Source organism: Rousettus aegyptiacus, unplaced genomic scaffold (assembly GCF_014176215.1).
Source record: "Rousettus aegyptiacus isolate mRouAeg1 unplaced genomic scaffold, mRouAeg1.p scaffold_m13_p_4, whole genome shotgun sequence".
Classification (NCBI taxonomy): Eukaryota; Metazoa; Chordata; class Mammalia; order Chiroptera; family Pteropodidae; genus Rousettus; species Rousettus aegyptiacus.
In genome coordinates this window covers 28202174-28324069 of record NW_023416307.1, presented here as the reverse complement: position 1 = coordinate 28324069, position 121896 = coordinate 28202174, and the positions used below count along the sequence as shown (strand labels likewise).

The 121896-nt window shown below is 33.8% G+C and overlaps 1 protein-coding gene across 3 annotated transcripts; it reads left to right on the top strand.

The window, feature by feature from the left end:
- The first annotated feature begins 10599 nt into the window (after positions 1 to 10599).
- On the top strand, positions 10600 to 104229 carry ZBBX (zinc finger B-box domain containing). 3 transcript variants are annotated; one of them, XM_016128428.2, is made up of 20 exons: positions 10600 to 10660; positions 16824 to 16939; positions 20931 to 21044; positions 23373 to 23460; positions 29694 to 29742; positions 30654 to 30763; positions 36028 to 36123; positions 56459 to 56614; positions 61566 to 61740; positions 68572 to 68698; positions 75037 to 75146; positions 75970 to 76070; positions 77245 to 77324; positions 79116 to 79255; positions 80698 to 81005; positions 83938 to 84091; positions 84842 to 84958; positions 92104 to 92361; positions 102168 to 102297; positions 104057 to 104229. In XM_016128428.2, exons 2-20 carry the CDS (start codon positions 16872 to 16874, stop codon positions 104181 to 104183), a joined length of 2508 nt encoding a protein of 835 aa, XP_015983914.2. In that variant the 5' UTR covers positions 10600 to 10660; positions 16824 to 16871; the 3' UTR covers positions 104184 to 104229. The 3 variants fall into 3 exon arrangements, with proteins under 3 accessions (XP_015983914.2, XP_015983913.2, XP_015983915.2); XM_016128427.2 differs by lacking the exon at positions 10600 to 10660 and adding an exon at positions 10674 to 10742; XM_016128429.2 differs by lacking the exon at positions 10600 to 10660 and adding an exon at positions 10770 to 12574.
- Positions 104230 to 121896: the final 17667 nt, after the last annotated feature.

The window sequence follows — 121896 nt, the reverse complement described above, 5'->3', positions numbered from 1 at the left end:
ACCCAGGCTGTCTCTTAGCCATTCTGATCTACCTAAAGGGGAGGTGAAACAACCAAGAAGTACATAGTCCAGAGGCACAGGCTTACTAAAGGACTGAGACCTAATCATGGGACTTGAATGTTTCTCCTCCTCCCACACTTTCCACCAGTTTACTAAAGGCATACTTAGAACAGTTGCCTTTACCCACACATCATGTCCAGTTATCAAGAAAAAAAATTGCGCAGCACTCTAAAAGACAAAACATAGTTGAAGAGACAAAGTCAGCATCAAAACCAGACTCGGATATGGCAGGGATGTTGGAATTATCAGATTAGGAATTTAAAACAACTATGATTAATATACTAAAGGCTTTAATGGATAAAGTGAACATCATGCAAGAACAAATGGACAATATAAACAGAGAGATTACATTCTAAGAAAGAACCAAAAGGAAAGTCTAGAAAAAAAAAAAAGTGCTGTAACGGAAATGAAGAATGCTTTTGGTGGGCATTTTTGATGTGCCTTTTTGATAAAAGAGTCTCTAAACATGAGGATATCTCAATAGAAACCTCCAAAACTGAAAAATAGATAAAAGACTGGCAGGGTGGGGCGGGGTGGTGGGGAGGGAAGGAACAGAATATCTAAGTACTGCAAGACAACTGCAGAAGGTAACATACGTATAATGTGAATACCAGAAGGAGAAGAAACAGAGAAAGGAACAGAAGAAATATTTGAAACAAAGACTGAGAATTTTCCTCAATTTAATGTCAGACACCAAAGTACAGATCTAGGAAGCTCAGAGGATACCAAGCAGAAAAATACCTAAAAACTATGCCTAGACATATCATTTTTAAATTATAGAAAATCAAAGATAAAAACAAAGAGGAAAAAAAAGAGAGGAACATTTTATCTAGGAAAAAGCAAAGATAAGAATTATACTGATTTTTCCTTAGAAACTGTGTAAGCTAGAAAACAGTGGAGTGAAATATTTAGTGTTGAGGAAAATATCTTACTAACTTAGAATTCTGCATCTTCAAGAGTTAACCTAGAATCATCTTTCAAGATGGAAGAAGAAATAAAGAATTTTTCTGATGAACAAAAATTGAGGAATTTGTTTCTAGTAGACTTACTTCGAAGGAACTATTAAAAGCAGTTCTTCAGAGAGAGGAAAAAGATATAGGTCAGAAAGAGATCTATGTGAAGAAAAAAAGAGCATCAGAGAAGGAATAAGTAAAGGTAAAAGAAAAACTTGTATTTTTCTTATTCTTAACTAACATAACTTATGTATAAATAAAATGAATGACAACAATGATGCTATGGAAATAAGGAGAAATTATTTATTTTGTTATTATAAGGTGCTCACACTACCTGTAAAGGAGTATAGTATTATTTGAAAGTGGACTTAGATTAGTTATAAATAGAATTTACAAACACAGAACAACCACTAAAAAACATTTCTAAAAAGTATAATTGATATGCCAAGAGAGGAGAAAAAAATGGAATCGTATAAAATGTTCAAATAAAATTCCCCCCAAAAGTAGAAAAGAATGGAAGACAAAAATAAGAAGAACAAAAACAACACATAGAATAAAGTAAAAAATGTAGAAATTATTCCAAGTTAATTAATAATTACTTTGAATGTCAATCATCTAAATATACCAATTAAAAGATAAAAATGCATCAAAAAATAAAACCCAACTCTATGTTGTCTAAGAGAAACCCATTTTAAATTTAAAAAACATGTAAATTAAAAGTAAATAGGTGGAGAAATATAAATCATGGTAATGCTAATAAAAAAATCAAGAATAACTGCATTAATTTTAGACAAAGCAGACTGCAGGCAAGAAAAGCTATCAAGAACAAAGAGGATCATTACAATAATAAAGGCATCAATTCTCTAAAAAGACATGATTTTTAACATTTATGTGCCTAACAACTATGTCAAAATATGTAAGGCAAACAGTGGTAGAACTTCAAGGAGAAAGAAATACATGGATCCAGTATTATAGTTGGAGACCTCAATACTCTTCTACCAGAAATGGACCGATCCAACAGGAAGAAAATCAATGAGGAAAGAGTTGAACTCATTGACACCATCAATCAACCAGACATAAAAAATATCTATAGACTATTCAACAAGAGCAGAATACACATTCTAAAGTTCACATGGGATTTTCACCAAGATAGACCACATTCTAAGCCATAAAACACACATTAAAAAATTAAAAAAAAAATAGAAATCTTTTCAATGTCTGCTCTCAGATCACAGTAGGACTAAACTAGATTAATAACAGAATGATAGGTGGAAATTCCTCAAATATTCAGAGATTAAACAAAATACCTCTAACACATGGGTCAAAGAAGAAACCTCAAGAAAGATAAAAAAATATTTGGACGACGTGAAAAAGGAGACATAATATCAATATTTATGGGAAGTAGTAGAAGCATTACTTAGATATCTGTAGCATTTAATGTATACATTAGAAAAATAATCTAAAATCAATCATCTAAGTTTCAACCTAAAGAATGTAGAAAAATAACATTAAATTAAATTCAAAATAAGCAGAAGAAAAGATGAATAAGGATTAGAGCAGAGAAAATCAATGAAACCAATAGGTAGTGCTTTGAAATAATACAATTAATAAGCCTCTATGTGGTCTGCTTAAGAAAAAAAAAAGAGAGAACACAAATTACTAATAACAGAAAGAGGGGAAATCCCTGGATATCTATTGGGCATTAAAAAAATAATCAAGGAATAATACAAACAATTCTAGGTCCACAGATTTGATAACCTGGATGATATGGACAATTCCTTGAAAGAGATAATCTTCCCAAACAGAAGCACAAGGCACAGATGGGTTCACTGGTGAATTCTACCAAAAATTTAAAGAAGAATTTATACCAATCCTGTACAATCTTATTGGGAAGATAGAAGCAGAGGAAATGCTTCCTATTTAATTCTATGAGGCCACATTACCCTAATATCAAATCCAGACAAAGACATTACAAGAAAAGAACCTATAGACCAATATCTCTCCTGAACATAGATGCAAAAATTCTATCTTCAGTCCCATAAATACCAGAGACCATCTTTCATTCCTCAGCCTCTCATCTAATCAATTCCAAGTCCACTTATGAATTTTTCGATGTAAATATTGAATCCTTTTACTTGCCTTTAACCTTGTTTCCTCTATCTTGGTATAGGCCACTAGTACCTACCAGACTAGGATTTTCTCTTCATTAGCCTCCTCTTTGCCAGAGTTGTATGATGCCCACATGTTTTCCTTCCTTCCTTCCTCACTTCTAAGTCCCTTTCATTTTTCAGTAATGCCAGAAAATTTTAGATTTTCTAAACTTACCATATTCTAACTCCGTGGATAAGTTTGCCTTTGCATTTTTTTTTCCAACACAGAATAATTTCTAATTTTACCCTCCCACTTCCACCCCCTAACCTCCTGCCAAACCAGCATGGAGATCTTACTCAACCATCTGGGCCAAATATAGATAGGGCATCACTTATGTTGAGAAGTCTTCCTTGAGCCTCAACTATTAGGTTAGTGTGCTTCCCAACAGTGCTTCTACAGTATTGTGTTCTCACACAGTTTTAGCAGTCATATTCTAAATGCTTACCTGTATCTATAATCTAGACAATTTTTTTTGTCTTCAAGGACATAATACCAATATGTCTTCTTTGTGGTTGTAACCATTATCTATCAAATTACCTGGGACATAGTAACTCCTCAATAAATATATGACTGTCAATACTTTCATGAAAGCTAGCTACATTAAATGCATATGATCTTCCAAATTAATGTGAAGATGGGCACATGGGTCGTGTTAACTCACAGTGGGCATAAGAATGCTAAATCTAGTTTTATTTCTATATTGGAGAGAGTTGTGACAGCTCCTTTTGAATGTTTTGGGAAGAACTTCTACAAAGGTGAAGTTGTTATTATAAAATGTTTCACAAAATCTGTTGAAAAAAATCTGCCCTTGGGGATTAGAACTGTAGGAGAATTAAGTTTATGAAAGAAAATTACTGTTTGTTTGTCATGTCAAACAAACCTGTAACTCTTGTTTTGTGCCTCTCAGCTTGAGCGCATAGCAGAAAAATGCAAATTTTCCAAATGAAGTACAGCTAACAGTGCACAAATCTCAAGAAGACAATATGATACACTTATTAAAATTTGGCAAGGATCAGAAATAAACAACTTTTTCTCTGAAATGTAAGGTTTTTTTTTTTCTTTTTAAGATTAGCTTTTCCCTACAGCTACATCACTCATAAATAACTGTCTACTAGCAAAACTGGTGGAGCTAAACTTAAAACAAACTAAGAAATTAAACTGATTAAAAAATAAACAAGACATTTTAGCTTTTTTTTTTTTTTTGAGGGAATAGCTTCTAAACATGTCAGATGACTTTCCTATCATTGTATAAGTAGGAATATTAATTTAAAATTATGAGAGACATATTAATGTCCTACTGTTGTTTAAAAGAATTCTCTGAGAATCTGTACTTTAGACTTGACTTATAAAGAAAGTTACTTTGTATTACAATTCTGGAAGCATTTTAGTCAAGTTACTTTGTTCTGCACAACTGAAATTGAAGCCGTGCTAGTTTAAGAAACAAAGGCAACTTTATTCTGAAGATACAAGAGTGTATCATGGAATCTAAGGGTTAAGATGTAGCTAGTCCTCGAGAAAGGAAAACTTCCATAGAATTCCCTACCTTCTTTTTGTTTCTTCTTTTGATTCTTTCTTTACTTTTTTTTTTTCTTCCTGTGGTCCACATGGCAGAATATTGCTCACCCAAGAATCTCTCTTTCAGTCTCAATTCCACACTCTCACAAAAGAGCATCTGATTGGTCCAGTTTGAATTCCTGTCCAATAGTCCATTATAAGCTTGGACTGGGTTGTACTGGAAAACGTGGCTGCCAAGGCTCACGGTTTGTTTCCAGGTAAAGAGAAGGGGTCCGGGGCTGATTATTGGTGCCTATTATAGTTGTGTATAGATTTCTGGATGCAACAAAGAAACATTAGCCTCATACTAAATTGGCGGGTGTAGTAAAAAATTAAAACAGTGCTATGTTGGAATAAAGTGTCTTTCTAAAGGCCTCATCAGGTGAGTTCTATCTTCACCTACTCTGGACCTGTTCACATGAATTGTATGTAGGTGAATCAATATTGGCAACACACATTTCAGGGACCAATGTCAGTTCTTTTCTTTTTTTCCTACCACTCTGTGTAGTGCATGCTTCTCAGCAGTAAATGTATGAATGACACAGAATAATGGAAGATTACATTAATAAATTCACTCAGGCCGTTAAGCTCATTTGTGAGGACACTGCAATAAGTACTGCTGGATAAAATAGTCCAACTATGGGGTTCATACTGGTCAGCATTGAGAATGCTGGATAAATGTCTCTATTAAAACCATTTCTTCCACAGGGTTTTGAAGGCTCCCAGGACATTTTCAATTCTTCCTTTAGCTTTGGTTACTTTCTATATGCTGATGGCACCCTAACATACAGAGCCTGCTCCCATCACTTTCCAAATAACTAGACCTATATTTTATTTTTATCACTTCTTATTGCGATCCAAAAAGTAAAAACTTAAAAACTGAACTCATTTCTGCACCACCTCCACTTTCTGTGAACAGTCCCCACTTTCTGTGAGCGGTGCCCTTTTCTTCAATAACCATATTTCTTGAGTCTCCAAGTCATGCTGGAGTTGAAGACATCCCCTTGAATCTATTTCACTTGGCCTGTGCCCTCTGCTTGATTTATTTCAGATTCATCATTTCTATCTTGGACTAAGATAACCATATTTTAAATTGTTCCTTTGTCACCACCTTCTCTTTTTGTTCTATGTTGACATTGACAAAAGAATAATCTTTGAAAGATGCTGCTATAAGTATGCAGAGATGATTATTTTCTGTTTGAAAAACAATTTTCCATTGTGAACAGGGTAATGCCTGAGATGCCTTTAAATTTGTCCATGGAAAAACTTTCCATTCTTACCTCCCTGCCACACATATTATATTTGAACCATCTAGAAATTCTGGCCATACAACATATGTGTCCTGCTCCCACTCATTGTGAATACATACTTGCTACATTATATACCGATTATTTGTAAACCCTCACTTTCCTCAATAGACAGTGGGTTTCTCAAAGGCAGATGCAGTCTTTGTTCCCCTTTGTATTCGTTTTAGGGTAGTGCCTGGGACAGAGCAGGAGTTGGATGGATCCTGATTAAATGAAACTATGCCCATTCGACAAGCCCATACATTTATTTTTAACTGAGAAAGAACTGCATGTTACAGGAAGCAGAAATTTATAATATGCCATGATGATTTTCCTCCACTTGTGAAACATCAGTAATAATTGCCTTTTATTATGGAAATTTATTTGCTGAAGAATTCTGTGTCCTGGATGACAGCCAGAAATTACAATGCTGAAAAAATTATAAAAGGACAATGTCACCTCCTGACTATGAGTTTCTTCTTTTTTAAAGTTTAGTCTTTCAGAGACATTTAAATATATTTATATCACACTAATTTAGGTGTTTCAGAAATCTTTTTGTAATTTTATGTTGCTTCTAAAGCTCAGTTATCCTTGACAATTTGAAATATCCCATACACATGTAATAAGATGTTATATTCAATGTCTACCAAAGCATGAAGGAAGTAGATACTTCATTTCAAACTAAGGCTATATTGCAGGACTTGTAAAAAGGAGATGACAGAAAACTTTTTTTGAAGTCCTGAACTGACCATCAACTTCTGTTTATAAAAAAGTTTGAGGAGCCAAGAAGTGGAGAGAAAATTGAAAGAGTACTTTCAGAAAGTTGCTGGTTTATTATGTGCCCCATCTCCTTCGAAAGGGTTAGGCATTGTACTCTGAAAAATTATTTCAGTAGTTAAGAACATGATGTTCTATAAATATAAAATGAACTTGTTTCACAGTTTATTTAATTCATCAAGAAACCACCGGAATGCTAAAACTGGTTCAAAAAAATTTGATAGGTCGAATATATATATAGACATTGACAAAAATATTGGCATATGATTTTTAGGTTAAATACAAAACTGGTTAATGCACTACAAGACAATAAAACCCAAAGTCCTAGGATTATTTTATCTAAAGGACAGAAATTATTTTCATGTCCAGGTGCAAATGACATGCAAGATGTAGATGGTAAAAAGCCTACCAATTAACATGTAACTTAACAGTTACACATAGATTCAGAGTCTTATGAGTAGTAAATGAGAAGTTATAAAAAGGTACTTTTTAAAAGAGAAACAGATATCTTTGAGTGGGCTCTTGGAGTGGGCATTGCAAAGACATTCCTTCTCTCATTCCCCTGTTTTAGACGACATCAGTTAACAGTTCCTGACTGTTATTTCAAGCCTAGTAAGTCTAATATCTGTTGGTCCCGGCAGTTGGGGACACAGCAGGCTTGGTTTTTGACTTCCATTTGAGGAGTCGGAAGTGCAGTAGTTAGGCTTGACTCATTGCTGGTCTATGATCCAAAGAGAGGTGACAGTGTTGACTGTCCTGCACCCCCACAGGATGGCAGGGCAAAGCAAGCAAGAGCATTTTCTGTCGGTCAGACATGGAATGAGCAAAAACATAAGAGAAAGTGGGTCATTTAAAATTCTGTCCAGGAGGACCATTGAGACTCTGCACAGAGAAGGGAGAATAATCACTCGATGCCTAGGGGCTTAGTAAGCAAGATCTGAGGAGAATGCATCACCTGCATCTAATGGAATGCAAGGAAGAGGCCCTCAGTGGTCGGGCTGGCTGACCTATGGAGGATAGGCAGTTTTGTCGACCTAAGAACATCCAAACATGTGAGAATTTTTATAAATATTTATTTGAGTCAAGCAGAGAATATGCCTGGAAGCGAGATCTCAACAGACTGAGAAAAATGCTTCTTAGAATGACAATTTGCAGCTTCTCTTTTATATTTGGAATTAAGGAGGGACAGTAAGGAAGATTATATAAAGGTGAGAGGAAACTTGGTGAGAATGGGATTACGCCGATAGTTAAGATTATGTGCTCATTCCAGGGTGTTCTAGCTTTAGAAGGAGGGGTCTGAAAGAGGCATGGACAGAAACAATGGACAGGGCTTGCTTAAGGTGAGGACAAGCCTTTTACTAAAGGAATTCAATGCCTGCGGTGTGACTACGCACCACAACTTGCCCAGTTAAGAATTTATGATCAGATCACCCTGTGAGGTTACTTTCCCTAGAATCCCCTTTTTTCCCTCACAGTTTTAAAGAGATGTCAGGCTCAGTACCAGTCAAGTTAGGACTTTTCTGCTTTAATTTTTATCCTTTCCTGTAATCCTAATGTAGGCAATTAAATAAAACTAAAACAAAATTAGAAGATGAGGAATAGAAACATAAGTGTTTCTTAACAGGCCCTTGACTTAAGGTTTGCTTAACATCAGCAAGTCCAACCATTGCAAAAAAAATAAAAAAATAAAACAAAACAACAAAACCCACTGTAATGCTAAATCACATGCAAAGTTTTGACAATTTTGTGGAATTGGACATTTTTTCTTATTCATCTAAGAACTTTTATTACCTGTGAATGACCGGAAAAGTCCTGAGGCATGCCACAATTTTTCTTCGGGCAACAGGCTATGGAGTACAACTTAAGGTTACTTAAAGAGTTGGGTTTGGTTAATGAAAGTGTGTGTGTAGCGGGGGGGGGGGGGGGGGGGGGGGGATGTGCGAGAGAGAAAAAGAGAGGGGGGGGAAAGAGAGAGAATGTATCTTTTTAAGCATGACCTTGAAGCTATTCCTTTGAATTCAATAAGTCTGTGCTCTCGATTCCTTCCTTGTGGGTAATTTTTATCTCTTTAAATTGAATATTCCTAGTTCAGAAAACTGGCGTTCAAATCTTGTCTTCTCAGTGGCACAATGAAGCATGAACTTGCAAAAACCCTCAGGAATACTGTGCTTCTGATATAGATGTGGTAAACTATTTGCAGAATTGCTGGTATGTCAGTTAAATGCGCTCTGCTTCAAGATATTGGCTCTCTAGAGGTGTCATTGTTTTTGTATGTTTCATTTTACTTTGTTGCTAATCATGGCTCTGAAAGATTAAACATTTTGTATTTTTCATTTTACTATGTAACATGGCACGGGCTATTTTTTGGCTCTGCTTCATTTTGCATAACTGTGTATGAGCTAAGATATTTTTCTAAATATAAGATAATGTCCTTTTAATGCTTTTGAAAAGTGCCACAATATACGTTATTTTTGAGTTTAATTTTACTATTGCACCAGTAAATGCACTTTTCTGAAATAAAAAAGTGCTCTACAGAAGGAATCAGAGGTTTTATGTAAAATATCACTCATGATTAAGTCTGAAGTGAGGTTTGTTTGTTGTCCCCTGTCTGGAATGTTCCTTGCCCTGATTGCCCCATGTCTTTCTTTCTCCATACATTTAGGTTTCATCAACCGGCTAACCTAAATTTGAACTCTTAATTATTTTCTGTTTTTCTATTCTGCTGTCTTTAAAGGACTTGGCATAGATTTGTTTGTTTATTGTCTTTCTCCTCCATTAAAATATGTTTCACAACAGTGGAGTCTCAATAAATATTTATTGAATAAATGAATGAATGAGTGAATGCATAAATGAATGAAGGGATGCATGCCGAAAATAACCTTTCTTGGTAATTTGAAGACCACAGCTATCTGGGAAACACAGTCCTGTGCAAGAAACTTCTAGTAGTATTACACATCCACTTGAAACCTGTCATTGTATTAGATTTAAAGAAAAGATTTGGTGAATTTATACCAGGAGCACTAAGATAACAACCATGGTAGCCATACCACCATCATCATTTTTAACCATTCATTAGGTATCCACTATGGGCCTGGTTTTGTGCTGAAGACTTAATATACATTGTTTCATTTACTCTTCCATGTTACATCATGTATGGACTAAGTGTAGTGTTACCAATTAAACTGGGTTTGATAACTTGCTCCAGGTCAGAAGGCCAGTGAATTATGGCAAGACTAGGACTCAAACTCAGGTCTGCCTTAATTTCAAAGTCCAGAGTCATGGTCACAGACTATCATTGTCTTTTCTTATCTATGCTGGTTATAATCTTGTCTAATTGAATCTGCCAAGGAAAAACATTAAACGCTTTCTTAAATGAGTATTGGTAGGCACATTAGTGTGGAAAGCAAAGGTTCAAAGGTTAGTATCTTAATTATAACAATGAGATTATAAATCCAGTAACAAGAGAGATTCAATGTGAATAAACAACAGTTTTTTTTGAACGACTGCAAAATATAAACTTACATTTATAGTCTTGGAAATAAATTGGGCTGTTATGAGAATGAATTAAATAATTGCAAATAAAACTCCTAGAATAATGCTTGGAATAAAGTAGGGGCTCAGTAAGTGTTAGCCAAGTGTTACTCACTTCAGCAGAAAGCTTGCATGGCCTGCTGACTTTCCCAGACCTTTCCCTCCCTCCCTTCCTCGCCCCATCTCTTAGTAGGGCTCCCTTGCTCCCTCTGCGGGCCGACAGCGCCAGGACCAAGAGTTCTGGTTGCTATGGGTACCGAAATAACGCGGTAACCAAGGAGCCAAGGCGGAAGCTCCGGGCGGCTACTTGCGGCCCGCGGCGGTGACGCGGCCGGCTGGGGTCTCCAGGTAGGTCGGCTGATTGCGGATGGCGGTGGCAGATGGGAGACCGCGGAGTCGGCCTACCGAGGCAGAGCACCTCGTCTGGGCGGTGAGAGAAGCGGGGTGGGTTGGCGGGAAAGGAGACTGGTCGCCGGGTTCGCTGGTGTTTGCCAAGTCCCTGCCATGTGCCCGACCCCGTGCCGGGCTGCAAGACGCAGCCTTGACCTAAGGAGGTGAAAGTCTTTTCTGTAAACGGAAGACTTCCTGGCCCATGGAACTAATGGAGGCCTGAACCGAGGGTGAACCTCAGACAGTGGAAACCGGGCCTGCAGCAATTGTACCTCTTCTACAACCTGACCTTTTCAAATGCCAGCCTCTTTTATTCTCTGAAGTTATTTGCGCCTTATGAAAAATTTGGTGCCCTGAAAAAACATTTATCACATCTCCTTTTGTAGCCTTCTTTATGCCTGGGTGGCCATATGCACCCACTTCATTCTAGAAGTAAGTGCCCTCCTCCCAAGCAAAGGTCGCAGAAAAGAGTGCCAGATTTATGAGAAATCTGTAACGGTGGAACTTTTTCCTTCTTTCCCAAATCAGCAATAGAGGTGCTCAGATATACGGATCGTTATGTATTTCTTTTGTACTCTGACTTTTCAAATCGAGAGTTTGAATCAAATCTCAAATCAAGTCTCAAAAAAAAGTCATAAAGTTGAAGCTTCACAGGATTAAAACTATGCAAACTGTATGTTAATAAAAAATGGGGGGAGGAGGGGAAGCAAAAACGAAACCCTTCACCTCCCTCTAGCACCTTATCTTAAAGGCTACAACGTAGAGGCCTACCCTGAACTACCATAATATTGCCAGTTGTATTACAAATTAATTACTTGACAGTAACTCTGTCCTTTATTTCCTTCAAAACACTTAATACTTGCCACAATTATTTTATTTGCTTTTTAATTTTTTCCTACTTTCTTCAGCAGAGTGTAAGTTCACTGAGGATTGGTACTATATCTGTGAGGTGTACTTTGTTCCTCAATGCTTAACCTAATTAATACCTGGCACAGAAGTGTTCTATGTGCATTCATTGAAAGTCTGGTAGGATAGAGGGAAAAAAAGAAAACACGATTTGTTAAAGTGGGAAAGAAGGTGGTGTGTTTGTTTTAAAATTTTTTTTATTGTGCAATAAATTCAAAGCAGTAGAAAAAAATTAAATGCTTAAAACTTAGCACATTATTATTGGCAGCACATTATGTCTAGGCCCCTTTATTAATTGCTGGGAATTCAAAGATCAATGGTAGGATTGTCCTCAAATATTCTAGATATTTGGGGACACAACACCTATGTAAGCAAAGCAACAAAAATAACACAGAGCAGCCTGTAATAGCAAATAATGTAATACACAGAATGTTCCTATAGGAGGAGAAGTTCACTTTTGATGGAAGATATCTTCATGGTGTAGATGGCCCTCAAACTGGGCATTGGATAGAATAAAACATGATGAGCAAACTGAAAAATGAAGCATAAGGTTCAGGAAGCTTGGGATGCATTATGGAGGATTTTCTGTACCAAGCAGAGCAGTTGGATATTTATTTCCTATGGGTATGGGGAACTATTTAGGCACACAAACTTGTGACCTCATATTACATGGGAGCAATCTGACACCCAAGAGATTATTCTTGGTGTTTAAGAATATTGCTGTAAAATTTAGAAAACAGTTGATGTCAGTCAACAGTTCTTTTTCTAATTTTTTTTTTTTGTAACAGGTTAAGAGTATGAAAGAGGAAAGAATCTAAGTGATACGAATTAATTATTTTAAGTATCTAAAAGCAACCACATTTAGATTTCAAGTCTTAAGAGGAGCTAACAGGACTGAGAATAAAATTCTAATTTCTGGCTTTGTCACCAGTCTTGGACAGATGCCATAATTTCCTCATTCTAAAGGTATTCACAAATGAGCACCTAGAATAATAGTGGATCGTATGAGAATAGGTGGAATAGATTAAATATGTGCAAAGACTTAGGTTTCTGAAAGGTATAATTTATAAATTTAATACTTTCATTGCTATGTATAATCATCTAAAAATTTTGGTTGATACAAATTTAATAATTGTGTATTGTTTTACTGTAGTGCCTTTCAAAATTTTTTTAAGCTATAGAAGAATTTCTTTATATTAAATCTGACCCAGAGGCTCATTATGTAAAATAGATGAAATCGAGGGGCTGTGGGTAAAGCAGAGCCTTTGACGCTTCCCTTGTTCCCTTCTCAAGGTAGTTTCTAAGACTACCCTCTTCCTTGATATCTGAAGGCAACTTTTTCAGTTGTTCTAAGGGAACCTGCACATAAAATGTAAAAAATGGGTGACTTGGGTATCATTTAGTGCCCTGAAGCAGTGTTTAATTATCAGATAGGCGAGTTGGCTGAGAGATTGAATGCAGCTTGGAAATCAATACCTGACTTCCTTTCAGGGCTTGTGCTAGGAAAAGATAGCATACATTTATTTACGGGGCTACTCAAACACAAGATATTGTGCTAGGGATTATGTATTATCAGTCCTTTCCTTAGATTTAAAAAAAAAAAAACTTTATATATATATATTTAGAATAGGATAATATCAGATAGATAAAATATTAAAAGTACAATTCTTTTAAAAGTATAAACCTATTTTTATTTAGATTTATTTTCATTTAACATTTCTTGCTTGGGTTTCTGATTTTTATACACTATGATAGATATTCTAATCCATCCAAAAGAGCTTGCTTATTAGACTCTTTTAGAATATATCCTAAGGTAAAGAAAAAATATTTTGGCTTTTAAGTTTTCAGGTCTAAGATGATCTAGGTCATTAGAAGAAATGACTAACCTTAGATAAGTTTTCAGTTATAAAAAGTGGCCTATTTTGAAAACAGTGGTTTCTCCATACCTCCCATTCTTCTCATGGTGTGATGGTAAATTCTCTAAGACACCAGGGCAAGTCTTGATGAATTATCTGAGTTTCTAGATTTGTATCTCATTGTAATTTCCTTGTTTTTATTCCATGGCAGCAGGCCTTGGTGCTTGGGTCGAATTCCCAGACTGAGAACTTGTAGAAATATCATCAAACCATCATAGACAATTTTGGGTCACATTGTGTGTGAGTGTGTGGGGAAGAACAAAGTTGGGGACAGAAAAATGATACAGCCTAATAAATCAAGCAACTAGAAATTTTTCCAAGTAACAACTAAACTTTTGGTATTTAATTATAAGAAAAAAATTGGGTGACCAAAGGATGGGTGGAGGTATGAAGTTTGCATAATAGGGATTTTGTCTGCATTTCCCTGGTTCCATTAGGTGACTAAAGTTTTGTGCTTTGCTATTCTTTCTACTGACATTGTTATATATAGCTGTCCCAAGAAAAGTGATTAATTCTCTGTTGGTTTTACAAAAGGGAACAGTCAGAACAGCATGACTCACAATTATAATTTTCCTTTTTTCTTCATACAAGAAAATTGGCTTATGTGTGCGACTTGATAAAACATTTAATTGAGAAGGAGCCTTACTAATTGCATTCAGTGAAGTGAAGTGCCCCCTGAATAAGACCATTTATTGGTTAAATCATATTATCAACAGAGCTATAAATCTGAATCATCTCGACCTAATGAAATTCACAGACTTTTCTTTTATTTCAGTCTTTGTGTGTCAGATCAGCTTTATTATGCCTATGTATATACACATGCAAAATTGTATTGTATACTTCAATGTGTAAATAAAATTAAGGCAATTTAAATTATTTTAATTGATTGGTCACATTAACTTTGGTGGTTCTTTTATTTTTTTAATGATAATAGTAATGACAACATTATAGAACTTTTCATAAATAACTTATCGACAGTAGACTAGGGTCCAACAGTTGGATTTCCTGATTATGATTTAAAAAAGAATATAGACTCTATGTTATAGGAGCAAGATTATCTTAGAGATTTTTTAAAGGTAGCTTTTGTTGCCTCTGTTTAATAAAAATGAGACAAAAGTTTTACCTACAGAGAAGGAATAGATGCATCCTCCCTCCTCAAAAGCAAGCAATCCTAGTTTTCTATTCCTGGGGTACCTTTAGTTTTCTTTGACAATGAGTTTAGCTTTAAGAGACAGGACTTGGTAGGTAGTTGAGAAATGAGTCTGAGTTGGATGTCCCCACTGTGTACTTCTGTTGGAATATCACAAGATATCGCCATTGTTGGTGAGACTTTCCCTTTGATTGTGAATTGAGAGAAGACACTATGTCTTATTTACCATGATGACTTCAGTACCTATAATAGGGGTCTCAAAGGAGCAGCTATATTTATGTCTGTTGATTGAAGGCACAAATATACTTAGTCCTATCATGCAACCATTACATTGCTTACAATAGAAAATTATTTTATGAAATTCCATTTTGGAGTTATCTTCAGAGAATGAATTCCTTCAGAATTTCCTCCTAGGTAGTAAAAATCTACTCTTTCATTCTAGATTTGATTTTTAGAGGTAGAAAAATTTGGAACTAGATATGAGTGAACAAAATAATCCCTTCTGCTGGACAATATCAGTTTTAGTTTTAAATGAAGCATACCAAAGTAGATTTGTGTATTTATTGGGGATATGATGGACTCTGCAGACAGTTCCCAAAGAGGCATCTCCAAAATGTTTTGATCAATGATTGCATCATTGAAATTATGAGATAGAATAGTTATTTGATTATGTAGACTTTGATGTCACAACAAGCTTTCATTAGGTTATTCGTATTCTGATACCTTCTCTCCTATGTCGTCGAGTAAAGGTTCTAGACTTATTTTCTGTTCTTTCCTCTAAAACTTTCAGTGACTCTCATCAGCAATAGAATAAATTCCAAAATCTTTAAGTTGGCATTGGAAGCTACCCATTATCGGGCTTCAGCTTACACTTCCAAACTTAATGCCTACTTTTTCCTCTCCATATAACCTATACATCAACCAGATGGAACCACTCATCAGTCGCCATTCAAGAGCTATTTTTTTTCTTACAGTGTGGAATGTTCATCCAATCCATATCATCATATATAAGTCCAGCTGCTCCTTAAAGTCCTATTTTAAATGTTAGCCAGGTTAAATTCTCTTTTCTCACTTCTTCTATTATTATGTCTGTAAGTTTTATGGCCTTTATTATTTCTACCATGTTTTAGAGCTTTTATGTACAGATCTTTTATATCCTATTTGACTCTATGCCATGTGAACACAAAAAACAAATATCTTTGGGCCTTGACTCCTTCATGCTTCTCAGTGCAGTGCCTTGCATATAGCAGTCTTAATAAATATTTATAGGGGTTATGAGCATGTAGGAACACATATATAAATAAATAGTATCAAATGGTTTGGGCATTTAAAACTAAAGACTATGATATTGCCTCATATTTCTTTAAGGGTGTTTGGGATTTGGAAACTTTTATTCATATACAATCTAATAGTTTTGCTTGTGATTCAGTAATTCAGCATTAAAGAATAAATTATTATAGAACCATGAATAATTGGGATACTCAGGAAATAGGGAGTTCTGAATAATTTAATTTTCTGGTTAACTTGGAGTTAAGCAGAAAATCTTTTTTGTTTCATTTCTTGTTAAAAAATTCTTTCTAAATATGCTAATTTCCAATCTCAGGCAAAGGGCACCATTAAAATTTTCTTTGATAAATGAAGATATTACAATGCCTTCGGGTAATTATTACATACCTTAATTCTCATTTTACATTACCATATATGTAAAAAAAGAGGTTTTTAAAGTTTGGATTGTATCTTGAAGGTTCTTTTCTTTTCACTATGTTTAGCCTTGGATGTTATTTTTGGATGGGAACAAATACCTGATACATATTTTTTAACCTTAACATAGAAAGAGCCAGAATGTGTTTTGCCTTTTGAATGCATTCTTTACTATCAGTTGAATATTTCCAGTTTTTTTTGCCACATAATTATTGGTAAAATTTTATTTCCATCAGATATATTATATTTATAACTCTCTTAGTATGTCAAGTTACATAACTTATAAGTAAACATATATAATAATTTTTTATTGTCTAACTTTTGATTTAGCCTTTTCCCTCATAATGATTTCTCTTTTTAAAATATTCTTGAGTTGTATGTAGTTTCAAAATTTTAAGCTAACTTCTTTACTTCTGGCATAATTCTTTTGTCTTTGTTACTTTTTCAGAAGTTTCCACAAATCACAATAATTCTTAGACAAATTAAGACAGTAATCATGAACACCAAAGATTTTGTAGTTCTTCCATGGGGAAAACCTGGACATTCTGTGAAGTTAAAATATAAGTAAGTGCATATACCTTTATTACTTAAATAGAAATAATTGTTCTGTATATTGTAATTTAAAGTATTCTTTTTACATGTGGGTATTTAGAGTTGAACTCAAATTTTGTGAATTCTTCTATTCATCTTCACAGCTGTATTTTTATCTGTAAGAGTAGGTTTAAGATATTAAAATATAAGGACTAAAAATATTTATGCCATAAGAATTGAAATAAAAAGTTATAAATGAAGGTTGGGCATACTAACTATTAAAACAATATGACAGAAAGTTACAAATACTTTTGTGACAAAATCACAAAAGAATTACCCTGAAGAAACTGAATTTTAGAGAGACTATTAGGGTAAGTGACCTTTAGACTGGGAATAGAAAACACTAACTGCCCTCACACTTTGTAGAGTAAAAGATGTTATGTTGAATTTACCTTTCCCAGGAAGAGTACCTTCTGTTCTAGGTTGCCTGGTAGATGCTTTCAGTCAAAGCCAAGCAGTTCTGGGTATCCTGGGAATTTCATGACATGGCAGGGGTACCAGAACATTCAATATACAGTTTGCTTTTGAGGTCATACAGAGTCACTGGCAATTCCCAAGGCTTTCCTCTCAAATATCTCTGAGAGCCAGCCAGCATAGATTGGGGACAGATGGTAGATGTTTAATTTTAGTTTCTGAGTTCCCTGATCCAGATCAAGAGTCCTGCGGTTATTCAATGTCTACAGAGCTTTCCTAACTCTCCCTTTATGGTTGAAATACTGTGTATAAAAGCATTGTGTAAACTGGAAATGTTATAAAAATTTATGGCATTATCATGATAAGGTTTACCATTTTTTGGTGAGGAGGTGAGATATTCAATTGCTAGTATTACCAATTTTCCATTTTTTTTAATACAATAAGAGTATTTGATTATTGTATTGTATTATTGCATTATTTGATTTTGGTAATATGTTTCAATTCTGTGTGTATGTACTTAGAAACATGCATCCAACAAACATTTCTTAAATACATACATGTTCTACATACTGTGCTGGGGAATGGTGGATATAAAAAAATATAGGAAATTACAATCTTTGCCCGCAGGTAGCTCATAAAGGATGTAAATACATAAAATTATATTTATAATATAGTGTGAAGCATGATGTGATGTGAAGTCACAGGGGGCTATGAAAACATGGCCCAAACTTCTGGGGTATGGTTGGAAGGTCTTTAAGCTTTGTCTGAAAGATACGGTTAGTAGAGTAGTTATTGGGTGAAACTTGGGCAAAGGCGCAGAGACCATATAGTTTGGGGACTGTCAGACATATCCAGTTGGCTATGCTTTATAGAACGAAGTTGGAGAGGAGGGCAGGGCTGTATATGTAATAAACTAATTTATATGCCACACTACAGAGTTTGAAATTTATCTTGAAGTTGAGGGGGAATCACTTTTTCCTGACCTGTATATCTACCCGGTCTACCACCCATAAAAACTAGGACAGTAACACTCACCCTATGGTAACTACTCTGGAGTTCTTTTTTTCAACCTTTCCTTGTTCCAAGCCTATTTTTATTTGACATTGTCTTAACAATCATCTTTTCATTGTCTGACATTATGGTGTTTTCCACTTCCTCACTATCTTTTTCCCAGCCCCCAACCCATTTCAATAGATTGTTCCTGGATCTTGCATTTGTTGTGTTGAGATGATCTCTGCAGGATTAACCATAGTGGCCTTGCCTACTCTACTGGCTCTGTGTCCAAGGCTGTCCCTAAGAGGAATCCTTTGTCTTGTTCCAGACCCATAAACTCCCACCATAAACTTGACCACTTGGTCACTGGTCCAGTTCTTTTAACCAGTCTCATCCCTTTCCTCTACCACGGTGGAGACATCAAAAACATTAAAAGTGTTCTAAGAAAATGAGTGACACAGTCACATCTGTCCTTTTGAACCCTTCCTGTGGACGCCACATGGAAGGTGGTGTAGGCCCTTGAGAACTTGGGCAGGGGGACTAGCTCAGGCACTAATTCTGTACTGTCTTCCCAGCCCATCCCAGAGTGATCTAGTTCAGGAAAAGCATCACTGGCCTCCTAGTCACTCAAGTAAGAAACTTGGAATTATCTCAGATTTCTGCCTTGTTCCTGCCCTAGTCAGTTGCTTACTTCTGGTCAGTCTTAGTCTAATTAATTCTATTTCCTTATATTTCTCAAATGCTTCCAATTTCCTCTCTGATGTCTTTATCCAGTCGGATCAGCACAATGTCTCTTTTATTAAGATTACTGAAATAGTTTCCTAACTGGCTGCCTTGCTTCTAGCCTTGTACCCTCTAATTAATTTTCCGTTATACAGACAGAGCGATCTTTCTAAATTGCAAACCTGATCAATTCTGTTAAAACCCTTTAATGATTCTCATTGCTCATAGAATACAAATCCCAGTTCCTCATCATGGCCTTCATGATCTTGCCACTGTCTACCTCAGCAGTTCCATTTCCTACCACTTTTCCCATCCTGCACTTACGTTCTGCCTGATCATGCAGAACTTTGAGTTCCTTGGCCCACATATCACTCTTTTCTAATCATTCACACACTTTTCCTTCTTCCCAGAACACTGATCTAACCACCTCCCTTTAACTGATTAAGTCCTTTCATCCCTCAGGGCTCAGATCAGACTTCACTTTCTCCAGAATCTGTTCCTACAGCCCCAGGGGCCGAGTATGTGCCCTTTCTGTGCGCTTAGGTACCGACCTTCCTGTACAGCTCCAATAACACCATCATACTGTGTTTCAGTTACCTTCATGCTTCTCTGTGCTCCTCTCTCTGCTTCAATCTCCACTGGGTTTCATATCCTATCACCTATTATAATGCTTGTATGCAGTAGGGGCTGAATTATTTTCTGTGGAGCAGATATAATGAAAATATTGCCTCTCCCTCAGCATCTTTGCCAGTTTCTCTGGACAGCCTTTGTCGACTATCACTTTCAGTATATCATCATAAATTGTGTCTATCTCAGGCCATATCTTTGGCCCACTTGCTCTTTTGGTGACTGTTCACCATCTCTATAAACTAGTTCCCTTTTCTGATCTCCATTATTCTTCTTTTGGTTCCTTGTCATAGCATGTATGAGTTCCACACTACATGATTATAGTTAACTGCTAATGAAATAATGAAAAAAGAGACTTAAACTCATAATAGATAATAAAAAGCTAGGGAACTAAGTTGACTTAGACCTATGAAAGAAGGGGCTAGTGACTAATGCTGACTGGAGACTAGAATTGTAAAATGAAGAAATGGGTTGCATCAAAAGCTTGATGAGCTTCAGATATTATGAGCAAAACCTCTTACAAAAGAATGTATAAGGGGACTGTGCTCTGTCCTCAAAAAGGTGTCTTCTTAGGAGTTTCCTTCAGAGGAAATGATAGGTAGGGCTTGGCTCAGTTCTCATTTAATTCTTTTGATGGTTTCTACACCAAAACCCTTAATAGGTGCTTTCTCCCTAGTAAGCCTCAAGCAGGCCCTGCTCTTTTTTTGTGTGTATTTTTTGAATTCCACCTTTGGCTATAAAGGTCGAAATTTATTGAGCATTTCCAAAGTGATTGGTTAGCAAAAATGTATATTCTACCTATACAGAAAAAAAGTCATTTTAGATATTATGCTTCAAAATACTTGAATTCTTAGAGAAAAGAAAGTATGACAATTAGAAAATTTTTCTTTTGTTATAGATATTTACACATACATTAAAGGCATTGCTCATATATAAAGTAAATTATAATTTTAAACCTCTAACAATATAATAGGAAAAACAAAAGTCTAAGATATGAAGATACCTTTCTTAAGAATATTAAAGGAAGGCAGATACTTACTTTAGAAACCGTAAATCAAAGAAATACAAAGGAAGTAGTTAAAATACTTCATTGCTATTTATTATTCATAATTTTACTTAAGAAAAAAAGATGATATCAAATTATTTTGCCTTGTTTTTGTTTGTTTGTTTACCCCAAATGACCATTCTGTATTTAAATCTTATTCAGAAATGTTAAAGAACTAAGAATGGAGAAAGTACAATTAGAGTTGGAGAACCAAGAGATGGAAAAGAAACTGCAAGAATTCCAATCAACAAGGAACAAAGAAAAGGAAGAAAGAATGTAGGTGACATTTTTAGAGAATTTCAGAGGAATAAATAAAATTATATAAAGAACTGTTTCATGTGCTGTCATTCCTATAAAGATCTATCCTGAATGGATAATCTGTCTTTTCCTGAAGAACTAGCAATATTAAATTTCCCCTGTCTTTTCTACTTCTTATATAAGGCATGCTGCTTTTTCAAAATTGCTATTACTTTTCCTCTGAACTTTATTTGCTCTTACCTTTTCTTATTTCTCTTTTTATGTTATTCTGAACTATTTATAGTCTGGAATGCTTAGAACCGCAATTCAGAATTCGCCTTTTGCTCTCATAAAATTGCTATCAACAGGAGATTGCCTGTTATGTTTAGAGTCATTTTTATTTATTAAAAGACTTTTGAGGTCAGGAGTTTACATGTACATATATAAGAATCATTCAGATCCTCAAGTATGTTTGAAATATTTTTAGCAAATGAGCTTTAGCTGAAATTTTATTAATGAGAATACTCTAATATTATGCTTGCATATCTGTACTAATTTTACTGAGAATTTGAATTTGTTATAGAATTATTAAATATATATGATAAAAGTCAAATAGAACTGATAGTTATCTCTTTTTAGCTGTAGGCCGACTCCGAGTCCATTTCGCAGCACCACTTTTAACAATTAAATATTCCGCCCCCAAATGTCTTATCTTTGTACAAGCCTATGTATGTATGTGTGTGAATGTGTGTGTGTGTGTCTGACATGTCTTTTATATTTTTATAAATGAGGTTATCGATGAAACATGTGAATTGATTCACACTCTACTTTTTTACTTAATATTTTCTTAGTGCTGTTGCCACATCATCACCCATTGATCTCATTCTTTTTAACAGTTATGTAGTATTTCTTTGTGTGGATATAATAGCATTTATATTTTGGATCTTTATGAAGTTTTTAGTATTTCGTGATAATATATGGTGCTATGAAATGCTTCTGTACATATTTTTTGCTCATATATACAAGAGTATCTGTGGAATAAGTTTTACCTATATAATTTTAGGTCAAAGTATTTAAATAGTTTACATTTTGGTAGGCATTGGAGAAATTGTTTTTCAAACAGCCTTCAAAATGATGTAACTTTCTCCTGTAGAATGAATGCTTTATGTGCTCTTGCTGGTACTAAATATTACCAACTTCTTTGTATATTAAATTTGCTTTTGTTTGGTACTCAAGGTGGTAATCTCAAATATCTATGAAGTACCTTATGAACTATTAAAGAAAATTCAAAAGTTTATTATAGTTTCAGTAGTATTTATCTTTAGAATCTAACTCTTTGAAAATATTCATGACACATACACATCCTCTTCAATAACCGGAGCATCGGTTTAATTACGGCACTTCAGTGTTGTGTGTTATCCCAGATGACAAAATTTATTGTATATCTTGCCATTCTTCTTTTAATGATCCAATGGTCAGTTCTACTTTTTAACCTTCACTGCTTTGGACTCCTCAGCAGATGACAAATATGTCTGTGAATCAGAGTTTCTGAAATCAGCCCCAATGAATGTGTTTTCCTTAGCCCAGGAACCTTTTCCATGTAATTTAAAAAAATGTTCTAAAGCTTGATTGAATTTTCAGAATAGTTAAATGCTGTTCTAAGGTCATGTAGACAGTAAATGTCATGGCCAGGTGAAAACCTGCCACTCACAGGTTATGAAGTTAGAAGCGCAGTGTTCTCATCTTGGCTTTGTTATTTATTATCTGTGACCTTGTGCAAATTTTTGTCTCATTATTTTTTAAATGGGAATTGGACTCCCTGCCCTGTTGACTTAAAAAAAAAATTGTGAGGCTCAAGTAAAAGTACTTTGAAAACTAAACTATGAAACTAAACAGTTCGCCTTCCTTGTAATCTCTGTTACCTTTCAATGTGGAGGCTCACTGGAAGTCTTAATAAGGAATTGATCACTTAGTAGATCTGCTGAAAATTTTTGGTTATTGTTTTGCTTCCTTTTTCTCTTTAGATTTGCAGAACCTTAGCTTTAAAAACTGTAGGACAATCTGTAAAATTTTTCTATAAATCAGTAAAACTGTAGTCATTATAAATATCTGAACAGTGGAATTCTTCATCTGTTTAGACATTTCACTTTTATTCATTTCCTCTCAGAAGTTCCAAATATGGTAGAGCTATATTTTAGAATTACTGAGGATATTGTGGCATTATTGGTATTTCATTTTCATTTTGTGTCTGTTACATGTTAACAACTGAATTTCCATTTCCTGAAATAGGAAAAATACATTTGTTTTCATTAAAAGGAGATATGTATTTAGTAATTATATTTTGTCTTCTGTTTATATGTATTGAAGGTCAAGTGGATATCACTGGAAATCTGGAAAAGTGAGCAAATTGGATAATCAATCACATTTAATGTCACAAAATAAAGGAAATGTTAAGGTAAGAAAATACTATTTGATTCTCAGGCGATTTGCTAAGCAAGAAGATATAAATTAATATTTCAGATCTTGCATTCCCTTCCATACTTAAGAACTTATTACTCTTATTTTAACAACTTTGCATGTTATTGGATTTTGATTAAATTAAATTTTATAGGTTATATACAACTTTCATTATTCAGGTATGTTTTTGTTTTTCATCTGCAAGTTGATTTTTAGAAATTCACCTTAAGCTGAATTGTCTTAAGCCAATTTTTTCCATTCAGTTCAGTTCTGGTTTCAAGTATGTGAGATAGAACTATATAGTTCTGTGTTAAGGTGAAAACTGTTATTTGATGTAACAAAGGACAGATTTTAATTCTGCATTTTTATTATATCACATTTGTTTAATGTGTTTATGTTCTGCTTAAATAATAATTATTATTCATATATTGTTGATTCCATGTGTGACGATATCAACTTACAGGTTTCCCAGCTATAGAATTGCTTTATCTTTACTATGTATTGTGAAATATAACATTACATTATATGTGCCATTGAAACCAAATAAGTGTCTTTTTTTTTAAAGAAAAACTGTTTTTCTTCTGCATTCTTTAATACAAGATCCATGACCTTGTAAGTTTTAACTTATATAGCTTTTTTCTTTTTATATACCTATCATTAAACTTTAAATGGGCAGTTGGCATCTATAAACATCCTACTTGGTGCTTCTAAACTTTTTGGCTTTGAAAAAGCATTTTATTCTTTACGTGTCATTCTCTTACCGAAATATGTTTCTTTAACTTTTTGGATTAAAAGTTTTATAGATCACTTTCTATTTTTTATTATTTTCTGAGATAGTGTTCCATGTTTCAGATGTTATTATAAATATATTAAAAATGCTGAATTGTGATTATCGACTTATTTATTCAATAGCATTTAAGTGTCTTTGTCACATAGTGAATTATCCTTATTCTTAAGAAGATCCTAATCTAATGTGAAAAGTTATGCATATATGAAAATATTTATAAAAAAATCAGTATGTAATTTTTGCCATAACTATTTAGTGGATAACCTGTCTGTGCTTGGGAAATAATGGCTTAGTTCTACAAATATTTGAGAGTCTACCAGAAGTATTTGTAAGGAAAAATTAATGAAAATCCTAATGTTAGTCCCCATAAACCTCATAATTGAGTAGGAGGATGAAATCTTGGGGGTTTGGGGAGCTGTGGAAGGTGATGTAGAAGGCAAACTAGTTCTGGAGGGAAAGCCCTGAATACCAGATTCAGGAGTCTTGAATTTTTCATGAAGTAAATGGAATTCCCTGACAGCTTTGAATCAGGATCATAGCAAGACTAAGATGATGATGACTTATGATGTTCGATTTTGTTCAAATATCTGGTACATTCGGAGTTAATGAATATAGAGCAAATACTATCCAAACTATCATATCAATAAATATCAATAATTTATTTTGAGAATGGATTTTCTACCCATGAACTCTTTATTTATTTACAAATAGAATTTACACACACACACACACACACACACACACACACACACAGAGACACACATATTTGTTTACTAATCTATCACATGCATCATAAAACAAAATATGGAAATTAATCAAGGATAATTTCCACTCTCTGGCCTTTTCTTGAACTCCCTCAGTGCATGCATACATGCTGCTTTGGAGGCCACTGGTATAGAAACAGGGGGACTATTTAGAGGACTACTAAAATAATCTAGAGGTCAGATGATAAGAATTCAAATTAGAATGTAGCAGAAGAAATATAATGGAAAATATGGAACTAAAAAACAGAAACAAAAGGAAGAAGTCAAATATATAACTAATATTTCAGGCCTGATTGACTAAGAGATAGAATAAAGAAGGAAGTTAGAAAAAAAAGTTCTGGGGTATAGATTTAGACCTCTCTCCTTTCCTCCCTCTCTTCCTCTCTGCCTCCCTCCCTTCCTTGCATCTTCTTTCTTTTCTTCCTTTTTCTTTTTTCCAGCTTTACTGAGGTATAATTGACAAAATTGTAAGAGAATGTACAAAATGATTTGATATATGTATGCATTGTGAAAGGATCCCCCCACATGGAGTTAATTAACACATTCATTATCTCACATATTTCTGTTGTGTGTGTGAAAACATGTAAGTTCTACCCTCTTTGCAAATTCCAAGGAGAGTTTTATTTGAATTCTCGTGTTAGTTGAAGCTGAGAGAGTAAACGTACTTGCTAAGAATTTATAAAAAGGAGAAGAAAGGTATTATGAAAAAAGTTCAAGAAAGGCAGCTTCGAAGGATAAATCTCAAGGAATATGGAGGCACATAGAACTTTAATATTTACTCACTATCTGTTTTATACTAGTCAACGGTATAAGCTGCTTTTCTTATTTTATTTCATTAAGTATTTACAACACTTTTAAAAGACACCTTTTAGTATTCCAGTTCCACAGATGAAGTAATTTTACATCAAATGAGTTAAATAACTTGCTCAAGGTCAAGTGTCAGGGCCAAGATTTGGAAGAAAAGCTTTTCACGTTGGTTCTAAGGTAATTTGCCAGCTCTAAGGTAAAGGGAACCTGAGAAGAGAAAGAATGGTAAAGGTAAAATCAAAGTAAGGTAATTTCATAGAAGAAGTAAAGAAGGGTGTTTTTAGGAAATATGAAGTCAGCATTGTCTGATACATTGTTTAGTGGAAAATATTTTGAGTACAGTGTTTCTCCATAGGGGGCAATTTTCCCCTAGACATTTTTAGTTATTACCACTGAGAGGCTTCTTTTTTTTTTTTTTTTTTTTTTTTTTTTATTTGCTAATGGTATGTAATGGCTACAGGTCAGAGGTGCTGCTGTACATTCTACAATGCTCTGGACAGCCTCACAACAAAGAATTATCTTGGCCATGGTCAAGAAATCCTGTGTTAGACTGTATAGATTAAATTCCTCACTCATTCCATTAGCTCTGTGATTTTAGGCAAGTCATTTAACCTTTCTGAGTTTCTGTTACCATGTTTGTAAACATGGATAACAATACTTGTATAACTACTTCACAGTTTTCAGCAATGTGTGAGATAATAGGAGTGAAACCAATTGTAACATTAACTGAAAATTACATTAGAATATCTACTTATGGAGAATGAGGATTTCTAGAAATACTACATTTGATTTCATGATCGGGTTATTAAATGTGAAAATATTTTTCAGTTATTGAAAGGGAAGATGGGTGGCAATGAGTAGACTGATGATGCAGGGAACCTGAGAATAGAAGGTGACCTCTCAGGGCTTTGACAGGATTAAGGAAGGACTTTATTTTTTATTTATTTATTTATTTATTTATTTTGAGTCAGGGAGAAAATTGTGAGTCAGATTGTAGCTGAGGGATAGACTCACTAGTGGAGGAAAGATTGGATTTGCAAATGAAAGAGGTGCCAGTTGTTGGGGGCTCTTTAAGGAGACCTTAATCAAAAAAAGGAGGGCTCATTTTCTCTGAGACCAGAAAAGTGGAAGAGAGAACCAGTGGCGATAAAGGAAAAATTTTCGAGGTTTCGTTTGACAGATGAGGCACGAAGCAGTGGAAAACTCTTTAAGGGAAGACCTTGACTTTCTTAGTAAATTTAAAGGCAAGATCATTTGTTCAGATTAAGGAAGAGAAATGGGGTAAATTTGAGTTCTTCGGAATGGGAAAGGTTCGGAGCATCTGCTGTGGAAATCATGATTGAAGTTTAGCAGCAAACAAGTAAATGGGTTGCTGAAGAGCCATCAGAGCCCACTGAAGTTGTTCAGCATTTATTTGTAGGGGACTCAGTTAATATTATTTCATCACAATGGTAGGTATAGATATGGAAGGTCTAAGAGGAAGGAGGTAAGGTGGTCATGGTTGGCACTGAGAAAGTCTTTGAGTTTGGGATTTTGAAGGTGTGGCCATTTAGATTGCTGCTTAGGTTCAAGGTTTTGTCATAATGGTCAGGTGGCTGAAGAGGCACTTAGGTATTCATAGCAGTCAGCACGTTGGAGGGTTTTTCAGCATCAGGATGTCAGGTGAACATGGATATTGAAGTCCCCACGATCACACTCAGAAATGTGATAGAGAGAAATACTGGGAAGATTGCTGAAGTTCAGGTGGAAGAGGATCCCAGATACTGATAAAAACAATAAGTGGATGGTGAGGTCCTTCAGTAGAGGCAATTTTGCTGAATGATGAGAACAGAACAACTTTCTGGAAGCAGCACTGAGGAACAAACAGAGAGAAAATTTTTCTTCTCTCCTGGTGAGTGAAAGTAGAAATGGAGCTAGTTCCTCTGGAGAGTTCTGTGGAGGAGGTTGTGTCTGAGGAAAGGTGGGTCAGTTAACATGAACTTTTGAAGACATATTTTTTGGAGAGATTTAAAGCATAAGATACTTAAATGACTATTTAATAACAGCTCCATGGAATGGCAGGGGGGCCTGGATGGCAGGATAAACAGTAGAGAATGGCAAAGGTTAAGTAATTAATTTGATTTAGAATGAGACTATTTGAAGTGGTGGCTTATGGGAGGAGTGTGGGCCCTGCATGGCAGACAGGGGTATTGGTGGGAATTTGGAGGCATCTGTGAATGCCAGGGAAACTGAGGATGACAGCATAGTCTGATCCCAATGGCCCACATAATGTCTGTGTGGTAGAGCCACTAAGCTCCCTTGGCCCATGATGGCACTCCTTCAGCTTCTGCTGGTGTAGGCATAAGTGGGTTAATAATGCATAGGCTTTAGTATACTGAATTCACATTTAATTCAGTATACATATACATTTAGTATATGTATATGCATATGTATGTATGTGTATACTCATATATATGTATATGTATGTGTCTACACATATTGATATGTGTTTGTGTGTGTGTGTGTGTGTGTGTGTCCCTGGTCCAGCCTTATTTCACCCTCAACTCTTTCCCAAACAGATAAAAGTTAGACTTAGGAGGTAATTCTATTTGCCTAAAAATAGCAGCTAGCTATTAGTTCATTGAAATATTTTTATGTACTTTGAATCATTTGAAGTAAATATGACTATATTTAGCAGAAAATGCTCTTCATAATAATAAAAACAGATTATAAAATTTCCTGAATAATAGGTTCAGTTTGCTTTGGAAAATCCATTCTACCCAGGTTGCCTATAACCACATAGATCTTGTTGCAATTTAGGCGTATTATTAAGGTAATAATATTGGATAATTTGGTTATGAAAAATGAGATTAAATTATCTATAACTTGTATAACATTGCCAGTTTAAAAATAAAAGTATGATTCACCAAAATTTTATTCCTTCAGTGCTATTTTCTTTTCTGCTGTTTGGTACATAGCATCTAAGGAGTTACTTAAAAGAATGTGAACAACAAATGCTGTTTTGAAGCAAAACCACTAAATTCACTGAGAATAATTAGGCCTAACTTTTCACATGAATGCAGTTGGTACAGCCGTAGATATAGAGGCAACCATTGTCCTCATATTCTCCTGTACAAATTGGGCAATTGAGCATGTAAATTGAAAATTGAAAACTAGGCATGAATTGACAGTGTCTGCCTAAATGTGAACCATCCTCCATGCTTGTTTGTGTACTTTAAATGCTAGTTTTAATAAGACCAAGCCAGTTATGTACAATTGGTGAGTCTGTTTTAATTTTTTTTAAATCTTAAGTGATTATCTATCTGAAATACCTAGCAGTGAGTCTTATACACACATTTTTTTTTGTCTACAATTTGGGAAAGTTGGGGATCACAAATAACATATTTGAAGGGTAAATCTATGATGCTTAAACACTTGGTTCTCTAAATTGGGGAAATAAGAATAATATTGGCTTCTGTAGTTATGTAAGCAGAGAAGGTTAGTCAGAATTCAGTTTAGATTCAGTCTACACAAATTTAGACTTTGTGTCTTTCAGAAAGGTCAGAAATAGAAAAGCCTTTATAATATTTGAATAGTAGTGTTTTCTTAAAATCATTTTATAATGATATATAATGATTTTTGTTTAAAAAATAATTTATGACATGTTTAAAAACTTTTATATATTTCAAATATTTTCTTTATAGGAATTTTCTCTTAAAATCTATATATGCTTTAGTGATGATTATTAATTTTGCATTATTCTTTCAAAAATGTTTGTATTGTTCAAGGCACACCAAAATGTTATAGCTTTCTAAATATTTTTGTTAATAACTTAAACTTTCTTTGACTAAGAGAATGTATACCTGACAAATATTATCTATTTCATTAATGCAGCTTTCTGCTGGAAAAGTAAAATTGAAATTACTGAAGGAGCAGCTTCAAGGTAAACAGTTTACCACTGTGTTATTAGCTTCTAGAGATATAATTTCTTTTCTTTTGCATTTGAATGACATAGAAAATTAAAGTGCTAGAATTGTTCATGCAATATAAAGTTTCTAAATCCCCCAAATGATGACTCTTTATCTTTGATATTCAAAATGCATTTTATTTATGTATTTTTGCAGGGCAGCCTTATTTCATGTCAAAAAATGTCTATTTAAAATATGATTATAATGTAGTGTTTTTCAAAGGTGAGGACTATCATAGCACTGGTCCTTAGTGTTTGTTGGTAAACTCTTTTAACCAGGAAGAGAATTTAGCAGTATAGAATTATAAATTGAAACTTTACTCTAGGAAATTAAGAGCATATTGAAACATTTCTTTATATTTTAATACATCTTGACAATAGCAAAAGCCATAATCAATTTCAAATGTATAATAATTCCAAAAGAAATAAGATTTTTTTTATAGAGGATAAACAGATTTAATTTGAATAGTTAAGGTAATTTGATAGAACAAGTTCTAGAAATATATATAACATTTATTATAGAAGATGGTCTTTGTGAGTTTCAGTTTGATCCAGGGATGGGACAGGATGCCGTAAGAATTCTATCAAGAGCGTAGTTTTTAATTATTACATTCTGTAATTTTATATGTCCAGATGAAATGAGTTTTAAGTGGAGTGGCTATAGGTATATGTGTTTGGCCCCACAGTCACAGGAGACAGGAGGGGGACTGTGGGATCCCCAGCCTACAGGGAGGATTAGATTAGGCTACATGTCATTTTTACTGGGCAGCTAATCTTTAAATATTATTTGAGAATTTAGAAATATGCATAATTTCATTACTTCATCAATCAGAAAACTAAACATTATATTTTAAAGTGATTAGTCTGATGTTTTTTTTTTCTTCCAGGGACAGTGAAACAACCACTTAATTATAAAATGGCAAATTCCTTTGAAAGTGAAAAACCCAAGATAAAAGGGAAGGTCTGTGGACAGTGTGAGAACAAAGCTGCTCTGCTCGTATGTACAGTATAATAAAATTGGCAAAGAACCTTCACATGGTCTCAGGCACCCCTCCTACCTTCACCTGCTTTACTAGCCATATGCTTCTCCTTTGTGACTGTTAATAAGGGCGAAGTGTGCATGCTTCTGGGGAAGGCCACCAACATACTGAATCTCATCTTCTCATTCCTGTTTATGGTAGCACCGTAACTCTCGCCCTCTGCATTGGATCGTCCCTGTCAGCACACAGACATGCTGCAGTGTCTCCCATCTAAAACCAAAAGCAAATCCACAGCAAACACTCTCCTTTGACCCCCACATTTCCTTCCCTCTGTACCTCTTTTGGTAACACTGCTGTAGAGTTGGCTGTACTTGCCGTCAAGATGTTCTCTTTACTCTCTTTTTATTGAGGAATGGTTTACTTACTCTGAGGTGGACAGATCTTAAATGCACAATTACATGCCTTTTGACAAGTGTCTATATCCCTGTCAAGATAATAAAATACCCCCAAAAGTTCCCTTGTGCCTTTTCCAATTAGTCTCCACCACAAAGGCGACCACTGTTCTGGTTTTTAGCACCATACATATAGTGATCCCTGTTCTTGAACTTTATGGAAATGGAATGATATGGTGTATATTTTTTTATGTGGAAGATTTCTTTTGCTCCATGTGGACATTCATTCATGTTATATTTATCAATAGCTTGTTTTACTGAGTAGTATTCCATTGTAGAGACACACTAAAATTTATTCATTTACACATTGAATGACATTTGGTTGTTTCAGTTTTTTTCCTATTACGTTTAAGACTCTTGTGGATATTTGTGTTCAGGTCTCCCCACCAAATGATGTTTATTTTTTTCTCTCCTTAAAAGTTATGAAGTGAGATTGAAAAAAAAAAAAGGTACAAAAAATAATGCTTTCTGACAACTCTCTAACTTTTCATTGGTGCCAATTTCATGAACTTTAAAAAAAAAATTATGGTGAAACATACCACAATTTAAGTTACTATTTTAGTCATTTTAAGTGCATGGTTCAGTGACATTAAGTACTATTCATGCTGTTGTGCTACCATCGTCACCATCCATCTACAGAACTCTTTCAACTTGCAGAACTGAAGTTCTGTCCTCAGTAAACAATAAGTCCCCTTCCTTCCTATGCTAGCCCTTGACAACCACCATTCTCCTTTCTGTCTCTGAATTCAACAACTCTAGGTGTCTCATATAAGTGGAACTATACAGTGTTTGTTTTGTTTTCATTATATAGTATTGTCCTTATTTCACCTAGCATAATGTCTTAAAAGTTCATCCGTGTTGCAGCGTGTATTAGAATTTCCTTCTTTTTTAAGTGTGAATTTTATTCCATTGCACATGTTTTCCCCATTTTGTTTATTCATTGATTCATTGATGGACACTGGGTCGCTTCCACCATTTTGTTATTGTGAATAATGCTGCTGTGAACATATATACACCATATCTATTGTTTTTCACTCTCAATTATTTTGGGTATATACCTAGAAGAGAAATCGCTAGATTCCTTTCTCTCTTTAACCTTCTCCATTCAGTAATGGATTGCCACTACTGTGCACAACTGCTCCTATCAGGTCACTAGTGACTCTCACTAGTGCAGGGGTCAATTCTTGGTTCTTATCTTAATCTATCACTAATATTTGATACAGTATTCCTCTCCTCTCTATGACTCTTCACTTGGCTTCCTCTGAAACACCATTCTGTCTTGTTTTCATTTTATTTTGCTAGCTGTCCCTTCTCAATCTTCTTTGTTGGTTTTCTGTATTCTTGATCCCTTAACATTGGAATGACACAGAGCTTAGTCCTTAGACCTCTTCTTTAGGCTGTCTATACTTACTCTTTAGGTAATTTTGTTCACTCTTCTGGCTTTAAAGACTATTTCTACTTTATTGGTTCTCAGATTTACATCTCTAACTCCTACCTCTCCCCTGAACTTTGAACTCAAACTGCCTAATTAATACCTCTACTTGTATGTCTAACAGGAATCACTTACTTACCGTGTTCAAAACTGAACTTCGATTTATCTCCAACAAACTTTCTCTCCCCATGGGCTCCTCATATCAGAAAGGTCATCTCACATGTTACCTACCCTGACAACTCTTTATAAAATGGCAACAGCTCAGTTGCACTTCGTAAAGCCACTTCATTCATCTACACAGAGTTATCACCCTTTAATGTATATTTATTTGTTTATTTTTTCCACCTACCTATAATGTGAACTTTGCGAGAGCAGGGATTTATTCACACTTCTCTGTACCACTGCCTAGAATTATGCCTGGTATTTAGTAGGTACTCAACAAATAGTTGTTGAATGAACCATTTCTTTAAAAGTAGGTTGTGGTCATGTTAAAGTCTGAGGTTACTCTGTTTTTAGCTTTCATCACTCTAGATGATAATGCTGATTGGATAATTAGAGTGAACCTTCCTATATCTTACGATAGGGTCAAATGTGGGAAAAATTGTGTATTGAGGTAGGAGTTAAGATCTTGTGTTTGGGGCGTTTTAATCTCAACTTACCTATTATTAACTATGTGACCTTTAACAAATGACTTAATTTTTTTATGTTTCTGTTTTTTCATTTGTAAAATGGACTAATGCAGATACTAGATACTTCAAAGTTATTGAAGATAATAAGTTAATGCATGTGAAGTATTTAGCATTGTGTCTGATATATTGAGAGGAGACAAAAAATTGTGTGTTTTTTGTTTTTGGCACATTTTCTTATGTTCCAATGCATTCACATATATTAATGGTAAAAATAAAATCCCAAACTTCCAAATTTCACATTTTTTTAAAGAAGTTACAGTAGTTTTATGCTGTTTCTACAAGGCAAAAGCGAAATAGATAGTTAAAAATTATATGTTAATTTGGCAAATGTGGATAATTTAAATCAAATGGGTTCTGAAAGCTAGGTACAGCCGATCTAGCCTTTATCAAAAAAAAGAAAATGTTTGCTAGAACTCCACTTGGGTATTCCATCATTGCAGAAGCATCTCTGGTGGAATGGAGTCCTAATCTATGTTTTTAGTATGTTCCTGCCAGTTATACAAACTGCCTAAAAAGATTTTCCACCTGGTGATCATTTTAGCTCAATTTAAATCCATATATGCTTGTATAATGAAATACATAAACTAACTCTGCAACTCCAGCTTCGATCTTCCAGTCCACAGCATCTGTTTGGCTATTCTCATTAAAGGTTTGTTGTTAACAAATGCTTGGCATAGAAATATGTGTTAAAACTGATTTTTAGTCTTCTATATTACATTGTGAAACACTGCCAAATATTTATAAGAAATTAATTAAAATATTAGATGATATGTAAAATAAAAGTTATGTGAATACACTTTGAAATCTACATTAATGTATGTGGAATTAAAGCTTTTTAATTGATTTTGCCCTTGAAAAATTATGTATGTGGAATTAAAGCTTTTTAATTGATTTTGCCCTTGAAAAATTATCGATTTAGATAATGTGTTTATTATCATTTCTCTAAGAGACTAGCTCTTGAAACAAGAGTTGAAAAGGTAGGACTAGTATCCATACCAGTGATAATGTTTATTTTTCTTCAGATTAACTTAAAAATCCAGTGCTATATAGTTAATCACATTTGAAAAGTTATATTTGGATTTTGACAAATACCAGAAGATGCTGTCATTTGAAATATTGGATTTTATTTTATGCAGATTTTATTTATTTATTTATTTTCCAATAAATGATTAGTACTGCAATTAATGGCTAACAATTGATTTAATGATTAGTAATGCAGGTTCTGGGTATAACCTTGAGCTTAGGTTCAGACTGTGGGGTTGAAATCCTATTAGCTGCACTATTGGACAAATTCCCAATCATTACGCTCTTTTGTTACCTCACAATAGAGATATATTGATCATTCTAACTTAAGAGAGTTGTCGTGAAGATGAGATGAGATGAAAAATGTGAAGTCTTAAAATAGTAAGAACTCACTAAATGTGATGAATATTATTTGATTCTAGCCTTCCATTTTAGTTTTATTACAGTTATATAAAATTTCTCACTCTTCTAACTTTTCTTTAGTGTAGTCATCATTTTTTATCTAATAAAGTGAGCTATATTATTGTAGGTAACTATGTCATCATAGGGGACTTATAATGATTTTCAAAAATTAATGGACTAAGGTCTCCTATTGGATTTTTAATAAGAATTGTCTACTTTTCTGTGTCCTATACATTCTAGTGCCTTGTTACTCAGTGGGTGGGTGGTCTGTGCACTAGCTGCTTCCTGGGCATCACCTGGGAGCTTGTTAGAATGCAACATCTCATGTAGCATGTCAGACTTCCTGAACCAAAATCAGCATTGCAGTAAAATCTCAGATGATTCATGTACATGTTACAGTTCGAGAAGCATTACTGTACTGCACATTTCAGTCTGCTGTTGATCAGTATAAAGCAGAACAGCCTTGTTTTTTTGTTATATTGTAGCTGCTGAACTGACCATACAACTGCACAGTAGTAATTTCACTTGCACTAAAAATTCCATTTTTTTTTTAACTTTCAGTTTTGTTTGGTACCATCATGGATGAGATGCACAGCATTATTCAATTTATTCCTAATATTTTTTTAAAAAATATATTTTAATGCCACAGAGAATTTGGAAGGTAATATAATCTTGTCCATAATTATTTCACAAGTCACAAACATTGTGACATTTTGATGCAGTTCCATCAGGTTTTTTCCTTTTACTTTCTTTCCTTTGAAGAAACTTTTGAGACCACTTTTAAAATGATATTTTGAGAATCATCAGTGAAGAAATATTAATCAAGGAAATATATAGGGGCTTTTGGAGACAAATAGTATACATATCATTTGAAACTAATTGTGCCCTGTAAATCCATACAGAAAGATAAAAGAATTCCTAAAAAAGAAGTAATTTTGACTCAGAGATAATGCTGTCTAGTTTTTCCCAGGTCAGGAAGTTTGACCTGATGCTGCTGATTGTTTTATAATTTATTCAGAAATTGCACATACACATACACATCTAACACATATATCTAAAATCTTCAGTCTAGCTATTATATTTATTTTGATACAAGAATAACTTGTTTAACAAGTCCATTTTTCTCAGAGTTAAATCTTAACTGAGACAGTTGTTTAGTTTTCCTTGGATTTCTAAATTGTAATGAAATATAAATATGTACTTGGATAAAGATAATAGCAATGATATCTTTAAACATTTTCCTAAAGTCATAAGATTATATAATTTTTAAAATATCTTTTAAGGTATGCCTTGAATGTGGAGAAGATTATTGTTCAGGATGCTTTGCTAAAATTCACCAGAAGGGGGCACTGAAGCTCCATAGAACAACTCTTTTGCAGGTATGACTTTACAATGCTTTGCTGGTAGTGTATTTATAGAATGTTTCAACAAAAAGGCATTTAAAACATGCTTAATTATCTAGAATTTAGGATGATTTACATTAATTTCTAAAATATTTTTATGTACAGTCTTTACATATATCTTAAAATTATTTTTACTGAACACTAATCCGTGTTCTATTTTGCTTTTTAAACTGTTTTAATGTAATTCCTGAAATACTTAGCTTGATTAGAATTTTTAGATTATGCATTTTATCTGTGAACGTGACATTTAAAAATTAGACTACATTTTTATCTATTGTTTTAAGTGAACACATGCCTTAAGTATTATTTCCATCTAATTTATAAATAGAAATCCCATGTTTGCTTTTCATGTTTATTTTTTAAAAAATTATTCATTTACTTGTCATCACCGATTATTATTTAAATAAGTTCATCTCTCAGGTTTTTACTTTTCTTCCTACACATCAGAAGCCTTTGCTTATCCTCATATAGTCATTGTTTTTAGAAATGCTTAAACTAGAACCATGTCAGATGGTTTTAAAATTGTAATACTTAAGCAACGAATATGCTTAAATATAGATATGACATTATATGGTTACATTTAATGATGCATTGATTTGTCACAGATTTCATTCATTTTACAGTAATTTATTCAACAAATATTCATTGAGTATTTTTTAGAAAGCAGGGTCTATGGTAGGGAGTGACCTTTACACAGAAGAATATAGCACTAGGATCTTGCTCTTAAGGACCTGGGGATAAAAGTGAGAACCAGGGACCTTGTGTAATGCATTAAGGATTTTAATATTATCTCAGAGGCAAAGGGATGGAGATGATCAGATCTATATTTATAAAGATTACTGGTAGATTTAAATCTTTACATGTTACTCGAATATAAATTTTGGTAGCTCTGATGGCCCAAGTCATGGTACCCACAAAGCATAAAATAGGCCTTACTTATATCAATAATTACCAGGTTGGTTACTTAGAGTGGCTAGTCAATGTTTAGAGCCTTCTGGCAGAAATGATGGAGGGAATAAGAAAAAGGAAATAACTGCTGCTTGCTATTCTCCTCCTTCAGGATGTATAATCGGAGAGTCATAAGGAATAAAAATTAATGTATATATGCAAGTGTACTTGTTAACACAGAAATAACATAGAATTTAACCAAACCCACTCCCCTTTAAGGGGAAAGTGCAATTACCCCACTATGAGTTCATATTAGGAATTTTCTCTTCAGTGATTTATTCAGCACATTTTCTGGGTTATCATTCAGTGAATTTCAGGTACTATGCTTGATGGTATGGAAGATAGAGGAGTGAGACATGACTCTTCCTTGATTGCAGTATTTGAGCTTCCAGATTTATCCAAGTCTGCTTCTCTTCTTTCTCTCCTTTCTTCCCCTCTCTTCTCCTCTCCTCTCTGTCTGTCTGTCTGTCTGTCTCTCTACACATACATACACATGAGAAAGAGAAAGAGAGAGAGAGAGACAGAGAGACAGAATATTAATGTTAACCTCTGTTAAGTAATTATCTGCAAAACAAAATGCATGAGGGGAATTACTTAGTTATTTTGCTTTGTTCTCATTGTTTCCATCACAGCCCTGTCTTTCCTGGTGTTAAGGTCTTGATGCTCTGGTGCCTTGACCTGACAACCTTGCTCAGCAATGAGTGAATATCTTTCTGTTGAGCTCTCATTAACCACTCATACGGTGTTTTTAGTTTTCCACCATTTTGGTGACTATCAAAGTCATGAGATTTTTTTTACTGACTATTGAATTTATACCTAATTTGAGAAGTTAGGGCAGACATCTGATATATGAATATTAAAGCATTACTATATAAAAATCAAGCATTCCAGGCTAATGGTTGCTATACCTTATATGCTTTACCTATGGTGACATTTCTGGTTATTATAAAACATAGCCGTATTTGATTGTTGTAAAATATTTAAGCCCCATCTTACAGCCCAGTGAGTCTTTACAAAGTTTACAGTCAAAAAGGACTATTTTGTACTGGAATATCTTGTTTTACTTAAGAGATAAATCTCTGAAAAATTGAAGGCAAACTATTACCATTTCCTTGTTGACTAATGTAATTTCACAGGGCCTTTCTTTTGATTTATGATTGATTTATAGTTGGCAGTAATTCCAACACTTTTTGTTTTACCTTCTCCGAATTCTGTTAAATAATTAATTATCTGCAAAATAAAGTGAAAAGGCATGAGGCGAATTACTAAGGATGAAAATTCTACTTCTATATTTACAATGATTTCCAATACTGAAGATTGAAGCAGAAGTTTTTTTTAAGTGAGTAAGCCTCACATTGATGGAAAATAGGGTCTTAATATACCGCCATTCCTATTTCCTTTTAACAACATACTATCAAAGAGAAGAGACAAGGTTAATCAGAGATAATAGAAGATAGGAGGAAAAAACAAACGAAAGGCATTTTGTTGTGAAGTATGACATACACAAAGGGAGGTTGGATTAAATAAATCATTAATAGATTCTGATATGTATATTTTCTTAATTAGAACGGAGATTTTCTTAAATGAAAAGGAGAGACCTTGGGCAGTGGGGAGGTTAGTAATGAGAGAAGAGATAATTGAGGTAAAATTTCCATATTTTCTGAAAATATGCAGCCTTTTTACTTTTTTTTCTCTCTAAAGAAAGGAATGTTTATATGAAGTAGGAATATATGTTTGCTTGAACATACCTACAGGAAAATAATTACCAGGAAGAATCTGAGTTATCATCAGAGTACAATTTATGCTTACTAACTTTTTGGTAGTGTTTTTTTTTCTTTTATTTGACAATGACCAGTATGAGCTTTTAGGCTCACACGATCATTCTGTTAATGTTTAGAATACTACAGTATTTTTATTTTATTTATTTTTATTGAGGTATAATTGACATAATATTATATTAGTTTTTGTTCTACAGCATAATGATTCAATATTTGTATATACTGAAAAATGATCACCATGTTAACTCTAGTTAATATTCGTCACTATAGTTACAAAAAATATTTTTCTTGTGATAAGAATTCTTAAGATCTACTCTCTTAATGACTTTCAAATAGGCACAAAGTATTATTAACTACAGTCACCATGCCATGCATTACATCCCCATGACTTATTTATTTTATTAACTGGAAGTTTGTACGCTTTGGCTCCCTTCACCCATTTTGTCCACCCCTACCTAGCTTCTCGCAACCACCAATCTGTCCTCTAGTATAGTATATTTGGATCATAGCTAGTCATTTTGGATAATATCATGGTTATTTACCTGGATGATCTTAATGTGGGCTGTTTTCTTTGCTGTGCATACACATATCGTAGATACTACGGTATGTCACCCAGATCCTCCTCTTCAGGACTGAGATAGATACTCACTTCTCTAGCTGCATGCAGTTTTGTCTGTGGATGAACCATAGTTGAGTCTCTCCCCAGGAATTGTCTGTGCCCAGAGAGAACGGCCACTCCTGAGCTTACACTCTGTTCTAAGAAGTAGCTCATTTCCTGGTTCAGTTTCTGGTGAATTGCCACCCATCCGCTTGTCTCAGTTAACAACTGATGGGCCATCAGGGCTCCCCACCTTGGGACTGGCAATTGCATTGAATTCAGATTTTCTCTTTACCAATTCTTCTGTCTTCACTTGTTCACAAATGTTCTTCTCAGAGCAGTCCCCACTAAGAGTCAGACAGGCAAATCTCAGGATTTGTTTCATGGGGAACCTGACCCATGAAATGATAAATGTTCCCCTAATTTTAGAGTAATTAAATGCTGCAGTTCAACATATAATATCTTTTTCTTCACTTTTCAAATTCTGGACCAAGTGAGAAATAGATATTAGGTAGAAATCAAAATATCAATTTTATTATTGATAACAATCAGATTTGGTGGTTGTGCATGAATGTTCAGACAAATTCAGCTTCCTTACATTTCCTTGAATTGAAACTTTTTTTGTATGATCCCCCCCTCTCAAAAAAAAAAAAAAAAGAAATTATAGATATTTACCTTTGTAAGGGCAGGGCATATCCAGTAGAACTCCTTAATGGGTCTAGATTGGAATGTGTCCCTCTGTGGGCAGGCAGCCCTTAGAGAGAGAACCTAGAAGGGGCAGAGGTGAACACTTTGTTTTCCTAAAGCCCGACCATAAGATGCTAATTAAAGGATGGTGAGTGAATGCACTCTCAAAATGGAATGATCATAATTAACATGATTTTAACATCCAGGTGATGTAAATGTCCTAAAAATAATATTACACTTAAGAAAAAATAAAATATTTAAAATATATATCAACAACTGAATATTGGCATGTTTTTTACCTATTTCTTTGATGGGAATAATGCCATTCCTTGTGCCATACATCTGTATTTATCGTCCTTCAATGCGGTTATCACTGTACTTTCTCTATTGAGGTTTTTTTTCTTTTTTTTTTTACTATATTGCTACTGACTATTCTTTTTTAAAATATCTTCTGAAAATTTTTAAGTTCTATAAGGAAAGGGATTGTTTCTGTCTTGTTCATCACAGTGTTTTCAGTGCTTACTAATGCATCTGATACATATAAATCAGTTTTTGAATGAATAAAAATGTAAATAAATCACTCATGATATGATCAATCTTCGGAAATAATTTAAAACTATATTTTAAGTAGCAAAGTTTATTTTTCTCTGAATTTTTAAAATCAAAATTGGGTAATTAAAAGAATTTATGATGTGTTAATGTGTTATATTGGTGAAGGGTTAACAAAAGCCTCTTTAGTATAAGAATATGATCTTTAGCTAACTTTCTAGCTCTTACCCTGGGAAACAGATAAAGGTAGAAATGTCAACTATGTTTCTAGACAGTATACTTATGGTAAGTATGACTCCTGACTGGCAAGTTGCATCTAAACAGGAGAACTATAAATACTTGGAGTAAACCATAGCTCCTTGAGTGTGGTGAGGCTTGGCGATTGGCATGTGTGCTGTGGCATTCTGGAAGCCTTGCAGATTGAAATTGACTGGGAGGGAAAATAAGTCTTCTATGTGAAGTACATCCTTTCGCTGTCTGAGCTGTGCCCCTTTGTTAACTGCTGCAAGACTCCCACCCAAGAAGATGCTGTCCTGTTTGGCAAACCGTTTTCCTGTTTTTATCCTCCTGAGGAGACTGACACCAACAACGGTTTGATGACAGTCTTGTGAGTCTGAAAGTTTAGTTAACTCAGGCAGACTCCTTGATTTCCCTTAAGTTTCTAGATCAACCAGAATTTTAAAAAGTAGACTGGCGTAGTAACCAAAAGATAAATTAAGATCACGTGTACAGGCATCATTGACAAGAATTTTTTAAAAATAACTTTCTTGATATATAATTTATATACCATATATTCATTCATTTAAAGTGTACAAGTCAATGGATTTTAGTATGTTCACAGCTATGTGCAACTCAGCATATTTAATTGTAGACCATTTTTATCACCTCAAAAAGAAACCCTTTGCTACTACTTCCATCCCCCTCTATCTGCCTTCCTCTAATTCCTAGGCAACCATTGATCTATTTTTTGTCTTTATAGATTAGCCTATTCTGGACATTTAATGTCAATGGAATCATATAATTTTCGTTTGTTTGTTTTTTTAATCTAGCCTTTTTTACCTAGTATATTTTCAAGGTTGATCTATGTCATGGTATGAGTACTTCATTTATTTTTATGGCTAAAAAACATTCCATTGTATGGTTATGTCACATCTTGTTTATCTATTAATAAATGTATAAAATTGATATTTGATGGATATTTGGTTGTTTTCACCTTTTGGCTATTATAAACAATGTTTCTGTGAACATCTGTGTGAACAGTTTGTGTGGACATAAATTTTTATTTCTCTCTTAGTTATACCTTTAGTCATGGAATTGCTTGGTCAGATGGTAACTATCTTTAATTGTCTGAGGAACTGCCCAGTGTTTTCTAAAGTGGCTGCTCCATTTTACATTCCCATCAGCAGTGTGAGAGTCCTGATTGCTCTATGTCCCAGCCAACATTTATCTGTCTTTTTGATTCTAGCATCTTAGTGGGCATGACATAGTATCTCACTGTAGTTTTGATTTTCATTTCTCTGGTGACTAATGTTGTCGAACATCTTTTTATCTGCTCATTGGCCATTTGTGTATCTTCCTAGAAGAAAGGTTGACAAGAATTTTTGTGAAGAATAAGATATGGGATAGTTTAATAGCCTGCTCTTCACTGAAACTATATCTGTGGTGATGACCTTTTAGATGCCAGCACTAAGAAAAGCTAGGGAAAGAGAAAAGATGACATTTGAAAGCACTACGAAACTGGAGAGTAGGATTTCTGTTATCATCAGTGAAGAGCTGGAAGAACGTAGTGGTTTAGCAAGTATATTACAGAATCAATTGACAGATACAGTGGCGAGGGTAGATGCAGAGAGGACCTGAAAAGAGAAAGGAGGATGTTTCAGTGATATTTATGCTAAGGGAATCTTTAAAATATTTTCAAGCTCAGAAACTTTCAGGGTTGTTGTGTGGATCAGATTAAATGGCAACAAATATAAAAGTATTCTACTCATAGCAGGTGCTCCATATAGTAGGGGTTTTTTGTTTTTTGTTTTTTTGTTTTTGTTTTTGTTTTTTGTTTTTTAGCTAGGATATCTTGTTAGTAGAAATTCAGCACCATCTAAATTTAGAAACTAGATAGCAAAGTAATATTAATGATAACAAGTCTAAAAACCTAATGAAATGGTTACTTTTTGTTTTAGGGCTGTTTTACAAAGCATTATGGTATTATATATTTTGGAAATCTTTTGTGAAAAAATAGTGATGTAGAACTTAGTATATCAGAGTACATTTAAAAATACAGACTTCTTCTGTATCCAAATAGAGAATAATAGAATCTGAATTTTGAATGGAGACCATAAAAATCATTGTTCTAACCACATCTGAATCGTTAATTAATCACATTGATGCTGGGTATTTGAGGAACCTTTATAATTTGCAGGTGCTACTTAAAATTATCTTATAGTTTTTTTCATGGAGCCTGACAAATATTGCAGTAGTTTTCTTTACTATATTTTATGTCCATTGGTCTTTATTGAGTAAAAATCATCTAATTGTGATGTAACACTATTACTATATATAAAAATCAAATGTGACAAATTATTGATTGCTGTTTGTTAGTGAGTTTATTCTGCAATGCCTAAAAATCTGTCATTCAAAAAATTGCATATAAAATCATCTGTTCCTCATGTAGCTCAAATATGAGTAATTAGTGAAAGTAGCTAACTCATCTGGATGCATTTTATATGTAATATTAGTTGAAAACAATAGTCTTGCTAAGATAATTAATATAGTGAATGATTATATGGCATCAAATCTTCAAATAGAAAGTAGATTGCAGGTGTGAATTTCCTGCATTAGTTTCTCATTGCTATTCTGGCTTGCTTTTAAGGCTTCTCTCTAAATAGAATTTTTAAATGTTGTAATAAAATTTGAAAGGCATAGTTATTTAGACTGATACCACTTTTTTTTCTTGATATCAAGTGATTTAAGAAATTTTGACAAATACGTTTGTCAAATATGTTTGAGCTATTTTGAGCAACATATATGCTATATTATTTTATTTTAAAATATTTTAACTACATTAAGTGTGTTTTATTATTTTTACATGTTACTTTATGATAGTACTAAATATAGAGTCCAGATTAGTTTTATTTGACATTTACTATGTTGAATAGCTAACTTGCATTTATAATTAGGGACATGTGTTGGATCATCATTTATTTTTTTTCTCTCTTTTTATGTGTCAAGGGGGAATAATAATACATAAATCTTTAATTAATAAAACCTATGGTTTTTCATTAGACTTTTAGAAGAAAGGTAAATCTAAAGATCCTCCAAGTTCTAGTTTAAGTTATACTTAAATGGTACTAAAATAAGCAATAAACTTCAGCCACAAGAATTTCACACTTCTGGGATTTGATTTCTATCTGGCTTGCAATAAGATTTTTTATATCATTGACATTTTTTACTGTTCATGAAAATTCTATCTCTGTTTTTAGAAATATGATTAGCAGAACTGTATTTAAAACATGATTCTGTTGTGAGTTCTGCTATTATAATTTTCTTTTACCCTGTAAATATTTTTTCTCCTTCTTTTCATGTATATTTATATGAGGATTTTTACTTAAATTCTGTTTTTTGTTTTTAGTTTCTGCCGTATGGAAATTTCTTTCCTCTATTTTTTTCAGCTGGTCTGAACTTAACTGTTTTCTTTCCTTCTTTTCTTTTTCTTTTTCTTTCTTTCTTTCTTTTTTTTTTTTTTTTTTATCCTAACAGTAGTTGAAACCTTTGGTCAAATACTTTATGGATATCTTTTTCTTCAACTTTCATAGAAAATTCAGAGTTGACTATGGTAAAGGATATTTTTCGGGAACAAATTTATACTGACTATCTATAAAGATGGATTCATCAGGAAAGCAAAATAAAATTTGCTCTAAGAATAAAAGATATATTTTAATGTTGAGAAAAATGGATGGTAAAGCTTTTCTTTTCCATTCTTATTTAATGGATTAGGATATTCAAAGTAATGTATTTTTATAAGTAAATTACTTTTACTTTGCCAACATGTTTTTACTGTGGCAATTTAATGAAATTATTGCATTTTGTCATAGATCCATGATAATTTGAGGAATTTATCTGTTTGGTATAGCCAGCTTTTTTTCTTTTCTATGTAGCCCCCAACTCAGAGAAATTTTCTCTGATTTGTTTTTGTGGATTTTAGATAATGGGATCCTTATACTGTCATCACGCAATGCGTTCATTGCAGTATATAAATAGAAATATGCTGGCAAAATAATCTGTGGAGGTTTCTGTGAATAAATAGATCTTGAGCAAATAAATGTTTTAATGATTTTTTTTTAATAAAAAAAGTTTGCTATAAGTTAAAGCATGATTTTAGAATGTATATGTGTTTCTGCCATAATATGATACATGATTTTTGAAAACTTTTCCTTTCTGGAATATCGCCTATCTAACTATCAGGACTTCCAAAAAATATAGGGTTATGGGAAGACCACTCAAATCCTATGGCACTTTGTGATCAGAGCCTTAATAAAAAAGAGTTAACCATCCTAATAAAACCACCAGCATGTGAACCTTGAGGACTTGTGCCTCCTTCTCTGTGATGTAGGTCATGGTAGCAATTCACTTCTAACAGAGATCATTTCCATCTAACAGATCATTTCCATCAAAATGAAAAATTCAGTCCAAGTGTTGCCTCCTTTAATTGTTTTAAATCAGGGGAAGTGTCTTTATAGCTTCTTTATCTGCACTCACATTTTTTTTCCAGATAGCATAACCTTGTGGAGTACATGGTGGTTAAAAGCCATTAAAACAATCTGTACTTGTGCTAAGGGAAGGCATTTCTGTAGATTTTCAGCTTTTCCCTAAGGTGTTCATATATTGCTAAGGCTTTGGCTTTAATTGTGAGACAGCTTGCCCATAATTGCCTCAAAACAGTAATGTGCTGGGAAAGAAAAACTTAAGAATCAATAAAACTCCACAGTTTTACTGACATCATACCCCTATTTACCAATTGCCTATGAGGTAATTCACAGCAAGGAACCAGAACAAACTGTACTTGAGGAAATAGTACTGATATGCATGGGGAGTGTTTTCTTAAGAGCGAGGCAAAAAAAAAAAAAATTCTCTCTCTATATAATGAAAAACAATTCCATTAGAACATAATTTGATCTTTCTGAAATGATTTTGTCATTAAAGGTTTCCAAATTCAACCATATTCAACAGTTGCTGCAACCAATGAATTCATAATGTTTCTTGAACTTTGCTGTAAAACATTTTTTTCTTTGTGTGTGTGTGTGTGTGTATGTATCTCAATCTCTATTTACTTAGCAAATACAAGTGAAATAACAGAACTCTTCTGAAGAAGTTAGTTTTCAGTTTTTAATGCAAGGCTGTGGTTGCAATAAATCTTTTCTAAAATTTTATAATTTGAAAATCAGTCACAGTTCACTTAATGAAAAGAGATATGCCAGCATTTTTTTTTTCACACTTAGGAAGTAACAAGTTTAAATTATCTGTGTACTTCTTTCACCTGGAACTTCTGGATCACATAAGGAGGCATGGCTAGCTATGTCAACATGATCATTGATATTTATTGCTGGATAGCCAGAGTTTAGGGTGATGATGGTAGTTAGAGTTTTAAAACACTGACACTACCATAAAGTATATCATTTTTCTAACTAAAGTAAAACTTTTACTCTTGGACCTTAACTTCTACAAGGTGCCATCCATTCCAAAAAGCTATAAAATATCAACTCTCTGTACTTTGATTAATGATACATTGTCAGAGTGATGAATTCTTCTAGAGTGTAATTTGAAAGATAATATCATTCTAGGGAGAAAAAAAAGTTCAGATGAGAATTTAGAACAGTTACCAGATGAAATCCTACCATCACACTGTCTAGTGAAGGATGTGGGGGAATCTGGAAATGCTGACAGTAAATCACATTCTTTGGCTCTAGTTTAAGCTTCTATTCTACGGTGAGATATATGATTTACTATGCACCCTGAAGGCTGTTTTGATTTTTAAACATTTTTATCATGTGGAGAAGTTGCACAGTTAATTTTCATCATTTTCAGTCTCCTCTGCCTCTTACTGATACCTTTTAGTACTGCTATATGTAAATTTCATATTAAAAAGATGGAAATATAATTACCTTTGAGTTTTAAAATTTGAAAATATTTTATTAATAGATATAGTAAAGTTATGATACTTAATAATGCAGTTATCCATTTTAAATATTTTATAACAATAACCTTCGCATTCTTGTTCATTGGTTACTTATTTAAAAATGATAGCTTTTATATTATTAAGTGAAAGATGATATATTTTGTGTTGCAAATCTGGATGTGTCCTTTTAAGAAGAAACGAAAGGCTACAGGGATATATACCAAACTGTTAACAGCATTTCTTGCTGAGAAGTACTATTTGTGAATTAGAAGGAACTTTTATTTCTTTCTTTTTAATGTGGTGGTATTGTGATTAGTTTTCGCTGGGTTTCTGTAAATATGAAAAAAATGTTGCTAATATAAGGCTATGTCTATGTAATTTTCAGTGAGGATACTTTTGAGTATTGGGCAGAAACTTTTCTTCTTAAGCTGTACTATTCCTCACATTTCAGAGGATTCATTAAACCTGGTTATCACCCATTAAATGTCAGCAGTGCTCTCCAAAGACTGTAAAAGCACAAAACACAACCCCACGTTTTCAAATCTCATTGCCCTAGTATGGAAGCACTGATGCTTATATTAGTTCGACCTCTTTACACTAGCTTGAGCAAAAAAAATAATTTTTCTTGTTGCTGAAGACCTCACCGATGTCTCATTGTATGGGAGTAGGGACAATGTGGCTGAGTCACAGTACGAACCAGGACTAGATATTGGAAAGCTGTTGAGAGCCCAGGCAGACTACTTCCACCTTCAACTTTTATATTTATCCTGGAATTCTACCTTTCTTCTGGTAGATTTAATATCTTTCAGCCTTAAAATCTTTCTTTGGTATTTCTTGTAAGGCGCATCTGTTAGTAATGAATTTATCTCTTACTTTGTCTATTTGGAATTGTCTTTATTTTTGTAGGATTTGGTAAATATAAAATTATTTTTGGCAATTTTTTCCTTTCAGTACTTTGTATCATTTCACTGCCTCTGGTCTTTATTTTTTTCAAGTGCAAAATCAGCTGTTATTCATATTGATGCAAGCTTATATGTGATGAGTCATTTTTTTCTTGTTGCTTTCAAGTTTTTCTGATCATCTTTGATTTTAAGTAGTTTGATTATAACATGTTTTTATATGAATCTCTTTATGTTTTTCTTTCTTGGGGCTTGGTGGGCTTCTTGGATTTTTAAAGTTATAATTTTCATTAAATAGAGAATTTTGGGACCACCCTTTCTTCTTATATTTTTTGTGCTCATTTCTCTCCCTCTGATACTTTTCACTAAATATATGTGAGAATCCCAATGCTTTCTCCCGGGTCTCTAAGGCTGTGTTCATTTTCTTCAATCTTTTCCTTTTTGCTTTTTAAATTGGATAATTTATCTTGATTTATCGTCGAGTTCACTGAGTCATCCTTCATCCACTTCACATTTCTTGTTAACCTATTTTAATCATTTTCAAGAGTTTTCATTTGGTTCTCTTTTATGATTTCCATTTCTTAGTCAGTCCTTCTGTAGAACTTATTTTCAGGATCATCCCATTAAATGTTTGGCTGGTCTGCTGCTCACCTGAACTGAGATGAACACTTCAGGCTGTCAGAGCTGTAGGTTTTCTCCATTCATTTATAACCAAATTTGCTAGTTCATTGATAATACCACTGTCACTTCAGGATTCTGCTCTCTGCTGAGAATCAAGCACACTTCCTATTTAGCAAGGCCAGTCTTGCCCTAGTTACAGTGACAAACTTGGGAAGGGAGATATGAGGTAGGAGCAGGCCTACGCAAGGAAGCCATACGCTCTTGCCGTTCTTCAGCAATGTCATAATAGTTTTCCTTGAGTAAATACTTTTCAATTTGCTTACTTTGGTTGATTTTCAGAGCCCTGACATGATTTCTAACAAATTTATTCAGTTTAATATTTGTTTTATGGAGATAGAATTATTTACCGACCCCTTATTATACCATAGTCTGAAGTCCCACTTCCATCTATTGAATTTTGTAGAAATTCTATTTTCTGGATATTTCAACTATCTATCTTAACAGAAAAATAGTATATTGTGATGTAAATAAAATGTTAGCAATCATTTGAATGCACTGCTTTATGTTACCATGCCTCTAGGTGTTTTTCATCCAGAATGCATATTCTTCAAAGCAGCTCTGCAAGGTAGATCTTGTCTTCATTTTACAGTTACAAACACTTAGGCTTAGTCAGGTACATTATTTGCCCTTTTATGTCATTATTAATTGTGCCAGTGGTTTTACCTGTGTTGACATTGACTTAGCTTGGGTACAAGGAAGAATTTTCCAATGGAAGTTTTAGTCATTTTTATCTTAGTGAGTCTGTTAAATTTGATTCACCCAACATTTCTCAAGTTCTTAACCAGCCTCAAGCAATATTCTAGTTGCAAAGTATGAAGGATAGAGCTGCAGGGAAGAGAATTAAAAGGGTTTGATGGGAAACATTGTATATAAGGAAGAATAAGGCATGGTCCCTTCTCTCAAGGAATTCATAATCACAAAAGGGAAGACAGTTGTATTTAACCACTTTGTAACACAATTGACAGATAAGTGAAACGGTGATGCTCAAAACTCAATGTGCATTCAAGTTACCTGTTGAATTGCAGATTCTGATTCAGTTAGTTCGAGTGGAACCTGACATTTTATATTTTTAGCAAGTTTCCAGGTGACTGTGATGCTGCTGATTTATGGATATAGCTTTACTTTGAGGAGCGAAGCTATAGTACTGATGTAAGCAAGGATGTATAGGAGCACACAGAAGATATGTTAATTTTGCTGCAGTTAGTTGAGGAAGAAAACTTTGTTTCAGAGAGATTAAACAATTGGCCCTTTTAGGCTACTTTTAATAATGCCTTTGAATATACATTGGAACTGGATAACATTTGATCTGGGTGTAAAATGATAAATCAATTCTAATAAGAAAGCTCACTTTTCCAAGTAGAGAGGAAAACTTCGGCAAGATACGGGAATAATGTTTTTATGTATGTTATTAGTGGAAAACACGTTTTTAAAATAAGATTTTTTTTTTTTTGCTAGCTCAAATGATACCCAGTTAGGGTTTTTCTCCAAGTTTGAGGCTATACAGTAGGGTAATGCTTGCTTCAGTAAAAGAAGAACCTTCAAATCTCAATGGCTTAAAACACTAAAAGTTTATTTTTTACTCACCAAAGAGTTTGACATGGATATTCCTAAGACATCTCCTTCTTAAGCAATGATTTGGTGACTTTCACCTGTAGCATTCACAATCTTTGATATGTTACTTCCAATGACACCATACATCTTTTTTGTAAAAAAATTTTTAATTATTATTTTATATTACTTTCAGGTGTATGGAATATAAACTATGAAGTGATCCCCCTGATTACTCTAGCACCCAGCAGGCACTATACACAGCCATTACAATAATATTGACTATATTCCCGATGCTGTACTCTAAATCCCTGTGATTGTTTTGTAACTACTAATTTGTACTCCTTCATCCCCTCACCTTTTTCACCCAGTCCCCCCACTCATCTCTCTTCTGGCAAACACTAGTTTGTTCTCTATATCTGTTTTCATTTAGTTCATTCATTTCTTTCGTTCCTTAGATTCCACATATAAGTGAAATCATATGGTATTTATCTTTCTCTGTCTGACTTATTTCACTCAGCATAATGTCGTCTATGTCCATCCATGTTGTTGCACATAAGATTTCATTTTTAATGGCTAAGTAATATTCCACTATATATATGTACCATAACTTCTTTATCCAGTTGTCTGTTGATGAGCACTTAGGTTGCTTCCATATCTTGGCTGTGGTGAATTGTGCTGCCATGAACACAAGGGTGCATAGATCTTTACGAATTATTGTTTTGGTTTTCTTCAGATAAATACCCAGAAGTATAATTGCTGGGTCAAGAGGTAGTTTTACTTTTGAGTTTTTGAGGAACCTTCAAACTGTTTTCCAGAGTGGCTGTACCAATTTGCAATCCTACCAACAGTGTATAAGGACTCTCTTTTCTCCACATCCCTACCAATATTTGTTGTTTTTTGATTTATTGTTGATACCCAATCTAACAGGTATGTGGTTCTAATTTGAATTTCTCTGATGATTTGTGACCTTGCGCATCTTTTCATATGTCTTTTGGCCATCTGTATGTCTTCTTTGGAAAAATACCTATTCATGTCTTCTCCCCATTTTTTAATTGGATTGTTCGTTGTTGTTGTTGTTGAGTTGTATGAGTTCTTTATACATTTTGGATATTAAGCCTATGTCAAATGTATCATAGACAAATATCTTCTCCCATTGATTTGGTTGTCTTTCATTTTGTTGATGGTTTCCTTTGCTGTGGAAAACTTTTTAGTTTGATGTAGTTCTATTTGTTTATTTTTTCTTTGTTTCCCTTGTCCAAGGAGATATATCAGAAAAAAATTACTAATAGCAATATCAGAGTTTACTGCCTATGTTTTCTTCTAGACATTTTATGGTTTCGGGTTCTACATTTAAGTCTTTAATCCATTTTGAGTTTATTCTTGTAGACGGTGTAAGAAGGTGGTCCAGTTTCATTTATTTGTGTATATCTGTTCAGTTTTCCCATCATCATTTGTTGAAGAGACTGTCTTTACCCCACTATATATCTTTGCCTCCTTTGTCATAGGTTAAATGACAATATAAGCATGGTTTTCCTTCTGGGCTCTCTATTCTGTTCCATTGATCTATGTGTTGGCTTTTACACTGGTACGATGCTGTTTAGATTGCTGTAGACTTGTGGTATAGTTTGACATCATGTAATGTGATATTTTCATCGTTGTTCTTCTTTCTCAAGATTACCATGGCTATTCAGTATCTTTTATGATTTCATATAAATTTTTGGATTATTAGTTCTAGTTCTCTAAAAAATGCCATAGGTATTTTGATAAAGATTGCACTGAATCTATAGATTGCTTTGGGTAGTATGGATATTTTAACGATGTGGATTCTTCCTACCCATGAGCGTGCTATATGTTTCCATTTATTTGTATCTTCTTCAATTTCTTTTTTCAATGACATAACTTTCCTAGAACAAGTCTTTTACCTTCTTGGTTATTTTGATTCCTAGATATTTTGTTTTTGGTGCAATTCTGTATTGGATTTTCTTAATTTCTCTTTCTGATAGTTCATCATTGGTGTATAAAAATGCAACCAACTTCTTAATATTTTGTATCTTGCTACTCTACTGAATTCACCGATCAGCTCTAACTGTTTTTTTGGTGGAATCTTTAGGGTTTTCTATGTATAATATTATGTGGATCTTCAAATAATGACAGCTTTACTTCTTCCTTTCTAATTTGGATGCCTTTTTTTTCTCTTTCTTGTCTGTTTGCTGTTTCTAGGACTTCCAATTCTATGTTGAATAGAAGTGGTGAAAGTAGGTATCCTTGTCTTATTTCTGATATTGAGGAAACCACTTTTAGCCTTTCTCCATTGAGTATGATGTTAAGTGTAAGTTTGTCATCTATGGCCTTTATTATGATGAGGTATATTCTTTGTATTCCCACTTTACTGAGAGCTTTTATCATAAATCATTGCTGGATTTTGTCAAATGCTTTTTCTGCATCTATAGATATGATCTTATGATTTTTATCTTTCAATTTGTTAATGTGGTGTATCTCATTAATTGATTTACAGATACTGAACCAACCTTGCATCTCAGGAATAAATTTAATTTAATCATGGTGTATGATATTTTTAATGTATACTGAATTCGATTTGCTAATATTTTGTTGAGGATTTTTGCATCAATGTTCATCAGGAATATCATCCTATAGTTTTATTTTTTTGTAGTATCTTTGGTTTTGGAATCAGGGTAGTGGTGGCCTCCTAAAAAAAATTAGGAAGCCTTTTTATGCCATTTTATGTTCATATTTATGGGGTTTTTTTGCCCCTTCTTCTTTTCATAGAAGTCTACTTAACATTTCTTATAATTCTGGCTTGACTTCCTTTAGCTTTTTCTTGTCTGGGAAGCTCTTTATATTATCTTCATTTTTAATTGATAGCCTTAGTTGGTAGAGTAGTCTTGGTTGTAGGTTCTTGTTTTTCATCAATTTCGTGCCAATGTTCTGTGCCAATTCCTTCTGCCCTGCAAAGTTTCTGTTGAAAAATCAGCAGACATTCTTATGGGAGTACCCTTGTAAGTAAGCACCCTTTCTCTTGCTTGTTTTGGGATTCTCTCTTCATCTCGACCTTTGACATTTTAGTGATAATGTGTTTCATCACTGTATATTTTTTAACAAGATTGCCTAACAATAAAAAGAGTAGAGAAGGCACACACATTTCTTATTACCTTGCCACTGGAAGTGAAACTCATTACTATTTCTCACATTCATCAAACAATTAAAGAGCTCTGTCAGATTCAAGGGGAGTACCTACCTAGGTGGAGAGAAGTGAGTATCAAGCAATTAGTTGTGAATTATTCTCTGGAGTAAGTATGGGAGATTGGGTCTGGAGAACAAGAAGTTGCAAATCATTAATGTGTGATATAGGTTTCATATATCTAGGACTTTTAAGTATTGTAAAATAGCATGTTGTAGTACTGTGATAAATTTCTAATATTATAGATTCTGTTAAATTTTACACTTCTTAGTTAAGAGATGGTTTAAGTTTATTCTATAATTCTACTCTTATAGAATACTTTCTAACTTCATTGTTCAAAAGTTTTGTTTTTTTTTCAAAATTTATATAGCCCTCCACTGTCCCTCCCCTAATATATAGATGATAGAGAATATGAGCAAAAAGAGAACCTCTGTTCCATCTTTAATTTGCTAGTGCTTGCTCAAACATGAAAATAAGCCAAAATAAATTAAAAGCAAAAACTAAACAACCTCATCCCCACAAGAGCAATTGTATATAGAATTATAGTTTTTGTTTTCTTAAAGGAATAATGTTTATATCAGAGATAAAATTTAATTAAGTTTAAGAAATCAAAAGGAAAGTCTATTTTCTATGTTAACATCATTCAAGAGGGGAAAAAGATTAGGATAGAATAAAGACCTTGGTTTTAACCAAACCCTGATATTTCGTATCCATTTGGCTTTGACCTAAACTTTATGAGCTTGGGTTTCCTTATGGAAGTAATGGGGATCACAGTATCTGTTTCCTTTTCTTGTATGTTTATTTTAAGAATAAGAAGTATACGTATGCACTCTTCCAACTGAGAAAAGCAATATTTAAATGTACAATACTCTGAGAATGAAAATTTCAATTTATTGTCATTTTCTTTATCTCAAATTAACAGAACTTTAAGACATCCAGATATAGCATTCCATTTTATCAATTATCCATGATATTTAACTTATTTTTAACAATAAATTTGATGTAAGAATAAAGTAGTTTTTTTGGCCATTTCAGAGTCTTTTAAAATGCTACCTAGAGTATTATAAAAATTGTTGAAACACTGATAACAAGATTCATTTTAGGGAAAGAATAATCTTTGTTTCATGTTGCTTAAATAAACATATATACTTGAAATAATTATAATTCTTTCTTGATAATTTTATATAAAATTAATAGTATTGTTTTTGATATTTAAAAATATATAAAATGAAAACTAGACATTTTAACCATCTTTGAAATCACAAATCTTTATTCTAGGGAATTTAAAAGCAGATAGATTGGATTACTTTATTTAAAAAAATATTTGTCAAAATACAGGTATATCTGGAAGGATTAAGCATTACCATTTGCTTGAATTTTTTTTTATTACTTTTTCTTTTTGTTAAATCAACTGTATTTAGCTTCAATTTATAAACAATAAAACACACCCATCATTTCTTTGTGCTCATTGCTTAAAAATTGTGTTTTAAGAACAAATAACATAAATGTTACTCTCAATCATTTTTAAGCATACAGTTCAGCAGTGTTAAGTACAATTAGTAGTAAATAAGCCATAGGGATCTACTGTACAGTATAACGAAACAGACAATAATATTGTACTATCATTATATATTTCTTTTTAAAAAACGACTGCATAGGTCTATATGGGCTTTTTAATGATTACTGGGAAAATTTGGAGCAGATATCATAGCTTCGTATTGGACAGCAATATATATGCATAGGTCACATTAGTCATTTTTCATAGCTAAGTTATGAATTCAGTGTGAAATAACACTAGTTAATCTGATGTTCATTAATTTATTTTAGAATCAGATGGCAGCAAATCTTAACGAATTTACAAAAGGTCATATTGGAAAGTTTCAAGGTTATCTTAGCTATTTAAATATGTAACTAGATGAAAATTTAAAAATAGGAATTTTCCATGGGAGAATACAAAATAATTATGTCTCATTCCTGCTGAAGTTTTCCTCTGTCTTGAGGACATTTACTAAGAACTAAGACTGATTGTTCGTGTTCCTACTGCCAGGTTCTCAGAGAGCCTCTGAACAGCCTGCATCTTTCCCCTGGAGTTAGTTTAGTTCAACTTCATATGGCATTCAGAATCCTGCAAGGTCCTGGGGCACACCAGAGTAGTACTGGTAGGAGAGTCCTCAGGAAATCGGGCCTTCCTGAGATTCACTTGTTCATTTTCAGCCACTCTGAAGGCACATGGAAAGGTTTTTTTGAATTCTTTTTCTCAGTCATTTATTTTAATTCTGCAATTCTTCCGCTCCCTCCCCCAGCACCTTGTTTTTACTATATGTTATCTGCCAGGCATGGTAGTAGCATTACAAAGACTTAGGAAGACATAATTTTTCTTTCTGTGAGCTTACATGCTATGATGGGATAGATAGACACCAAAAGATGACATAAAATTAATATCGTAGGGGTTGGTAGGACCCTACTCAGGGTAGGAATAAGGTACAGAGAATAGGCACTTCACATAGCTGGGGGAGGAAGGCAGTGAAAGGTTCCTAGACCTGTGTGACTAACTTGGGAGAAATCCAGAAGAAGAAATAGGCATCTTCCAGGCAAAGAAGATAGTAGGGGAGGGAGGGCCTTCCTGGCAACTGAAACTCATGAGCAAAGGTAGGACATGAGGAAAAACTTTGCCTGCACTAGGCAACTACAGGTAGATGTGTGCTCTTGAATAGTTAATACTTTCTAAAGATGTTTTATCATCAAGGAATACTTATTACTGCTTATTCAGGATCCTACTATATTAGCTATATTTAGTTCTTTAGCCACAAGGTGCACAAAATAACACATCTGCTTATTTGGGGTTAACATAGTAGAAGGCTATGAGTCATTAGAATTATATATACCTGGGGTCACTTCTTAGCTCTGCCACCCACTCACCGTGTGACCAAGGGCAAGATATTAAAACACTCAGAGCTTTTGTTCCTTTATTCCTAAAACAGATAAAAATACATATGCTTTAGAGTTGACTTTAGGAGTTAAAGACATGTTTTTAAGATACTTAGGATAGTATTAGCCCAAACTAGCCCCTCAATAGATGGCAGCTCTCACTATTATATTGGTTGATATAAATGTCAATTTGTATTTTTAAATATTAAATAAAATGCATTGAATTTAGTAGTCATAAAGTAATGAAAATATGATTTGATGTATCTAAATTACTTAGGCTGACATATTAAGCTTTTTAGTTATATTTTGTTCCTTTTTTAATAGGCAAAATCTCAAATATTATCCAATGTATTGAATGTTGCCCATCGGTTTATAAAGGAAGTTAATCCAGATGAATCCAAAGGGGAGAATTGCTCTACAAAGGAGATTAGTACAAGTCAGCATAAATCTAAATCTCTTCTGCCAGGGAGCAACTCTGAGGTAAGCTGACGAAAATATATTAGACATTTTCTTTCATCAATGATCACGGAGACTGTCATTCATATATTTAACTAGAACTATAGAGTTTTGCAGATTATTTTATCACATTGTTGTTTAATATTAATTTGTTTCTGATTACTCAAAAACATCTTGACTATAAAATCTCTTTAAGGAGATTGCTTTGATTCCACTGAACTCTGATTTTTTGATGAATGGAAATTTCTACATGTCAGGAAATGAATGAGTATTTGGGAGGAACATAAAAAAGCTAACACAATGCAATACAATGATTTTATATTAATCAGGATTTCAGGGAGGCTAAAAATATAAAACTTGCCAAGTGTTTTAGGTGACAGTAAATTTCACAGTTATTTAATATCGGATTTATACCAAATGCTGGTAGTTATTGAGATTGATTACTGATCCCATGATGTGCTAAATAAATTTTCATCAGCTTATGTCCATATTTTTATAACAGATATATTATATTGTCTTTTTTTTTTTTTTTTTTTTTTAGCAAGAAACAGTCTTCCTCAAATTTTGATCTATGTAATAATCCTCATTTGGTTATATACCACTCATTTTTTCACTGGAGTTCAGAAACAGTATATAACTTGGCCAAAGTCACACAGTGTGACTTATTTGGTGACAGGATGAGGCTTGAACTTTAGTCTGTTGAGTCCCAAACCCATGCTCATAGAACATAAAAGAAAACATTCTCAATGCTAGTAGGATCTCTTTTATAGCAAAGGAACTATGCTTGAATTGTCCAAGAAAGTCAACATATTTATGTGGATTTTGTGTTTTAATAGACCTGCCAACGCTGTTTGTAAGGAATCATAAAATGAGTTATAGCTTCATTGTTATAATAATAACGTATTGAAGACTGATTATGTTCCAGATACTACCCTAAAAATTTTACATGTATTATTCCTTTTTGTCCTTTTTGAAATTCTTCTTTTTATTCAGATGGGAGAACAGTGGCAAAAAAAAAATCCAGTTTTTATAAAGTGACCAAGGTATCATTGATAGTGATATTTGAACCCAGATCTTCTGATTCCGAATTATTTACTTTTAACTACTACTCAGACACTATGGTTTTAAGGGTTCTCCTTCATGCCTGTCATTTTATCTATTAAATCAGTAATAATAGTGGTAAATCAACAACTAACATTTGTTAATCTGATTCTAGGCATTGTGCTAAATCTATTACCTGCCTTATCTTAGCCAATAATCACAATAACCATCTAAGTTTTGCATTATTATTACCCCATTTAACAGATGAGAAGGGCAGTGGGGATGGGTGGGTAAGTAGACCTACTAAAAACCTATAGAGTTTACTTTTTTTCTGATACCTTTAATTCCTACAATAAAGGTTGCATCTTGTCCATGTAGGCAACTGCTATATAGACCCTCCACCTCTTTACTTAAGAACCATTAATTCAGTGATTTTATCCAGGAGCATATATTAGAATCAAATGAAGAAACATCAAAGAAATACACATAACTGAGTTTAGCATCTCTCTTGGTGGGGTCCAGACATCTGTGGTTTTAGCAACTAATCCGTAATTCTGGTGAGTATTCCTGATTGGGAGTCAGTTGCTATTGACCCTCAGCATATGCACCTGTACACAGTGCTTACACTGAAGTGATAACCCCCTTATATGCTTGACACTGTTCTTTGCTATGGAGCAGTGGTTCTTTAACTGTAATGAACATCTGTAGCACTGGGTGTGCATTCCTGGTCTGCCATTTATTCATTTGTTTGTTTGTTTGTTTGTGTGTTTGCATCTACTTTAGAGCCCAGGAGTCTCATTTTTAATTAGCCTAGTAAGCAATTTGAATGCCTGGAAGAATCAAAGTACTCCAAATGACTGATATTTGTCTCAATGCTTTTCTTAGGGACTCAGGCCAGTGGTTATCCTTGGAAAGAGTGCAGTTCATGAAAGAAAGAGCTTTCATTTTAGGGACAGAAACCTGCATTTGAAATACTGACCCTGGTTTTCTTATAGCTTTTACTGTAACAGCAGGCAATTTACTTAGCCTTTTTGGTTCCCTGTTTCCTCCTCTGGAAAGTGGGGATATTAAAGCATATCTTTCAGTGATATCATGTGGCCTAGAAAGGCAATAAATGTACAGCACTGATTCCATTTACTCATTAAAATTTCCTTGCCCGTTTACAGTTGAGCAGAGTCATATTGGTCTCTGATGGGATGTGACAGTTGTAGGCTAAAACACTTAAAAGCTGATGTACAATCCTCTGGCTTTTTCCTATCCTACCACTGCTATATGGAAGCCAAGTATTCTGGAGGCACAGCTATAAAATGCAAATGTCATATATCTCTGATTTATTCCCTGGAAGGGAGAGGTCCTGGGAAGCTGCTGTATACTTAAACCATTTTGTATAAAGCAGAGAGTTTTCAGTGCTTCTTCGTTAGTGCAGTGTATGTACATATTTACACACCCTCACATATCACTTACTGGATACCTGTAATTACCTTCCCACATACTTCCGAAACTCAGTATTTTCAAACTAAATTCGTTATTTCTCTTCCAAAACTTACAGATGTTACTGTTGGTGTCAGCGTGTCCTCTAGCTTTCCAGGCCAGCAAGAACAATTATTTTCTGTCGTCCTTTCTCTCCCTCTTCTGCACATCCAATCAGTTGCCATGTCTCATGCAGTCACTCTGCCACCTAGAAAGTCTCTTGAATCTTTGGTCACTTCTATTCCTGTTATTTCAAATACCAAATTTATTTTCTTAAGATTTATTAAGTGGAAATTTCATTTTATTCTCTCCCCTTCTAGGAACCAATAATATTTTCAGTTTCTCATGTAGATATTTATTTAAAGAAATATCAATATAATTTGCATACTGCTCTGCACACCTGATGTTTACACTTAACAATATAGGTTGAGATGCACATAAGTACATTCTCTAGCCTTTTCATCTATATAGTGGCTGTACAATACTCTGTTTTTTGGACTTTTTAAAATCTATTTTTCATTGATCATTTATACTGTTTCAGTCTTTTGCCAGTATGAACTATAGTATAAAGAATTTTGAAAAATGTTTTGCATATATATATATATATATATATATATATATATATCCTTATGATACAATCCTGAAATTCCTAGGTGAAGAGGGTTATGCATTCGTAATGCTGATGGATGTTGCCAAATGGCTGACACATTTTGATTTGTTTCCTTGCATCCAGACTCACTATTCCCCAATTTCATTCTCTCCCATACTGTGTGGAACTCTTCAGTAGCTTTGTTTTTCTAATAAGTTCCTCTTATTAGAAACTCTAAGATCCTCTGTGCGGCAGGCAGGATATTTCACGATTTTGTCTTTTCACCCTTTATATTTTTTCATATCTCACTTTTTGCTATAGCAATATAAACTGCTTACAGTTTCATGCCACTGTGCTCTTTGACTCCATGCCTTAGTGTGTGTGTGTGTGTGTGTGTGTGTGTGTGTGTACACACATACATACATATAATAGATTTATATATCCTATATATAATTCCCTCTCTCTAGAATCATGCCCCTTCTTGTTTTGTCCATAGAATTCTTGTTTATCTGAATTAAATACTGCTCCTTGCTCCTACTTTTCTTGTCAACTTATAAACCTGTGTTTCTATGGCCAACAGCTTACATAGTGTCTGGCCAGTTCCTAGATGCTTTTTCTTTATATTTGACGTTTTTGTACACATATTTAAAGATCCGCTCTCAATTGTACTCTAACAATTTATCTGTTTATTTTGCAATTAAGGGCTGAACATAAAGAATTCTACTCTTGTATCTAGAAGATACACAATGGAGATTTAGCAATTTGATCAGTATAGGTAATTCACATTTGATAATTTGCTATTGGTGTAGAATTTATTTTGTTTTAGTTTCCTAACGTAGATGTTTTTTCTGATTCACTGGATATTCACCAAATCCTACCTTTATTTTCTTCTGTGTGTTCACAGTGGATCTATATTTTATACTGAATTAATCCTTTCCCCCATCATTATGCTAAGAAGCATGCAATGTTTTATATGCATTTATTTCTTTATTCATTCAACTAACTTTTAATGAGCACATACTTTGTGCCAGGCACTATCTTTGTAGGGGAAAAAATCCCTGCTCTCATTCCACTCTAATGGGGAGAGCCAGGAAATAAACAAATAAACATGTAGAGTAAATTCACATACAAATAAATTATTTTGAGAAAAATAAAGCAGATAAGGGATTAGAAAGTGGGTGGAAAGGGACATCAATAGGGTCATTGCCTACTCTCTGAATAGGTGACATTTGAGCAGAAACTAGATGAAATGAGTAGAATGCTGTGTGAAAAATGTGACAAAGGATTATTTCAGGCATTGGGTATAGCTAACTAGGGCAAGGCCCTCAAGTGGGAATCTGCTTCCAGAATTGCAAGAATGTAAATTCAACTGGAGCAGAGTGAGTGAAGGGGAGTATTGAAAGAAGTGAAGTAAAAGGTAGAAAGTATAAAGTTTTATAGGCCCTTGTAAGTCCTAGTAGGATCTGGGGGTTTCATAGAGAGTCATTGGAGGATTTTGAGCAGAGGCATCACATGATCAGATTTACATGTAAAAAGTGCTCTTTCTGCTGCAAGGAGATTGCAGGAGCTGGAGATTAGAGAAGTAGGACTCTTATATAAAAGACTATTGTTGTTTTCCAGGGAGAACACTGGTGAATAAGATGAAAAAGCCTCAGTACTGCATGCTTCAGTTTTAATAATTTCTGAAGAGACCACTTATAATTGCCAATACAGTTCTAAAAAATCAGTAAAACATATGAATAAGTACAACTTTAAAACATTCTATACTAAGTCAAAAATAATATGCGCCATAATGCCTAACAATTAATGCTATCTGCATTTTAAGATACAGAAAATTTAGTAAAGCATACTTAGTTACATCTTTAATTGGTTTAGGTAGAACTTTCAACAACAAAAAAAGCAGAATGTACAAATCCAAGAGATAGGCTTCTGTGTGAAGGGTCCTTTGATGAAGAAGCTTCTGCCCAGTCCTTTCAGGAAGTTTTAAATCAGTGGAGAACTGGACATCATGATGACAACGAGAAACAGAACTTACATGCAGCAAAATCAGGTACAGCTATTTTTATAAAATTAATGTAAAATCAGGCTAAGTTTATTTTCTTTGTCTCCATCCTCCATGACTATAAAGACAATGTTCCGAAACTATTAACATTGGGATAGAAGTTTGATACAACTCCTCAAAAGAGTATTCACTGTATGATAATTGGTTATTGGTTTAATATTTATAGAACTCCTGAGTTAGGCATTGGGGATATTTGTGTTTTTTCCTATGTAAATTCAGGCTGTCAAATGAATAGAGGATTGGTTTCTTTCAGCTCCCCCTCTCCTAGCAGAAAGTTTTTGTCAGGACAATTATTTCTTAAGAAACTGTAGTTACAACACATGAAACAGGAGGATCTATGAGGTAGAGAAGTAAATAATTTTTTGTGTGTCTTGAAAAATATTTTTCAGTTCTTTAGGGGAAGAATTGATTTGTCTTTTGTTTTTCTTTCCTTTTGAAGAAATGCTTGTTTTTATTTTTCCTTGATGATTTTCACACCCATTTTCTAGACATTGAAGAACTAGATGACTGAAGTATAAGATATCTTTGCTTCGAGTTTCCCAGAATCTCTGGGGAAAATTGTACTTTTAAAAATATGTGATTTATTAATTTTATTACTCAGAATCTTGTAGAGACTTCCAATTGCTTTTCATTGAAAACAAAATGTTAGATAATAAATTTTAATAATGTATTTTAGTTGACAGAGTCTGATTTTATTTTTATTTCATTCTTTTTCATTGAAGGTTTTCTTCTTTATTTCTCCTTTATAACACAGTATAATTTCTAGCATCAAGGTATCACATATCATCTTCCCAATTAGAATTGGATTTTTTACTAAATTATTTTCTCTTTTTCAAATATTTTTCCTACACTTCTTTATGCCACATTAATTTCATTAATTTTTCCAAGACTTTATTTGTGTATTCTCTTTTTAGTATATACCTCAATATAGCTTTCATTGGTTATGTTTTTATGTGCTTTTACTTTAAATTCTATATTTGATGTATTTTTTACTTTTCTACTCTGAGACTGTTTTCCACATAAATATCATTTTGATTTTCCACTTTGAAAGACATAGTATTTAAAGTATTTAATCTGACTTAATAAATTAAATCAGATTAGATAAAAGAAGTCTGAAACCAATTACAAGCTTTGTCTTTCATAGTAGGAATAACTATATTATATGAATAATATGATTATTTTAAATGATTTGGTTATAACAGAAAAGTTACCAAGAAGAAAATATAAATAACCCAGTTCTGCAATCTAGAGATAACCAATTTTAATATGTTGGGACACATTTTTCAATAGAGATACACATACACACAAATGCACCCACACACACATGAATACAAGACTAAATGAGGTAACACTCTATCTTATTTGTTAACTTTTTCACTTAGATTCTGTCAGAGACAACTTTCCAAATGAATACATCATCATTTATAACTTTTGCATAGTGTTCTTTTTGCCATTATTTACTTAATCAGACCTTTATAAATGGATAATTTGTTTCTAATTCTCATTAGTATAAATGAAGTTATGATGAAAGTCTTAGCTATTTGTGTACTTGTACAATTATCTTAAAATACATTTTTACCAGAGGGTAGGGAGTAGGGGGCAGGGGGGAAGTAGACGAGGAAAAAAATACAAATAAATAAATAAACAAATAAATAAATAAATATTCAGATGTTGAGTCAGTGTTGATTTATTTTATGAAACTTTGATTAATATTGTCAAATTGTCTTCTAAATAAATGACTTAGCTATATGCCCACTAACAATGTGTGAGATGACTACTTCCCCATATTTTCTAATTCTTTAACTTAAGCCAATTTGATGAATGTAAATGTTTATCATTTTATAGCTGGCTTTTCACCAGTCACTTATAAAATAATATTGGCTATTTTAGTTTTTTAAGATATATTTTGTACTTACTCTTTGTCAATTTAGATACGAATAATGTTTTAAATATTAAGGATATAAAACATTCCTCTCACAATCATTGTTTCAACAAATGATGAGTACATATTTTATGTTGTGTGGGAAAGTGATGTGCAAAAGCAGCCACAATCTATTCTGGGACTTATAGTCAAGTGGAGGCGAAAGAATTGGAAAAAAAAAAAAAAGTATTGATCCAATGACTCACATAAGCTTGATGGAAAAGTGCAATGCCTTCATCAGGTGAAAATTACCACACACTGAAGAAGTTGCAGCATTTTGTCAATTTGTACACATGAGTCTGTGAAGCATGTAAAGAAAGAAATTTTATATTAAAATGTTAAAAAGACCTTGATGGTCTTGATACTGCACAGAAGATAATGCTTACCCACCAAGTTGATGGCATGGTGCTGAGAGGATTTGGTGAACAGGGAGTATCTGTTATAGGATGATTATACTGTATCCTTTCTACCATGGATGGACCATTTGTCATCCTGAGAAAAGCCACATGTTTCATATATGTATTTGTCTTCTCTGCCAGTAGTGTGCCTGCCAGCAGAAACCTTATTTATTACCATGGTATCTCACATGACATTATCTCAGACCAAGATATTCATTTTATTATGAAAGTAGTATAGCACTGGGCTCATACCCATGGAATTCACTGGTCTTACCATATGTAGTGTTATCCAGAAGCAGCCAGCTTTACAGTTTCGTGGAATGGCCTGCTGAAGGTTCAGTATGGATTCTGGCTGAGAAACAAAATTTTGTGAAGTTGAGGTGCTTTTCCTACAGGGTGCTGTATATTACATGAAAGTTTATCCATGTGTCCATTAAATAGGAAGCCAAGACTACTCACTGGCATTTTGTGGCTCACTGAATTAATAGGAAGAGTCACTGTATGATCATGTTGTTTGAGCACAAGAACCAAAGAACAATTGGATTATTATTACTCAAAAAGAAAAGATAGACTTCATCTGGAAAGCATTTGATAGTACACTTATTAATTTTTCTGTGTTCAGTAATAATGTTCATTGGGAAAATCTAGCAACCCAATGAAAAGAGGGCTTGTATTGTCTTGGACCCTTTGGTAATGAAGATTTGAGTTACTCCACCAGGTAAAAAGATATTGACATACAGTAATGTGAACATGGAATGAGTTGTAAAAGAATGAAATGATGGTAATTAAATCGACTTAGGCTTCAAAACCAGCTACAAAAATGAAGACCATAGTAGCTATGTTTTATGTTGAGTAATTATTTTTTTTCTCCTCTCCTTTTCCTGCTCCCTTATATGATATATACTACTGGTATCTAACATTTTGACTAGATTTCACTTGGGAGTGTCACCAAATTTAAATCTCCCTATGATACAAAGTGTCTATAGAACTTTGTTTTGTGTTTTCCATTTGCTTCAGACATGATTTTCTTTTTCTTTTTCTTTTTCTTTTCCAGGGGATGGGGGAGAGAGAGAAACAGTTGTTTAGTTTCAAAATAAGTGCACCCTGTCTTTCTAGATCCATTCTCTTCCATTTCTGACCTATTTTGTGACCCTAAAGGTTGATCTCTATGGTTTAGAGACTGCAGCACTTGTTCTCTGGCTTCTGGTTGCGTTTGGCCAATTGGGGACACTAAGAGGACATTGGATGGCGAGAAGGAAGTGGTAGAGGTATTTACTCCCCCTCTCCTCGATGTGCTGCGATTTCGCAGTGACCGCATTCGCCACCTGTGTTGTTAGCATCAGTTAGATGAACTCTCTTCCATTGCTATCACTTTCAAAGACTTTTTACAACAGTTCTCTTACTTCGTCCTCTCAAACCTAGGATTTGTAACAGCTTTCCGCTATTTTTAGTCTCTTGGTGTTATCACATCACTTATTCCACTAACCTTAACACGTGATTATAACTTAGTCCCATCATTTAACCTTCAAATTACCCCATTAGATTTTCTTTTCTTGTCAGGACTCTGAGATACATCTAATCAGAATAAGGATTCTAAGAAACTAAGATTTGATCTGAGGTCTAGAAAATGAGTTGGAGAGTGGGGACCGAAAGAAAATGGCATGTGCAGAAGCTCCATGATGGAGAGTGCATTGTGTTAGAGGAGCTGAAGGTAGATGGGTGCGGCCGGACCTTACAGAACAGGGGAGAACGTTCTAGCACAATAGGCTAGAGAGGAATAATAATTAGTGGCCTGGAAAGGCAAGCCTACGGAGAAGATAAGAGTGGCATAGATGTAAGTGGAAAGTTGGTAAAGTGCATGATTATAAAAACTATGGAGGATCCAAGGTCAACAGTGTGGTGCTGTGGAGAAATTATTAAGATGAAGACACTTTTGTTGATATCATTTGTAATTTTTTTGCCCTAGGGTATTTCATATATATACATATGTAATTATTTGTGCATGTGTATTATTTGAATATGTTTGTAGATATTTTCATTTTCCTAAAATAAAGTAGATGCAAAGGAACATTTGTAAAACTTATATAGTGTATGGATAAAACAAAACAATGTGTGCCTGTTTTCTCTTTCCTTCTCTCTAAGAGATTATCACAAGACCAAATTTTGTATGTTTTTCATTCCATTGATTTTCTTGCAGTTTACTGCATGTGTGTATCTCTAAACAACAATGTTAAGATTGCACATATTTTAACATTATGTAGGTGGAAGCTAGTATATGTATTCTTTTGCAATTTGATTATTTCACTCAATATTAATTACTGATATTTACCTATAATTGTTATTTCATTCATTTCTACTGCTTAATAGTCTTCTGTTATGTTAATATAGCACCATTTACCTGCTCAACTGTAGATGGTCGTTTGGGTTGATTCTTATTTTTGCCATCACAACCAATACTGTTATGGATGTTTTTGTACAGGTCTCTTGGGACACATGTGTACACATATTTGGTTTTTCTATTCCTGAGAGTGATGTAGCTGGGTCCTAAGGTGTGCATGTCTTTAACTGTACCAGCTAAAGCTGAATTATTTACCAAAGCATTCAGTTTACATTCCCACCTGCAATGTATTATAGGTTTGATTTCTTCTCATTATCATCAACACTTAAATTGTCAGATTTAAAATTTTTGCTACTCTGATAGAGATAAAATTGCATATCTTAATTTGTGCTCCTCATTATAAATGATATTGAGTATCTTTTCCTGTTTCTTGGCCATTTGCCTTAGTAATGTGCTTTGAATTTCCAAGTTTTCTATTTCTGTTACTGATTTCTAACTCAATTTCATTTTAATCTACTATAAAGTCTCATTTCCTTCTGTGTGAAAGGCAAGTACTTATAATGGCCTGGAAGGTTCCCAGTGTTCCAAAGTCCATTCTCTCTTCAATCTCATCTTCTGTTACTTTCCCCCTGGCTTGTTCTGTTTCAACTACACTGGCCTCCTGTTCCTCACATACCTCAGGTATATTTTCACTTTTAAGACTTTGTGGTGTCTATTAAGGAAAATACCCGTCATGCCATGAATATGAATGATGGAACCTCTCACACAGATTCTCACCAAAAGTAGCTAGTGGACCATGAAACAAGGGATTGAACCAAAACCTAAGTTACATAGCTTACATGGCATTCTTTCAGGGAGACATGCCTCATAAATCAGTGTGTTCTAGATTTGTTTTCTATATGCAGTTCTAAACAAGGACTATAACACACTAAATGCATTACATAGCTAAAGATACTCCCTCTAGCAAATATCACTAATCTATTTGCCAGAAGTTCCAGTTATCAATTATATTCACAAGGAAAGGAACCCAGGTTATCCGTCATTTTTTATTTTCTGGGAATGAGCCATTGGTAGTGGGAGAAGAATGAACCATCGACCAGCTGCTTTACTGCCTTCTCATCACCCTTCTAGATTTGGGGGTTATCTCTCAAGCATAGAGAGGCTCTTCTCTATGACCTATACAGGAAAAAAAAGTGAGTTCTCATTTATTATTTCAGCTTCTCTTGTCAAGAAATATTTTTGTTTACAATAGAAAGGGAGGCTCATAGCGGAGGGATCTTTTTCCCATGACTTACTTACATCTTAACTCTTGCCCTTTCAGTTTAAAGTGTTCTGGCGGTGCTTCTCAGAACTTCCTCCAGTTGCTTTTTTCAACACTCTTTTTTCTTTGGGAATTATAGTAGTGGGATGACTTAAACTCTTTTGATTTATTTCTATTGCTGGTGTTTAACTGTTTCTGGAAGCTCTTTATTAAGGCTACAGTATAAGGTTGAGACTAATCTCTAGTTTCAGATTCTATAAAAAAATAATTTCCTCATCTTTACTGCTTCATATTTTTCTCTTCCAACTATGATGGTCAATTTAGAGAGAGAAGTAAAATCTAGGAGGATGGAGAGATGAGTAACTCTTGGTTTACACTGCTTTCTTTCCCGGAGTTCTCCATCGGTTTTAAATATCTCTGAATAGTGGCTTTAACTTACTTAGTACTTTAAGAACATCTTAAGCCATGTAGATAAAATTAATGAGGCCAGTTTTCTTCTCCAGGTGCCATTCTAAGTTATTTATTTTCTATTCCCTATAATGTGCAAGTACTGTTTTCAGTGGCTTTAATCCATACCTTTATGTGTATTTGTGCTTATAGCATATATAATGAACATATTTGTATGTTCATTAGCATTTAAAATAATTAGTTGCTTTTAAAAAAAACCTTGTGAATCATAAGATTCATTTCCAGGGATTATTGGGAAAAAACTGTCTATATAGGCATTAAATAAATCACCAAAATATAACATTTTTGCATTATTTAAACCTAGAACTCTTGATTATATAGATAACTATCAAAGCATATTTGCCTTAAAAGCAGTGAATTCTGTTTCTTGAGAGAAGTTGTGTTAATTTATAGATTATGTAACTAACTATGCATATTATGTTTATTTTTATAGACTCATTGGAAGAATGTGAGGTACAAACTAACTTGAAAGTTTGGAGAGAACCAAATTTAATTAATATTGAATTTAAAGAAGACAGTATATCCTATATGGAAAAATTATGGCTTAAAAAGTACAGAAGGTATTTTTTGAATTTTTGCATTATTAATAAATATAAAAGCTATTTATATTTTTTACTTTTTGATGCTTTTTGCGTAGCAATTTTATGTGTGGTTCCTGTTTGCATAAATAATCTCAAAGCTATATTAAATCTCCATGAAGCTTATAGTGTTCTAATGAAAATTTTAGTTCCATGTATGTATGTGATGCATAATTAATTGAGTTTTTCCTGATAAATGGAAATGTATATGTGGGAAAAAAGGAACAAATATGGTTTAGAATTTAAGAATAATAGCAAAATAAAATAATAAAAGAAAGATTACTTTGAAAAGGTATTGCTCTCAGATTTTTACATTCGCAAAACTTTTGAGTATACTTTTCAGAACCTACTTTTAAGTTAATTAAAGCTTTAATTTCATAATTTTATTAATAGTATTCAGATATATTTTATTCTAAGACATATTATTAGATGCACCATTTCATAAATTGTTTAAGAGTTTAACACTACATATTACTAAACATTTATTTTTCACAGTTCTTATGGCTGGGAAATTCAATATAAAGGTGCAAACAGATTCAGTGTCTGGAGAGAGCCAGCTTTCTGGTTCTTAGATGGCAATCTTTTCACTGTGTCCTTACATACAGAAGGGGCGACAGTTCTTTCTCTGGTGTCTCCTATAAGGGCACTAACCCATTCATGAGGGCTCTAGCTCCATGACTAAATCACCTCTCAAAGACCCCAACCATCACTTTGGGGAGAAGGATTGCGACATAAATATTTTGTGGGAACACAAACATTCAGAACAGAACTTTCCACTCCTGCCCTGTCAAAAGTCATCCTATCCACATGCAAAATATGTTTATTTCATCTCAGTAGCCCCAAAAGTCTTAACTCATTTCAGCATCAGCTCCAAAGTCTAAAGTCCAAATTCTTATCTACATATCATCTAAATCAGATATGGGTGAGACTCAATATATGAATAATTCTGAGGCAAATTGATCTCTAACTGTGAACCTCTAAAATCAAATGTGTTATGTGCTTCCAAAATACAATGGAGACATAGAATAGATATTCCCATTCTAAAAGGGAGAAATAGGAAAGAAGAAAAGGAATAACAGGTCCCAACAGGGAAAATTCTGTTAGACCTTAAATCTTGAGAATTATCCTCTCCTTTGATGCTTTGCCCTCCAGACCCAACAGGATGGAGGTCTCAACTTCTAGACACACTAGAACAGGAGTCTCTTCTTCTGGACACAGTGAGGCAGCATTCCAGCCCCCAGTCGCTTTGCTAAGCAGAGGTTGGCCCCTAAGGCTGTGGTGCCCCATTCCTATGACAGCTCTGTGCTGGGCCACATGCTTATGATGCCCCTGTGCTGGAATCATGTGGCTCTTCCAGCCTGGGGTCACAGGGGTAGCATTGTCCCTACAGTTTCCCTGAGCATTGCCCTAATGGGCTCTCCACGTTGGTCTGGAAGTCTCTAGCTCTGTGATGGAAGGGATAGTTCTGCTGATTTCTGAATCTCCTCTGGGGCCGGTCTTTCATGTGTTGGACAGTAGGCCTTGACTTCTGTTGAGGTGGCTGATCCTTTGGCCATATACTTCTTGTTCTTTACTAAATAGGCTCTCTTATTTTTTTTTTTTTTTCCATTATGGATAGGCTAAAAAATGTTTTAAATTTTAAAGTTTTGCTGTGCTTTTGATTAATAAATAGATCTTTAAATTATTCCTCTCTTCTCATATTTTACTATTAACAGTCAAGAGAAACCAGGACACTCTCCTTCAACACTTTGCTTAGAAGTTACTTCAGCTACATATATAATTTCAGTGCTCACAAATTCACCTCTATAAAACACCAGGATGGAAACACAATTAACTAAGTTCTTTGCCAATTTATTAACAAAAATTGCTTTTCTTCCATTGTCTAATGACATGTTCTTGATTTCCATCTGAGACCTCATCAGAATGACATTTACCATCTATATTTCTACTGACATTCTTCGGGAGTACTCAGGTATTCTCTAAGGAGACTGAGGCTTTTTCGAAGTTCTCCCCTTTCCTTTCTGAGCAGTCATCAATCAAAACCTTGTTTTCCAAAGTTGCTTAGGCCATTGCACTCATTTCTTTCCCACCTCCTTTGAATAGTTTTACCATTCATTGAGTACTTTTAAAAATTTGGCTGACACAAACTTGTGTATAGTTCTGTGGATTTTTACCAATGCCTGGAGTCATGTGTTTACCACAGTGCTAAACAGCACTGTTCTATACCCCCAAATTTCCTGTGCTCCCCCTTTGTAGTCAACTCTTCTTCCCCAACCTATGGCAACCATTGGTCTGTTTCCATCCTTATACATTTGCCTTTTTCTGAATGTCACATAAGTGAAATCATACAATATGTAGCCTTTTGTGTCCTTCATTTAGCAAAAAAAAAAAAAAAAAAAAAAAAAAAAAAAATTAAGATTCATGCACATTCTTAAGTAAATCAAAATCCATTCCTTTTTATTGTGGAGTACTATTTTATCATCACGATACACAGTTTACTCCTCTATTGAAAAATAGCCTGCTGATTTTCAGTTTTTTGTAATTATGACTAAACCTGTTCTAAACATTTGTATATAGGTTTTTGTTTGAATATAAGCTTTTGATTTCTTGTGTAAATACCTGGGACTAGGATGGCTAGGTTGTATGGTGAGTGCATATTTTATCTTTACGGAAAATCTGCCCAACTGCTGTATAGTTTTACATTTCTTCCTGCACTCTATGAGAATTCTAGTTGCTCTCCATTCTTGCCAGTGCCCGGTATTTTCAGGGGTTTTGTTGTTTGTTTGTTTTTGTTTTTTGATAGTCATTTTAATCAGTGTGTAATAGTATCCCATTGTGGTTTATATGGCAGAGTCTGAAGTTCATATCCTATTCTGGTTATTCCTATGTAATTACTGTTTAATTTGTCTATATCTTTTTTAAAGTATGATGCTTTTAACAGTTCTTCAGGTGTAAAACTCAGTGGTGTGTACCTGTTATAGCCTCTTTCTACATAAAAGTAGTCTGAAGGTCACTTATCTTTTTCTTGGTTGCCTTTCAATGCCTTTTACTTGGAGTTTCTTATAAATAAAAGAAGCACCATTTTGTTATTAAATGACCATTTAATAACATTTGTGCTTGGACACGTACTACAAGCTTTATGAAGTCCTGAGCTATACTAAATAATGAATGTTGGCAAATTTCCTTATTAGAATAATGATTAGTGAACATATTCACTAGGGTCTTATGTACACAGTTATTTTTTAACAGTAATCATTTTTTGAGTCAATTCTTTATGTTTTAATTATAGATGCTAGTATAGGGCAATCCATTGGCAATTTACAAGTTTGTGATTATAAATTGATTACACAATTTCTGATGCTATACTTCAAAAGAGTTTCTCATGTTGATAACATTGATCACAGTTAACATTTTATTTTTTGCCTATGATTGTCATATTTTCTAATAGGTTTATAAATATATGTTCCATTCTATTTTGTTTTTGTATTTTTTTTTCTCATTGGGTTAGTAACATTTTTTGTGTGTGTGTGTTTTTTATGTGTATCCAATACATACGTGTTGACAAATCTTAATAGCTATCTTAATATCTCCAGTGGATCTATTAAATGCTAGAAGAGTTTTGTGAACGGTAGCAAAATATTTGGATAGAGTATTTTAAGAGTAGATAGTAGCAATTAGATGGTATTCCCACTACAATTCCCCTGCTATTTTCATTACTTTTAATTCTCAATTCTAGTTGAACCTCAGAAGCATCCAAGGAAAGTTTTTAAAATACTGATTCCTCAACTCAACCCCAGATAGACCTAAAAATCAATGTCGATGAGTTTAGTACCTATGTTTTCTCCTATGCGATTTAGTGTATTAGGTCTTAAATTGAGGTCTTTGATATATTTTGAGTTAATTTTGGTGTATGATGACAGAAAGAAGTCTAGTTTCATTCTTTTGCATGTGGCTGTCCAATTTTCCCAGTACCATTTAATAAAGAGGCTTTCTATTCTCCACTGAGTGTTTTCTGCTTCTTTGTCAAAAATTATTTGCCCATATATGTGTGAGTTTATTTATGGGCTCTCTATTCTGTTTCATTGTTCTTTGTAGTATAATTTGAAATCAGGCAGTATGTTACTTCTGGCCTTGCTCTTTTTTTCTCAGGATTGCTTTGGCTATTCAGGATCTTTGGTGCTTCCACACAAATCTGATGATTTTTTTTTCTAAAAAATGCCATTGGAATTTCGATGGGGATTGCATTAAATCTGTACATTGATTTGGGTATATGGACATTTTAGCTATATTGATTCTTCCAGGCTAAGAACATGAAATACCTTTTCATTTCTTTGTGTCTCATTCGATTTTTTAAAAAATAATGTCTTGTAGTTTTCAGTTTATAGGTTCTTCACATGCTTTTTAATTTTATTCCTAACTCATTTTTTGAGGCCAACATTACCCTAATCCCAAAACCTGGTAAGGAGAACTCCACAAAAAGAAAACGACAAACAAATATCTCTGATGAATATAGATGTAAAAATCCTAAACAAAAATACTAACAAGTTGAAAACAACAATACATTAAAAAGATTAATGTCACAATCAAGTGGGATTCATTCTAGGTGCACAAGCAAGGATGGTTCAACATATGTAAATTGATCAATATGATACACCACATAAACAAAATGAAGGGTAAAAATCATATAATCATTTCAATAGATGCAGAAAAAATATTGGAGAAGATACAGGATCAATTCATGATTAAAACACTTAAAAAACTACATATAGAAGGAATGTACCTCAACATAATAAAGGCCATGTATGACAAACCCTGAGCTAATATTCTACTTAATGGTGAGAAACAGAAAGCTTTTTTTTCTAAGATCAGGAACAAGACAAGGATGCCCGCTCCCACCACTCTTTTTCAATATGGTATTGGAAATCCTAGCTAGAGCCATCAGGCAATAGGAAGAGATAAAAGGTATCCAAATTGGGAATGAAGTCAAGTTGTCACTTTTTTTTTTTCAGATGACATGATTCTCTATACTGAAAAATGTAAAGACTCCACCAAAAACTATTAGAAACAATATACAAATATAGTAAAGTTGCAGAATACAAAATCAATGTACAAAAATTTATTGTGTTGCTATATAATAGCAATGAAATTTCAGAAAAAATTGAAAATACAGTTGTTTTTGCAATTGCAACAAAAGGAATAAATACCTAGGAATAAACTTGACCTTTACTTTTTAATATTTTCTATCATTTAATTAAATTGTGAGTATAAGATGGCATGCTTATCAAATTTGTTAAGACAAATCTGAATAACATATTTGGAGTGTTCTGATATATGCCTTACATATTTTGGAAAAATGCACGTAGCCATAGATTGCTAGGAAATTATCAAATTTTTAATGCCATTGCAAATTACGAGAGTGACAATATATAGTAATAGTTATAAACATGGGCTTGGGGAGGCAGATGCCTTGGGTTCAAGTTTCTCTTCTGCATTACTACTTGAATGACTTTGAATAAGTTGGTGTACTTATTTATGCCTCAGTTGCTTTATCTGTAAAATTAATATTACACTAATGCCTATTGAGTGCTTCTATTGAGTTTAATACCCTAAATTATTTAGAACATGTCCTGGTACATTTTAAGTTTTGTATCAATGTTACCTACTAATATCATTGAGAAAGCCTTGACCTTTATGTGAGGATCTCATGAACTAGCATGATCTAGAAAGGCTGTAGCTACTTCTATTTATGTTTAAAAAATGACCAGCTCCCCAATAATTTGGGAATATCCTCTAGAACCAGTTGTACACTCTTGACCTCTGAGAATCCCTGTGCTTCCTTGCCTTCAATTAGCAATAAGGTTTGAGTCACATCAAACCTTATTGCTAATTGGGTGATAGATGCCATAGTCAGGACATTTCACATTCATATCATGGGAGCCTATTTTTCACCCTACTGGCTTGGTGAGACAAAACACACATTCATAAATTAGCTTTTTAAATAGTGTGATATGTTTAATGGACTTCATGTGGCTTTTGCAAGAACATCGGCTTCTATCATAATTTTTCTTTTCATCCTAAACGAAAAACAGTAGGATATGCAATTAAAAAGTCTTGTGTGATGCTAATTTGATTTACAAAATTATTTTAGTGATTAAGATTCCGTTATGCAATTGCACTTTTCTTCTGTGAATTAGAGGTACAGCTATGGTTTTATTATTAATTTTGTAGACTCACTCGTTTGTGACATAAATCAAGATCTTGTCTGGAAAGTTTTAGATAATGTATTTTAGTCTTTTAATTGCTTCTTTCTTGTTTTGTAGAACTCCACAGGAGCAACTTCGAAACATGCTACCAGATACAGTCACTCCTCAGTGTACAACCACTAGTGAGGCACGGTGTTCTCAGGATGAAAATGATGAACATAGTGGTGGTTAGTTTAGCCCTCATTAGATATTTTCAAATTTTATTTAAAGTTATATATAGTAAGTATTAACCAGCATCTGCTTTTGGTTTTCTTTACTGTATCATTCTCTACCGGACTGTGTATCCTTTGTTTCCAGATCAAAATCATGCACACTTATTTCGCGTAGCATGATTATCTCAAGATCCTTTCATGTTGTCGCAAATAGCAGTATTTCATCTTTTCTCATGGATCTATAATATTCCATTTTATATATGTAGCACATCTTCTTTATCCAATCATCCACTGTAGGACAATTTAGTTGTGTTCATGTCTTGGCCATGGTGAATAATGCAGCTATGACAAACAAACAGATTTATGAACATGACAGTGGATTAGTGGTTATCAGAGGGAAGTGGGCAAGGGGGGAGGTAGGAGGAAGAAGGTAGATAGGTGTAAAATGGGACAAATATTGGGGGACAGAAGGAAATATAACTTTGGGTGGTGAACATACAATTTAATGTATACATGACATACTGTTGAATCTATGCTTGAAACTTATTTGATTTTATTAATCACTATCGCCCCAATAATTTTAAATGAAAAAAATCAGGCACACTCTTCTTTCTTGCTTTCTTCTCTCTAGATTTACCTTGTCCTAGTTTAAATAGTTTTTTTTTTTTAATTGAGTGTTAAGAAAATGCGTATATTACTTGACCTAGGGAAATTGACTATTTGTTTGGATACAAAGGAGAGCATCATTCTTTTATTGTTGGCTATGTTATTTGAAGATAGGAAATTCTCAGGTAAGGTATGTTCTTTGATGATATTATTTTCTAATTTTATTTCTTAGTTGAGGAGACCAAAGTACAATGTCCAACTCTTTTTCTGCCAGTAGAAGAATTAAGCATAGAGAGACCTGAACCATCTCTAAAAATAGTTGAACTGGATAATGTAAGTGCACAATGACCACTTGTATTACTTAAGAAACAGAAAATTTATAACCTATAGTTACAACTGTATATTATTTTCAACATTTCTTTCATAATTCAATATATTTTAATAGGAAATTTAGAAGTGCTTAAATTTAAATATGCTGATAGTATAAAACAGTTTGTTTTGATGTAACAGTAAATTTCTGAGTTGATATTTGTATCATTTTTTTTTGAAGCCTGTAGTATGGGAGATGAAAAGACATTTTACTCATTTAACTTATGGAGATATACTTTGTTTCATTTAGTTCTTCATATTTTGAGACTTTTAAACAAAGATTAATCTCATTATATAGTATCTAATAAAATTTTTATACATTTAGCTTTTGAATGCCATTCAATATTTTCTATTTAAAGAAAAAAATAGTATGAAGATTTAAGGGATATAATATAATAATAGTTTAAATACAAATCTCAAGACAATAAGGAGAATCAGCTAAAGCTAGGGCTAGTCAGAACTAGCTAGATCTCCACACTGAAAGTTTAAGTTGTGACCAACTCAATATATTTCTGACTTTTCAGCCATGTGGTAGCTGAATATACCACTTTTCCTCAATATTTATATTCCTTGGTTGTCAAATAAAAATACTAGAATGTAGGAAGTACCTCTTTAAATACTATTTGCTTCTGTAGGTTGATAGCTTCTGCTGTGTGTGTGTGTGTGTGTGTGTGTGTGTAATATGTAACAAATAAATATGTATATACAGGTGTATATATATGTGTCTCTCTCTATATATACCTGTATATGCATGCATACATACGTGTGTGTGTGTGTGTGTGTGTGTGTGTGTGCATGCTTTTTATTAAATTGTTGATGCATAGAGTAGGCTTATAACATGCTGGCCAGAGAATTAAAAACATCTTAGTCACTAATCATCTATTTGGCTCTTAATAAACATAAATTGTTATTATTGGTTCTGAGTGTGATAGTGGTGATAAAATGATTGAAAGTGTAAGTGTCCTCAACAAATATCTGTTGAATTTGTTGGGTTCTCCTAGAGCATATGTTTTATGGCATATAGGCCGAGAGTTCATGACATTATTTGTAGAAAGAAAATTGTCATCTGCAAATTAGCTGGTTAATGTATAATACATTTATTGAAAATACTAATATCATACAACATGTATTTAATAAGACTTATGAAGAGGAATTTAAAGAACCAGAAAACATTGTGCCTTACAAAGTTGAATTAGCCGATGCAGATAGTCAGCAAAGGTAAGATCTTTCTAATTTGATTTTGATACTTATCAAAAAAAAAAAAAACAAAAAAAATCAATTGTCTCTTTAAATGAGAAATTCATGATTTGAAAAACAAGTGATTTTAATATGTTATATTTTACTAAAGCCATGTTTAAATTTGTGTACAATACTGCTAATATTTGTCAACATTCAATATAATCAGAAAACTGTCTATAACAATATGTTTATACTCTTACCTGATATCTGGATTATTTAACAAATGCTTCTGAATTTAGCAATTGTTATTATTTCAAACAGCTGACCAAGGCTGATATATTTCATACGAGCTTTCTTCTTTTCTCCAAAGATACTCTTTGGATTTTCCTTACTTCAGTTTGCTATGAAATGTAAATAAAACTAGGTATAGTAATGATTAGTTTGAGAGTTAGTTCCAAACTTTAGATTACTTTCTGGGTAGATTTTACTGTGTGATAAATAAATGAAATATAATGGTTCACTTTGCAACTTTTTAAAATAGAATTTTGTCATTTCCAAATGAGAAATTATATTTAGCTGTATTTGTTAGTAATGTTAAAAATTACTCCAAGTTCCCTTTGCTGTTGAAACTTTAGCTAGGATTTCAGATGTTTTGACTACAAGGTATTAAATGGGCTAAACAGCAGAATGAAGTTCCTATTAAGTAGCCTCTTCGCAAGTTCTTTGTTTACATGTTCAGATCAGTTTAGGCCCCTGTCAGCAGTTTAGATTAGCAATGGGCCTAAGTGATGCTCTCAGACCTGAAAGCCCCTGTTTGGACCACATATCTAGCAGAAGATGTGCTTTTGACACTTGACATTATGAAAAAAGGCAGGAGACAACCTTCTAGTCATTAAATAAGACTAGACTACTATATCCCTAAGGAAATGAATGATATTTCTTCTCTCTAATGTGATTCTTTTATATATCTTATTGAAAATCTTCGTTTTGACCTCCATGAATGCAGAGAAAGTTCCTGATCATGGTTTGACAATTCTTTTGCTTCTTGGTTTTGGAGGTGTCCACATGAATGACACAAGAAGACCTTTTTAGTTAAGCATAATTCATGAGTTTTTATGATGTTACTGTGTAGAGTTTATATGATATCAGATATTATTAAATAATAATATTCAATTCATAGAAAATGTTATTTGTAACTGATTGTATATGGTGAACATTATTTAAAAAATGAAACATGAATACCACATATGGCTTTTGAACTCTTATAATTCATTGATGAACAAAGAAAAGAGTTTATTTAATTAATAAAACTTTAATTTCATCAAGACTTCACTGAGCTTGAAAAATAACTTAACTCCATTTTTAGAAAGAATGTATGGTGACAGAAGGAGATATGATTTTCAGTGGTGAACACACAATGCAATGTACAGATGGTGGGTGATAGAATTATACACTTGAAATCTATATAATTTTATTAACCAATGTCAACCCAATAAATTTAATAAAAAAATAAAAATAAATTAATTAATTCTAAAAGAAAAGAATATAAAGAAACAAACTTACTTCAGAATATTTTTAAAAAGAAACTTTCATTTGAAATTTTGTAGGTAAATCAGATTTGGCTGTTTCTTTTAAATCCGTAATGCTATTTAGGTACATGTTGTTTTGAATGTGTCCACAGCAAGATGAAAACAAGTATTAAATTAATATGAATACCCCTATTACCTTAAGGTTTTACTATATTTGTTTTAATAAGGTGGGACTTTTTTTTACTTTTTAAAATATTATTTATTTCAACTCTATTCTTTTGCTTGTCCATAAACATGAAAGTTGCACATTTCATGATTATCCGAATACTTTTCCGTATAAAAATGACATCCATCAACATCATGTTTTTACCAACGGAAAAACAGACCTCTTACATCTTCATCTTAGCAACAGCTCTTCTAATTGTGACAGTAACTCAAGAGGTAACTTTTTTTTTGTTGTTGCTTAACATTATTAACAATAAATGTTAGTAATTTTATAAAACCAGTAGATATCACAGTATATAAAATCTTTGCCTATTCTGTTCATTTTAAACCCAGAAAATTTAGTAATCAGAAGTAAATTTTTTGAAAATATACCCACATGGGAAGTTAGGACTTTACAGGGCTCCAGATCTCATCAGGAAGGCACTATGCAAGTGTAGAAGGAAAGTACAGCATTATTGTGGAAGTTTCATTAAATTAAATAGCCTTTATAAAGTTTATCTTATAAAAGCATTTCTATGACATATGAGTTATTGCATTTCTCATAGTTCTTGTGCAATTTAAGAAGTGATAGTTGTTGGAAATGGAAGTTCTAAATACTGTGTGTAGTTGCCGACCTATATAAATGTTTGATTGCAACAAGTAAGTCCTTTGCACTACAAGGCAGAATTTACATTACTGAAGACTATTGTAGTCACTACTATTTTACAGAGTCTATTTATAACTGTCTATTTTACACATAAGCTATTTATATTGGAAAGAGAATAAGGGATAATCAGATGAAGCTATATTCAATCTGGATGATGGTATATATACATTTGATTTAAAATGAAAGCAATGTGGTACAAAAATTTTAAAAGAATTTTTATTCTTCAGAAAATCTAGACCAATGTTTCACAGCCCTAGAAGCACATTATAATCACCTGGACAACCTGACGGAGGGAAAAACAAACAAACAACAATAGTGAAAAATCCTTGAATCCCACTCCTAGTGTACTGATTCACTTGGTTTGGGGTCAGGTCCATGCACTGACCATTTTGAAGAGTACCTTCAGATGATTCCATTGTGTAGCCAGGTTGAAACTAATGAACTAAACCAAAGGATTTATTAAAAACGGATGCAATAGGTGGTGACTAATATAACCTTACTCATTTGTAGCTTTTCAGAGGCAGGTGTCCCAGCTTAAACATTTTGTGTACCCCTACCAGCTGCTGTTTCATCTGGTAGAGTTCCCTTTGCTCTTTTCTCAACACTAGGCATGCTAAGGAAAGGAGGTAAAATGTAAAAATTAGGTTCCTTCTACATGATTTCTCATAAATTACTGTTGTAAAACTTGAGTGGGAGAGGCAGTAGGAATATGGGAATTGAACTACAGCCTGAGTAAAAATTTGCATCAATTTCAAGATTTTGTTACAAAATAAAATCTTACCTTTTTCCATTACTCTAGCTCATTAAGGTTTAAATATGTAAGTAAATTATGATTATAACTTATGAACATAAGCATAATGAAAGTATTTTAACATAGAACTCCCTAAAGAAATGCTGATAAAATAATGTTTATTGATACAGGTTTACACCACAAAATATTTGGTTTATAAACAGATTAATCAATTTACTTGTTTTTGTTTATTTAACTTTTATAAATGTGTGTTTTTGACAGCAAGAACTTCAAATATAAAATATGACAACATTGTGGATCCTTGCGTTTATTCCCCTGCTGTTGAAAAATTAGGGGAAAACAGCTTTCTTGAAAGACATTTCAAAGAGAAAATTATAGATATGGAAAGTAAACAAAAGTCTGATGATTTCTGCATATCACTTGAGAGCAAGGATTCTTTTCCAAGTGTCAATTTAGAAACACCTTCCATTAAGGAGAAATTATCTGAAGACTTCAAAGAATCCTTGGAAGTTAGCAATCTGCATGAAAGGCTAAACTTTGAAGATTCAAAAACTACAAAGTCACCACCGGTATATTTATTTATGTTTATTATGTTTATTATATTAAAAATTTTGTTAGCAGCACAATAAGAATTTTATATTGACACAATATATTCTTAAATATTACTTCTTATTGAAGTTAAAATGTGCTACTAAGGTAGTTGAAGATTGAGTTATATGGGAAAGAATGTTAGTAAAGAAATAGGGGTGTATTTTTTGTTTCTTAGAGGAAAAAAAAGGTAAAGTAGGTCATTATTGCATTATTGCCAAATTTTAAAACCATGTTTGAATCTCTGTTCTACGTGCAAAAAATCTTAATTAATTGCAACTATTAACAAACTCTTTGGAAGTTGGACAAGTCAGATGTTAAATTCTTTGGAAATTGGGAACATTTTAATGACTATTTAAAATCATTTGATATGAATCTCCATGGTGCCTAGACTGAAGTTGGTACCAAACACGTTGAAACCTGACTATTGAGCCGCTGCTGCTCTTGCTGGAGATTGGATTCTGTGTCCACTTTGTGACAGGCCTTGTTCCTTTCTGAATTGTGAAACTGAGACCTCTGCAAAACCTTAGATCCCTCAAAGTCTGCTCAGTAACCAAAGGACTTCACCAGGAGACATATTGACAGATAAGATAAAAGCAAGAAGATAAAAGAAAACTGATTTCTGTGGGGATCTGGATCAGGTCAATAAAATATCTAACTTGGAAATAGAAACCTTGGGCTTTTATTTAGCATAGGTTTAGAATTTGAATATACATTTCTTGCTTGGAATCTCCAAGCCACAAAATTAACTTTAATGTTGATCCATATCTATTGATACCCTAATATATCTGGCAAAAGTGAATCCCACTATCTTCTAGAAAGAAATTTCTATAAATTAGTCAATAAAAAATGCCCCCCCCCCAAAAAAAATGAAGCCCCACTGCAGATGAGCTGCTCTTCTCCATCTCCCAATGAAAACAGTTGATCATAGATTGAATTTCTGCAAAGAGAACAAACGAGAACTCTAATTTTATAGTTTCCACAGGGCATCATAAAGAGGGCAAGATGCCACCTGCACACACAATGTGCTGTGTTATAGGAGAGGAATCCTGAGCATATGAAACCGAATTCTTTTATATTTGGTGTAAGCCTGCCTGACTTGTCCTAGTGAGAGACATTATCTTCTGTAACCTATTAAAAGGCATTTGGTATACATTCTCTCTCTCTCTCTCTCTCTCTCTCTCTCTCTCTCTCTCTCTCTCTCTCTCACACACACACACACACACACACACACACACATACACACATTTGGTGTAGAAATCTGTAGCAAAATTTTTAAATTACTAATATCAAATTGTGTGATAAGATTGTATTACTGGTCATACATACCTACATATTAAAAGCATTTCATAATTAAACATGAAATGTTGAAAAACTACTTGTATTTTGATCCGTTATGCTACTGTTATAAAAAAAATGTGGTAAAAGATTACATTGTACAGCACAGTGCTTTATAAATAGTGATAGAATCTACTTTCTTTTCATTCCTAATGACTACATACAAGCTGTTTTTATTCTCCTTCTGCCCTAGTATAAGCCACTTCTGAGCAGGAACTACTTAGAAACCTGTTGTGCTCCAGTAAAAAAATTCAAGAGTGAGCAGGATGGACAATTTTTAGCAGCAGCATTACTTGATTTCCAAATAGAGTAAGACAGTTTACTTTGCACTTCAGTTTGCAAAAACCGAGTTCTTCATAAAGGTGAAACCAACTATGGAAATAAGTGGAGCAGTAGCAATGGGGTAGGGTCAGGTGGCAGAAAGAATGTGGACTAGGCAAGGGCTCTTGGTTCTGCTTCTGAAACTACTAATAGTTAACTTTGTGAGTTTGGGTTAAAACAGACCCACTCTTACTGCTCTTACCTGTCCACCAAGGCTTTAAAAAACCCTTCCAGATTTGCAATCGTCTAGTCCAAATATGAGCTCCATCAGAGCTGAAAGCGTTCTGTAAATTGGTTTCAGTGCCTGGGAGAGTCAGTTAAGCTGTTTGTGAGTAGTGTGGACTTGGACTTGTCTTCGAAGGAGATAATTTATTGGTCACTAACTTGGTTTTGTAATATTTTACCATTTATATGATTTATAAATTTGAATAAAGTTATAATAGTTTTCTTTTTGTTGGTTACCACCTTGAACAGACTGTATTTGGGCATTAATTAGGGAACTTTACAATACTGATAGCCACTCTGATTATATTTTAAGTCCATCTAGAGCTCTCACTTCTGAATCTCTGATCTGTTTCCTTCCAGACTCATGGATTTTTTAAAAATCCATTTAAATTCTTTCCTAGGATGAAAATATATCTAAAAAGTGAATTCATAGGGTGATGGAATAAGCCTATGCATCAAATCATCCGGACCTATATTCCAAACCCATGTCTGCTAGTTTCTAGCTATATAAACTCAAGTTACTTAGCTTGTTCTTGCCTTAGTTTCCTACATGTATATTTGCTTCACAATGAGCATTTTGTTAACTTTGATTTTGTCTGTGACCGTGGTTGAATCAGATTTATCTCTGTTGATATTTTACTTTCATCTTTGAAATCATTTTATGTATAAACAAAGACACTAATTCAAGAGCACAGCATATGAGAGAAATTCTACTTTCCAGAGTAATGTATGTGCAAAAATGTTGAGGAAAGAAAGAAAGAAGAAAAGAAAACTATTTTGTTTCATAAACTTCTGTGCTTCTTGGATTGATAGGAACTTTCAGATAATTACTGTAATTGCGGTTTCTACATTTCTCAGAACTTACTACATATACGTGTTGTGTTGTTATTTATGTCTCCACTACTAGAACTTAAACTTGATGAGGGCAGAATCTGTGCCAAGAACATGTAGGTGCTCAGTGAATGAATGTGCTGTTTGGTGTTGATGAGATGAAATAAACTTAATTTTGTCGAATATTTTGTTTTCTAGTTGTTACAAGAAATAGCCCTCAGAAGTAAGCCTGTAACTGAAAAATATCAAGGACTTGAAAGGTTCTTTGTTTTTGATAAGAATGAAATACTCAACTTACTTCCTTCTCCTAGTGTAGAATGCAGCTATTCCAGTACTAAGATTACAGCTGCAGGTAAATTCAGATATGAAATCAGATGGCCTGTGGACCAACCTAACAATTTTCTGACACATTTTAAAAAACAGTTCATCCTCATCTTGGAAAATACTGGGCAATTCTGTTCAATGAATAGAATAATTTTATTCTCTCAGCTGAAATTATTAATCTTGTGTGAGTTGCCACATATTTATATTGAAGGCTACTGTCAGAATGAGAGAGAACATGACTAATGAGACTGGGGAGAGATTATGTTTAGCATTTAGAAATGTGGCCCTTACTAAACTGTTCTTTGAATTACTTCATTAACTGCTAAGTGTTGTACGATGATTCTTAAATGCCATATTAAAAACAAATCTCAAAATCTTAGGATCTATGAGAATTCTGAGATATCTCTGTAATTTCCTTTTGATACTATGTCTTGATATCACCTATATTCTTAGATTTCCTATGTATTCAAATGTGTTCATTCATATACAAACTATTATACTCTATGTCATACTGTTACATACAGTTAAAAATACTTATTTCTATTCAAACTTCTGTGTGTAATATCTTTGTAATTTAGGGTTTTTTAATTTTTTAATCAAGCTCTGTGAACCTAATGGTTTTTATTGTATGAGATTTTTTTTTGTAATATATACCACACTGTTATAAATGTTCCCTATGTAGCTAAATATTATTCGGTACGACAATAAATCTAATAAAGCAACAATATGAATTTCTCTCCTTTTTAAAATTTCTATTATTTTACCGTTTTTCTCTCAGGAGACAGAGACTGGATCCCAGACCACAGCATAAGTACATATGCTGATAATGCTGTTGCCTCGGGTGTTCTGCAGAATGCCCAGAACCTGCCATCAAGTAGAACTCAGCAAAAGAATGGTAAGATGGACTGTCAGACCACAGTGCCCTATTGGTGGCTCACTTTGTCTATTAGTTTGTCTTTTAGCATTTTACTAGGTACCTGAAAATTAATTTTTGCAGTTTTATAACTTAAGCTTAATCATTTTCATTAAACTGCCCCGGATTTTTCTTCCAAAACCACACCACACCACACTATACCAGTACCACCACCACAACAAAAAAACTAGAATAGTTATAATTTCTCTCAAAAAACCTGAATTATAGTCTTACTTATTTTCTGGAGCAATGTATTAGAGAGTACTATTTTAAAAATGTAACTCAAGATATAGTATGTATTTTGAACAATCAAATGAAAAGTGTAATGAAACATACGCGGTTTCATTACACTCTCAGGAAACTGTTTTTATGCTAAGTTTTGTGTACTTCTCACTGGATGTGATGATCAGACATAGCCATTTATGAAATGAATGGCTTAAGTTAAAATCACTGTTTGTAGTGGTGGGTGAGACACCTCCGTTCTAAATCTAATGCTGAATGTGTTAATCCTTGGATCTTGATTTAATTCATTAACTCCATTCTCTAGCCAAAATATTTCCAAGATTTTCTATAGGATAACTATTTTGACATGTTGCATGTTCATTGTAATATTTTCCTAGTGAGTATATGCAGAGAATTTTGACATCATTATAATCAGTATTATTATTAGGTCATTATTGTTATCCAATAATACTTGCTAAAGTAGGTTTGCTTTGGCTGAATTTCATATGAAGTTGCAGTAGATGACTAATAAATTAAGGCAATTCAACACAGATATGTTGAATATCTTGGCACTGTGCTGGGCCCTGGGGAAAAAGGGATGCATAAGTCATGTTTCCTATCTTCTGGAGCTCACGATGTAGGAGGAACATTTGACAAAAAGGGCTCTTTCCCTTTGTTTGAAGGCCATCTTCAAGCCAAAAATATAATTACATATGATTTGTCCAGATATTTAAGATTTATATGTCTTCCTTGCCCTAAATCCTGTGATTAAAGTTCCTTGGCTAGACTAGATGCTTTCTATATACATTTATGTTGCAAAACAGTCGGATACAAGAGATTTTTTTTTTTTAGTAGAAAAACTATCCATCTATGATAAATGTTTTTTGGCTCTATAGTTAGGTACCTATTCTCATATCAAGGTCTAGAGCAGCTTCAAAATTTCTGGTTGCTTCCTTCTGAGGCAGTCAAAGGAATTGTTTTAAGTCACTGTATATTGATGAAAACAAATTCAGATATATACATACTAAGACAAATCTTTATAAATAAGTAGCCAAGTGCCTTTAAGTATTAATTTAGAATGGTCGATTGAAATCAATAAATTGCTATAAAAGACATTTGTGACTTTGAGTCCAGGTACTCCCAGACACTGATGATACAAAATGAGCCCTCATTCCTTAGTGTGAGAGCTTGGAGTCCAGTGCACGGGTTTTCAAATATCCCTGCGAGTGTAATCAGCTGGAAAACCTGTTGTAATGCGACTGGCTTTCTTGACCTCACTCATAGAGGTTCTGATTCATTGAGGCTAAGATAAGGTCCAGGATTTTGCTTTATTTTATCGACAACTCCTTGTTATGTTCAGAAAGTAGGCAAAAAATCATACAGTGAGAAAACTGCTATACAGATGTATAAACACTATATATAAGTTTGATAAAAGAACTCTAACATACTTTTGGATAGTGACATGTAATTAAAAATAGCACATGTGATCAGTTACAATACAGGTAGGTACATATGCAGTCTTTTAGAAATGGAGATGATGAAATAGTTGCTTTGCCACTGAAATGTATAGATATGCTAGGTGTTAGTAGGTGATATTTCAGCTGAATCTTGAAGAATATATAAGATTTACCAGTTAAGAGCTTTATAGACAGAAATGGCTTTATCTCAGTGGCCTAAAATAAAATAAAAATTCCTGGCTATGCCATACTTTGTGGAAATCCTATATTCTGAACTGATGCCTGTATATAGAAATTCCTATTTCTATAAAAGTTTTTTTTTTTTTTAAATTTGTGAATGTAAAAACATAATAGGTATGAAAATACATGTGTGTTTAGCAGCAAGGCCATTGATTCTATCCACTCCCTGCTAAAACATCTCTGTAAATGAGAACATCATTCAAACATTGATAAGTTTGAAACCTGGGAGTCATATAGTCATCTTGATTGTCTCACCCACCACATCCCTCTTCATCCCTGGATCCTGCTGATTTCAGCTCTAAAATCTACTCCAAATCAAACTGTTTCTATCTTTACTGTTCAAGATGAACCCAAGCCAGCTGTCCATTATCTTTCACTTGTCTCCCCAAGATTCATTTTTGCCTCTCTACAAAACATGTTGCTATGATTAATTTCCATCAAATTCTACTATTTATAGTCAGTGAGTGAACTGTTTATATTTGTAGTCATAAAATTGTTTATAATTTATAGAAAGTGAGTCATATTTTCCATAAACTTAAACCATAAATTTTACTATGTCAATCTGCTTAAAAGCATCCCACAGCTCCTCAGGGAAGAAAGAAAAAGTATAATTCTATGCATCACACAACAACAGTACCTGTGTTGGCCCCGTAGCTTCTCCCACATCGCAGCCCCAATGGCTTTCTTTATGTCTTAGGCATAACATACCCCTACCTTACTCTTAGCTTTACACTTAGCTCTTTTCTCTGACCCAGGATGCTCTGAAGCCTCTACCTTCATCTCCATATTCTTTTTTTATATGATTGATTATTTTCCATTATTCAGCCTCAGCCCGCATGCTACCTCCTTAGAGAGGCCTTCTCGAAGCACTCTATTTAATGTTGGTCTCTTGAGTCCCTTAATCACATTTACCTTCTCTTATATTTCTTATAGACTATATCATGAAATGAAATTATTTTTATTTACTTGTTTATTTTCTGCTTACCCCACCCTTAGTTGGAAAGAAAGCAATGACCTAGTCAGTCTTGTTCATTGTTGCATCTTTGGTAATGGAACAGGGCCTGGTACACTGTAAGCACTTAGGAAGTGTTTCTGAATGAGGAAAGCAGGAAAACAAGACTGTGTTAGTTTGGAGTACAATTTGAGGGTAGGGGCAATGTCTCATTCACTTTTTTTAAATTAAATTCATTGGGGTAACGTTAGTTAATAAAATTATATAGGTTTCAAATATACAAGTCAATAATACATCATCTGTATATTGCATTGTGTAATCACCACCCAAAGTCAGATCTCCTCTGTCACCATATATTAGATCCTCTTTACCCTTATCTACCTTTCCCTTTCCCCTTTTTCCTCTGATAAACAGCAACTGTTGTCTGTGTCTATGAGTTTTTTGTCTTGTTTGTTGCTTTCAGTTTTATATCTCACATATGAGTGAAATCATATGGTTCTCAACTTTTTTTTGTCTGACTTACTTCACTTAACATTATCTCACAATCCATCCATGTTGTCACAAATGTCAGTATTTCATCTTTACCTATGGCTGAGTAATATTCCATTGTATATATGTACCACATCATTTTTATCCAATCATCTATAGAAGGGCACTTCAGTTGTTTTTATGTCTTGGCTGTTGTGAATAGTACGGCAGTGAACATCAGTGTGCATATATCTTTACAGATGAATGTTTTCAAATTTTTTGGGTAGATACCCAGAAGAGGCATTGATGAGTCATATGGTAATTCTAATTTTTTGAGGAAACTCCATACTGTTTTTCACAGTGGCTGTACCAATTTATATTCCCACCAGCAGTGTATGGGGATTCCTCTCCCTGCCCCAGCCCCGCAACCTCTCCAACACTTTTTGTCACCTGTCCTGTTGATGACAGCCATTCTTACAGGTGTGAGGGGGTATCGCATTATGGTTTTGATTTGCATTTCCCTAATAGCTAGTGAAGTTGAACATCTTTTCATGTCTGTTGGCCATTTGTATGTCTTCTTGGGAGAAATGTCTATTCAGGTCCTCTGCCCCTTTTTTAATTGGATTGTTTATTATTTTGTTGTTGAGTTGTATGAGTTATTTATATGTTTTGGATAGTAGGCCCTTATCAGAGGTGTTGTTTGGAAATATCTTCTCCCATTCATTTGGGTGCCTCTTTGTTTTATTGATGGTTTCTTTTGATTCACTTTCAAATACCTAGATCTTGACAGTGCCTGACAGTTTCAGGATTTGATAAATATTTTATAATTGAATTGGATTGGGTGCTAATTTATAGATTCACAGAGTTGGAGGGAATTTAAGACATCATTCTGTCCAACTCCTTAATTTTACTTGTGAAATGTGAATTTTCCTTTTTCAGGTCACAAGCTGATTTCTAATTCAGTAAGATTAGACAATAAAGTTCTCTCTTCCCAGTTTAGCATTTCTTTTTTACTAAACCGTGCTGCTGAATAATATTTACATATATGTTTCAAGAACTCTTAGAGAATACATTTCTATTTTTTATGTATAAATTCTCAGTAATTTACACAGTGGAGCAAGAATATCGATAGACAATAATGTTTTGCCATTTTTTTCAAGAATAAAATATTGGGTCCTTTGATCAGAATGATATTTGTTATTGAAACACTATGCAACTAATGTTGGTCTGATTATGCAACATTAATTCTAATTAAAATCAGAACAGCAACAACAATTGTATTCACTACTATTCTAAGTGAGTAATTCATTTTTCATATTCTTATCAGCATTCTTTTGCCCATTAATATAACCCAAAGACACCCTTCTATTTCGTATTTCCAATATATGGCATGGTTTCATTAGTAATCACAGAGCACATTTTCTTTAGCTAGTACCAAGGACGATTTTTTTTGTAATATATTTAGAGTATTACTGTGATCAGTGTTAACCTATAATTTCCTAAGATTACATTGCCAGTTTAGCAAAAATTACTCCTTAAATAATTTTTTTGCGTTTATAATCTATAAACTGGACTTTGAAAAAAAAAAAAAAACTATTGAATGATCCCTTCAATAGTGGCCTTTCTCATTAGAGCTGGTCTTAACTGCAGTTTAGATCTTAACTCTAGCAATAGCATTAATAAGTTTATACAGTGAACATTAGAAAGAATGAATACTCACCCACATGAGTAAGATAAATGAATTGATTCAAGGACCAAATTGAAGTATCTTCTGTCTCTTTCTATGTGTTGGTTACTCTAAATTACACTTTGAACATATTTCCATTAAGAAAGATGGTCTGTCTCTTTGCCATGTGTTAAGCATAAGTCTGATTCATCTCTTATGTACTTTTTTTTCTTAATTGGGATTAATTAATTTCAAATACTGTGGCCAACACATGTTATAAGAGTTCAGCAAGTATATGTACTCTTCTGAATTTTCTGACAGACATCTACATTAGTTAAAATTTTCTTACCTCTTACTTTTGTGTTGACAGAAGTCCAGTTCTTGCTAATATCTTTTGTTTGTTTTATTTTAGTAAATGTTCTAACTGCTTTTAAATTTTACTTGACTGAGACATAGCACAATACAGATAGAAGAGTGGCTTTTTCTATAGCTATAGAACTTTTGATTCATAGAGATGAATTACTATTATACTCATTGTCTTATTCTTCTATTGCTGTTCCTTTTACTGCTTCATTATGCAGGAATTGCAAGTTTGCTTTGCTTGATAGTTATGAATAAATCATTGATTCTTTACATACTACAGGTAAAAGGGAAAATCATTTCCAAATACTTGCCATTAAAATAATTCTTAAAGATATTTGCATTTGTTTTTCTTAAAACATAAGCACATTTTTTTGTCAGTTATTTTTCTTCAGAATTGTCTCTGAGCACAAACAGATACAAAAGGTCAGGATCTTATTTTAATTTATTCATAATTTCATTCCAACAAAAATTGTTTTCAAAATTGATTTCTGAAATGTTCATTAAAATTGGTGCCCTTTGGGACTTACCTTAGTCAGTTTTAATTGCTTAAATAATTACATACTGCATTAAGATTCTTCCTAGGTTACAAGCTACATTCAAAGTAGATCTTTAAAGTTAAAAAAAAAAAAGACTAATTCAATAGTCATTAAATGTTTAATACATGACAACTGCCTGTAGCTACTCTTCTGAATTTTACATTTTCCTTTGAGTCAGTAGATTGGGCATAATGCTATATGGCATTTGTTCAGTCAAATTGTAATTTTTATGATAATGACAACAGTATTTCTCTAAAGAATTCAGTATTTTTCACAAGGCCAATTTGAGTTAAGGGAATTCAAGCTTATAATATTAATCATTTATATTTAATATAAATATTTATCTAAATTAGAACAGTGAATCAGTACATTTAAAGTGTTACCTGTGCTATGCATTTCTAAATTTGTATCTTGAAAATTCCCTTTATTAAAAAATCTTGGAACAATGCCAAATTTTAAATTCCATTGCATTAGTATAAGATTTGAAGGAATTTTTTTCCTACTATGAAAGAAATACACAAGTTGAAGAACCCACTTAAATCAACCTTTCAAGCATATCAAGATCAAGTGGTGGCTGCCCTAATAGAACAAAATAATAACCTAACTGAGATCTGTGCTTCTGGAACTTTTCCACTCAGGTGCCCTATAAAGAAGCAGAGAGTGAACTCATATTTAGGAAAATGAGAAATGTGATCTCAATTTCTTTAAAATCTATGTTTTTTTTTTAAAATGTGTCCTAGACTATTTTGTCTCCATATTTGTTTTAATATAAGAATAAATTACGCTTCACCAAGTAAAACTGGTTCACTAGGAAGCGGTACCATTTTTATCCTGTGGGTATTTTTCTCTTACAAGGCACAGTGAGGTATTATGCTAGAATTTAAGAAACATGGTACTGCATTTGGGATAGGTTATAAGATTGGGAGTTGACCTAGTTTACAGATATTTTACTTTAGTTAGTATTAAAATTAGTTTATCTTTTTCCAAATGCAGAAAAAATTAGGGAAAAATAACCCAGAAGTGTTCTTTATGACGTAGGAAAAGTAATTTGAGATTAGCAAATTGTGGTAAATTAGATGGATGATAATCAAAGTTCATTTTTTTATAAATTCTGTTGCATATACTTAACTGCTCTAAATTTGGGGCACTGGTAGTTTGTATTTTTAAGCACTCATTCATAATTTTTAAACAGTCGATTTGAAAAGTTTTATTTTTCATTTTAGGCCAGGCATCACAGAGACATTCAACACCAAATTTACCACTTTCCATCGCTGTTAAAAGAAGCACCAGCTGCCATTCCTTCTCTCATCCTCCATCAAGAAGTACAAGTGCCCGACCATTATCTAGAGCTGCTTCTGAAATTTCAGAAATTGAATATATTGATATTACTGACCACAATGAGCCTTCCATAGACAACATTGCGGATCAACAAACCTTAGACAATTTGGAAAAAGAATTAAGTGTGCTGAGAAATTCTGCAGGTAATGCTATTTTTTTCACTGTAGACAATGTTAAGTCTGCCTTCTGCCCGATTCTTCATATTATGTTCCAAGAAAATAGCTAGCAAACAAAAAAGCGTTTCCCTTTCTGTCTTCGAAGCATCAATTTTTGTGTCTGCTTTCTTGGATGTCCCCCGATGTCACCCTGAAAATCTTATGTGTGGATGCCACCCACACCAGAGATAGTCTTCCTTAGGCTACATAATACACGGTTAAATTGTATTGCATAAGAACCTTCATGTAGACCGAAAAAAATTTTTTTTTCTTCTTTCTACAAAACCACTGAGTGGCTAATATCTGTAGCTTTATGAAAGCTGCTGCCCAACACCTGGTTAGAGAATTTAGCTGTTAGATCTTTTAAAACAGTGTTTCTCAGGCTTCAGTGTGTACACAAACCCTCCAGGGATCTTGTTAAAATGCAAATTCTGACTCAGATATCTGTGGTGGGGCCTAAGATTCTGCAAATCTAACAAGTACCCAGTTGATGCCAATGCTGCTAGTTCGCAAGTCAGTTTGAAGAGAAATTATGCTTGTGCATTCTATTTCCTGAACCTCAATGGATGTACTCTGGTAAATCATAACCATATTCTTGAATTTGTAAAGATCTGATTCAGTAGCAAAACATCAGGAGAAATAATCTTAATTTTCACCAGAAAGTTGTTTATGTGGTTTTAGAGAAGCTAGCTACAAATCTAAGAGGCAGGACAGAAACTTTTCAGGGACCTGTGGATTCCACATATGGCTCCTTCTTTAGTTCTGTTTGTTGTTACTGTTTTAGTGATATTCATCTTAGAATAATGACTTTGCTGTTTTCCTAAAAAGAATACACCTTGGTTTCAAAAGAGTTAAGCAATACCAAAAATACACACACAATCCCTACATAAAACTTAGTACTTAAAACAATCATTATTATTAACACTTGATGAACATAATTTTAAACAGCTCTACTTATATCATAAATATACATATAAGAATTTATAGTTAGAAGAATGAATAGATTGAAGGGAATAGAGTGATAATTTTATAAAAATAGAATTATGTCCTACATTCTTTTTTAAAGTTACATATCTATTTATCCAATTTAACAAAATAATTGAAATGAAATTAAAGGAAATTGTACATTTCAGATAAGTACTTTTTTACCACAAAGATATTAAATTGCCTTTTTGTAGAGAAAAACAACAACAGCAACAACGGAAAATCAACAATGACGTATTGGCAAATTTATAGGGTCCAACCTGCAGTTTTTAAAAGTTAAGGAAAAGGTGAAGAGAAACAGTAAACAATTGAGGCCATTTAAAACTATATGGTTTTGTTTTAGACAGTAATAATTAGATCCCTATAATAAAAGATGAGAACTAATTTATTTCTTACTTTTTTAACCACATGTCATTATAGAATACATCCCTATTATAGTGCTGTTATTTTTTTTCCTAAGGTTTCTATTTTTTTCTTAATGAAAATTCATATAGATTAAGTAATCAACACCAGCATTTTTACTATGACTTCATAATTTTAAACTTTTAAAAAAATTCTCTGGAATCAAAAAATGATTGTGGCATTCTTGAGAATGTCTATGTTTTATTTTAATGATCGATTTGTAAGTTAGCTAGATTAATTTAGTGGATCACAGTTCTTTTCCTTTGCACTTAGCAGATGTTTCTCCACTGTCTTCTGTCCCTGAATATGGTGCTAGCTAGTCCCTTAGCACAAGTTTTCCATTTAGCTTTTGTTCGGTTGAATTTGATTTTCGATTTTTTTTTTTTCTCCCACATAGGGCTCATGGTAACTCTACTACTTGAGTTCTTTCATGTTTGAGAATGCCTTCTACCTTTATATTTGAATAGCACGTTGTCTGATGGTAATTTCCTTGGGTCATTTTCCTCTTAAACCTTGTACATACTGATTCATTGTTTTATGGGTCTGAATTCTGCTCTGAAGAAGTTTGAGGTCACCTTGATTTTTTTTTACTTTACCTTCTTGCTTGCATGTGTCAGGCTTCTTTCCTCACTGGATGTTTGAAAAAAAAAATTCATTTCTTTGAAATTCAGTAACTGGATCAGAATTGTGTTTCAGTTTCAATAATTCAACATTTCTTAGAACACAGGGTTCTCTCTCTGTTTGCAAAATAAGTTCCTCTTTATTTTCAGATAAATTTTCTGCTATTATATATTTAAATTGCTTTTCTGTTCCATTTGATTTTCTCTTGCTGAGAAACCTATTTTGTTTATGTTGTATCTTCTTTGCACAATGCTTTTACTTATATTTTCTTCAACTGTTTATCCAGTTTTTATTTTCCTTTGAATTTACTGGGATTCTCTCAAGCATGTTTTCTATGTCAAAATTTCAATTTTCAGCTGGTTTTAGTTCATTCTTTATTGATTGACTCAATAACTTAGCTCTCTAGATGTATTGCTTTCACTTTCTTTGGTAATTTTTTACTTTGATATAATTTCAAACTTACAGAAAATTTGTAAGAATGCAAAAATGGTACAAGGAACTTCAGTATATGCTTTGCCCAGTTTACTACCTATTTGTCTTTTGCCCTATTTGAATATATGTATACACACACAGAACACTTTTTTTTTCCTGAGCCATTTGAGAGGAAACTATAAACATCATGACCTTTTAACAACAACAACAAAAAATGTGCATTTCCCATGAACGAGGACATTCTCTTACACAATCACAGTATAATGATCAAATTAGGAAATTTAACATTGATAATAATATGATTCTCTAATTCACAGTTTATATCTAATTTTTAAAAATTATCTCATTATAGCTTGTGTTTTTCTAGTACAGAATTTAATACGGAAACAGGCTACCATTTAATTTTTTCCTTTATAATGTCCGATATGTTGTCTGATCTTTGAGATTGATTTTATTTTTTTTAAATGTTTGAATTATTTCTTTTGTAACCCACGGGGTTATGAAGAATTTTCTTAGAGTCTTTATTAGTTTTCTACCAGACTGGTCTTTCATTTAATCATTCTCAGCATGCCCTGGATTCTTGGATTCTGGTTTGTTTGTTTGCATAGCTAGTAATATCATTTCCTTGTATCTTACTTACTCATACTTATTGTGGGTGACTTTGCTCATATCCTCTGTCTTTTCTCATACAGGGAGACTACATTCTCCCTGGAATGCTTTCAACCTGTACTGAGATCTGTCAGTCTTCTCTTTGGAGCTACATTTGTGGGTTAGGTATTATACTCTTCTGTAGCCTGCTGGCTCAAAGGCATGGAGAAGGTAGATGAAAGACTAGGGAGCTCAGCCTCCTTTGTTGGAGGATCTGGGCTCTCTCATCTTTTTTTGGATTTTATTAAATGCCAAACTTTCTTGAACCTAGTTGGGTGTTCTTTCCCTGTGGGGACACCTGCAGGTTTGCAATTTTTTTTTTTTACATCTGCTAAGATCTTACGGTGAGTATTTTAGGGGCTTTAAAAAATATTTCAAATGTTTTCTCCTTACTTCTCCTTCATGTTCTTTTCCACAAATTGGTGTGGTATTGGTGAGACTTGTTGGTACTGACTCTCCTTTTCCTATTCCTAGTTTGTATGCATATTGGGTACGAAGTGGGGAGAGGGTAGACAGTGGCACCTGGCTATACCTCAGTGAATCTTCTGTGCAATTTTTTGGTTGTCCCTTGTCTAAGTTTATTATGTGAACTGTATCCCTTTCTTTGTTTGATTCCTCTTATGATTTTATTTTATTTTTATTTTTCTGCTTTTTCTATTCATTTTGTGAGAGGTGTGGGAAGAGAGTTAATGATTTATCTTTACCCATCTATGACTTGTTTGCTTTACTCTAAATTACTAAAAATTACATATAAATATCTTTGGAGCTAGTTCTCACACTAAAAATAAATTCTAAAATGAAGTGTGGATCTAAAATGATAACCATACAGTTATCATTTTAATCAGAAAATGAAGGGTTTCTTACTCTGATAAGTTTCATTATTTATAAATGAAATACAGTACTTACAAACAGTAATCTGTTTGTATGTTTGTTTCTAACCACTGAGCTTTTTCATTGCCTTTATCACTTTTATTCTTACATGCTTCATTTTCGCCCTGTGTCTCTCATTTTCTCATACACCAACATCAGTATTTTCACTAGAATACATAACTTTTCATATATAAAAGCAGACACACACTGGCGTAGTCTGTGAACTGCCAGAGCTTTTCTGCTGGTGCAGGAGCAGAAGGCAGTCATTCACACACACTTGACTCAGAAATGGCTCTCTTTCTATTTGGGAAGATTGGCTTTGAATGAGCGCACAGCTTTGAGACACTTACCTGAAGCTGAGGAAGAAAAAGGACAGCGCATCAGCTGAATCACCCCAAACATCAGTGAGGTGACAGATGCTATAGTGAAATCAGGCTGTATTCTAGAAAATTCACTGATTCTGCACAAGACTTTTACATTCTGTTTAGCATCAACGAGCAGAAAAATTCCACCCACATTTCGTTATTTAGGATGCAATCTGGAAAAACTCTTCATGAGATTCGGTCTCATACAGACACAGCTACACAGTTCGACTCTTATACAAATGTAAATGTGTTTGCATCCCTGTGAAAGCTGCATTTTTGTGAGCAGCAAACCTTCTGGCTCATTTTCTGTTAACTCTAGGATGCATCCACTTCCACTAAGTGTTATGGAAAATAACCTTGCCAAGGAGCTGAGAGAAGAAAAGATAGAACATAACTACATTAAGTAAAATGTTTCTCCTTTGATTCAGATTGCTGTGGTTGAAATTAGAGCCATTTCAGAAGTAGGCAAGGTGGACAGAGCAGGGAATGTGCGTGTGCAGCTTACTGCTGAATCAGGACAGATGGGGCAACAGAGCAGAGTGGTCGAAAGCCAGGCTCTGGGGAGGGGCGTCATGACGGCGGAGGACTAGTTTTGAAACAAGATCACCACTTGCTAGCTTGGTGACACTGGGAAAACTATTTTCTTAATTTTACTTTGCATCAGTTATGTGTATGAAAGATGGGTGTAATAATAGGCCCTATCATAAAATTGTCCAATGATTGACTTCAAGTATGTATTATATTATAGTTAAGAAAATTTATTTCTCTCTACAATAAGAAATTTGGATGTCATTTTAAGAGCCCTGGCAAGCCACTGAGGGTTTGAAGCAAGGAGGCGCGCGCGCGCACACACACACACACACACACACACACAATCAGCAGTGCCTAGCATGTAATAAGTCCTGAAAAGGCTGTTATGTAAGGAACCAGTGGGTGTGCTTTCTGCATATAGTAAGGATCTCTTGGTAAGTCTAATTTTCAGTCAAAAACATCTAAAAGTTGTTTTCATTCTCAATCTGTTTTCTTCTAGGTCACTTTGAGGATTATAGTTAACAGTGTCTCATGCCATATTATTATTCCCTCCACAAATATCTTTATAAATAACATTATAGTCATTCACTTAATAAGCTCAACATATTCGAATAACATGTCAATTTTTACATGTTGTTATAACCTGAAGAAATTTTGAAAATATCAGAAGACATGCATATTAGAAAGTATTCATAATGATGTGCTTTAAAGCATGTACTTTTCAGTAGTTAAAAGTGATTCATTTGTTTCAAACTCATTCTGATTTGTGAATTAAGAGTTTTTGTGGTCCTTAAATTCCCATGACAATTTTCTGTTTATATAAGTTCAAGGTAGTTAACTGAGCCAAACAATGAAAGAAAGTACTTTTTCTTCAACAAGAAAGAGCAAAAATTTGCTAGCAGATGTAGCCAACTGTCTGTGAAGTAACGTAGTGGGTCAGTGGCTTCCTAAGTCATTGGAGGCTCCGTTCATTGGTTGACCATCAAGTAAGATGTTAAATTGTAGAATGTCTACTTGGGATTTATAGTTAGCAAATTAACTAGATAACGCTTATAAAGACAATCAGATTATTATGGGTAGAATGATAATATTTTTGCTTCAGGGCATCTTCGAATTTCAGAAAAAAATTGAGTGCTATATACAAAGTGAAAGTCAATGTATTAAAAAAAATTCTAATAAAAGGAATATGAAGCCATTCAACAGTAATAATAATTGCTATTCATTTTTATATGTAGTGTTGCTCCATTTGATCGTCATAGCTACTCTGGGAAGTGTGGGGGGGAGGGGACAAGCACGATTTTAATTGCCCCTTTGTGGATACAGTAACTGAGAGTATGGCTGATGTGACTGCCCCCTGAGTGTTCAGGAGCCCAGGCACAAACCCTGGCAGGTCTGCACTACATCCTTTGTCTTATCACCATACCACAATGCCACTTAAATAATTTGAAAACTTAACTTCAAATCAATATTGTGACCACTTAAGTGGAAGAGGGTGTGGGCAGAATGAAGGTAAAAGGAAGAAGGTATGGCGGGATACACAAGGCAAGATACAGCGACAGAGAAGAAGAGAGACAGAGGGAAAGGAAAACAGGAGGTTGCAGAGCTGAGAACGGGGTTACAGGTTACAGGGAGAGTGTCCTCATTGTCATACCATCCTAAATGCTGAATGTCATTTGTAGGTGTCACCGCTGGGGCTGATCAGAGTTCGGTGTCACCCCAACGGCAGTGGGGAGGGTGAGGGATAATGATAGCACAGACCAGTAGTTAGCATTTTTCCTCGGTTTTTCCTCCGACGACACAGTGAAGAATCACAGATAATTGCAATTTAATAGTTTTATTAAAAATATATTTTAGAAAGACAAAGAATACCTCAAGGAGGCACATAGAGAAAGACAAAGTATGTCCCAAGGAAGCACATGGTCTCAGCGCTATAACCAACACAAAGGGGCCAGAATATCTACAAAAGGGCAACAAGGCCATCAAAAAGAGAGAGAACCTAGAGGGGCAAAAGGGGCAAAAGGGGGAGCCCAGAAGGACAAAAAGGAGGAGAACTCAGAAGGGCATAAAGGACCCAGAAGCAAGAATGTCTGCCTTGTATTTGGGCCATGATGGGTATTTCCAAAGACATTCCTAGGTGATTGGCAAGTGAGGTCATCTTAATTGACATCTGATTGACACTAGGCAATGACTACCTAGTGCACATGTGCAGACCCAGGATTCTTCTACCATTGGGGTGTTCTTTGGGGAGTCTCTAGGCTAGGCCCTTTTTCCTTTATTACTTCTTGTCCCTAATGTCTGACCAGCTACCTAACTTTGGTTTGCTTGTTAGTCCTTCAGAAGTTTTTGTTGTTCTTATTTTTTGTTCCTTATTGGACAATAGCCTATCTGCTTTGTTTCCATTCTTTGAAGTTTTTAACTTTTTAATGTTTCTAAGCTTTTAATGTTTCTTTGTTCCTTCCTTTTTCTTTCCTTCATTTCTTTTATTCATATAATTGTTTATTTCTATGTGAATAAAGTTATATGTCTGTGTTTTAAATGACATGAATTTTAAGAATACAACCTAGAAGTTTATATTTAGTCAAGTTTTGCCCTTTGCCTAATTCTTTAATATTGTATTTAAGAGATTCTTCAATGATCAGAGAACATACACTCTTACTCCAGGGATAGATAAGGTTTAACTTCAATTCATTCATCAACAATCAGCTGACTTGACAGTTATAAAGTAAAATTTTCAGTATAAATATCAATTCAATTTTCCCTGGTTCTGTATTAGAAAAACAGGAGACTTGAGTTTTTGTAAAATTACCTTTTTTAGGTTTAACACTAAGCTGTAAGCAGTTTTATTTTTCTCTGCCTTGAAAATCAAGTGATGCAACCTTTGTTCCTATTAACTTGACAAGGTATTCTGAAATATAATTATCAAAGTGAATAATTTTACAAAAAGCAGGCTCATTTGTTTGTACAATCTGAATTAGTGCTATGCTCATTCAGTTAGGACTCAAATACCTAGCAGAGGTCGAATAGCTCTTCTGATGGTATTGTTTAGATCTAAGCATCATTATTGAGTTTTAGTCTTGTAATCTTACCAATTCCATATAATTGGGGCATATAAAGGTACTTTGCATACCTGTCATTTTTTACCTTATGGAAAACTAGGAAGAAGCTGGAAACTAGGAATTAGATTCTAGAACATAGTGATTTATAATATTGGTGAGCTAAAAGAACTCAGGTCTAGTTCCAGCTCTTTAACCATGTGGTTGTGTGATTTTCAACAAGTGACCAGTCCCCTGTGGGTCCTTAATTTCCTAATCTCCAACAAGTGGGGATGGAACCAAAACTTTAGCTAGGGGTATCTTTTGTTTTTCTCAAAATTAATCTTAAATAGAAACCCAAATGTAAACGAGACCAAGAAAAGCCCCTCCAGATCGCTTTGGGGTGGTGAAACAGGAGCCTCTTCCTTAAGCCACCTGAATTTCTCCACATATCATAATTTGAAAGTAATTGGGTTAGATAAGGACACTTCCGGTTGTAAATGTATTGAAGTCTATCTTGCAGCAGCAATAATCTGTTACTTTCAGTAGAGGAATCAAAAACTTTAATTCTAACCACACACACACACATACAAACAATTTTTCTCTTCAGTCAAGTGTATAATACATTGTAGTTTGATATTTGGTCATTCTGATCAAGATGATGTTTACTTGAGGTTTTCATAAAAGTGAAGAGAGGACTAGCACCCAGTAATTTTAACAATTTCAAAAGCCATCATAGTATAACCTCACTTACAGGTTAGATGGCTCTTAAAACTTTATCAATGACAAAAAGCAGGTATTATGGACTTTCTAATATAGCAATCATTTATTTCTATACTTGACTTTTTGGTATTTTATATAAAGATATGTTTGCTTATATATTTGCTTATTTAACTTGCACTGTTTGTCACTTAGGCTGAATCAAGCCTAGCTTCTTGAAAAGGGAGAAGGTTTAAGGCTTCCCCCTTTCACATAAAAATAATTATTATCTACCCGAAAAAGCAAGGAAGCTGGAAAAATCAAGGGCAGCTTTGCCAAGGCTAAGCTTTGTCTCAGACTGTGTGGGGATAAAACTTTTATATCTTAGAAGACAAAATGAGATAATAAAGTGTTTAGCATTTCAGGCAAGTTAAGGAGTTGCACAATATTCTAGCTTTAATGAGGATCACTTGATTTTCTTTGTAATTTTGTGAATACTCAGGACATTTGACACTTTTCTTAGTTATAATTTATATTGAAAATCTATATGACTGTGTGAAATAAGTCTGACAGAGAATCTTAAAAAGCTGAACTCGTAGAAACAGAGACTATAATGATGGTTGCTGCCAGGGGTTAGGGGGTAGGGAGAATGGAGAGATGTTGGTCAAAGAGTACAAACTTCCTGTTGTAAGATGAATAAGTTCTGAAGATTTAATGTAAAGCATGGTGATGATAGTTAATGATACTGTATTACACACTTGAAAGTTCCTAAGAGAGTGGATCTTAAATATCCTTACCACACAAAAAAGAAATGGCAATTATGTGATGTGATGAAGGTGTTAGCTAACACTGTGGTGGTTATCATTTTGTAATATATAAGTATTTTGAATAAACACATTGTACACCTTAAACAAAATTATGTGTCAATTGTATCTCAATTAAGCTGAAAAAAATAAAATTGGGGAATTTGCTTAAAAAGTCAATATGATTTAAATGACTTGATACCCATGCCCTAATTTAGAACCTCAAATCAAGCTTACCTCATATTATGCCCACCCCACAAACATTAGAAAATTGAAAAGTAATGAAAAATCTGTACTGATTCTCTTTATACTCTACATAGTTTACTTGGGATAAACTTTCAGATCCATATGCTATGTGTTGTTTTCTTCAATTTACATGTTGACAATGCATGACACAAATATTCCAGATCCTTCAGAAAAACTTTGCAGCCTAACCTCGGAAGAGTCACCAGTCTTCAACAAGCATTCACTGAATATAAGTCAAGCTACCCTTAAGACCTTACATGTAGAAGGCTCCTGTGGAATTGAGGAACTGAGGTAGGTAAACCTGCTTATATGAAAAGATAATGCATAGTAACAATTTTGAGAAGTCCTATTTAGTTCTCTTTATTATATATTGTCCTCATCGTATACTTTGTATAGCCATTCTTTTTAAAATGTTTGAGTCCTTTGTTGATCTATTATCAGGATTTAGCAGGGGGTTATAAAGGTGTTACTTTATTGTGAAGAGAGAATTTTCTGCTACAAAACAAATGTGGGTCAAAAATGGAAAAAAGAACATTAGAAATTTAATAATCCCTCAACATTTCTTCTTATGTTGAAAAACAATTGCCTTACTTCCATTAATTAACCCAAAAAATTTTGGTACATTACATTAATGTGAATAAAGTTTTTAGAATAGAATATTGAGAAGTTTCTTTTTTGAAATCTAGTCCAGACTATTAATTATAACATATTTTAATATGTTATCATTTCATCCTTGCTTCACATAAGGTAAGAACATTAAGATATAGTGATCAGTTTATAAGGAACATAGGTTATACTAATAAATACTTAAGAAACACAGTTTATCATGTCACTCTATTCTTGACATACTGGAATTCCTTGAAAAAGAAGGAGGCTTTTTCTAGAAAAACTAAGAAAATGTAAAATAATACCTTTTTGAATTATAAATTCTTTTGATTGGTTTGACATCTAACGTTGCAGTAAAAGGGAGTCAAGGTGTGTTACTGTGCCTTTCTGAAGGAGGAGACCACTTAGCTGTGGATCTTGGATTTTGCATTTCTAACATCACTTAACCTTTTTTTTTTTTAAGGAATCAATGTAAAGTTACTATTTTCCCCTAAAGTCATTAAAAGCAAAGTAACAAAACCTGCCACATAGTATCACCATCATTTCATAAGAGAAAGGACATTTAATAGCAAGCATGTAAGGGGAAAGTAGTAACAGAATAAAACATAGTTCTTTAAACATATCATTAAAATGTCATTACCTTGTTCTTATTTTCTCTTCTTGGACCAGTTAAAATTTTTTTAATCGCATCTATGTACTGGTTCATAGATCAGGGGTTAGGCACTGCTGATTTAGCCTGTATTGGGCATAACAAAGAATTCAAAGAACAGTTATATCCACCACAGAGTGAAGTATTTTATGTTTTTTAGTGCATACATAGTCTGGCCATCTAGATACCTTAGACCAAAAAGTCTGAATTGTGCGGGCTCCTCTATGTTCCCTCGCCCTACCTCTTTTTTCAAACCTCAGACACCTATGCACTAGACCCTCCAACAGAGCTTCCTTTCCACAATAAAATGCAACACAATAAAATAACTAAATAATTGTTGTCCTTATTTTGGTTTTGGCATATCTTGACTGGCTATCCACATAGTCCTAATTTACTGTACACAAAAGAGGTGATTTATATGGCAGTCTATTCATTGAGATTCTATTAAACAGCCAATGTAATGATGAATATCCTTAATGATGACCCTGAGGCTTTGCAAGTTTCTGAAGTGCCTTCTGAATCATCAGTGAAAGACAGAACCAGAGACCATAAAACCTTTTCTCCTTGGTACCACTGTGGCTTTATTTCTTGGGAGAGGGAGAATGATGAGAATTTCTCATTAAAAGGAGGCTTGGTATATTGGGCACTTTGAAAATTACAGCCCTATTCTGAGACATACCCCTCTCATCTGCCTGCCTCCAGTGATTTCGACGCATATAGTATTGATCAGAAGATAGATGAAGAGTTGAAACCTGGTTCTGTATATTGTATATTGATCTTTTAATGTATTTCCAGCTCTTCTGAAAAAGATACTGAAATTCAGTCTTTGCTGACACTTTCTGAGAGCAGCACAGACGAGGAGGAAGAAGATTTTCTTGACAAGCAACGTGTCATCACACTACCATGGTCACAGAATACCTAGGAATCATTTGTTCATTGCTTTTTCCATTTTGTACCTAGAGTAAACCAAAAAAAGAAAAAAAGTAACAACTGTAAGAATGAATCAAGTGATTACTTGACCAGGTGATGGAAATTTTGATTATTAATGCCTCTGATATCTCAAGGTTTGCAGACTAATAAAAGTTAATAAAATTATGAGTATAAGGGCTTTTTCTTCCAAATGATATATTGTATGTTGAACACTAGTCTATATGCAGACCATATAAGTAAAATGTGGTGAATTTTTATAAATAGAAATTATAACTCTGTCTCTAGAAACTGTCATAGGTTCTATAAACATGATTATACTTAAAGTAATATTTAATTGTTAAATTATATTTTAAATAATTATGTCATCAACAAGATGTGTATTGGATGGCCAGCTTCTACTTCGCAATATCATTAACTGCACCTGGAATACCTTTTTTTACTTTGATAATTACACTTTTTTTTCCTTTTAGCGTTTTGACATTTGTAGAAGTTCTGATAACTTCAAACGTTGCTGCTAGAAGAATGAGGACCCAAAATAAAGCAGATATAATACTTACTTTCTGTTCTAGTAAAACACAGAAAAGACCCCCAAAGCATCTTATTTTGAAAGGGTTGGTGCGATGGTTAATTTTATGTGTCAAGTTGGCTAGGCTATGGTACCCAGATATTTAGTCAAATATTATTCTAGTTGTTGCAGCTAAGTATTTTTTAGATGAAAATAGCATTTAAGTCAATAGACTTTGACTCAAGCAGATTACCCTTCATAATGTGAACAAGTCTCATCCAATTAGTTTGAAAGCCTTAGAAAAAAAGACTGAGGTCCTCCAAGGAAGAAGGAATTCTGCCTTCACACTGCATTTGGGCTCAAATTGTGGCATCAACCCTTTCCTGGGTCTCCAGACTGCCAGCTTGCCACGTAGATTTGGACTTACTAGCCTTCAGAATTGGTTCTGTTTCTCTAGATAACCTTGACTGCAACATTCAGTTTGAAGTATTGTGTGTTAGCCAAAGAAAATAACAGATACAAATTATTTTGCTAGTCTTGGGTAGTAGTAGGCCCTAGACTGTTCAAGGTTTTACATGATCTTATAATTCAGGGGCTTAAAAAAGGGCAGAAGAAGACATGGAGGGGATAGTCTTATGGATGTCATCTTGTGACCTTTTAGGACAGTTTCCCTTTAAGGAGTTTGCTGACTTATTAGAAAAAACATCCCTGCAGTCGTATCTCAGGGTTCAAACTCTTTTGTTTTCTCTGTGATTCTGGATGGTCACTAACCTCTTATACAAGATAAATGGCTGTTTAGTGTAAATTTATCTTTGGTACTTTTTCCCTGGCATCAGTAAATTGTACTGACATCACACATATCAGCTACTGACAGGATAGAAAATGAAGAGAACTGTAGCCATTTTTATGTCTTTTGATAAAAAAAATTCCCTTTATTAAAAGTGGTTAACAAAAATGAAAAATAAGCAATCAGGAAAGCCAATCATACTATCAGAATAAAATTTTTGAAAGAAATGAGAATCTTAAAATTAAGAGTGTGACTCCTCAGTAATTTTCACTGTCTTCAGTACTTCCTCTTATCAACAATCCCATAGAGAACAGTGAGTCATCCTTGAATCTTCATCATTTTTCTCAAAAGCCCTTCTGGCATCTTGTCCTGAGGCTGCTAGCTTTCTGAAGTTTAGTATCTATAGTTAAAAAGGGGATTGCCTGTTCATCTGTTAAGACAGGAAAATAAGTTCTTTTTCGTTTTAGCATGTCTACTCAAGTTTAATGTTCTTGACTCCCCCTACTCTTCTTTACTTTAAGACAAGATCTTCCTCATATTTCTGATGAAGAAGAAAAATGTTCTTCTGTATGCAATTTATAAAACTCCTGTGTTTTCCTCAGACAAAGCAAAAGGAGGCATTGTTCTACTCTCATTAGGGATGTAGGACCACTACTATTCTGTCTATTCGGTCATAGCTTGAGTCTTTTATGAACTAGCTCAGGAAAAGCTTTTTTAAGATTCCATTTCCTTTTACAATACAAGAATTTTGAAATAAAAATTAAGCCCATAACTGTTGTCATCAGTGCATTTCTGGCCAGAATTTGAGATAAGGAATGTACCACTGACTTTGTCATTGGACTTCCAATATGTCATTGAAATTAAACATGAGAGTTCTCTGTGGAAGAGCATATCAGACCCCCTTCTGCCTTTATTTGCTTCCTATAACCACACATTTAGAAAAGTTTCTTCATTCCTTTGCCATTAGTCTAATGAGGAAATAAAAACTAAATAAGATTAGAGCTTTTGCCTGAAGCAGTAGCAATGTGTTCTCTCATTTTGAAACTGAACATGCTGTTTAAGGCATGTACCTAGTTCTGACTGTGGGAATGAGTTATAGGGATTCCAGAAGAATCACAACCATATTCCTAATACTTGAGTGAGTGCATGTGCCTCTCACAACCATTAGACAAATGATCATGTGATTTTACATGCATATTGGGATTTAGTTTATGTCAGACTTGCCTAGTGGTATAATAGCCATGTGAGATTCTATAATTTTACAGCTCTAAATGTACAGTTGATGTAAACAAATTGACATTAAATTATATTTGATAGTTTTATTATGATGTTTGATTTTTATTGCAGTCATTCACACCTAGTGCATTAAGAGTGTGTCACACAACACAGGCCGGTGGGGTACACTACCCTTAAGACCGCTGAATGCTGTGAGGTGGACAGAAACCTTTTCTTGAACAAATGAATGTTACAACATGTTTCTATCTCTGTAATTGGGCACTCATATTTTAAACAATGTCTTGAGTCAGAAAAAAAGTTTTCTTTGTCCCTATGATTTAGTTGTTGGAAGATCTTGAAGAAGGGTAATCTTACCATGATGTTAGCCACATACAATTTCTTATCTCTAAGGTCTGAAACTGTACCTGCTCAATGAGATTTTCTAATTTCTATCTACATCAGTTCTCCCTATTCCTTTTCCTTTTATTCTTTCTTACAGCATCCTACTTTTTTCCTTATGATACTTATAATTATTAATTTATTTGTATAATTTTAATGTATGTTTTCCAGTTAGACTATACATTTCAGTAAGGCATGGTTTATGCTCATTTTGTTTACTACTATACACCAGATTTTTTACTATCTTATTCTTAGCATAGACTGGATGATTATTAGTAATGAATGAATGAATGTGCAGGATCCGACTGATAAGCCATCTCTATCCCAAACTTTTCTCAAGGGGAGACAGTATGATACATGTAGTGGGAAAAACACAGATCATCAGGTTATACTAATGACTAGCTTCCAGATCACTTATTTGAATGTTTTTTCATCATTCAATGGAGGAAAAGATACTAACTTTCTACTTAGCTTAAATCAATGTTGTGAAAATCAAATGCAGTAATGAATGTGAAAACATCTTGGGAACTAGAAAGTGCTCTGCCATGTTTATCATCACTTTTTGTGAGTTTAGGGTTCAGTCATTAAATATACAAACAAATTACTGGATGGATCAATTACTGAATTTAGGATCAAGTTGACAAATGATTCACAAAAGTCATTCAATATCAAAAGTAAAGAATGCTGTCAGTGAGTTGAACAATTAGATTGAATGATGTATAAAGCCAACATTTATGTCAGAAGCTAAATATCTAAATTTATTAAAAATATTTTTGAAACATTATGCCTTATGTTTATAGATTCTTTTTTTGTAGAGGAAAAACTAAGTTTTCCCTTCTTTTAATTAAAAATATTTCTTTAAACTTATTTATTTAAATTAGTTTCAAGTATACAGTATATTGTTTAGATATCTATATAGTTCATAAAATGATCCACCCCCCCCCCCAAGTGTTCCCTCCCTCCCCTGGCCCTCCACCTAGCCAATGTATTAATGCTAACTGCATTCCCTATGCTGTGCTCCCCATCCCTGTGTCCAACTATCAACTACTAATTTGTACTTCTTTAACCCTTCACCTCATTCTCCCAGCCCCCCAACCCCTCTCCCCTCCGTCCATATGATTCATTTCCATGTGTAATCTAAGGAACAAAAATAATAAACTAATCAAAAACAGACCCACAAATATAGTGGACAATTTGGTGACAGATAATTTTTTTTTAATGGTGACATTGATTAATGAAATCCAGTAAGTTGTAAAATTTAACAGTATGCAATATATATATTACATACTGTTAAATTTCCATGTCCATGAGTCTCTGTTTGTCCTGTATGTTTTTTTTGCTTTTAGATTTATATCTAACATGCAAGTGATATCGTGATTTACAGCTTTTTCTGTCTGGCTTATTTCGCTTAGCATGATTATCTCGGGGTCCATCTATGTTGTTGCAAATGGCAGTATTTCATCTCTTCGTATGGCTGAGTAATATGCCATTGTATATATGTACTATACCTTCTTTAGCCACTCATCTATTGTAGGACCCTTTGGTTGCTTACATGTCCTGGCCACTGTGAATAATGCTGCTATGAATATTGGTATGCAAATATCTTTTTGGATATGAGTTTTCAATTCTTTGGGGTAAATACCCAGTAGAGGGATTGCTGGATCATATAATATAGATCAATTCTTAGTTTTTTGAGGAACCTCCATACTGTTTTCTATAGTGGCTGTACCAATTTGCAGTCCCACCAGCAGTATATGAGGGTTCTTTTTCTCTGCATCCTTTCCAACATTTCTTATTACTTGTCCTGTTGATAACAGCTGTTCTAACAGGTGTGAGATGGTATCTCATTATGGTTTTGATTTGCATTTCTCTAATAGCTAGAGACGATGAGCATCTTTTCGTATGTTTGTTGGCCATTTGTATATCTTCTTGGGAGAAGTGTTTGTTCAGGTCCTCAACCCATTTTTTGATTGGATTTTTTTTGTTGTTGTTGTTATTGAGTTGTATGAGTTCTTCGTATATTTTGGATATTAGGCCCTTACTGGAGGCATTGCTTGCAAAAGTATTCTCCCATTCGGATAGTTGTCTCTTGACCTTGTTGATGGTTTCTTTTGTTGTGCAGCAGTTTTTTAGTTTGATGTAGTCCCATTAATTTATTTTTGCTTTTACTTCCCTTGCCTTTGAGGTCAAATTCATAAAATCCTCTTAAAGTCCAAGGTCCATGAGTTTAGTTTATAGGTTTATCATGTGTAAACTCAGAGTTTTTAAATATTAAAATTACACTGGTACTGTATAAACACTCTGTTCATCATATTTCAGAGACAAAATATTTTAAAAACATACTATTTGTATGTCCTCAAATCTATTTTTGTAAGATATTCTTTTTCAGCATGATTTCCGTCCCTGGTCATTTATTACTATTCACATTTTCATAAAACAATCTTTATTTCCTCAGAGTTTATCTGTGCCTGTAGTTTATCCCCCACCTAAAATCATAATTCTTCGTTAGTGACACCCTGATTGTTTTCTGGGTAAATGATTATGATGTTGCAAAAAGGATTATGAGTTTAGCTGGGAAATAACCAGCAGGCATAGATGAACTCTAAGGAAATAAAGATGTTCCTTTTTAATGCAAATGTCTCTCATAGGTAAGGAAAAGGAGTGGATATTCTTAATATTCCCCATAAAGTGACAGTTATGTTTAAAATGAAAAGAGTTGATTGATTGGGTTATCTTTGTGTTTCTTTTTTCAGATACATTTAATATACAATAATGATTATAGAAACATAGTTCTGAAAGGGTTCTCTTTACGCTCTTATTTCTGCCAGACAGAAGCAATATGCATTTAGCTGTCCAGAAAACAAATGCACATTATTCTAGACACACTTAGATTTCTAAAAGGGGAGATATATTTTACTCTGATTTTACAATTAACTAAACCTTATATATTCAACATATTAAGCATGAAGGAGAAGTTTAAAGTAAATTTTGTTATAATTTCATATTTTTAGATAATTGTCATATTTTATAGGATATTTCATTGCTTATTCAAACAATGGCAGAGTTCTTAATCAATTTCCATACTTAAAAAAAAGAGAGAGAGAGAGCTACAAGTACAGGCAGATGAACAGATGTATCTTTAATTTTTCAAAAGTAATCATCACATTTATTTTCTCCTCTGACCTGTGCTATAGCTCTGTAAAAATAGCTTGTAAGTAAAGCTATTGAACCATTTAGGATTTGGTTTAATTTTATATTACAGGAAACAGCAAACACCATTAGAATGACGTAGAAGTTTATTTCTCTTCTATGTCAAGTCTAGGAGTAGGCAGTCAAGAGCTGGAATGGCAACTACATGTTACTTATGTTGTTTCCATCCTCAAGGTCACCCTGTCATTCAAGATGATTGTAGATCTCTAGCCATCATGATCTGTGTTCAAGGCATCAAGAATGGGGAAAATTAGGAGAGCAAGATAGGCACTTCCTAGGTGAGGTAGCTTCCTTTAAACCAGTCTTCCTATAAGTCTAACATGACTCTTTTGCATGTATCTTTTTGGCCAGAATTTGGTCATATCTAGATGCAAGGGAATTTGGAAATGTAGTCAATTAAGTGAGCACATTGTTGCTCAGAATAAAATTGGAGTTATGTAACTAGGGAAGATGAGCAGAGTGGATCCTGAAAGCAACTTGCATCTCTGTCACAAGCTATAATGTTATTTTCATTACTGATCCATAGCTGCTTGTTTTCAGAATATATAGATTTTGCAGTAAACATGGTATGAAATACAGGGTAGAAACCAACCTTTTGGGATTTAAACAAGTCAAATTTAAGAGAACACTACTACAGTTTTCTTTTCTTCTTTTTTTTGATGTAAACTATATCTTTCAGTCTGAAAGACATACTCTGGTTACTTACACAAACAGAGACCTCATCATTATTCAGCTTCAAGTTTTCACCTTAAGACTTCCTGAAACAGGTTCCATATCGCTTTAAAATACAGTCTTTGGGCTGATGCCCAAATCCAATCTGCTTTGGCAAAGACTTTCAATGTGCTCTGTTAAAAATACTGTGATATGAAATATTTGTCTAAAATGCATGTTTCAATATTAAGATATTTTGAAACCTATAATGTTGGAAATTTTCACAAGACTACACAGAGAACAAATATAAAATAAGTTGTTATAGGAATGTTGAATATTAGTATAACAGAGCCAGAGATTACAAGTGTTCTCAGAGATAGAGCCTCATGGTTATGTTCTCATATAACAGTGCTTAAATCCTTCATAGTTCACTTACAAAATGAGAGAGTCATTGCTTTTATACTGAGTTCTGGAGACTCGGTTTCTCGATTTGGAGGAGGAGGATGAAAGGGGATGGAGTTGCTCAATAAAGCATCTATGCTTAGATATTTTTACATAAAGGTTTTTTGTAAGATTAAAGAAAAAATTATGCCACAAAAGTTAGAGATCTGTGGCCTTGAGTCCTAAGAGATCTCTGGGACCGCTTTCAGGTTGGTATTCTGGGATTTATATTGCCACAGAATGTTATATCTTGTCAAGATATGGGACTAAATTTACATCTCTTTGCTGTAAGACCAGACTCCAGAGAATCACAGAGAGAATGGTTTCACCTTCAGTTCATTGAAAGCTATTCAAAAATGATTCAATGTTATTCAGCTGTCTATATTGCTAACTTCTATTTAGATTTTTTTTTCTTCAAGTATAGAAACCCACTGTAGATATCAAAGTAAAGTGGGTTTATTTTAGTAAGAAATGAAATCATATAGAAATCCAAGAGCAGGAAATAAAGAAGAGTTGGCTTTGTAGGAATTTAGAATTCCTAGACCTGAGATAACCCCCTCAGGATGGTTGGGATACTCATGAGTCCCCATTTTGGGGGTTAGTGTTATTTTCCCCTACTGATTATCTTCTTATGCTCACTCATACGTTCTGCCTATGCTCAAAGATTTAATTAATTATGGTTCTTTCAGACCTCCACTCTGCCTCATTGTCTCCTTCTCAGTTAACTGATTCAGTCTCCTGAATTTGTTTTTCAATTCTATATCCAAAGAGAGAAGTTGGTTTGGTCTAGTTTATATTTTCAAACCAGGCAGCATGGTTGCCTAAGGAGAACGCAGAGATGAGTCAGTCTCTTAACAATTGTTGCCAGGACCTGGTGAGAGAGTGTGGAGAGAAGGAAGGACGATTTGTTATAAAACATGGCTTCTGCATCTCAGCAGGCCCATGGCTATGATTTAAGGCAATTTAAAAAAGTGAAGTGGATTGAGTATGCCATGGACTTCTCTGAAATATTCTGAAGGAAGAAATTCAATGTCAAAGAGGTAAAGTTTGTAGGCCAGAGTTGTAAATGATGGAGTGGGTGTGAGGAGGTGAACAGTAAAGGGAAGGGTATTAAGGGCTCAGGCACATCCGGATCACATTGACTGCATGGGAACAGTGTAGTCTCAGACAGCATCAACCTAAGTGCAGATATTCTTAACAGACATCCGCAATGCCATCCTCTCATATGCTACTTGAATATAAATATTATGCTGTTCTTGCAGAGCCATTGCTGGAAATGAGTAACCTGGAGCTTCATTCTAATTTTGTTCTCTAATGTCCTCATAATAGACACTTTTTAATTTCCAGGACTGATCTACTTGATGACTGAAGAAAAATTTCACACCAAATTTCCCGTGGGGCAGAATATTCTCTGGGGTTCCCAGGATATTTTCAAAGCAATATTACAAATGTGGCAGGTGTCTTCCCTTGTCTTGTCTGGGATCCAGGTCCAGATGATTCTGATGGGAGCTCAAGTCTGTCGTACACAGATTCCTCATTATTGGTTCTTGAAATGGCTGTTTTCTTCTTTATGAGGAGGAACTAAACTTCAACCAGATGCTTGTGATTAAAATAAGGGATAACGATAATAGAACTTTTACCAAGGATATGTCTTTTCCTGCTATCAGAAAATGCCAAGGTGAAAACAAGCCACTTATCTGCAAATAAACATTGCACTGGGGGTAAATGGTTTATTTTCCAAATTTGAAACAATTATACTTTGACAACATCACTCACAAGATTTTAGGTTTATTATAACATCATTAAAAACACATTTAGTTGGGATTAGTGAAACACAGTTCATTGCACTGTTATGTAAAAGGCAATTCTGACATGAAGCTAATAAAAAAACAGTCTCAATTTAATTTTCTATATTTCTAAAACAATATTTCTTACCTTCTCATGAATTAAAGTATTTGATTTTACAGAAATTTTCCTCTTTCAACAAGAATGATGGACTACACTTATAATAAATGACCAAATTTTCATTATATAAAATTTCCTGTTTTAGAATATAGAAATACAAATGCATCTGTTTTTTAATTAATTTAGAGAAATTATTTTACTTGATCCTATAATACCAGTGAACATAAATGCTACCTCAAAAGAATAGTGTTTCTGTGTTTTCTTTATGGAATCCCAACTATACAAAGTTTAAATACAAGTTAATCATCTAATTTCTTGAAATAAGTACCCTTTGGAATACCCACCACAGATTTGGTGGGAAGTTTGTTTATAAAGGAGATAGAATTCTCATTCCTTGCTCAATCCAAATATATATGTATATATTAGGAACACTTTATATCAATGGGCTTCAGACTCTGCTCCATTCAAAAATATTTCTTTTTGAATCCATTCCCTTCATAATCATTTTTACTTCCTCCATAGTAAAATTCCTAAAAAGACATGTCTGTACACTATTTCCATTTCCTCAACTTTTGTCTTCTTTTTGACCCATGAAATTAGGTTCTTGTTTTCACCAGGACCATAATGTTCAGTTCAAAAGCAACCTCCATACTTCTCGGAGTTCATATCAGTCTCTGAGCATCATTGATTACTCTATCGTCCTTGAACCTGTTCTTCCCATATCCTTGAGGACACCAGTTTTGATTTCTTTTTCATCTGCTGACTGCTCCTTCATAACGTTGTGTGAAATTTCTTATCCTTTTCCCAGATTCTGAATGTCGATGTGCTCAGGGCACAATATTGTAAGCGCATATATCTATATATCTATATTCTAAGTGATCCTATTCAATCTGAGACACATAATTTCACTTTAAAAATCACCCCCTTAACTTTGGAACAGAACTTTGGATCTTCCTTTGCAAACTGAGTCATCTTTTGGTCTTCTCTATTTTTTAAATGACAGTACTATTTACCTATTTCCTCAGACCAAAGATGCTAGAAGTCACCTTTGAATCATATTTTCTACACAGGCTCATATCCATTCTACAGTAAGTCCTATTAACTCTGTCTTAAAGTATACCCTGAAAATCACCTCTTCTCATTGCCTGTACCACTCCCACCTAATCCAGTTCTTTCCTTTCACACTTTACCCAATCTCTACTTTGCAAAACATCAAGAATTATATTTTAAAAATAAAGGTCAAATCATATACCTCTACAGTGCAGACTCCTCTATGGCCTCACATTATAGTTAGAACTAAAGCCAGAATTTCACAAAGACCACTGCAGCTTCATGTGATCTAGCTGTATGGGTCCATTGCCTGCCCCTCTTCTTCAATGTGCTCAAGGTCGCCAAGGCAGTAAGTGAGAGTGTTGGATTATAAATATGGGCCTTCTGATTCCAGAATATATATTTGCCAACACGTACAATACTTCCTTTCTACTACTTCCCACTTCCATGAACTTTAAAAGATAGTTTACTATTACTTTATAGAATAGATCTTAACTTCTTAACTTAGGTACTAGAATTGGATCTAGGTTTTTGTTTGTTTTGTTTGTTTATTTAGTCAAATATCTTAATAAAAACTTTATTATAGGTAAGTCATAGTTTAATTCTGAAAAAAATGTGTTTTTTTGAAAAAAAATTTAAATTGCTTTGAACCTAGTAGATATTTAATAGGTCTTGGTTGGATAAAATAGCAAAAGCAAAATCTAGATATATGCTTATAGCTTTTATCATTACAGTGGTCTTTTTTTTTCCAAAGGTGGAACAGGTTTTTTTTTTTTTTTTTTAATGAATAAAAGGTAACTGATAGGTAGGTTAAAGCTAGTGTGTGGCCTTTTTGTCCTTGGCTATAGGTTCAAATACCACTTAGATCATCAACTTTTTTAGTATGTCTGCTCACAAAACAATTTTTTGAGGCATCTCATTTATATCAATAGCATTATCCACTTAATAAACATTTTTGACAACCTATTATGTTCTAGGCCCTGAAGTAAGCTTTGGGGTATAAATGAATAAAGTATGAATCCTGCCTCAAGGAATTTATGGTTTGATAGGAAGAATGAATAATTGCAGTAATGAATGCAAATGGCCCTTACTGCCTCTGTGAGATTTGCATTAAGGAAGTCTTCACAGAAGTGATGTTGAATTTGACTTTTGAGAATGATTTAGGTTTGTCATCACAATCAGGATAGTTGGGTGGGGGCTGAAAAGCTTTCCTGGCAAAACTTATGTGGCAGAAACAAGCCACATGTAGAAGGCAATAATTGTCTTTTGAGGTTTCTCATTAATTATTCTTTCTGTATCCAGGCAATTCATAGCTTGAAGATTCTGAATTTCCACATGCCAAATTTATCCAAAGGTTTGACATCAGAGATCAATATATTCTTCTAAGCTCTAGGGACTTGACAATCTGTCCTAAAGGGACAGGAAACAATAGAGTCTATTTTTTAAGTTATAAATCAGGTAGTGATAACAGGATAGAAAACGAGCAAGGAGGACCTCCACTGATATGTAGGGACAAGCTGAAGCCAGTGTCATTCAGCATAACGGTAATGTGCTTATTCGCCTTCTCAAATTCCTGGAAAAATGGTCATCACCAGGGACCTCTTGTAAAATGGGTGATGAGATCATGGACTGTTTTCCTTTTTGACTTTGTGGAAGATGAGAAACGTTAGCCACACTGTTTGTTGAGATATGTATCTCCTGCATGATCATATGCAAATTAGATTCAACACAGAGGTAAAAACATTTTATATCAATGGGCTTCAGACTCTGCTCCATGGAGCATTGACTGTTTCAAGAAAACCCCTCAGGGTGGAGGGTATTAGGAGGCAGGGTTGTAATCTCTACCCAAGTCTCAGTCACAGAAACTTTACTTCATTCTCTTCCGTATTGCTCTTTTGTACAAAATTTTTCTCCACCAAAGATTTCTCATCTGAAATGTCAAAATAACACTGCTCTAATTCTAAGTGCACTATAATGAGAAACAAGTCTTTCTTATGACTTATTTTAACTGATTGGAATGGTACTGTGTATATCTTAGTGCAGCATAATGCACAAATCCATAAGATGGACTGCTGAGCACCTTGTTTAGGAAAAACTCAGCTTGATCCAAAAGCTGAATGGTTGTTCTGATGATGCACTTTTATTTTATCAACTTAAGAAGCGCTAACTCTGTAGCTTCTAGTTCTGCCCAAAGTAGTTTGAGAGAAAATCTCTTAATGTGTGAAGTGACTATACAACCAATTTTCATTGATTCATAGTCATAAGAAGCTGGACAAATAAGATACATTTTTAAAGTATTTTTATTTCAATACCAGAGGACCTTTTTCTACTTTTAGAGTATTTGAAGATGTTTTTGAAATGAACCTATAAAGATCAGGAGGGTCGAGGACCTAGACCAAAGACATCTTCCTTTGGTGGGAAAGGCACTGGGAGTTAGGAAAGCAGCTATAAGTCAGTTATAAGTCAGGAGAGTGGTCCAGCCTCATAGTGGACACACTGGAAATAAAAGAGAGGAAGAATTGGCTGAGCCCCTGCCTTCTGCCTAATATATAGACAATAAATGGAGTAAGATCAAAGTAGAACCACAGCAAAAGAAGATTAAGGGTATTGGACAAATCATCAAAGTTCAGGAACAATGGGTTACATGGAGACTTGGTCAGAAAATTTGTTGAAATCCATTTCTTAGCCTGAGATCTCTGGAATATGGGGTAAAGGATCTCTGAAGAACTGTCAAGGAGTTTGTGAATCCTATGAAATATGTAAGCTTGCATGACTTTGTACTGTGTAGACAGTCCATGGCTTTCTTCAGAGTTTTGAAGGACTTCTTATATGAAGAGTTTCAGGATTCCTCTATAGAACCCGAAGTTAGATTTTACTAAGACCAAGGTGAATTTGATATTGAGATAGCTGAATAACAAATTGCTTCACAATAAAAGATAGGAAAAGATCCAGAGCGTGTGCAGAAGTCAGCCTAACAAGAGGGTTAGCTGGCACCTGCTTTGGCTGGACTTAGAAAAAATTAGATAAAGCGTAACTAACTCTGTCCTTATGGAAGATTTCTCTCTCTAGCCCAAATTAGGGCAATTAACAAAAAGTGCCACTCTAGCTCCATCAGTGGAAATTTGCATGTTTCCTTGCCAGTGAGATTGGATGTCAAGGATAAGGGTGGTGAAAGATCACTCTCAAGTTTTAAATTAAATTGGGAAATGGTGCTGTCACTTACAGTAATATAATAAGTGACAATTTTTTAAAAAAAATTTCATATGATAATATATTTAACTTAAGCCATAATATTTCCTAATATATACGTATATATTTGTCAAGGTAAACTACCTACTTCCCACCATAGTGATTCTTTTAACTTCTATTATACTTTAAAATTACATTAATTTGAGATTCATACTGTTTTTCTGTGGTTCGATATCATTTAGAAATGATATCTATATCTGCAGAACATCAAGACCTTTAGTATGCCAGCTTATCAAAAATACATGGAATTAAGCAAATATAAATCAATTTACTTATGAGAAGTCTGAAAATAACAACAGTAAAATATTTAATTGATTTGCATTGAAATGTAATGTCTGGTTAATTCACAGGCTTATTGAGAAACCAATCTAGCCCTGATGTGGAGATAATGGACTGCTAATTGCCATGCTTTTGAGCCTGTTAATATCTTGTTTCCCACCCACTATGTTCCCTCCTATTGGCATGTCTGCCAAGCAAATCGACCTAAGCTGTTGAATAGGTTAAAGTGCTTAAGGCATTAAAATCTCCAGCCAATTCACTCTCATCTATGGCTTTTTTTTTTTTCTTTTTTTTTATATTTCAAAAAAGAAATGTTGGAACAATTAGCTATCATAGAGAAATCACTCTCTTTTAATGTCACATAGTTTATATGTGGAGCCATTATAATAAAGATATACAATTTGGATCATGGGGCTAGTTAAAAACACATTTAGCAACAGTCTAACAGAAGGGAACTTACAAATCCTTGAGGACTATAAATATTTAAACCAAGAAAAACATGAAATAGTAATTTTAAGGCACATTTTGCCTGAATTTCAGGTTGACCAATGGGGTTATAAGGGGTGTTTGCTCATTAATCATACTTCTGACAGAGGAGAGTGTTAATAGGTAAGAAGTAGAATTGCCCCCAAAAGATTAATTTTACCCAAACCAATGATTTTATAAAGAAAATTTGAGGGCCCAAAAGGTTAAATATCTTGCCCAAAGTCATAGAGCTACTTATGGTCAGAGTTAAAACTCAATTTCAGTTCAGGATTCTCACACAGAATCTCTCCAGGATGTATGATTTACTGTTTCCTAGCTTGTCTCTCCTATGAAAAATCTATTTTGTTCTTTATTCTGTTATTGAAAAAAAATTTTTATTTTGGACTATCTGCATTCTTAGCACTTCGCTGGGCATTTCAGACTTAGAAACCAATAAGCTCTTGGCTTCAAGGCATGGGCATGTAGTAAGGACTCTGAGGGGAAGGGCAGTTTGGGGGTGGAGAGAGTCCCTAATGATTGTTAAGTCAAGAAGGAGAGGAAACCAAGACTCACTGCTAGTCTATAAGTACCTTTGCATGGGATTTAAAAGATGTTCCCTTGGGGTAGCTGTACTCCAATGGACATATGGCTTGAATAATGAATACAGGACTGAATTTCAGCCCCAATCACTCCCTGTACCTGAATTCTTTTGTCAGGCATAATCTCCATAACATAAGCAGAAGATGTTCCAAGATGAGGGACTATAACAGGAAAAACTTTGTGACTTTTTATCTAGGAAGTCATTATTTAAGAGGAATAGAATGATTCTTATACACTTTTCCCATTCTTCCTCTTCCTAACTCTGTCTATAACTGCTCAATCTAAGTGCCAGAGAGAGACCACACCTTACATTGTTTACAATATACTTTAATTTACATTAATTGTTATTTTGTTTTAGGCTATAATAGTATAATTATTACAAGTTTGGAATCCTGACTCCACCAATTGCTTATTGAAGTAGGGCAAGTTAATTTTTTTGTCCTATAAAATACAAAACATGCAGTAGGAACCTCATGACATTCTTGTGAGAGCTAAAAGAGCAAGAACAAAAATATTTAGTGCTTGAAAAATACTTGGCAAATAGTAAGTCTTATATAAATGTTAGCTGTTATTATCTCATTTGATTGATATAGTAATTCTATAATGTCACTAGTGGAACATAATTATCCCATTTAACATATGACCCACATATCACTTGAGATTTCAAAACCACTTAAGATCTTATAAGATTGATCATGGATTGTGAAAGCTCAAAGCCCTTCTTAAAGTTTTTTTGCAAAGTCCTCATGGCTTACATTCTCATGGCTGCCTTAGCTCCTTTACTCTACTCCTAAGAATGACTTGCTCTTTCTCATTGAGTCATCCCTCCTCCCTCCACATCTCCCATTATTTACCATCAACCATCAGTATAAAGATCTTCAGTGTAATAGAACTGTTATTGAAATCTGAGAATTTTGATGAGGGATAAAACTGCACCTTACACAGCAAACAATTTAAAATTGTATAGTAAGCCTTTCTCCTGCCCTGCCATAGAGATTTCTAATGCCTTTGACATCTCATGTTGTGCCTCCATATTCTCACCATCTTGTCATCTCTCTCTCTCTCTCTCTCTCTCTCTCTCTCTTTTTCTGTCTCTCTCCCCTCTTATATCTTCTTGGATTTTTCTTTATTTTTCCTCCTCTCTTCAATGATAAGGACCAAACTACATTCATTTTCTTTTGCAAGGAAACTAAGCCTCCTCCCCCCTTTTTTCTTGAGTTCTCTTCTGTCTTCAGGATTTTATCTTCTATCCCAAGTGTTCTATTGCAGACCTTTGTAAACAAAGTCAATTCTCTCCCTGGACCTAAACCAGCTGTTAAGAAAATGAATTTTTCTTCTGCATTACTAACACATGAGGAAACTCAAAGTTTCCTCACGGATTGCTGAAAGTTACACATGTGATATTCAGCAGGACAAAGACTTGAACTGAATCGCTTTGACTCAAATCCAGTACACTTTCTGTTATCTTCTTATTTAAGGAATAACTATGAGATACTTGAGTATCTTGTCTTTTGACATATTTATTGAATATATGTTCAATTGAAGGCACTGCTAGAGATTAAAAGTTTCAAAGATGAATAAGACTTAGTCTCTGTCCTCAAAGTACTTAAAAATTTACTGAGGGCAGCAGGATTCTTTGTATGTTACAAAGAAAATGACCTTGCATCAATGAGAGTAGTTCTGCTTCTCACGATGTTGCATTTTGGGCTACTGTCTAAAACTTTTGTTGAAGAAATAGTTTATGGTTAAAAAAAGGAAAAAGGAAGAATGAAAGAGAAGAATAGATAATCATCAATATAGATTGGTGTAGAAGTCCATTGCTTTACCATTATAATGCTTCCTTAATCAGATGTTGTGATATTTCATGACTAGTAATGTGATTCATTCTTCTTTAAATAAACATGCATTTTTAAAAGAATTCAGAAGAATATAAAGATGAAAATAAAATTAACCCTCTACTTACCCTACTCATTTATTTTTAACTCTATCATATTTCCTTTCAGTTTTTGTCATAATATACATATACCTATAGAAAGAAAAATCTGACTATAATTGGTGTTATGAACTAAAATATGCCCCTCACAATTTGTATGGTGAAGCCTCAACTTCCAGTACTTCAGAATGTAACCTTAATTGGAGATAAAGTCTTCAAAGTGTGACTAAAATGTTAGGATGGGGCCCTAATCCAATATGACTGGTGTCCTTATACACAGAGAAGGAGACACCAGGAGCTAGCAGGCAGAGAGGAAAGGCCATGTGAGGACACAGTAAGAAGGTAGCCATCTGTAAGCTCCAGAAAAAGGCCTCAGGAGAACCAAACCTTTCAATACCTTGATTTTGGACTTCTAGTCTCCAGAACTCTGAGGAAGTTAAATTCTGTTGTTTAAGCCACACAGTCTATGTTATTTTGTTATGGCATTCCTCACAAACTAATTCAATTGACATAAGGTTCCCCCCCTCTGGCCCCTACAATTAATATTAGGTCATAAGCATTTTACCATGTAAATAAAAATTCTTCATGAGATAATTGCCAGTATAGGAAAACATAATTTAACTGTTCTCTTTTGTTAGATATTCAGCTTTTGTACCTGTTTGCAAAAGAACTTTCAAAGTTGAGAATCGCTGATACCATGGATCCCTTAAAATGGTCTGAGTCGGAAGCTATTGTGTTGTTTATCTGGGGCAAAATAACATTGACAGCTTATTTCACCTTGGCCTGGTAAAATAGGCACCACACTTTCCACTACAAACAATGTTGCTTGATTGCAGTGTTACCTCATTATTGCTGTGACAGTTAAAGGCCTGTCATGTGAATTTCCATTTTCAGTGTTTTAAAACATGGCTAAGATTTGATTTGAAATAAAACTCTGCAGAATCAACTTTTGCGTTTTCTTTTCTAAGCTAATCATTCTGAACTTTCATTGTGTCTTGGTTTGAATTTCATTAAAA

Bases quoted from the DNA above. Each gene is read 5' to 3' on its own strand.
- ZBBX (XM_016128427.2), top strand. From the start codon at position 10,680: ATGGCGGTGGCAGATGGGAGACCGCGGAGTCGGCCTACCGAGGCAGAG. The intron at 21,045-23,372 runs GTAGGTGACATT...TATGTATTGAAG, and splicing joins AAAGAAAAGGAAGAAAGAAT to GTCAAGTGGATATCACTGGA. The intron at 68,699-75,036 runs GTATTTTTTGAA...CTTGTTTTGTAG, and splicing joins TGGCTTAAAAAGTACAGAAG to AACTCCACAGGAGCAACTTC.